The sequence below is a fragment of the Dromiciops gliroides genome, chromosome 1 (genome assembly GCF_019393635.1).
Source record: "Dromiciops gliroides isolate mDroGli1 chromosome 1, mDroGli1.pri, whole genome shotgun sequence".
NCBI lineage: Eukaryota > Metazoa > Chordata > Mammalia > Microbiotheria > Microbiotheriidae > Dromiciops > Dromiciops gliroides.
Window position 1 is genome coordinate 640492614 of NC_057861.1, and position 144179 is coordinate 640636792.

The window sequence follows — 144179 nt, forward strand, 5'->3', positions numbered from 1 at the left end:
TAGAGGTTGATGATAATAAAGGTAGAGACTTAGAGTTAAGAAGCCTGAGTTTCAGTCCCAGCTCTAACTCTTCCCAGTGGCATGGGAGCATAGTGGAAAAAGCTGGAGGACTTGGGTGCAGATATTGTGACCCTGGGCAAGTAAGTCATTTCTCTCTAGTCCTCAATTTCTTCATTAGGAAAAAAAGGCGGGGGCAGGGGGTTTGGTCTGGTTGTTCCTTCCATTTAGATAGCCAAGTGGATAGAGTTCTGACTTGAAGTCAGGAAGAAATGAGTTCAAATTTGACCTCTGATACTTACTAGTTCAGGGACACTGGCCAAGTCACTGAACCCTTGTTTTCCTCAGCTTCTTCATTGGTAAAATGAGGATAATAATAGCATCTCCCAGGGTTGTTGTGAAGATCAAATTAGATAAACATTGTAAAGCAAGCGTTCAGCACAGTGCCTGGCCTAGAGTTAGTGCTGTATAAATGTCAGCTATTATTATTACCTATTAGCTGTTACTATTAGCTAACATCATCATGAAATAAATTCAAATCTTGCCTAAAACACTTGCTAGCTGTATAATTCAAGCCCTCTCTCACTTTCAGTTTCCTCATCTGTAAAATGGGACGGTGGTGGTGGTGGTGGCCGCCGGTGCACCTACCTCCCAGGACAGTCGGGAGGACCCCTGCAAAGCAATTGGCAAATCTTAAAAGTGCTATATGAATGGTTTTATTCTGCTTTTACTCTGAAGATCCTATTAAGGAGTTGAATGAGACCAAGACATCGAACTTCTCTGCCTCAGTTTCCCCATCTGCAACATGAGGATAGTAATCCTTGGGCCAGAGACTTCCCGGGGCTGTCCGGAGACTGGCAGGGAGACAGGCTGGGCAGTGGTTCTCCCCAGCGTCGCCGCGGTGGTCACTCTAAGCGCTGGGGCTGCGGTCCGTAGCTCTGGACAGCAAGCAGGAGAACCCGCCTCGGCGCTCCGGCTCCAGGCTTTCCCAGCAGCCTCTCCAGGTGGCTGTCCGCCCCGCTGTCCCCGCGGAGGCTCCCTCGGCTCTCGCCTGCCCGGGGATGGAGAGCCAGCGCAGCCGGAGGGCGGGGCGGAGGGCGGGAGCGGAGGGCGGAGAAGAAAGAGGAACGCTGGGGAAGCCCCTCCCTCTTCTCCCCTCTGACCCTGCTGTCTCGTCTCTCCATCTTCCTGTTCCAAACCACGTGGACGCGCTGTGGCTGCGGGAGCCCAGCTCGGAGCCTCCCCGGCCGCCACCGCCGCCAGCTTTCCTCCTCCTTCTCCCCTCCACCGCGCCAGCGCCGGGAGCCCGCCGTCCGCGCCGGGCGTTGTCAGCAGCCTTAGCGGCGGCCGCGACTCCCCAGCTGTGCCAGCAGCTGGATCCGGGGAGGGGGCGCGCGCACATGGCGACCCAGGCGCACTCGCTCAGCTACGGGGGCTGCAACTTCTTCCGCCAGCGGCTAGTCTTGTCCACCCTGAGCGGGCGCCCCGTGAAAATCCGCAAGATCCGGGCCAAAGACGAGAACCCCGGCCTCCGAGGTTATTTGGGAGTGGGGGGCTGCGGGGAGGGGGGGCTGCTGCAGGGGGGCTGCGCGGCGCCGCCGAGCTTGGACCTCTCCAAAAGAATGGGCAGGGTTAGGGCTGCGCGTCCCGGGGGCGCCAGGGGTGAGGAATGGGCTGGGCAAGGTTAGGCGGCCCCCAAACCGAGCTTGAGAGTAGGGGTGATGGGGAGTCAGGGGGAGATCTTGGACCCTTGGGGGTGGGGTGGGGAGGAGGCGCCGCGAAGCTGTCTCTGTATTAGTCACCTCCAAGGAGTGCGTGGTGTTGAGCAAGAAAATGCGTAACACACACACACATACACACACAACCACACATACACACACATTTTTACGCGCGTGTTGACGTTTGGGGAAGGCTGAAAGAGAGTAGTCCAACCCCACGTTTCTGATTTCCCAGGGTCTCCAGGGTGCTGGGTAGTAAACAACTGCACGTTTTTCAAGCCTTACATCTTGCAACAAATCCCTGGGTGTCTCCGTCGCCGTCTTTCTGTCTGGCCAAAACGTCTTCCAAATAGGAAAACGGTTTGTTTTGTTGAAATGCGATAAATAGTCCAGGGTAATGAAAGATGCAGTGAGTGAGATTGGGAGAGAAATTCGAGCGGTTCCCCTCCCTCCCTCCGTCTCTCCCTTTCTCCCGTTCTTGTTTCTCCCCCCAGCACCTTCACGACACCATAGATTTTCTTAGGGTCTCAGAGCTGGAAGGAACCATTGAGAGCCTAGATTTAGAGTTCGAAGGGCCCTTGTGGACAGACTAATCCAGTCCCTTATTTTTATCGATGAGGAAACTGAGGCCCCGTGCTGAGAAGTGATCCGTAGGATTCCAGGTCACACAGGGAGGAAGTAGCCGAGCCAGGATTGGATGGAGCTCAGTTCTCTCCCCCATCCAGTTTTCTATCCATCACACCATACTGGACAAGCTGTGGATTTTGCCAGCGAGTTTTTCAGCCTTGACTTAATGGTATACCGAGAATGGAGATTGTGAGCTTGGTTCTACTAGGCAGAGGCCCAAGTGCAGGAATCTTGATAGGGATGGTTCTGGAGCAGAAGAACTGAATTAGGAATCAGGGTACCTTGTTTTCAATTCGGCTTTGTGACCTTTCCTAAGTGACTTCACCTTTTGGGGTTTCCATTTCCTCTAATGTGGTTGGACCATTCTGGACTTGATTATTAAGGTGCTGCCCTGCTCTAAAACCTGTGATCCATTAAAGTACAGATTCTAAAAGAAAAGCCTTCTAGCAGCTGTTCCATACAGGTAGACAGTTTAAAAATAAACCCCATTTAAAACCACATTGCATTAAATGGAGCCTACTTTAAGTAGCCTACCTCTCCTGAAAGAGACAAGGGCTCCCAATGGTTCTGTTCATTGTAATCTCAAATTTTTATAGCATCTTTGAATAGCTCTCCCTCTCTCTCTCTCTCTGCAAATGATGGATGGGATGTGTGGTTGGCCCTGGCAGCTTCTTAGGCTTCGGTGATGTTTAATTTGACTTTGGTCTCCTCTATTATGTGGCCAGTGCATTTCATCCTCCATCTCAACTTACTCTCCTGACAGTCTTAACTTTTGCATTCAGTTGGTTGCCATTTTCACATGATGAAGAAAGCCACGGTATAGCAAGGTATAGGAGGGTACTGAGGAGAACATGAGAAGACCCTGCTCTGGTGAGGGATCTTGAGGAGAAGCATTTATACTTTGCTCAGAAGGCTGTAACGTTGAGACTGGAACCTAGAGAGAAGTGAAGTGGCTTTTACCAAGGTGGAATGGGTAATGGGTAAGCTGAGATTCAAACTTACCCTTTTTGATTCCAAATTCAGAGAGGAGACAGACAGACAGACACACACACACACACACACACACACACACACACAGAGAATGAATATAGACTGTTGGACTTTGGATCAGGAAGACCTGCATTCAAATCTCATCTCATACTTAAAAAAAGGGGTGTACCCCATCTCAATCACTAAACTGCTCTAAAACCGTTTCCTCAACTGTAAAAAGGAGAAGATAATAGAACTTACCTGCAGGATTATTGTGAGGATCAAATGATATGGGGAGGTGTCGTATTAAAAGACTTTGCAAACCTTCAAGTGTTCTCTATAAATGGGAGCTGTCATAAGTATTTTTACTGCACCATCCATGCTTACTAGCCAGTAAGATGTGCTAAGAAGTCTGTGATAGCATATTCCCTGGAAATTGCTCTATCCTTTTCGCCTGAGGGTAGGAGCCCTACAAGAATTATAATACACCAAGAGAACATTTGTCTCCTCAAGGATGATAGCTTAGTGGGTGATGTCTTGGCATCTCTGACCTTTGCCACCAATTAGCATCCAGGCCAATTTCTAGTAGCAGAAGGGCTGCTCATTGGGACCACCAGAGCCCTCTGTGTGCTACTTTTAAGCGTATCCAACTACTGCAAATAGCAGCTGTCCTATTCCCCCTCCCTTCTGCTCTTTTCCAAGGTTGCTAACCTTTTCAAGTGCTATCTGGTAGGATGAACCAGCGAGTTCATTTTGGTGATCTTGAGCAAGCACCGTTGAATGTAGTAATCATCTCGCATTTGCTTTGCCCTATTTATATACTGTAATAAACTCTGAAGAAAAAAAAAAATGAGATTCATAATTCAGATCCAGGTACTGACTTTCAGGACTCTGTGTATGTTCGCCCACATGGGGAGACAAGATGCGATGGCATCCAGCAGCCTGCTGCTGAATAATTTGTGGTTCAATCTGGAAGAATCCATATAGGTTAATTTAAGATATAGATGAAGGAGTGTTGTTACTGGCCCCTATGCAGCTCTTACCCAGAAAAGGAAAGTAGCATGTGTTACTGTTCAGGTGTTTCCGTCATGTCCAGTTTTTCATCACCCTATCTGGGATTTTCTTGGCAAAGGTACTGGAGTGCTTTGCTTTTTCTTTCTCCAGGCCACTTGACAGATGAGGAAACTGAGGCAAACAGGGTTAAGTGACTTGCCCAGGGTTACATAGCTAGTAAGCATTTAAGGCCGGATTTGAACTTAGGTTTTCCTGACTCCAGGCTTGGCAGTCTGTCTGCTGGGCCACCTCACTGACCTTAGAGTAGCATAGACGTGAGCATTTCATTCCTGTTCAGAAATTTTCATAGACTTACTATTGTTTACCAAAGTTCTTTCTCCCTTTGCCTGTCTGCTAAGGCCCTCTACAATATATCTTTCTATTTTTCCAGCTCTTTCTCACATGGGATACATTTGAAGTAATTGCTCTTTGCTTTGCCTTGACAAATTTTGTGTTGCCTCATCTCCGTGTCTTTGCACAGACTTCTCTATCCCTTCCTCACTTCATTCCCCCCTAACCCCCACCATTCATTGAATTACTGATTTTGAGGCTCAACCTTAAATACCATGAAACCTCCCTGCTCCCTCTGTTAGTAATTCTGGCCTTTGGACTCATAGTTGTCTTTGAGTCTTTCTACTCCTCTACTAAACTGTGAACTTCGTAAGGAAAGGGGCCTGGTTTGATTTAAACTATATTTTCTCCAGTGCCTACCATAGGGGTCCAAACACAGTCAGCTCTTAAATATCGGTTGCATTCTTCAGAGGGAATCAATAGATTCCTGTAGCCGGAAGAGGCCTCAGAGGCTTTTTTTTTTTTAATTTTTTTTTAAGTGAGGCAATTGGGGTTAAGTGACTTGCCCAGGGTCACACAGTAAGTGTTAAGTGTCTGCAGCCGGATTTGAACTCAGGTCCTCCTGACTTCAGGGCTGGTGCTCTATCCACTGCGCCACCTAGCTGCCCCACCTCAGAGGCTTTTTAGCCCAACCTCCCACCCATTGGGAGAGTTCCTTCCATAGTATTCCCGATGTTCAGCTAGTCCCTGCTTGAACACTCCCAGGGATGGAGGGTCTGCTGTCTCAGGAGAAAGTCCATTCCATTGTTGGACAGTTCTCTGGTTGTCAAGTTGTTCTTAAAGAATCATAAAATCAGAGATTTAGAGCTAAAAGGGACTTTGGAAATCCTCTAGACTAATATCCTCAATTTTTCCCTTTTAAAAAATTATTTTAGGGGGCGGCTAGGTGGCGCAGTGGATAAAGCACTGGCCCTGGATTCAGGAGTACCTGAGTTCAAATCTGGCCTCAGACACTTGACACTTACTAGCTGTGTGACTCTGGGCAAGTCACTTAACCCCCATTGCCCCGCCCAAAAAAAAATTATTTTATTTTTTCAATTAACAAGTATTTTTTTCCCCTCCTTCCTAACTTCTCCCCCAACTCCCACTGGGGGAAAAAAGAAAGAAAAACAAAACCCCTTGTAACAAATATGCATAATCAAGGAAAACAAATCCCCAAGTTGGCCATGTCCACAGATGTGTCTCATTCTGCATGTTGAGTCCATCCTCTGTCATGAAGTGGGGAATATTCTCTCATCAGTATTCTGGGATCATGTGTCAAAGGTGTTTCTTTTTATACTGTTGTTTCAACTCCCTCATTTTACAGATGAGGAAACTGAGAGGCTTGCCCAGGGTCATATAATTATCACAGAAACAGGATGTTGAGCTGAGACCTATGTTCTCTGAAACTCCCAGACTTTGTTCCTGCTTCTTTCTCCCAGGGAATAAATGGTAGGAATCTAATACTTTTTCCACATAACACTTAAAGAAGGAGTCAGTGTTGTTGCTGTTCAGTCCTGCCCAACTCTCTGTGACCCTTGTCACAGTGTATTCTTGGAAAAGATACTGGAGTGGTTTGCCATTTCCTTCTCCAGCTCATTTTACAGATGAGGAACTGAGGCAGACTGGGTTAAGTGACTTGCCCAGTGTCACATAGCTAGGAAGGTGTCTGGGGCTAGATTTGAACTCAGGAAGGAGGAGTTTTCTTGACTGCAGGCCTTATACTCTATCAACTGCACCACCTGGCTGCCCCAAGTCAGTGTTGTACAGTGGAGAGAATGGTGACTAGAGTCAGAGGACCTGTGTTCAGATTCCACCCCCCCCTTTCCAAACTAAACTATACGAAGAGTGAAATGTTTTTTACTTTTTTTCTAAGTGGACTTAACTCATTTACTTTCTCTACCCTGAATGAAAGGGAAGAATCAGGGCATCAACTTAAAGTCTGAAAATTTTACTAAAAAAAAAAAAGGAATTGGGGATATTTATCCTGAACAATGGAAGGCCTGGGAGGGGTTGGTAGATCCCTATCTTCTAGTATTTGAAGGAATGTTACTTGGAAGAGGGCTTAGTTGTTTTGTTTTGTTTTTCTTCTTTGTCCCCAGAGGGCAGAAACGGGAACACCGGGGTAGATGTTGCATGAAGGTAGATCTTGCTGTATTTCCTAGCCAGGAGAACTCTCCAAAGGAAGAATGAGCTGCCTCTGGAAGTGTAGTGAGTTCCCCATTCTTGGAGTGCTTCCACTACTAGAGCTTGGTTAGGTATGATGTAGTAGATGAGTGCTGAGGTCTCTTCCCCACTTGAGATTTTTAATTGAGTCTGCCTGTGACTTCTTTTGTGGGTTTTAATCGCCTACTTCTTCACTGTGCCTTGGTCTCCTATAAAATGGTCTTGGCAGCAACTCAGTGGAGTCAAAAGTCTGAGGTTCTGTTTGCCTCTGATGACTCGTTAGCAAGTTCCTCAAAATCCCACTCTGAAATACTTTGAGCAACTAATGACGTAGTAATCAGTAACAAATAGGATTTGGAATTGGAAGGAAGGGTTTCCTTCAAAGAGTGGGGCTTTTTGTAATTAGAATAACAATACCAGTTTACATTTACACTGTACTCTTAAGGTTTGTAGAGTCCAGTGCCACACAACCCTGTGAGTTACCTACTGCAAATATGATTTTCCCCATTTTACAGAAGAGGAAACTGAGCCTTACAGAGGTGAGTGACTTGCTCAGGGTCACATAGCTAGTAAGTGTGGGAGCCGGGATGTGATGCAGAATGATGCAGGATGCCTTTGTACTTGGTAAAAAAAAAAAAAAAATCCACATATCATTTTGGAGGAACCAAAAGGTAGGTGCTATCCTTTTTTTCTATCTGCAAAATGAAACCAATTCGTGTGTTCCTTACCTGACAAGGTTACTTGGTAAACCTTAAAAGCACTGCAGAACTTACTAGCTGTGTGACCCTGGACAAGTCACTTAACCCCAATTGCCTCACCAAAAAAGAAAAGAAAAGAAAAAGCACTGCTGAAATGTGAGCTGCTATTTCACGACATCCCTGGAAGTAGGGAGGAATAAAGTATTATTTTTGTGATGTTGTTTGACTGATAATAAGTTAGAAACCATAAAGATGAAATAACTGAGTACCAGTCAGCAACAAGCTGGAGAACTTGGAATAGTTGTATGATAAGCAGAGAGAACAGTAAGAGTATTGAACTTAGTCACACCTGAGTTCCAGGGCCAACTCAGATACCTAGTAAGGCCTCCCGCAGTCCTAGCATAGAAAAGGTGCATAATAAATGCTTACTGACTGCTATCAGTTGTATTGACTTCCTCTGGTCCTCCCCTTTTCAAATAAGGGACCTAGATATACTCTGAGGACCCTCCTAATTTCTGTTTGTTTGTTTTGGAGTGGAGAGGCAATCATGGTTAAGTGACTTGCCCAGAGTCACATAGCTAGTAAGTATCTGAAGCCATATTCGAACTTAGGTCCTCCTGACTCCAAGGCTGGTGCTCTATTTACTGTGCCACCTAGCTGTCCCTCCAGTTTAAAAAAAAAAAAGATTCTATTGATAACTTTTGTTTTTCTACATCACCCATATGTTGGCCATCCCATATAACAAATAACATCTTTAAAGAAAAATAGAAAAAAAAAATGATCAAAACCGAACAGTATATAGAGGAGAAAATCTTACTATATGAATGAAGTAACTTCCAGGACTAATAACAACATGAATCTTCTTTGGACCCAGGTCACCTGACTCATAAGGACCATGTTCTTTCCTGGCCACCATGTTGCCTCAATATGAATTAGGTGCATGGTCACTTCCAGACTCCTTTTATTCATCTGATGATATATATATATATATATATATATTTTTTTTTTTTAGTGAGGCAATTGGGGTTAAGTGACTTGCCCAGGGTCACACAGCTAGTAAGTGTTAAGTGTCTGAGGCTGGATTTGAACTCAGGGACTCCTGACTCCAAGGCTGGTGCTCTATCCACTGCGCCATCTAGCTGCCTGATATATATTTTTTAAACCAGGGCATCCCTGATTTCTTATACCTGAATACTCTGGGGTGTTGCCAGAGGACTGGGCCAAGGGAATATCAGACACAACTGTAGAAATAATGAGCAGCCATTCCCTTCTGTCCGTAGATGATGCTTCATTCCCCCCTCCACCCCCCCATCCCCTTCCAGGCAAGCCCACATTACTTACTATTGGCCGTGAAAGCCAACAGCTTTCCACCAAATGATGATTATTGGCTGCCTGCACTATTTTTGTCTTCTTAAAGACAAATGCCAAGAATCCTAATTGGCCTGTTTTCATTCTGCTGTTGCTTGGAAGCCGTAAAATACTGTTCTAGAAAGAACCATCCACTCTTCTCTTTCAAGACAGAAAAATTCACAACAATGGCAACGTTAGACTTACAGCTCTTTCCCCTGCCCCCTGTGTTTTTGTCAGGAATACTAGGGGGAAAAATCTTTCCTAAACAGGAAATAGGGGAAAGGAACATATAGGAAGCAGATGGATTGGGTTAGCTCCAAAGTCAGAGCGGCGAACTGAATTCAGGTATCTACAGGTTTTTATTTTCTTAGTAAAACTGGAATTTAAAATGACCCTCTGAGGAGATTTTTCAAGTGTGTGCCTTGTAGGGATTCCAGTGGGAGAGACAATGGTTAACTCATAGTCTGCGGAAGTATTAGATTGGTCGCAGTAATAACTCACATTTTCATACAACAAGCAGCCAGGTGGGTGCTGTGGATAGAGCACCGGTCTTGGAGTTCAAAAGACCTGAGTTCAAATCCAGCTCTAGACCACGGGCAAGTTTCCATTTCTTCAACTTCAAATAGGTATAATAATAACATCTCCCTCCAAGGGTTGTTGTGAGGATCAAATGAGATAATATTTGTAAAGCACTTAGCCGATAACCTGGCACACAGTAGGCACCCAGTAAATGCTTTTTTCCTTTCTTCCATTGGTATCTTGGGGTTTACAGGTATTTATTACTTGCTGTGTTCAGGGAACTGTGCTTGGCCACTGAGTCTGCAGAGATGGAAAACACAGTCTCAGCCTTTAAAAAGCTTGTGGTATAGTGGGGTGGGAGGGGAATGGGCAGTATTTACAACATGTACCCCGATGGATAGAAAGCAGTAAGTATAAAGAAGAGATGTTGCCAGAAGACTGTAGGAAAAGGTGAGGGAGGAATACACTGTCTTTTGGAGGAGGTTTGGAGTCTGGGAAGGTTTCATGGAGGAAGTGATCCTTTAGCTAAGTCTTTTTTTGGGGGTGGTGTGGGGTGAGGCAATCAAGGTTGTTATTTGCACAGGGTCACACAGCTAGTAAGTATCTGTGCCTGTGCCTGGATTTGAACTCAGGTCCTTCTGACTCCAGTACTCTATCCACTCCTCCCCCCCCCCCCCCCCCATTTAGCTAAGTCTTAAAGCAAGAGAAGGATGTCAGCAAATAGAGATGAGGAAGGAATGCATTCCAGGCATGGGAGAAAAATCTACTCAGATGAATAGTGGCTCAGAACAAGACCGGGGGACAGACAGCCAAGAGAGAGTAAGTGCACAGTCGGGGAATGATGTGAAATTAGCCTGAAGAGGTTGTTTGGAACCAGATTGTGGAGGGTCTAAAATGCCAGGATGTTTTTTATACTCTAGGCAGTAAGGAACCATTGAATGTGATTGGAGCAGAGGAGTGACATGGTGATTGCTATGAATTAGGCAGATTAGAAGGGGATGGATTGGAAGAAGCAGGGAGATTAATTAGGAGGCTGTTGCAGTAGGCTGGGTGAGAGGTGATGATCGGCTGAAGGGGGGTGGCAGCAGCGGGAGTGGAGGGCTAAATTCTATGCTGTCATCCTGAGAAGAGCCTTTCCTGGCAGGACTTTGAATGCTGCAAGGCAGCAAGAGGCTATTGATTTCAGAAGTGGTTGTGATGGCCCCAAGCCATCCATTGCCCATCCTGCTACCCACTTTGAAGGATGACCACTGTCTTTGGGTTAGGAATAGGAGAAAAGGAAGAGTATGTGGAACAGGAGGAGCCTTTTTCTAGAATAATCTGGGCCTGGGGCAGGTCACATTGTAGAAATTACACCCCCCTCCCCATTCTATCCCCTCCCAGCCAATGTTTTTGCTTTGGGTGAAAGCAGGTTGGCCTGGAAGGGTTACAGGAGGGCACTGTCTAGCCTGTAGAGGGTGCCTGTGGCTAGGAACAAAGGGCTCAGGGCATTGGCCAAGTGGTAGAGAAGGTTTACTACTGATAATACATGTGTTTGGATAAGCCTCAAGTCTTTATATTTAGCATGAGGTAGAAAAGACTGATTCTATAAAAGATATGCTATTGAATTCCCTGCTTTCTTACTGGTTTAGATCCATTGGTGTGATGATTTCCTCCTCTTCCCCCCCTCCCCCCTCCCCCTCCGGTGTTGAAGATCAGAACTTGATTCATCTTAATCTCACTCTTGCCCTGCCTTCCCATCAATCCTTAGGGGCCACTCAAAGTACTGGGGGCCTTCCTGCAGATCCTTTGACATTGACGAGCATTGGTGAGGCATATGTGGTCATTCTTTTGGCTAACCTGGGCTCTTGCTGTATGCTGAGCCTACCTCTTTGTTCTGATCACCCATCCTTCTGATGATGCGCTTTCCATTGCTTCTTCCCATTTTTTCATTGGTAGAAATGTCTCTGCATTTATCCTTTGGGTAATACCTTTAACCCCTTCATCTTTATTCTTGGAACCAGGGGTGTTAACCCCAAGTCAGTCAGTCAGAATCACTGAAAGAATATTAAGAGAAGATGGGGGGAGGCGCGCTACCAGTGCAGGGGTATTCCTCAAAAAGGCATCTACAACAGGTGCCTCCATTTTCTCTCCTCCCATTCTCTTCTTAAATACAATCCAGTTTTTCAACTGATCATTCCACCAAAACTACTCTCTCCAGAATTACTAATGATCTTTTAGTTGCCAAATCCAATGGCCTTTTCTCATTTCTCATTCTCTGTGACCTCTCTGTAGCCTTTGACACTGTTGATCAGTCTCTCCTTCTTGATACTCTCATCTCTCTGGATTTTCTGGACACTTCCTTCCTGGTTCTAGTCCTCCTTTGTTGGCTCTTCCTGCGCATCACATCCTCTAACCAACCCTAGATGGGCCCTCAGGGTTCTGTCCTGGGACCTCTTGTCTTCTCCCTCCACACTACTTTGCTTAGTGATCTTATCAGCTCCCATGGTTTAATATCCATTCCTATGCTGATGATTCTCCAATCTACCTTTCCTGCTCCAGAGTCTCTCTGCTGATCTCTGATCTCTAATCTTCTCCAACTGACTTTTAGACATCTCAGAATGGACGTCCAGTAGACATCTTTAACCCAATATGTTGAAAATGGAACGAATTATTTTTTCTCCCTAAACCTCTTCACCTCCTACCTTCCCTATTACTGTAGAGGCAGCGCAGTGCCCCCCCCCCCCATATCCAAGCTGTTGTCAAGACCAGTCAACTTCACCCTTGCAACATCTCTAAAATACACCCTTTTCTCTCCTCTGACATGGCTACTCCCAGTCTTGTGCAGGCTCTCATGGTCACCTCATGCCTGGATCGTTTCAATAGCCTGATGGTGCATCAGCCTGCCTCAGCTGTCCACAGTCCAGTTCATCCTCCGTTCATCCACTAAAGTGATTTTCCTAACGTGCAGGTCCAATAGCAAATACAGAATACTTTGGCATTTGCAGCCCTGCATAACTAGCACCCTTCTACCTTTCTGGTCTTCTTACGATTTACTCCCCTACCTGCACTCTTCAGTCCAGTGACTCTGGCCTCTTGACTGTCCCACAGACAAGATATTCCATCTCTCAGCTCTGGGCGGTCTGTCTGTCTGTCCTCCATGCTTGGAACACTCTCCCTCTTCTTCTCTACCTACTGACCTCCCTGGCTACCTGTAAGTTCCAACTAAGATGCCATCTTCTACAGGAACCCTTTCTCAGCCCCTCTGAATTCTAGTACCTTCCCCCTGTTAATTATTTCCTGTTTATTCTGTATATCTAGCTTGCTTTGCATAGCTTTGTTTGCTTGCTGTCTCCCTCTTTAGATTGTATGCTCCTTTGAGAGCAGGGATTGTCTTTTCTCATTCTTTGGATCCCCATTGCTTAACACAGCACATAGTAGGTGCTTAATAAATATTTATTGATTAATTGATTCATTTGGTTTTTTAGATGTGGATAGTTAGTCTAAATTCTCAAGTAATTATTTCTCTCATTTTGGAGGCTCTACAGGATTCCAAGAGTTGGTATAATCAGCACTATAACACCCATAAACAGGAGCATCTGGAGAAACATGTCATTTGTAGGGAATCTCCCCTTTTCCATTTGGACTGTGTATCGTATCATCCTCCTCATCCTAGAGTGTTGGAAGTATTGGAGGAGTCGATAACAGTCACCTAGAAGAGGTAGTGATGCATCCAAGGTCAAGAACTGCAGGTAGAATCTAGAAACTAGGGCTCCCAGTTCACTACTCTTTGTTCTACCCTAAGAGATTATCTCACATCATTAAATCACACCTAATTGAATAAAATTAATTCTCCTGATCTCCTAGACCCTTAGGAATTAGTGCCAGAAAACTTCATCTGCTAGCAGTTAATGGAAGGGGCCAAAGGGATAGTTGCTGCCAGGGCTCCTAGGAGTGTGTAGCCCAAAGCCTATTACATTGTAAATTATGAAAAATAAAATAAAAACAAACAAAAAAAAACCAACCCCAAAAAGGGCAGCTAGGTGGCGCAGTAGATAGAGCACCGGCCCTGGATTCAGGAGGACCTGAGTTCAAATCCAACCTCAGACACTTGACACTAGCTGTGTGACCGTGGGCAAGTCACTTTAAGCCTCATTGCCCTGCCAAAAACAAAAACAAAAACGTTGTAAATTTTGACTGTCCCTGGAGGGGATTCCTTGTGACTTGTCCCTGAGCTCCATATGTTTTTTTTGGGGGGGGGTTTGTTGTTTTTTTGTGAGGCAATTTGGGGTTAAGTGACTTGCCCAGGGTCACACAGCTAGTAAGTATTAACTGTCTGAGGCTGGATTTGAACTCAGGTCCTTCCGACTCTAGGGCCGGTGCTTTATCCACTGCACCCCCTAGCTGCCCCAGAGCTCCATATGTCCTTAATCTGTCCTGGGTTCCAGCAGGCTCTGGCAGCAGCCTTTGCCAGGGTGGCCACATTTTCCTCTAGTAGCCTGATATATTTGTCCTGGGTTAAGAGGTGCTCCTTGAGGGGGGAGGTCCAGGCTCTCCCGTTTGTACCTCACCCTTCTTCTTGACTGAACAGCGACTTCCCTAAACTTCGTATTTCCTTGGTGTTTGGCACAGTGCTCTGCACACGGTGGATCTTTATTAAAAGGATTGAATTGAAATGTGTGGAGGAGGGATTCTCTTCTCTGCCGTGACTGGAGCTCATGGTGACAGAGGCTGGAGGAGAGTAAGAAGAGAAGATACAGAAGATGAACTGCTTCGGGTAGAAATCGAGTCCCATGCTCACAGGTCATCTAATCAACGTAGAAACGGAGGCCACAGAGGGGGGTGAAATGCCCAAAGCCATACAGGCAACCCTGTAACTATTCCGAACTTGAGATTCCAACTCTTCTGTGTTTTTCCATGGCACCTCTCTGCCTCTCATCCGACTTAAATTTAACCATCTTAACTGGGGTTTTGCTAGAGGCAGCTTGTACCTCTGGAGAGAGCCAGTTGTGAAATTTTCAGTGTTAGTATTTGCACTCTGAAATACCCAAACCCTACAAATCAAGGCTTTGTTGCTTTGTTTATTGCCTAGACGTAAGAAAATGATGGTCATGAAAATTAAGATTGAGTTTGTGCTTCAGACACTTGATCCTTACTTAGCTGTGTGACTCTGGGCAAGTCACTTAACCCTTGTTGCTTTGCAAAAGACAAAAACAAAGAGCTTATCCTTCCTACATTTCTTTTTGTTTGTTAAATTTTACCAGCACACTCTTGCTTCCTGCCTTTATTGCAATTGTCTTCATTGGCAGTGAGGATAATTCTTTTACCTTACATTTAAAAAAAAAACAAAACTATTTTATTGATATTCCTTGTTTTTTCACTACCCATATTTCCCACAGTATCCCTCTCCTACCCTCCCTCAGGCAGCTATCACTTCTAATAGAGAATTCAAAAAAAAAGGAAGAAAAAAGAGTTCAGCAAAACTCGCCAACACATAAGGAAAAATACATGCAAGCAGCCAGATACATCATCCCCCATTTCTGCAGAGAACTAGGGAGAAGAAACTTTCATTTCTCTTCTTTGTGGCCAACTTTGGCTATTAAAATTTCTTCTTCTTTTTCCTTCTTCTTCCTCTTCTTCCTTCTTCTTCTTCCTTCTTCTTCCTTCTTCCTTCTTTCTTCTTTTTTTTTTTCAGAGCAATGAGGGTTAAGTGACTTGCCCAGGGTCACACAGCTAGTGTCAAGTGTCTGAGGCTAGATTTGAACTCAGGTTCTCCTGAATCCAGGACTCAGGCTTTGTCCACTGCTTCCACCTAGCTGCCCCGGCCATTATAATTTGCAGCGTTCCATTTTTCTTCTTGTTGTATTTATATTATTTTAATTTTTGTGTGTATTGTTTTCCAAGTTCTTACTAAATTTTCCATCACTTCATATAACTCTTTCTATACTCACCATATGCTTTAATTCAGAATAATAAACATTAGGCAGTTGCTTAATAAATGTTAGCTATTTTCTACCCTATTCTCAAATTTCTTCTTTCTTTCATTTCTCTCTTTCCTTCCTTCCTTCCTTCTTCTTCTTCTGTTTTTAAAAATAATTGGTGGTAGGTGGATTGTATGGGGAAAGTATGCTAAATAAGAGAAAATTTGGTTTTAGCTTGGTTTGGTGGGAAGATTGCAGGACTGGGGATTCAGTAGGCCTGGGTTCTAGTCTTAGCTCTCTTATTAACTGGATAGCTGGCCTTGGCTAAGCAAACTTACTGTCTCTGGCTTCTCCTTGTCAAATGAGGCAGTTGGATGAGATAACCCCTCGAGTCCCTTCCAGCGCTAAGAATCTGTGAGTTTGCCATAAAATTAGGAACAGCTCAGTGCCATGGATTGCTTCATGTTGTTCGTCCTTCATTCTCAAAGAGGACCAGTGACATCACAAGGGTGGTGTCTCGATTTGATTTAAGTGAGGCTGGGTTGTATAAGTTCATCAGCCTCACTCTCTCCTCCTATTATTTGGAGAGTTGGGGTGAAGGGGACTCCTGCTGTAAACCAGGAGAGATTGGTTCTCTGGCTGGATTTGTTGGGTGAGCCCTGACTGGGTCTCCATTTTTTTTTTTTCCTGGAAATTGGAGAATGAGGAGAAGCTAGGAACGTGACTTATTTGTTTGTTTGTTTGAAAAAAATCTTCCTATTTCTCCATTGTCATGTGTTCCATTGAGGTAAGACAAGGAGGTGTTGCTGAAATTAATCCATCTGGGATTTCTAACTTTATAACTTTGGGAGCTCACCCCACCCATGCAGATCACAACCCCTTTATGGCTATAGATGGTGTGTTTTTTTTTTTTAATTCCATTGAGGGGGCAGCTAGGTGGTATAGTGGATAAAGCACTGGCTCTGAATTCAGGAGGACCTGAGTTCAAATTCTACCTCAGATACTTGATACTTGCGTGACCCTGGGCAAGTCACTTAACCCTCACTGCCCTGTAAAAACAAAACAAAACAAACAAAATTCCATTGATACCTTTTGTTTTTACATCACCTATTTTTTTTTCACTATGTTCCTCTACCCTCCCCTTCCCCAAAAGTTATCCCTTATAATACAGAATTTTAAAAGGGGTGGGAGGAGTTCAGCAAAACAATCTAAAATGTTGGGGAAAAGTCTCAGTCTGCAGTTTCCCACACCCATCATCCCTCTACATCTCCAGAGAACTAGGGCACAGGGAGGTAGTTTCATAACTCTTTTCTTGGGCCAGCCTTGGTCATTATAATATTGCAGCATCATAATATTTTGTTGTAATCCTTTCTGTTTGTATTATGGTCACAGTGAGTGGTTTTCCTGGTTCTGCTTCTTTTACTTTGAATCAGTTCATATAGGTCTTCCCATGCTTATGTGTTCGTCTTTCATCATTTCTTACAGCCCAGTGATATTCCATTACATCCATGTACTGTGACTTGTTTAGCCATTCTTCACTCTATGGACACTGTTCTCAGCTCTTCACTGAGAGGTTAGTTTTTGTGAATTCATAGAATTGTACATTTAGACCTCGAAGGGTCTTCAGAGCTTTAGAGTCCATCTAATCTGACCTCTCTCTCATTTGATCGATGAGGAAAATGAGGTCTAGAGACATTAAGTGAATTGGACGCCAAGAAAATTCATCCACCCTGGGGCCAATCTGGTGATGAGCTTCGCTCAGCTTACCTCAACTTTCTCAGCAAAAGACACGTTGTTCATCACCAGGTGTATATCCTACTCAAAGCCTTTCCAATGTAAGAAAATCCTACCTGAGCACATGCTCTGCTGGCATTATCATTGAGGAAACATTGGTGCTCTCACAGTGTAAAAGAGGCCTTGGGGGAAGGAAATTAATAGCCTTTGTGATGAGCAGTTAGGGTATGGTATGTGAACAGAATGGAATACTAGCACTAAGAAATGATGAAACGGGATAGTTTTAGAGGAACCTGGGAAGATGGGTTTGAACCGACGCAGAGGGAAGTGATCAGAATCAGGAGAACAGTTTGTACCATAACAACAGCATCATGAGTGCTGAAGCATGCTGCCCTCCTGAAAAAGTCAGGTCAATTCAGCACCCATTTAAACATACCAGGCACTAGGCTAAGCCATGGGGTAGGTACAAAGAAAGGAAAAAAGCAGTCACTGCTCCCAGGGGGTTCACATTCAGCATGCAAACACCTATGTGTATATAAGAAATACACAGGGTGAATTGGAGGTAATCTCGGTGGGAAAGATCTGGGGAGGAGGAGGGGGAGCAGATCAGGGGAAGGGGAGAGACTAGGAAAGGTTTTTTGCAGAATGGAGGGTTTGAGCTGAGTATTGAAAGAATCCAGAGCAGCCAGGACCAAAAGGGAGAGCATTCCAAATATAGAGGCAACATATTAGTGAAAAGGCCTTGAGCTGGAAAGCTTTGTATATAAGGAATAGCAAGAAGACTGATCACTGCCACTGGGTCACAATGTAGGCAGAGGAGAGGAATCTGTAAGAAGACTGGAGAGTTTGAAAGGGTCTAGAGTGTGAAGGGCTTTAAAAGCCAAACCAAGAGTGATGATCTCAGTGCAGAATGAGATACATTTTTTGGACACAGCCAGTGAGAGAGTTTGCTTTGCCTGACTATGTAAATTTGGTAGAGGAAGGGAATCAGCATTTATATAAGCACCTGCTGTATGCTACCATTGTGCTAGGTGCAGTTATTTCAGTCGTGTCTGACTCTTCATGACCCCATTTGGTGATTAATTGGCAAAGATACTAGAATGGTTTGCCATTTCCTTCTCCAGCTCATTTTACTGATAAGGAACGGAGGCAAACATGGTTAAGTGACTTAACCAGGGGCACACAGTAAGTATCTGAGACTATTTGAACTTAGGAAGCCTGACTCCAGGCCTGGATCTCTATCCACAGCACCACTTTTTTTTTTTTTTGATGAAGCAGTTGGGGTTAAATGACTTGCCTAGGGTCACATAGCTAGTAATTGTTAAGTGTCTGAGGCTGGATTTGAACTCAGGTCCTCCTGAATCCAGGGCCAGTGCTCTATCCACTGCACCACCTAGCTGCCCCTACTGCACCACTTTTATCTCATTCAGTTCTCCCAACGACTCTGTTATGTAGGTGCTGGTATTATCTGATTTTTGCAGTTGAGGAAACTTAGATAAAAAGAGGTTAAATGACTTGTTCAGGGTCCCACAGCTAATAGGTAACTGGGGCCAGATTTGGGCCCAAGTCTTCCTGATTCCAGGCCCAGCATTCTGTCCACTGGGTCATCTAGCTGCCTTGTACTTAGCTGGTACAAGGGTTTTTAATTTTCTTTTGGTTATGTTTCTTTCTCCAAAGTAGGCATAGGTGGAAGAGAAAATAGATTCTTGTTCATTTAAAAAAATTTTTTTAATAGTTAATATCCCCTGTCATAATTTGCAGTCTGCTGATGCTTGCTGTCTCTGTGACTTTGAACAAAAGCCTTTGTTTTCCTGAATCTCGGTTTCCTTATTAGTAAATGAGGAGGCTGGATTAAATGACCCCTGGGATCTCTGTGTATGATTCTATAACTTCGGTTAAGGGGAAAATCTAGTTAAGAGTTGAGAGGTTCTTCCCTAGAGGGGTTGGTCATTTAGGTGGCAAATATCTATAGGTGAGTCAGTGGAGAAAGGCTTCCTCACTAAGGAAATCATGGAGTCTTAAGGCTTTGAAGTAACCTAATTGTTTACTAATGTTTCCAATGAGACCATGCATTTACATCCTAGCTACTGTTTTCCATCTTCTAAGTGCTCTTAGGCACCTAAATTGTTCTGCATGGCTTCCTTTTGAGGCAGGCTGAGGTTTAGTGAAAATAAACAGCATTTCCTCCCAGGCTTACAGGACTTGGATCAGAAATTCAATTTCCAAAAATGCCAATCCTCCTAGGAGACTCTTCGCCACTCATCACATGTTAAAAGGGACTGTAGAAATTACCAAGTTCAGTGCTTTCCATTGTAGAGGTGACTGGCTTGCCCAAAGTCACATAGTTGTTAATATTGATTAATTTTAAGTAGTTTAGTGTTTTGGGGAAGGGAATAAGCATTAATATAGTTCCTACTATGTGCCAGGCACTGCCAAATGTTTCACAGATATTATCTCACTTGATCCTTAAAAAAAAACCTGGGAGGTAGGTGCTCTTATTATTTTACACATGAAGAAGCTGAGGCAAACAGAGGTTGTGATTTGTCCAGGGTCACATAGCTAGCATCTGAGGTCTAATTTGAATTCACATCTTTCTGACTTCAGGTCTAATCACCTCTATCCATTGTACCACCCAGCTGCCTTTGTCTTTCTAATCTTAGAGCCTACCATGGTACTTGGCACATAGTAGATTTTTAATAAACATTCAAGGAATAAATGTAATGTTAAATGTAATGTTAATGTTCATCAAATAAATGATTTTTTTTTTGCCTTCCTACAGATTTTGAAGCCAGTTTTGTACGGCTTTTAGATAAAATAACCAATGGCTCTCGAATTGAAATAAATCAAACAGGTAAGTTGGCTCTTCTTTGTTGTCATTGTTAGGTATTGATTTCTCTCCCCCAAGTAATCTGCTGTAGTGGAAGATGGACACACTCTTTCATCTGAAGGCCAATTGCCCAGATATCTTCCTAAAGTCCTAGATTAGAGTAAGTGGCCTGTACCTTCCTGGAAGAAGCTAAGATGACTTTAAAATCCTATATTGAAAATAAGTCCTCCTATCTGCACATAGATCCACAAATAAGGGAAACGGAATTTTCTGGCTCCTCAACTGCTCTTAAAAAACACTCATTTTAAAGGCTATGACATGGTTGGAGACTGTCGGTTTACATGGACGAAGGATCTTTGTTCTGCCCTGCCTTGTTTTAACAGGCTTCTAGCCAGCATCAGTAACTTCCATGCGCTCAGTTGATGGCCTTGGTGATTCAGTATAGTTAAAAAACTTTTCACATTTACCTTTTCTTTTTATGTCTTTTTGTAGAGAGGTATGGATTTGGTGCAGAATAGACCATTAATGTGTGTGTGTGTGTGTGTGTGTGTGTGTGTGTGTGTGTGTGTGTGTGTGTGTGAGAGAGAGAGCACATCCTTCTTCCAAGAGTGGAAGCTGGGGCGGCTAGGTGGCGCAGTGGATAAAGCACCGGCCCTGGATTCAGGAGGACCTGAGTTCAAATCCGGCCTCAGACACTTACCACTTACTAGCTGTGTGACCCAGGGCAAGTCACTTAACCCCAATTGCCTCACTAAAAAAAAAAAAAAAAAAGAGTGGAAATATTAATCCATATGATTTAGTTGAGCTGTCTTCAAGAAGTTTATGTTCTTCTAGGGGCTATCAACATGCCCACAAATAAATAAATAAAGAGTATATATGGAGTAATAGAATACGGTTTAAAAATGAAAACATGCTAATAGCAACAGCTTAGAGGATTTGGAAAGGCCTCATATACAAGTCAGCAAATGAGCAATGTATATGTAAATGAATGAAGCATTTATTAAGCGCTATACAAATACCATGCTAATAATAAGCAAGTCAGAGCTACAGATAGAAAAGTAACACAGCCTTTACTCTCAAAGAGCTCAACTTCTGATGGAGGAAACAGCTCATTTGTACATTTTAGCTTTGAGTCAGATAGAAAGGTCCTATGGTCCAGAGAATTCATTAGTAAAGCAGGTGGTTTTGCCTCTTCTGTGGTGTCATTTCCACAGATAAAATCACATTATTTTCTGATGTTGAAACATTTGACAGTGCCAGGGAGTTTGCGGGCAGAAAAAATTGTGTGTGTGTGTGTGTGTGTGTCTGTGTGTGTGTGTGTGTGTGTGTGTGTAGGTAGCACTTAGCACTGCCTTTTCATGTATATGTATACATGCATACACGAATGTATATATACACATACATATGTGCATATACATACAGACATATAAATTAAAATCTCTTACTTAGTACAGTGCCTGGCACATAGTAGGGGCTTAGTCGATGCTGGTTTCCTCCCTCCTTTCAATATTTAAAGGGTATGTGATATTATTAGTGTGGATACATCCAGTTCATGACTCTCTCAAAACCCTGCTGTATTGTAATCTTTGTGAGTTGCTATGGCAAAAATAAAACAAAACAAAAAACTTCACCCCTCTGTAATCTGGTTATGAACTTCTATGACTAAGTAGATGGTCCTCAAGAGTTCCATTGCCAAAAATCTTGTGTTTCTGGGCCCAGCCTGGTGAGGAGCCTCTCTGAATTTAGCCAAGACTGGTCCTTGGATGACTCTACAGAATCCATCATTAGGCCTAAACTTAGATTTTGTTGTTGGTGGTCAGTTGTGTCTGACTCTGTGGCAAAGATGCGGGAGTGGTTTGCCATTTCCTTCTCTAGCTCATTTTACCAGTGAGGAACTGAGGCAAACAGGGTTAAGTGACTTGCCCAGGGTCACACAGCTAGTAAGAGTCTGAGGCCAAATTTGAACTCATGAACAGGAAGGAGTCTTCCTGACTCTCACGTCCAGGGCTCTCTCCCCTGTGTCAGCTAACCCCAAAGAATCTGTAGAGTGTGCCATACCCTAAGCCTGCTGGCAGAACCTTCAGAGATCCATCCCTGCTACTGGGGAGACTGAAGCTGCTGCACCTCTTGAGTTCGGGAGTTCTGAGCTATGGTTGGGCTAATGGTGATAGAGTATCCCCACTGAAACTTAACAGCAACATGGTGAGCCCCCAGAAGCTTAGGCATAGGGCTACCAGGCTGTTTAAGGGGGGGGTCAACCAACTCAGGTTGAAAACCGAGCAAGCCAGAGCTCCCCTATGGATCAGTCATGGGGTTGGGCCTGTAAGTACTGTTGTACTTCCCATCTGGGGGAGATAAGGAGACCCAGTCTTGCTCCCCCCCCCCCCCCCCCCCCCCCCCGCCCAAAGCCCATCTCCCACCAAGCTGAGACCTTGGAGCAGGGCTTTGGGGAAGGATAATTAGTTGCTTTATTGGATCTGGGTTTCCCATCAGTGTGGGCACCCTCTGCTGTAATGCATGTGACAAAACTTGCGTATCTTCTCATCCTTCTCTTGCCTGTGTCTTTCTATAATTCCTCTCCAGGGGCTCCCCCCAAAGAACTGGCAGGCTGTTCTCTAGGTCTCTTGACATTAGGTGGGGATACCAGAAAAGTTTAGGGGAGGACTTAGATATTAAAAATAATTTTACCTTTTATTGATTACTCAAACTCATCATTTTCCTTCTTTCTTTTTTAAAATTTTCTTTCTTTATTTTTTGCAGGGCAATGAGGGTTAAGTGACTTGCCCAGGGTCACACAGCTAGTAAGTGTCAAGTGTCTGAGGCTGGATTTGAACTCAGGTCCTCCTGAATCCAAGGCCAGTGCTTTATCCACTGTACCACCTAACTGCCCCCAAACTCATCATTTTCTACATCAGTTACAATAGACTCCAAGGCCCTGGGCATTGGCTGAAAGGTTTTAGAGTGTTGTTCTCCTGCCGTGTGGCTCCAGACTCAGGTTTTGGAGGTCTTGTGTCTACCTTGAGTATTTTCTTCTGCCTAGTAAGTATGGGATCTGGTACAGGGGGCAAAGTGCTAGACCTGGAGTTAGGCAGACCAAGTTCCAGTACAGACAGCATCAAATAACTTAATAGCAGTATTGCCCTGGCAAGTCACTTAATTTTCCTGCCTCAGTTTCCTCTTCTGCAAAACAAAGTACTAGCACTTACCTCCCAGGGTTGTTGTGAGTATAATATGAGATTATATTTATATAAGCGATTTGCATATCTTAAAAGTACTCTGTGGGGCAGCCAGGTGGCGCAGTAGATAAAGCACCTGCCCTGGATTCAGGAGGACCTGAGTTCAAATCCGGCCTCAGACACTTGACACTTACTAGCTGTGTGACCTTGGGCAAGTCACTTAACCCCCATTGCCCTGCAAAAAAAAAGTACTCTGTAAATGCTATTGTTAATAACATCATTATCATTTTGACTCCCAGGGATGCTGCCTATGTTAGTCAGGATCTGAATTTCAAGGAAATTAGACAAAAATGCATGTTAAGTTGCTCAAACTCTAGGGTTTATTAAATAAATACATAGACCACGTGGAAATGCTCAAACAGAAAAGATACAAGGGGGACAGATTCATCTTTGGGCCACCTCTTTGATAGATCAGAGCCAATACCTGTGAAGTGGTCAGTCTTTTATGTCCCGGCAATGGGACAACCCAGTGTACATTGTGGGTACCCCAAAGAGCCCCTCACACAACTGAGGAGTGTAGCAGTCAGCCAGAGAAGACAGAAGCTTCTTCTAGATATCTTAGGAGCAAACCAATGTCACAAGCTAAGAGAGATTCCAAAGGAAGCAAATTTGATCTACAGATCAGACGTTGGAAGATGGAGGCGGGAGAGGTGGGAAGAGATTGATTCGAGGTGATTGAGAGAATGGCGACACCAATGACAAAAACAGATATCAGGAAGGATAGCAGTTTATGTCTGTGTGAATATAAACACGGAGGGCAGCTATGAGCAACATCTCTACCTTTGTCTGAAAGTCTCCTTAAAGGATGTTTCCAGCATACACTTGTCTTAATCCTTATTACGGTGACCATCATGCGTGAACATCATCAGTTCTGAGAGAAATCCACTGCCCCCTAAAGCAACTATTACACTTTTGGATATATCTAATTAATTGTTGTTGTTTAGCCGTGTCCAACTCTTCATGACCCCATTTGGGGTTTTTTTGGCAAAGATACTGGAGTGGTTTGCCATTTCCTTCTCCAGCTCATTTTACGGATGAGGAAGGAAACTGAGACAAACAGGGTTAAGTGACTCGCCCAGGGTCACAAGGCTAGTAAATATCTGAAACTAGATTTGAACTCAGGAAGATGAATCTTCCTGACTTCAGGCCTGGTTCTCTATCTACTTTGTCACATAGCTGCCATTCTGTAATTATGAGGAAATTTATTTCTTACATTGGGCTGGATACTGTCTCTGAAGTTTCTACTTGTTGCTACTAGTTCAGCCATGAGGCCAAGCAGAATGAGGTATGTCTACAAATACTTTGACAGATTTAATTTAAAATTTTCTCTCTCTTCATTCCCCTCCCTGGTCTTCTTTCTATACTTAGTATCCCTGGTTAATAGCTAGCATTATTATAGTGCTTTAAGGTAAGGTTTACAAAATACTTTATACTTTTTTCCCTTTCCCTCTTCTCTCTCTCCCTCTCTCCCCCCCTCCCCCTATACACTCTCTCTCTCTCTCTCTCTCTCTCTCTCTCTCTCTCTCCCTCCCCCTCCCCCTCTCTCTCTCCCTCCACCCACCCTGTGAAATGGGTGCTACAGATGAGGACGCAGACTGAGAAGTGACTTGCCCAGGGTCACACAACTAGTAAGTATCTGAGTTATTATTCAAACTTCAGGTCTTCCTGACTCCAAACCCAATATTCTATCCATTTGGTCACTTAGCAGTCCACATTAAATTAATTTAATTCTTATGGCATGACCTCTGGCTGATCATCATCCTTTCTTACCAGCCTGGTTCTTCTCCTGTTTCTCAAGTATCTTTCTTAAAATGTCTTGTGTAATATCTACAATGAACCAAATAACTTGACCTTCCCACCAAAATGGATACTTTTATTCTGTGGGAAGGGAGAAGTCGCTTATTCTTTTTTTTGAAAGCTTAAATATTGCCACATTTTATTAGAGAAATATTTTAAAATATTTTATTATAAATAACCTATTTATTATAAATATAATAAAATATTTTCTTGTAAGTAAAATAAAAAATGATTGTGATTCTTGCCTAAAATTTAGAAGCATGAACATTCTTGAAATCCTTTCTTTTTCTCATTTTCAGCAGAACAAAATTTAACCTGCCCTCTGGGAAAAAAAAATGGGGAACCAACTAGTGGCGTCAGCTTCTCATTTTGTGGTGAGAAGAGGCCATCTGGTGACGGTTTGGGATATTGCTCCCAAAAGCTTTTCATTGTGTTGTGTTTCTCAACTGTGGACACCAGTGGATTCATCTTTCCCCAAGGGCTAGAATGAAATTAAGCTGGGGGTCCCAGAGGTCCCATGCCTTTGTTGAAACGGTGTGTAGTAGATCCAACACACGGGATTTTTCTCCTTAGTATTTCAACAGTATTTAGCACTGTGGATCACACCTTCTTTCTTGAAATTTGAAGTCCTGTCATATAGAAGAGGGATTAAATTTGTTCTTCTTTACCCCTGAGGCCAGAACTAGGAGCTGTGGGTATAGGTTACAGGGGCCGATTTAGGCTTGATGTAAGGAAAAGTTTCCTAACAATTAGAAACAAAACAAAACAAAAATACAGTCTCTGTCCTCCAGGAACTTACATTGTACTGAGACTCAAACTCTAGTGATATTCTTTTTTTTTTTTTTTTTTGGCAGGGCAATGAGGGTTAAGTGACTTGTTCAGGGTCACACAGCTAGTAAGTGTCAAGTGTCTGAGGCCAGATTTTGAACTAAGATTCTCCTGAATCCAGGGCTGGTGCTTTATCCACTGCACCACCTAGCTGATCCTAATTTCAGCATTTCTAAAACAGAATTTACTACTCTCCCTCTTCCCCAAACTGCTATCCTTCCTGATATCTCTGTTTTTGTCATTGGTGTCGCCATTCTCTCAATCACCTAGAATCAATCTCTTCCCACCTCTCCTGCATCCATCTTCCAACATCTGATCTGTAGATCAAATCCCAGAGTTGCTTCCTTTGGAATATCTCTCAGCTCAGTCCTTTCCTTCCATTCCTGCTATATCTTCTGATAGACCCTGGGCCCCTCATTATTGGATGATTGTCGTCATCTCCAGTGGCAAATGATTTATTCTGTATCATTTGGGGGGGGCAGGGGGGGGCAATGAGGGTTAAGTGACTTTCCCAGGGTCATATAGCTAGTAAGTTTCAAGTGTCTGAGGCTGGATTTGAACTCAGGTCCTCCTGAATCCAGGGCTGGTGCTTTAATCCACTGAGCCACCCAGCTGCCCCCATTCTATATCATTCTTAATCATGTCACTGGTTGACTCAAGCTCATGGCACATCCACCTTGCTTTGGAGATAATCTAGATTTCTTAGCCTGACATTTGAGACGCTCCACAATCTGGTTTCTACCTATCTTTGTAATTGTATTTTCTCTTACTGCACTGTACAAACAACCTTGGTCATGTTGATCTGTTCCTTGACCTCTGAACCAGCCTTGCATATTTTAGTCTCCTTTCCAGGAATGCCCTCTTCTGTTCAAGGCTGACAGAATCAAGGGAGCCAGACAGCCTTAAGGTCATTCATTTTTTGTTTTTTAGTGAGGCAATTGGGGTTAAGGGACTTGCCCAGGGTCACATAGCTAGTAAGTATTAAGTGTCTGAGGCCGGATTTGCACTCTGGTACTCCTGAATCCAGGGCCAGTGCTCTATCCACTGAGCCATCTAGCCACCCCAGGTCATTCATTTTTTTTTAGTGAGGCAACTGGGCGTTAAGTGACTTGCCCAGGGTCACACAGCTAGTAAGTGTTAAGTGTCTGAGGCCGGATTTGAACTCAGGTACTCCTGACTCCAGGGCCGGTGCTCTATCTACTGTGCCACCTAGCTGCCCCCCAGGTCATTCATTTTTAACAGATAAAGAGTACATGATTGCTGAAGTTCCCTTCTAGCTTTGAGGTTCAGGGGAGAGGAGTGGAAGACCTAGCTCAGATACCACCCTTTCTGTGACTTGTTCCCTTAGGCCATTTAGAAGTGATCTTTCCAAGTTGTTGTGCCCTCTCATGAACTCCTCCCCCCCCACTCCCTTTTAAAATGTTTTATGGTTTACATGAATGTTTATGAGTTATATTTTTGTTTTATGATATATTCTGTATTTAATAATTCAGAATAAAATTCAAATCTAATAATTAATATAATAAAAACCAAATAAGATGAATGTTTCCATATACAAATTAGAGTGTGAAAATACCTGAACTAGCAAATCTTTTACATACAGGGGCAGCAAGGTAGCACTGCAGTGGATAGAGTGCTAGGCTCAGAGTCAGGATGACTCATCTCCCTGAGTTCAGATCTGGCCTCAGACACTTCCTAGCTGTGTGACCCTGGGCAAGTCACTTAACCCTGTTTGCCTTAGGTTCCTCGTCTGTAAAATGATCTGGAGAAGAAAATGGCAAACCACTGCAGTATTTTTGCCAAGAAAACCCCAAATGGGGTCATAAAGAGTCAAACAACTGAACAACCACAAATTACATGCTGCTTGCATTTCTTCTTCAGTATATAATAAATTCAACACATGATTCAGGGCTGCCTTGCTTCTCTATGCTTCTTTCTGTTCTTTTCTGTGCATTTAAAAAACAATGCTTCAGGGGCAGCTAGGTGGCGCAGTGGAGAGAGCACTGGCCCTGGAGTCAGGAGGACCTGAGTTCAAATCTGGCCTCAGACACTTAACACTTACTAGCTGTGTGACCCTGGGCAAGTCACTTAACCCCAATCGCCTCACCAAAAAAACCCCACAATGCTTCAGTGACCCATTTTTCTTTTTTTTTTTCCCCTTCTTGGTCATCCTTTTACCAGCCCCCTTTTCCCTCCCGAGTCTCTTCTCTTCCCCACCCCCCCCCAACAAAACTCTTGTAACAAATTTTATAGCACTTACTAGCTCTCTTTTCATATCTCTATAAATTATCCAGTTAGACTGGAAACTCCTCAAGGACAAGCAATTTAGGATCACAAGGTTAGAGTTGGGCGGGACCTCAGATATCATAGGGTCATCACTTCAGAGCTGATAGGGACCTCAGAGGCCACGTATTCTGACTTTGTTCATTGTACAGATTAAGAAACTGAGGTCCAGGAAGGTAAGTGACATGATCCAGGTTGCTTGCACAGGTAAGTCAGTGCAACAGGTGGGATTTGAAACTAGTTCTTCCTGACTCCAGAGCCAGTGTTTCTTCTATTGTATTGTGCTGCCTCCTGGTCACCGAGTTCAACAGTGTTCCTCCTAATATTATTTCTTTGCCTTATCCCCATCTGCCCTCCCCTGACCAGTATCAAGGACCTTACCTTTAGTAGACACTCAGTTAAGGAGAATTCTATCTCAATTAATTTCTTCCTTTTCCTTTATCTTTTTTTGGGGGGGGGCGGGGTACGAATGGCTTATGCAGTCATGCCTTTGTCACTACCTGTTTTCTTGTGACAAGGCTGCTGGCTTAAGTGGGTGGAGGTCTAAGAAGGCCACTCGCCAGTCACACAATCTGAGAGTGTGTATGTGTGTGCCAAGTGGGGAAGAGGCAAGCTTGTCTGGTATGCTGAGTACCCTGGCATGACTTCAGGGATGCAGGTGGCTTAAAGAGAAGTTGAGTGTTGGCACTGTGTATTAAATTTCATTGACAGTTGATTATGAGCCTCAGAGCCTGATGGTGCTGAATCATTTTTCTGGACTAAGTTGTGACCCCTAGCTGTGTACTTTGAGCCTCAGTTTCTTCATCTTTAAAATGGAGTTTACAAAGTACTGTTCTCCCCAGACCTCTACGAGGTAGGGAGCATTAAAGTATTATTACTTTTATTTTTCAGATATGTCCAGAGTCACAAAGTTAATAGTGAAAGGGGAGGATCCAAATACAGCTCTTCTAACTCTAAATGAAATGTTTTTCCTAATGAACCCTGACTTCTAGAATAATGGGAAATCACTTCACTTTTCTGACACGCAGAGTCCTCTTCCATAAAGTAGGGTTAGTAATGCTTGTGCTCCCTATATCACAGGGTAGTTAGGAGGAAAAATTTTAAATCTGGTTTTACAGCTGAGGAAATTGAGGCTTTATAATCCCTAAATTAGGGATTATATATAGCCTAAAATAGTATAGGCATGAGTTGCTATTAAATTAATTACTTAAGTAAAAAGCATTTATTAAACTCTTACTTTGTGCAAAGTACTGAGGCTGTGAATAGAAAGGCAAGGGAGTACTTGCTGTTAAGGAATGTGTATTATAATGGCAGAGACAACATGCACGATTTGTCACAATCATAGATTTAAAGCCAGAAGGGACTTTAGAGGTCACGTAGTCCTATCTCCTTACTTTTCAGATAAGGCTCCTAAGGCCCAGAGAGGTCTAGCCATTTACCCAAGACCACACAGGGACTAAGTAGCAAAGCTGGCATTTGAATCCAGCTCCTTTAGCTCCAAAGCATTCTCCTTCCATGTCAGCAATTTCTTATAATTGGGCTTTTCTCCCTGGATTACTGCCTTCTTTTGTTGTTGTGAGGAAAGCACTTTTTAAACCATCAAGCCCATTATGAGTGTGAGTTATTATTACTCTTCCTTTCCTCTGTGACTCAGAACTGATATTGGAACCTACTAACCATTTCTTTCTCTCTTCCTTTGCTTAAGGAACTACTTTATATTATCAGCCTGGGCTCCTGTATGGTGGGTCTGTGGAACATGACTGCAGTGCCCATCGGAGTATTGGGTATTACCTGGAGAGTCTTCTCTGCCTGGCCCCTTTTATGAAGCACCCATTAAGAGCAGTTCTTCGAGGAATAACAAATGACCAGGTCGACCCATCAGTAAGTATCAAGAGCTTAATAATATGCACTTATTTTTGCTTTTAGTCAATCAGTAAACATTTATTAATCCCCTGCCATGTGCCAGGTGTCATGCTAAGTGCTGGGGATACAAAAAGAGGCAAAAGACAGTCCTTACCCTCAAGAGGCTTATAGTCTAAAAGGGAAGACAACAAACAAATATAAACAAAAGCAAGCTTGCTTTCATATATACATACATACATACATACATACACATATGAATGTATTTGTATATGTATATATTTATACAGGATGAAAGGGGAAAAAAATGGACTAGAATTAAGGGAAGGTACCTATGAAAGGTAAATTTCCTAGGAAAGAGGTTTTTTTTAGAGTGTATTTTGTTTTGCTTTGACTGAGGGTATTTTGTCCTGCATTGCTCATTTTTTAAGATATCTAACTTCAAAAACTGTCAGAACACAAATGCCTCCAAATTTCAAATCCTCCTTTCCACTTTAAAAATATATTTTTAAAATTTCTCCAGGCCACTTTGGGAAATTTCCACAGGATGGGAATAAGAAAGGTGAACCTGGACAGGAAAATCAGTAAATATGGTAACCTGTCATGGAGTTACTAAAGACCTTCAATGCAGGCAAACAGCTGGGAAGTAGAGGAAAGAGCAGGATTGGGAAATAGGAAGTGGGGCCAAATCCTGGCTGGTCACTTACTACCCATGTGACTTTGGGTAAGTCACTTTTGTCTTGGCTTGACCTCAGCATTCTTATTTGTAAAATGAGAAGGTTGGAATACATACTTTAAAAAAAACATAGTAAACATTTTTAAAGTTTTGAGTTCCGAATTCTATCCCTCCTTCCTTCCCTTCCCCTCTCCCTGAGGTGTTAAGCTATTAGATATAGGTTATTCATGTACAATTATGTAAAACATTACCATATTAGTCATTTTGGATAAGAAAACTTGAATAAAAGAAAGTGAATTTCATGCTTCAGTCTGTGTTCAATCAATATCAGTTCTTTCTTTGGAGGTAGAATAGATAATCCCTAAGGTCCCTCTCCAACTATAAAATGTTGGGGTTTAAGTGTTTTGGGGCCCCCCACCCCCATTGATAGAAACTGGGCATGGGAAGAGAAGAGGCTAGAGCTTTAAGTAGCAATTACTAGGCTGCCAGCCACTATACAGTGCTGACTATCCCATCCTCAAACATCAATAGACCTTTGTTGTTACCATCTTGTGGAAATTTCCCAAAGTGACCTGGAGAAATTGAAAAGATACATGTTTTAAGGTGGAAAGGAATGTTTGAGACTTGGAGGCATTTGTATGCTGATAGGTTTTGAAGTTAGATATCTTTTTGTTTGTTTGTTTGTTTTTGTGGGGCAATGAGGGTTAAGTGACTTGCCCAAGGTCACACAGTTAGTAAGTGTCAAGTGTCTGAGGTCAGATTTGAACTCAGGTCCTCCTGAATCCAGGGCCAGTGCTTTATCCACTGTGCCACCTAGCTGCCCCTTGAAGTTAGATATCTTTAAAAAATTATTTATTCTTATGAACTTAACAGTCATTAGTAACCAAAAGCATTTCGGTGTATAAAGAATAAGGCTGTATTTGAAATTGTGAACTTCTGCTAAAGAGAGGAATTTTTTTTTTTCCAGGGCAATGAGGGTTAAGTGACTTGCCCAGGGTCATACAGCTAGTAAATGTTAAGTGCTTGAGGCCGGATTTGAACTCAGGTCCTCCTGAATCCAGGGCCAGTGCTCTATCCACTGCACCACTTAGCTGCCTCTAAAGAGAGGGATTTTAAAAAGATAATAGGACATTTGACAAGGTAGCAAACTTGTACTACCTTTTAAATTTTTAAAAAAATTCCTTAGATTAAAAAAACTTTTTTTTTGTTTAACCTTACTAATATGCAAACATTAAAAGGATTTGTGTTTTTTCTCAGTATGGGTACTTCTGGAATTCCTTCTACCAGTGAAGATTGCCTTGTCTGTGCTATGGTAGCTAATTCTTACGAACTGTCTGAGGGGTATAGAGTTTGAGTGACTTGCCCAGTGGCATACAGCTACTGACTGTCAAAAGTAGGATTTGAACCCAGAACTTGGCCAGTGTCATACAGCTACTGAGTTCCAGAAGCAGGATTTCAACCCAGGTTCACTGTACTAGGCAACCCCTCTCCCATCACTCTGCCTCTGCACAAGTTGTTCCCCTTGCTTGGCATGCACTCCTTCCTCTCTCCTCTGCCTCACAGAATCCTTAGCTTCCTTCAGGTGCCCCCTCCTTTGAGGAGCCTTTCCTGGCCTCGCTACCTCTAGTGATTAGCATTCTCCTCCTCCAGAGTATTATTTAGTATTATTTTACTTTTACCTACTTGGTCACAAGATGAGGCAGTGTGTAGTTCCATGCAAAAACCACTGGGATTGGAATCAGAGGAAATGAATTCAGATCCTGGCTCAAGTCACTGAACTTTTCATCTGTGAAATGGGGGAGTGGACTAGCTGGCTCTGAAGATGGCCTCCAACTCCAGTTCTGTGAGTCTATATGAAGACAGTATCATCATCACCTGTCAGTCGTGCCTGACTCTCTATGACCCTATGGAGCATACTGTCCATGGGGTTTTCTTGGCAAAGACACTGGAGTGTTTGGCCATTTCCTTTGTCAGTGGATCAAGGCACACAGGTTAAGTGGCTTGGCCAGGGTCACATAACTAGTAAGTGTCTGAGGCAGCATCTAAACTCAGGTCTTTCTGACTCCAAGCCTAGAGCTCAATCCACTGTACCACCTAGCTGCCCTGAGGCTAGATTAGATTCCTGCTAAATTAGTTTTTCACCTGCTAAGCTTCCTGTCTGTCCTCTAAAACTCCACTAAGAAATCGCCTCCTCTAGGTAGCCTTTCCTCTTGTGTGTCTCTGTTCTTTAAATACTCCATGAGGGAGGTGGGAGGCTTGCTCTAGATCTCTTGGCATTATATGAATTATTCATTATTTATCCCTTATTTAACCAATTTATCTGGGTGACCATAAACAAGTTACTTCACTTCTCTCAGACTCAGTTTCCCCAGCTACAAAATATGGACTTGGCACTTTTATAATGCCTCTGTGAGGAGCAAGCTTTTCAAATCTTAAACCTCTACAGAAATTTGAGTAGTTTATTCAGCAAACATATATATAGTTTACTGTATAAGGCACTAGTAGAAATGATAAAACCTAGGTAGGGCACAGTTCCCATTCTCTTGGAACTTACCTTACTCTGATAATTCTTGGAGACCTTGATGGGATCTTAGGTACTAGGAGGCTATGTTATCAGTTAGGCCAGTGTGTGTGTGTGTGTGTGTGTGTGTGTGTGTGTGTGTGTGTGTGTGTGTGTGTGTGTGTGTGTGTGTGTGTGTGTCTGTCTCTTTGTATTTATTCCTAGCCCTTGGCACAGTACTTGGCACATAGTAACCAATTAATAACTGCTAATTTTTTTTTAGTCATGCTTATTATATCCTTATCTTAACGGAACCATCTCTTAAACACTTTATAGGTAGATGTTCTGAAGGCAACAGCTCTCCCTTTATTGAAACAGTTTGGAATTGATGGTGAATCATTCGAACTTAAGGTAAGAAATGATCAGCTATGGGTTCTCCTTCCTTGTTAAATTTATTTCCATCTACTCAAAGAATGCTTCTTGAATGTATTATTGGCCCATTTCCATCAGTCATAATGACTTAAAACTTTCCCATCATTCTTGTTTTACATGAGTTTCCCCACCTCAATTTATTTGGAATAATGAAGTGAGCTGTTATGTTTCCTTAAAAAATAATATTTAGAAAAGAGATCCTTTGTCTTTTTTTTTTGGTGAGGCAACTGGGGTCAAGTGACTTGCCCAGGGTCACACAGCTAGCAAGTGCCAAGTGTCTGAGGCCGAATTTGAACTCAGGTCCTCCTGAATCCAGGGCCGGCACTCCATCTACTTCGCCACCTAGCTGCGCGCCCCCCCCCCCCCCCATGCCTTCTTAATATAATAATCATGATGGATCGAGGAATTTTGGAGCTGGAAGGAATGTCAGAGGTCATAACGTCCCTTTCTTTAAGCTTGTCATCCAGCCTCTGTTATCACTAGTATTGTTTTATCTCTGTGCATCTTCCACCTGACTGCTCTGCGGTCAAGCAGAATTAATTTAATTCTTCTTCCATATAATTGTCTACGTGTATTTATTAAGCTCTTACTATATACCAGGTACCATGCTAAGTGAAGAGAATACAAATACATGGGGTAAGAAAGACACTCCTTTCCTTCAAAGAGCCTGTGGAGGAATACAGTGCCTAAGAGGGAACTGAAAGAGTGATAGAGGGAAGAGATGAAACAGGCTGTATATATATATATAGGAAGGTGCAGGAAAGCCAGGAAGACTTGGCTGGTGCTAGTTTCCTCCCCTTCACATATCTGCACACAGTTGCCATGGCTCCCATCCCCCTACTAAGTCTTTCCGAGGCTAGATGTGACCGGTTTGTTTAATGCATCTGTGACGTGATCTTCAGCCTGCTCACTGTCTTGGTTGGCTACTCCTCTGGACAAGTTATAGTTTGTCCCTGTCCTTTTGTGGTCCAGTCCTGAGGTTTACAAAGTAGTCCCCCAGGATCTCAGTGTTGGAAGGGTTCTCAGGGGTCATCTCATCCATACATATCTGAGTTGAATCCCTTCCTGGATGGACTTAACAAGTGGTCATCCAACCTTTGCTTGAAGAGCTCAGCTGAAGGGGAGATGGCTCCCTCCAGAGGCAGCTCATTCTGCTTTTGGACCACTCTAATTATCTTGACATTGAGCCTGAGTTTGCCTCTCTACCACTTCTACTCCTCATGCCTAGTTCTGCCCTCTGGGGCCAAGAAGACCAAGTCCAAACCCAACAGCCTTTCCCCTCTTCTCCATCCCATCTTCTCTTGAAGATTAAAAATTCCTTCAACCAGTATCTATATAACACAATCTTAAGACCCTTTGAGGGTCCTTGGTTGCCTTCCTTTGGATTCCTTCCAGTTTATCAGTGTCCTTCCTAAAAATATGGTGCCTGGAATGAATAGAAAAAAATCTGTTAACTACTTACTAACTAGTAGTCACTATACTGAGCAATATAAAAGCAAGACAGTCCCTGGGCTCAAGTTGCTTACATTCTAATAAGGGAGGATGACTTGTAGGGGCTTATGAACATAATTATTGGGCAACTGATTGACTAGGAATGGCAGTATTTTTCTTTTTAATTTTTCTCAATTTCACATAAAGATATTTTTTGAATTCCAAATATTTCTCCCACCCTCCCTTCCCTCTCCCCTCCTGAGGCCAGCAAGCAATTTGATATAGGTTATACATTACTATCATGTTAAACATATTTCCACATTAATCAGAACAAAAGGAAAAAAACAACGCAATAAAGAATAAACAAGAACAATAACAAAAAAGCAACAACAAAACTGAAAATAGTATGCTTCTTTCTGCATTCAGACTCCATAGTTCTTTTTCTGAATATGGAGAGCATTTTCCACCATAAGTCTTTTGGCATTTTCTTGGATCATTGTCTTGCTGAGAAGAGTTAAGTCTGTCACAGTTGATCATCACAAATTGTTGTTGATACTGTGTGCAATGTTCTCTTGTTTCTGCTCATTTCACTCAGCATCAATTTATGTAAGTCTTTCCAGGTTTTTCTGAAACCCATCTGCTTATCATTTCTTACAGCACAATAGTATTCCATTACATTCATATACCACAATTTATTTAGCCATTCCCCAATTGATGGGCACCCCCTCAATTTCCAGTTCTTTGCTACCACAAAAAGAGCAGCTATGAATATTTTTGTACATGTGGGTCCTTTTCCTTTTTTATGATATCTTTGGGATATAGAGGAAAGGCAGTATTGATAGAACTGAATACATCACCACAGAGATGGTCTGACCAGGGAAGAATACAGTGTGACTACCATGTATACAGCCTTGGATGCTATGACTCTCTTAATGTAGCCCAAGACTACATTAACTTTTTAGAAAAGTGGGCATATGACATTGTTGACTCATAATGAGCTTGTGGTCTACTGAAACCCTGAGCTCTTTTTCAGGTAAATTATGGCCTAGTATTTGTGAAGTTGGTTTGTTTGTTTTCTTAACCCAAGTGTAAGCCTTTAGATTTATCCTGATAAAATTTGATTTGGTCCAACATTCTAGCCTATCAAGCTAGTTTTGGAACCTGTCTTGCTATTTTTATCTCCATAATATAGTACCTGGCTAGAAGAATATAAGCACTTAGTTGTTAGCTACAGAGCCTGGTGTTACTTCATTAGTGTCCTCCCTCCTTTCAAGTAAACACTGAGCTATTAATGACTAATATCATGACTTATGTCACTCATTCAAACAACTTTGAATTAACTAAGTGTACTTTTTTCTAATCTACCTCTTTTTATCATTTCCATAAAAACAGTGTGAGAAATGTTATCAGATGCCTTGCCAAAAGAGGTTGCCTAGATTCACAGTCTTCTCATAATGGAGAAGCCTTGTAACCCTGTTAAAGGTAGTGAAAAAGGCATGAGGTTGGTTTGTCTTGTTCTTGATGAAGCCAAAGGTCTCTGCTTCCATTTCTAGTGTTTACGAAATATCCTTTCAATAATACATTTCAGAAAGTCCTGTTGAGTTGGCCTCAAACTCCACTCTCTTCCCATCTGTGGAAATCAGGGCAACATTTGCCTCTCATTGGTCCTTTGGTACCTCTCCCATTATCCATGATCTTTCTAGGCTTACTCATAGTTGCTCAACCATCAATTCTGCCTATTCTTCCCACCCCCACTCCCCATAGCCTGTGATATAGATAGGCAGTGAGGAGGGGGTGACTTCAGAATCAGCAAGACCTGTGTTCAGGTCCTGTCTCTAACACATCAGGCAAATCATTTAAACTTTGAAGGGCCCCCAGGCAGCCCTGGAAGACTAAAAGCTGAAGAATGGGCCATGATCTATCACCACAGTAGAGGGAAATTTTACACTGGGAGTTCACTCTCCCAGTATAATTACAGTTCTGGTCCAGAAAGGGTCTGATATAGTTCATCTGGACTTAGTGATGTGAGCTCATTGAAAAGAGCTAGCTGCTTTATTACTCTCATCTTGCTTGCCTTGGGCTTCAGCTCTTCATTATCCATTTTAGTTCTGTCTTTTCCACTTCAGAGATCTTTCAGTCTCCTTGTCGGACTTGTTTGCATTTAGTTGGGGGTCTTTGTTATAACAGTTCCAGCATGTTCAACTCCAAAAAGTATAGCCCTGGCAAATATTCCAAGTACCTTCATCACCATACTCAAGCAGCCTTTTTTACCCTGGAAGATCTCCCTGCCCCTTTGGCCCCTTTGTCTGATTGGTCATTTCCTTCCAGAACAACCATTTTAAAAGGAATGACCCAGGCCAACCATCTTCACTTTCATTTTTCTCCAGGTCCTGCTCTTGACTCTTTTCTTTCTCCAGTAATGTCTCTGTAAGGGGGTCTAGAAAGATGACCTTTCTTATCTTCCCACATGTAAGCCCCCTTGAGGGCAAGGGGTTGGACTGTTTCTTTTTGTTCTTTCCAGGGCTTAGCACAGGGCCTGGTGCATAGAGGAAGCACTTAATGAATGCTTATAGACTTGACTCTTGATGCAGAACTACTGTGCTGCCTGTTCTGTGATCCTGAAGCCCATTAATGATCAATGTTCTATACTCTGATGAAGTGAGCATAATGTTGAATTCAGATTTGGAAATTAGAAGCCACATTCAGTGGCAGCTTCCCCACAAAGGGCCACCAGTAGTTTACATCCTGAGTATCACTGTTGTGGATTTTAGCATTATCTACTCTCTTGCTTAATCCCTTCATTTTTTTGCTGCCCTGCCCTCTTCCCCCATTAATATATTTTCTTCATTCAATTGCATTCAGATTGTCCGGAGAGGAATGCCCCCGGGAGGGGGAGGGGAAGTCTTCTTCTCTTGTCCTGTGAGGAAGATGTTGAAACCCATTCAGCTCACAGACCCCGGCAAAATCAAACGTATCCGAGGAATGGCGTATCCTTTTGATCTGGTAACAGTAACAATAACTGTAGTAGAAGAAATGTTGAGTTAGAGGGCTTGAGTTTGAATCTTAATTCGGCTTATTCCCTGTGTGATCCAGGGCTAGTCCTTTGACCTCTCTGGGTCTCAGGGTCCTCTTCTGTAAAATTGGATTGTTGATCTTGATTGCCAAGGGCGCTCTTTCTGCCTTAAATGCTATGATCTGGGTTATAAACTCAAGCTATCTAGAGTCCAAGAGCAGCGGGTTACACACACACATACACACACACACACATACCCTCCTTCCCTCTCTCTCTCTCTCTCTCTCTCTCTCTCTCTCTCTCTCTCTCTCTCTCTCTCCCTCTCCCCCTCCCTCTCCCTCTCTCCACCTCCTACTGGATATATTTTGCCACTCCATCACAGTCCAGAGTATCTGGATGTCTTGGATCCAGGTGCCCATATGGGTGAGAGATCAGATTCTCTTCTGTTTGATTTTCCCACCAAATGTGTTAAAGTAATTACATAGATAGGCTAGCTTGGTGGAATTTTACAGCTGGGAGGGCACTTAAAAGATTATTTGAGCTCTCATCCCCTCTGTTGGCATGTGGTTGACATGGGCAGTTGGCTCTGAATCCTGCTATGGGCTCTTTTCTTGGTTCTGTACATAGCAGGGCTGAAGTTAAAGGCTCTAGAAAAGGGAAGCAGCAGTATGGGGTGATATAGAAGGAGAGAATGCTGGATTTGTGATCGGAGGACCCAGGTTCAGATCTCAGCTGGGTTACTTATTAGTTCTCTGGCTCGAAGAAAGTAATTCTGCAGACTCTAGAATGGGGCCCTTGGTTTCCTCCTCTTTAAAATGGAGTTAGTCAGGCAGTTAGGTGGTGCAGTAGATAAAACACTGGCCCTGGATTCAGGAGGACCTGAATTCAAATTCGACTTCAGACACTTGACACTTACTAGCTGTGTGACCTTGAGCAGGTCACTTAACCCTCATTGCCCCGCAAAAAAAAAAAAAAGTCTTTGAAAATGAAGGATTTAGATTTGTGTTCAGTAAGATTACTTCCCTCTCTAAAGGCTGTGAGGTAATATCTGGTTCTGGCCCTGGCCTCTCCCTAACCAACCACCACTGGGCAGGTTAGGTCTCTTCTATACAAGAAGGTGTATATGTGGCCAAACTTCTTCTGTATTCTAGCTTGTGGCTTTGTATTCTAATATTGACAAATTCTGTACAAGATCTTTTATAACAAATACTTTCCCTGGTTCTCCATTCATATAAACTATTTCGCTATTAAAAAAAATACCTGATTGTGATTTGGGGGTAGAAAAGAAAGAACTGAGCTGACTTATGGATGTACTGACAAATCTTTGATCCTCTTCTCTCAGTTAGTCATCTAATCTTGCATTCACTGCTTTTCCTTCCCTCTCAGTCCCTAAGAACATCCCAACCACTAAAGAAACTAAAGAAACAATATACAAAAATAACTAACCAAGAAGAGAAAAGTGGGCAAAGTTAAGGGACACTTGGTCTCTCCCTCTCTGCCTGTTGGGGTTCAGTTTTTCTCCTGCTAGTTTATCCTCAGGTAGACCAGAACTGTGATTTCTAGCATGTACTATCTTCCTTATTACAGAGTCTCAGCAAAGTCATTTGACTGTCCCTTGAGTTTTGTAATAATGGGATTTTTAAAATCCATGTTAGCCGAAAATTGTTTGCAGAGCCTATTTTCTCTTCCTTAATTTCCAGGCATCCAAATGCTGGCCAGTTGACCCTAGGGTGTGGCCTGCCTGAGGTTTTTAGCAAAATCTATTTTGTACCCAATTAGCTTAGCTAACACACATGAAGCAGCCAGCCACTTAGAGGGGGCTTCAGCTCCTTCCCAGTGCTCTTGCTGTGTCTCCAGCCACCACCAGGTGTCATGCCAGCAGGTAGGCTTGGAATGTGGAATAGTTAGGAACTGCAATTGTAAAAAATTGTCCATACCCAGAGATTTCTGATGATGTGATGCACTCTTGAAAAAAGTGGGTGCCTTACTGTCATCGTTTGGTGGTGGTATTAGGGATCCCATTGCAGGAGAGGGAGAGGGAAGTTCTCTGGAGTCCTCAAGGGTTTGAATTTCTGGGAAGTTCTCCCCCAGATGCCCCAGACTCTGAGCAATAACAAGCTTTCCCTCAGTACTCATTTGGCATTTTGCTCTGCACACATCTAATGCCCTTATCAGGTCTTAATTCGTACTCTAGTTATCTCTGTTTGTTTTGGGACTTTCTATTTGACTGTGAGTTCCATGAGAACCAGGACTTTGTCTTTTGTGAATGTAATTAAAATATGTGTTTGATGAATGTCTATGCAGTAGTTGGAGAGTTCCTTTGTGGCCTCATTCTTGGTGAAGTGAGAGAATTTGGAGTCAGAGGCCCTGTGTTTGAATTCTGACTCCTGCTTCACTCCCTCTGTGTTCCTGGAGGTCACTTTCCCTATCTGTAACTCAGTTTCCCCTTTTGTAAAATGAGGCAGGATAGGCCTGCTGATCTTGGAGCCCCTCTCCAGGTCTAACTCTCTTGATCCAATTACTGCAAGTCCTTTAAATAGATACATCTGTTGTTGCCCACCTAGTGGGCTATTAGCATATTAGCTTTGAGAGCTAGAAGAATATCTAGGTGGTTAGTTACATGGGTGGTACCATCTTCTGATGGGGGAACTCCTATTTTTAAAGCTACTCTCAAACCCCTCAGAAATGCCACCTGTAGGAGCCTCATCCTGTCTTTAAAATCCTCATTCGGACATTAGAGCCAATCGTAGCCAGCCACTGTCTGAATATTTATTCTACTTTCAGTTTAACAGATCTTTCCAAAAAAAATATTCATTTTCATTTTAGCTTTGCTCTGCTATTTGAGCTAGAAGAGGGGACCGGCTGTGTGGTTGGTCAGCTTCTTGGCTGGTTATCTGCAGGGCTGGTTTAAATTTAGGTCTGTGCTTCGTGGTAAGTTTTCTCCACATGGGGGTTGTTTTTGGCAGAAATTAACCTGTTGCTGCTTTTCTGTTTTTCATCACTGAATTTCCCCCCCCCCCTCTTAATTTTTGCCCCCCCCAGGAGCTTCACCAAAAAGAACTGTTCTGGACCCAGGAAAGGATAGATGTTGGGTTTCTGCTAGAGTTAGGGCCAGGTTAGTATAGTGACCTCTTATTCAGGGCTGCTCATATATGGGACATTTTGTTTTTATTCGTGGAATTGCACCAGCAACATTGGGACAAAGTCTTTCTGGTCCGGTGCATGTCGGATAAACAAGCTGGGGTGGAGGCTGATGGGGGCGGTGGTAGATCTCGTGGTCTGATCATATTTCTCTTTGTTGACTAACCCTGGGCTTTCCACAGGGATGATTTCCATAAAGAGAGCTTCCTTCTCCTGGCTCAGATCTCCTCCCAGACGCTAATTGTGGGAAGGAATAGGAGAAAGGACACATACTGATGCTACTCAGCATTTGACTGTGGATTTTTGGGAAACTACTAAGGATTCTTCTAGTCATCAGGATGTAGGTTACTCTCCTCTAACCCTTCTCCATTTTAAAAACAAAAAAACCTGATGTCTTTTAAAAAATAAAAAAAAAACAAAAAAGTACTAAAAAAAACCCTTTCCCCCAACCCTCCCTTAGAACCAAAAAACAAAAACCACTTAAGCATAATTAACCATAAAAAGCAACCCAATGGTGACAATAGATGAGAACCAAGTTCAAATCCTACGTCTAACATTTGATAGCTGTGTGACCCAAAGTAAGTCGCTTAACCTCCCAGCCTGGCTTCTGTCATCTGTAAAATGAGGGGGTTGGACTTAATAACCTGTGAAATCCTTTCCAATTGTACCTCCAGGATCCTGTGGCCTCCCTTCTGAGAGGAGAGGGATATGTTACATCCTCTGTTGTCTAGAGCCAAGGCTGGTTGTGGCAATTAATCTGAGCTCAGTGACTTTTTGGTATTTTCATCTATGATACTGGAGTCATTATATTCTATGCTTTTCATCACTTCATATAAGCATCCCCATGTTCCTCTGGATTCTTCATATTCATCATCGTACAACAGTATTCCATGACATTCCTCTGCCACGTTTTGTTCAGCTGTTCCCTGATTAATGGGAACCAGTGGTTTCCAGTTGCTTGCTACCACAAAGAGCACTGCTGTGAATATTCGAGCTTTAAATCAAAGGACTCTAATAATAGCCAGTTTAAATTTTGTGAAACATTTTACATATATGTGCCTCATTTGATCCTCACAACAACCCTGGGAAAGAAGTGCTATTGTAACCTCCATTTTTGCAGTTGAGGAAACTGAGGCAAACAAGTTAAGTGCCTTGTCCTGGGTCACACAGCTAGTTAAGTGTCTGAGGTAGGATTTGAACTGCCAAGCCCAGCTCTTTATCCGCTATGCAAAGCTGTCTCAATAATGTGATAGCCGAGAGGGGAAATGAGTTATTAACCAGGAGGTTAAGGAAAAGCTTCATGGAGGTGGTGGTGGTGGTGGTATTTCATTAAAATCACCTGGAACCCTTTGCTCTAGGGAGACAGAAAAAGAAAGCCCATCTTCTGGAAGAGAGAGACATGGAAGAACTTCAGGACCTTTAGTGAGACATTTCACTTATTTTCCCGTTTTCTTGTTTAGAGAAGGAGGCTAAAAATAGTGATTTTGTTTCACATGATTGTTGGGGAAAACACAAACTAGGATAATATCAGGGAAGAGATGAAGGCACAGTGCAAATATGAGGTAATTATTTTGAGAAAAAGAGTATCATACTCTGGGTTTTTTTTTTGGTTTTGTTTTGTTTTTTAAAGAAAGGGAGAGAATGGCCCCAACTGATCATGGATACCCTTAAAATGATATGCACTTTTCAATTAGGCTTTTACAAGTAAGATACTCGCCTTGGGGAAAGGGTGTGAGTGAGGCCTGGGACTGTTTGTGGAGAGTTGTTTATGGCCAGAGCGTGAGCTAACCAGACTCTGTGGGGTTTGAAAAATTCCTCTGAATTCTTTCCTCATTTTGGATCTTGGCCTTTGGAATCAATTAACAAATATTTATCGAACATTTACCAACAAAGCACACTATACTAGGGGCTGAGAGGGAGACAGAAAAACAAATGTGATATAATGTGGAGGAAGTTTCTCCAACTGGGGTTTCCCTAGATCATTAAAAGCATGGGGCTTGTCCCTCTCTGTGTCCCTAATAATAGCTCACATTTCTGTAGTGATCTGAGGTTTACAAAGCACATACTTTCAGTGACTTTATGAGGAATATATCCTTGTTCCCATTTTATAGATAAGAGAAACTGAGGCTCAGATCAAGTGACTTGCCAGAGTTTCTACATCTAATAAGTGTCAGGGCTGGGTATCTATCTAATCCATGTCCTCTGACTCCAAGATAGTTCAATTCACCACGATGCCTATGCCCTGGCCATCCTCATCTTCCCTTCTTCACAACCTTGGACTCTGTCCTTGGGTCTGATAGGTGAGCTTTTTTCTCTTTATCTTAACTAGTCTTTAGCTCTCCATAGCACTTCTTGGCATCTACATACATCTACCTTCCTTCCTTCCCCTTTCCCACTTCATGCTCGCTTTTATGTATTGTCTTCCATTCCCTTGGAATGTAAGCTCTCTGAGGGCAGGGACTGTCTTGTTTACTTGTATTTGCATGCATAGTGTTTGTAACAATTGTTTGTACATGGAAATCACTTAATAAATGTACACTTGTGCGGTCTCTCTTTCTCTCTCTTACACACACATGAATGTATGGGAAAAGTTGAGAAATAATATTGACTTATATTTGAATGCTTTACATACTGAGCATGGTAGGAATTCAGGAAAAACTTCTTGGAGGGGATATATCTGAAGCTGGGCCTTGAAGGATGGATAACCTTGATAATGGGGGAAGTGGGAAAGGCATCCAAGGTTACAGAATGATATAGAGGATATCGAAAGGTAGTAGATGATAATAGCACCTATTATTAAGGGAAACTTAGATTTGAATTCAGGTCTTCCTGACTCCAGCCCAAACTGTATACCAGAGGGGCTGCATGCAGTCTGCAATACTCCCATGCCATCAGAAACAAATTTAAATGGAACTATTTTAACAATATAAATAAAAATAGAATTTTAAAAATTTCTATTTGTTTGATACCCCTATATGTGTGTGTGTGTGTGTGTGTGTGTGTATACACATAAATACATACACATACATATACATACACACATATATGAAAATATATGCATAAATATATACAAATTACCTATACAAATTTCTGGTAAGGGGCAGCATGGATAGGAGAGGAAAGAGACACTCTAGGAAGGGAAACCAGTTAGGAGGCTATTGGAGTAGTCTCAGGATTTTTTAGAATTAGAGGAGCTTTCAGAGAACACATAATCCAACCTCCTCTTTACACATGGGGAATTGAGGCCCAGAAAGGTAGCTTGCTCTCCCTAGATCATACTGACAGCAAGTAGCACTACTGGGATTTGAACCCAGGGTTCAGGTCTTTCCATCAGCCTGGCTCTGAGGTCATTATTTTTGTAATGAAAATTAAATGTGGATATTGAGGGTTTGGAAAAATAAGTTGAATGAAACTGAGCACTATGCAAAAGAGTTGAAAAAAATGTACTTCCTTCCCTCCTTTATTTACTGATCTGGTATTATGGATGTGGATTATTGCATATACTGTCAGACAAGACAACGTGTTGCCTAGTTCTGCTGAACTGTTTGTTTCTCCCCCCCCCCCCCCCCCCCCCCGCTCTTTTTTTGCCCCCTTCTCAAGATTGGTGGTTGGTGAGGGGAGAAGGATATATATTCAGAAATGGATGTGATACAGAAGATATTATTAAAAATAATATACTTTTAAAAAAAGAGAGAGAGAAATAACTGTTGAACCATTTTAGGGCCCTTAAGTTAACAAGAGAGAAGTATCATATTTTCCTATGTTCAGATTTTGCCTCTGATTCTTATTACCTGTGTGATCTTGGGCAAGTCACTTATCCCTCATTGCCCCGCCCAAAAAAAACAAAAACAAAAACCCAAACACATTCTCAGACCTCAAGCCCAAATTCTGGACTGGTCCAGAATACTGGTTTGGCCTTCTCCCTGGGTTTCAGTTTCCTCATGTGTAAAGTGAGGAATTTGTGCTAGCTGAATTATAGGGTCCTTTCTAGCTTCAGATTTATGATTCTAATGATTGGCTTGGCCATTTCCTCATCCCTCTCCAGTAGCACTCATAATTAGGGCTTGTTACTTCTTCCATCCATATAGTCGCTTCTCTCATCCATTTATTTATTTATTCATTCATTCATTCACTCATTCATTCATTCATTCATTCATTTATTTATTTATTTTTCGTGTAGTCACTTCTTGACCCAGGATCATAGATTGAGAACTGTTTGGGTCTATAAAGGTCATTTAGCCCATTGAGTTTCATCTTGTAGTTAAGTAACTCTGAAGCACAGAAAGATCCAGTGGGTTGCACACTGTTACATAGATCCTCCTAATCTTGGACAGGTGGAGAGGAAGGCAAAGAAGTGGGAGATCCATAGGTGATATCCCAAACTTAGAAGGGCTTTCAAAGCCATGTTGAGTATTTTACCCTAGAGGTCTTTCAGTAGGGAGTCACTGAAAGATGTTTGAGAGAAAGGGTCAAATCTTAATTTAAAAAAAAAACACATCAATTTGTTGGGTATGCATACGGAGAGGGAGAGAGAATAGAAATAAGGGAGACCAATTAGGAGACTAGGGAGACCATTTGGAGGAGTCAATCCCTGAATCATCAGGGGTGGACCTTGATACTGAAATGGACCTTTCAAGATCCTTGTAGAAGGAGCCATGTACTTTTGTTTTTTGTGTGTGTGGGGCAGTGAGGGTTAAGTGACTTGCCCAGGGTCACACAGCTATTAAGTGAAGTGTCTGAGGCCGGATTTGAACTCAGGTGCTTCTGAATTCAGGGACAATGTTTTATCCACTGCGCCACCCAGCTGCCCCCAAGCCATGTACTTTAAACACCTTGTCAGGGGCAGCTGGGTGGCGCAGTGGATAAAACATTGTCCCTGAATTCAGAAGCACCTGAGTTCAAATCCAGCCTCAGATACTTGACACTAGCTGTGTGACCCTGGGTAAGTCACTTATCCCTCATTGCCCCGCCAAAAAAAAAAACAAAAACCAAAAAAACCCAAACACATTCTCAGACCTCAAGCCCAAATTCTTGACTGGCCCAGAATACTGGTTTGGCCTTATGTACATAAGTGACAGATCCATTGGTTATGGAGATGGAGCTTAGGCAGAGAACAGAATCTTCTTAAAGATCTGAGCGGTTTGATATGGTGATTGTTTTTTTATTTATTGTATTAGTAAGACAGTCTGAAATAAATGAAGTAATCAGGGGTGGGTACATGTAACCATTGAAGGATTGATTAGAAACCCTGAATTGTTAAGGAATTCCAGTGAGACAGTGGGGTGAGGTGAGACCAGATATCACAGTTTTCAAGTACAGTTCCACTAACACAAGGTCATGGGATTTAGAGTTGGGGGGGACCTCACAGGTCATCTAGTCCAACCCCCTAATTTTATTTTATTTTATTATTATTTTTTTTTAGTGAGGCAATTGGGGTTAAGTGACTTGCCAAGGGTCACACCGCTAGTAAGTGTTAAGTGTCTGAGGCTGGATTTGAACTCAGGTACTCCTGAATCCAGGGCCTGTACTCTATCCACTGCACCACCTAGCTGCCCCCCAACCCCCTAGTTTTATAAAAGAGGAGGAAATAATACTGCAAGGTCACAAAGTTAACAAGTAGCAGAGCCAGAATGCAAACTTAGGTCTTCTGCCTCCAAATTGGATTTTCCCCATGGCACCCATCCCACTGGTTTACCAGGCAGAACATCGAGGCTCAGGTCAAGGAGGAGATTTGCCCAGGGTCACACAGCTAGTAAGTAGCAGAGGCAGAATTTGAACTCTGACCACCTGAATAAATCTCAGGCTTTATGCTATTTTTGTGCATTGTGCACACCCCCCCCCCCCCTTTTATTTTCTTCCTTTGTCTTCTGGGAACATGCAAGTCAATTCCTTAACATCAGATTGCAGTTACTCTGTGCGGGTATCGCCTCAGATCGCCAATCGCATCGTGGAGTCTTCTAGGAGCATCCTCAACAAATTTATTCCCGATATCTATATTTACACAGACCATATGAAAGGGATCAACTCTGGAAAGTAAGTACCTGTGATGCCATTTGAAGGTGGGGGGAGAGTCTCTAACTTTTTATTATTTTCTTTTGTTTTCCTTGTGTCAGGAGCTTAAAATTGCTAGATTTGAGGACAGGTGTGAAGGGCTTGTCTCTTAAGCATGAATTGTGGACGTTGGTCTCAGAATCAGTTCTTTTGTCTTTTCATACTTTTTTTGTGTGTGACACAGTTGGAGTTAAATGACTTGCCTGGGATCACACAGCTAATAAATATCTGAGGTCAGATTTGAACTCAGGTCCTCCTGAGTCCAGGGCCAGTGCTCTATCTACTGCACCACTTAAACTGCCCAGAATAACCTTTAAGAGATGTCCCTAGGAACAGCAGCAAAGGAAAAAAAAAAGCCTGTTCCAGGTCCAGTAGTATGCTTATGCCACAGGATGTGCTTTTGCCTTGTAGATTCTCTACATTTAAAACTTACATATAATTCATATCAATTTGGGAGTTATTGACTAGGTACCCTCTGTGTACAAAGTATGTGGTGAGAGGCTGTGTGGCAGTCATTAGACAGTTGGCCTTAGAGTCAGGAAGACCTGGGTTCAAGTCCTCCCTGATACATCCTGGATATGTCACCCTGCTCATTTCACTTCTCATCACCTGGGACACTTTAGAGAGGGGTTATAATCTATATTGATTGGTAGAAGTTTCTTATTGAGATGATCCCTATATGGATTAAATCACAGGATGGCTCCCAAAACTGTACAAGGTACTGCTAGGCACTGCCTTCAAGAAGTTTACATTCTTTGGGTGGGATATGAGAGAAACATAGTTAGGCAAGTACAAAGGAGTAGGAGATCATTCTCTCCCTCTCCCTCCCCCATTTTTTTTCTTTTCTTTTTTTCTTTTTTAGTGAGGCAGTTGGGATTAAGTGATTTGCCCAGACACAGCTAGTAAGTGTCAAGTGTCTGAGGCCAGATTTGAACTCAGGTACTCCTAACTCCAGGGCCAGTGCTCTATCTACTACACCACCGAGCTGCCCCCCATTTTCTTTTTAAAAAATTTCTTCAAGTAATGGGTATTTTTTATTAACTCATCCCTCCTACTACCCCATTAAGCAAATTCTTTAGAAATCCCTCAGTGCTTATCTGTATAGTCTATGAAAACCAATCTCCACATTAACAGTGTCCAAGAACATGTGTCTTTCTAAATAGAAGGTGATTTTAAGGGGCAGAGAGAACAGTAACAAGAGGGAGAGACAGATGGGATCCATACTGCAGAAAGACGCTAGCTTGAGTATATTACCCTAGAGGGTGTGTAGGGAGCCATGACAAGGGGTAAGAGGGATGTATTGACATGGTTGATTGAAGAGGGGAAAGACAGGAGGCAGGGGCTCCAATTGGGTGACTATGGTACCATTCCATTTGAGAGGTGATGAGGTTGTATAAGTGGAGATGAGGACTGGTGTCATAAAAAATAATGATAATACTGCATTATTGATAGAATAATGCAGTAATTATTACCTTTAGTAGTAGTGTCAATAGTCATACTTCATTTCTCTCTTTTGGGGGGGGCGGGGCAATGAGGGTCAAGTGACTTGTCTAGGGTCACACAGCTAGTAAGTGTCAAGTGTCTGAGGCTGGATTTGAACTCAGGTCCTCCTGAATCCAGGGTCGGTGCTGTATCCACTGCACTACCTAGCTATCCCCATTTCTATCATATTTAAGGTTTACAGAGTGCTTTCTTTACAACAACCCCATGAGGAAGGGAGTACAGATGGGGAAACTGAGGCTCAGAGATGTGAAATGTCTGTTCCTTAGTTTATACAGCTGGTCAGTGTTGTAGGCAGGATTTTGACTAAGTTCTTAGGATTCCAGGGCCAGTGACCTTTCTGGAAGAGGAATAACTCATCTATCCTGACTGTATAGTTGATTCCAGTAAGACTGGATAGTGTCTCTTTTTTTTTTTTTTTTTTTTTTGGTGAGGCAGTTGGGGTTAAGTGACTTGCCCAGGGTCACACAGCCAGTAAGTGTTAAGTGTCTGAGGCCAGATTTGAACTCAGGTCCTCCTGACTCCAGGGCCGGTGCTCTATCCACTGCGCCACCTAGCTGCCCCATGGATATTGTCTCTTGATGGTGGGAATAGCCTTGGATTTGGAGCAGTAACATCTGGGTTAGAGTTCGAGCTCTGAAACTTACTGTGTGCGTAGGATCTCCTATATCACCAATTAGATTATAAGTTTCTTAAATGTATCTGGGGTTTTTGTTTGCCCGTGCAGCCTAGGAAGGGGCAAGGCATTGATTGGGTACTCAACTTAAATACATCTGCTGGCTACTCAAAGAAAATAGCACTCCAAACCGAAAGAGTCCTTTCAGTCCAGCCCCTTCTTTTTTTTTTTTTTTTACTGAGGCAGTTGGGATTAAGCGACTTGCCCAGGGTCACACAGCTAGTTAGTGTTAAGTGTCTGAAGCTGGATTTGAACTCAGGTCCTTCTGACTCCAGGGCTGGTGCTTTATCTACTGCGCCACCTAGCTGCCCCCCAGCCCCTTCATTTTGCACAGGAGGAACTGAGTCCCAGAAAGGGGAAACTTGGGACGTGTCCAAGGTCACGCAAGTGGCAGAGCTGGTGTTTTAACGTGGCTGCTCTGACTCCAAATCCAGATGGACCTAACACTCAGTAAATGGACTTTGAAGTAGGCACTAGGGACCCTTAATCCAACAGTAACTATTGACCAGCCCAGCCGCTCAGACGGCATTGTAGTAGGTGAGGTGGGAGGAAGAAGAAGATCCTTGCCTGTAGTTTTGTTTGTTTTTGGTTTGTTTGTTTGTTTGTTTGTTTTAGTGAGGCAATTGGGGTTAAGTGACTTGCCCAGGGTCACACAGCTAGTAAGTGTTAAGCGTCTGAGGCCGGATTTGAACTCAGGTACTCCTGACTCCAGGGCTGGTGCTCTATCCACTGCGCCATCTAGCTGCCCTTGCCTGTAGTTTTGTAAGGGACCCAATTTGGGGCCATCTACTCCTCTGAGCAGGAGATGAGGAATTCAAATGCCAGAAGGTCAGAAATAGGAACCACTTTCAAGCATAAAACACAGAAACTCAGGATTTAGAGTATTACCGTTGGATGAGACTCTGAGGTTCCTTCCAACTTTAAAATTATAATGGATGATCCTTTATTCTCACCCTTGGCAGTTAATCTTTTTTTTTTTTTTTGGCCCAATAAGCCACATCTTTATAGTAGCAAAAATAATTTTGTTATTAAATTCCTAATTAAATGAAACACTTATAGGGCTATGTTGAAGCCAGCTCATAAGAACTTGAAAGCCAATTATTAAAATTTCTCTGTGAGCATTTACAACTCAGAAATTGGCATATGCTACAAGGCAGGATTTCATTTATTGTTTTGTTCATGTAGTTTAAAAATTATTTATCTTATTTTTAATGTACAGAATAAAACAAGTATTTCCATAACATAGTATAATATGCATAGAATTAGACTGTTAGGGCCACAAGGGATCTTAGAACATGGAATTACAGTCAAGGAGACCTTAGAACATAGAATGTACAAGCTGGAAGGGACCTTAGAGATCATGTGGTCCAACTGCCCAGAAAAGGGAAAGTGTGATGGAGGCATCCATGCCAGAAGCATTTTTACCTGCTTTCTAATACGTTCTATAAAGCCTGTATAGCTACAGGCTTGAGGTTATAGCTGCATAAACTCTGCTGAGGGTGTAGGCTATCAGCATCCAAAGAAATATGTATAGAATAATTTTATATACATAAATTATATTTATATATATGTGTATACACACACACACACACACACACACACACACACCCCTATTTGTGTCAAATGGTAGCCATTGCTGGGGGGGAGAGAAAAAAAAGGAAAAATCTTAACACAATAACTTTATTATATATTTAAAAGGAATAGCAAGTTGTACATAATAGATTTACAGTTTCATGTGCATTATACTATGTTATGGAAATGCTTGTTTTATTCCATACATTAAACATATGATAAATAATTTTTTAAACTACATGAACAAAACAATAAATGAAATCCTGCCTTGTAGCATATGCCAATTTCTGAGTTGTAAATGCTCACACAGAAATTTTATAATTGATTCTCAAGTCTTTACGAGCTGGCTTCAACATAGCCCTGTTTCATTTAATTAGGAATTTAATAATAGTTATTTTTGTTATTATAAAGATGTGGCTTATTAGCAAAAAAAAAAAAAAAGATTAACTGCCAAGGGCAAGGAGAAAGATCTTCTGTCATAGTTTTAAAGTTGGAAGGGACCTCAGAGTCCATCTTGTCCATTTTACAGATGAAGAAACTGAGGCCCAGGGAGGCTAAGTGATTTGCCTCTTAAAGAGAAAGGAAGAAGGATTGGGAAAGGCATAGATGGCAGCAGGAGCGGCGTGAGGAGAATGAATGAACAAGGCCCTCCTCTGTCTTGCCTTTGGCGTTTCTGAAGGCCCACCACAAACCAGCTGCAGCTCTGTTTTTTGAAAAGTATTTGGCTCATCTGGCTGTTGCAGGGCCAGCTTACGCACGTGCTTGTGGTAGGCAGGAAATGAGCCTGCTTGGTGACCTGAGAAGGAGGTGGCCCTGCCTTGTTTGAGCTCCAAGACTTTTTTAGCAGCCTTCTTGTAAAACCTTTGGGGTGTTAAAATCCATGATCTTAAACCTCATGATGGTGGATCCAAAGCCACCGTCGGTGACAGGCTGCATCTGTCATCATGAGCGTCGTACTAGGGTGGTAGATGGGCTCTTGGTAAATATTTGTTTTGTGGAGCACTTAAGTCCTGGGTGGTCTTTTTCATGAATGCCCTTTAAAAATTGTTTAATCATGTGGTTTAATATTTGTTTTAAGGTTAGACAGTATTTTAAAACTTGTCTAAATATCAGTGTGGTAGAGGGAGGGAAGAAAGAATGCTGAATTTGGCCCCCTCCCCCTGGGTTCTGATTGTGGCTCTGTTACTTATATGTTTAGTAAAGACTTTTAACCGCTCTAGATCCCAGTTCCTTCACTATAAAATGAGGAGGTTGGTCTAGCAGCATTCAGGAGTTTCTTTACTTTTTTCTTTTATATCCTGGACCCTCTAGCAATCTGGTAAAGTCTGGACACCCCTTCTCAGAATAATGTGGCTTTTCCCCCCAAGTATCATCCATTTTTTTTTTCTTTTCTAAAACTCATTATTTGTTTTTGGTGTTGTTTTCTTTTTAAATTTTGAGTTCCAAATTCTCTCCCTCCCACTCCTCCTCCACCCACTGAGAAGGCAAGCAATATGATATTAATTATACATGTGAAATCATGCAAAACATTTTATATTAGCCATGTGTTTTTTAAAAAAAACAGGAAAAATGAAGTGAGAGAATTATACTTCAGTTAGTACTCAGAATTTATCACTTCTCTCTCTAGAGGTGGTTAGCATCAGAATAGGGTTTTTATAATAAAATAAAACATATAGAATTACAAAGAAAACATTACATTAAAATAGTTACCAAAATATTTTTAAAAGCAAATTCACAGGCTCCAAGTTAAGAATCCTTGGCCTAGCTGATCTCTAAAGTCTTTCCTATAATCGGTGATCTAAATTATCCCCACTTTCCCTCGGAGTTTCACAAATGAAGTTCAAAAGCATTATTATGAATCGAAAAGTGGCAAGATGGAATAGTGGGTAGTGGGCCAGTCTTGGAATCAGGAGGACCTGCGTGTTTAAGCTTCGTGTCTGAGGCATACTTACCTTTGTCATTCTGGGCAAAGCTGGCCACCTCAGTGGCCCCAGACGCTCCTCTAGGTTATAAATTACATGCAGGTTGCACTGATGGAGGAGGTTTTCATACTGGAAATATCTAAAATTTCTTTTTCCATTTTACCTTCCGTGATCTTCTCCCCAGCACACCCCTAACAAAACAAACCACCATAAAACCATTGGGAGATCCAATTAATAACTATATATCAAGGGCAGCTAGGTGGCGCAGTGGATGGAGCACCGGCCCTGGAGTCAGGAGTACCTGAGTTCAAATCCGGCCTCAGACACTTAACACTTACTAGCTGTGTGACCCTAGGCAAGTCACTTAACCCCAATTGCCTCACTAAAAAAAAAACAAAAAACCCCCTATATATCAGGATTCTATTGTCAAGTAATTAACAAGGATTTTAGCACCACTTTCCCCAAAATTGTGCTGGATTCTAAAGCTTTTTTTTTTTTTAACTATATGGAAATATGGATTGATGAAAAAACTTATTATTGACAGAGATAAAGAACAGATTCATCTCCAAGTATTCTCTTAAATAGTGTGCCCTGTTATTTCATCAAAACTATGTATTATAAGGGAGGAGCTAGGTGGCGTAGTGGATAAAGCACTGGCCCTGGATTCAGGAGGACTTGAGTTCAAATCCAGCCTCAGACACTTGACACTTACTAGCTGTGTGACTCTGGGCAAGTCACTTAACCCTCATCGCCCTGCAAAAAAACTCAACCCCCCCAAAATAACCTCCCAAAAAAACCCACTATGTATATTATAGAGCTCCACCATATGCCCAGCACCCTGTTAGAGAAAAAGATTCGTTCATGAAAAGCTGTGGGCAAATGGAATCATTTTAAACACCATTGGAATGTTTTGTTCTAATGTAGCCAAGGAGGTCATGACCTGAGCAGATTGAGGCCTCTTTTCTGGTAGAATTCACATCTCCTGGGCACTGATTTCTGCTTGGGTCATGTCAGCTGAAGAGCAGAGTCAGGGCTAAAACATTTGATTACCACAAACTGGATGGGATGGTGTGGTGAAAAGAACACTGACTGAACCACCATGAAACAGAAGACCCGAGTTTGCAGCTTGGGTCTTCATCCTCACTATCTGTGTGACTGTGGGCAAATCAGTTTTCTCATCTGTTATTTTTCAGCTGTTTTTCAGTTGTGTGTGACTCCTCGTTGACCCCATTTGGAGTTTTCTTGGCAAAGATACTGGAGTGGTTTTTCCATTTTTTTCTCCAGCTCATCTTACAGATGAGAAAACTGAGGCAAACAAGGTTAAGTGACTTGCCCTGGGTCACACAGCTAGTTAAATATCTGAGGCCAGATTTGAACTCACTGTGCTCTATCCACTGTACCACCTAGCAGGAAGTCATAATGGGATTTTTTTTTTGTTGTTGTTGTTAATTGAGGGAAGTGAAGACAGAAAAATATATTCTTGGCTTTTCTGGTCAGGGAAAGCAGGCCTGGCATCTTATTCATTGGACTCTCACACCTAGCCGTGTAAAATTATCCTGCAGACCGATGAAATTGATTATGAGACTCAGTGTAACTACAGGCAGCTTAGAGATGGTGTGTGCTGTCAAAGGGATATAGAACTTATAGGGTCGTGGCATTTAGAGCTTGGAAGGGACTTCAGAGACCATCTGGTGCCACCCTTTCCTTTTATAGATAATGAAACTCAGGCCCAGAGAAGGGAAGTAATTTGAGTAACCCAGTTTGACCTTGGTGGTCCTCCATCCACCGTTTTGCTGTAGAACAGCTGTGACAGTTTTATTAACCCTCACTCACAATTGTGTGTGTGTGTGTTTGCTTGCAGGTCTCCAGGATTTGGGCTTTCGCTTGTTGCTGAGACCACCAATGGTACCTTCCTCAGTGCCGAGTTGGCCTCAAACCCCCAGGGTCAGGGAGCAGCAGTGCTCCCAGAAGACCTTGGCAGGAACTGTGCAAAGCTGTTGCTCGAAGAGATTTATAGAGTAAGTCATTGGCCTTTCAGGAGAGAAGGGGGTTGGCAGCGTGGACTCATCTCACTACGTTTGTTCCTGTCATGCTTTTCTATCTCTTCGAAGCTGCTTGAGTCCAGAAGGTTAACTTGTCGCCTTCCATTAACGAAGGTGAAATGGACTGCCCTGGGGGGAGGGAATAACAGTGCTAGTGATAGCAGCTGACATTTCTGTAGTACTTTTAGGGGTTATAGAGTTTTACATTTTATCCTCAGAATATTTGTGAGAAAGATATTACTCGTGGTATCCCCATCTTACAGGACACTAATAAGGGATTCACCACCAGAGACCTTCAGTTAGAAGCGAGACCATTTGTCAAGGATTTCATAAAGGCTATTCCTGCTTAGATAGAAGTCAAGCTGAAGTTCTTTTAGACCCTGGAATTATTTAATTCTCTGATCTTTTATGATTTTCTTTCCTGAACTTCATTGAAAAACTCCATGGTGTAATAAATAGACAGCTGGGACTGAGTTCAGAACCAACCTTAGGCAACTTAAATAATTCTGTGACAACAGGTGAATTACTTAGCCTCAGTTTCCATATCTGTAAAATAGCACCTACCTCAGTCAGTCAGGTGAGAGAATATATGTAAAGCTTTCTGCAAATCTAGAATACTGTATAAATGTAAGCTGTCTAGCTAAACTTTATTCAGCTTCTCTGTGCCCCACTTGAGTTGTAAAGCACCACAGATCTCACCATTGTGGGGCAAACAGCTGTCCATTCATCCATCCATTCATCTTCGTCCCTATTGCCTGTGAGCTAGTTTATTAGACTGGTGTTGGCTGTAGCCAAGGTCACAGGCCTTGTTCCCCATAAAAGCCAGTTACCATAATTGGCCCATAGTGACAACATGTACTCTTAACCCAGAGGAATTTTCTTACAGATTCCATTGGGCACAAAGGAGAATGGAGTATGAATAGTTTTAACACTAACCCCCTCACTCTTACTGGAGCCACCAGCAAACTGGTCACTTACTGATGGCAGGATCATAGGCAGGATAGCCGGACAGTACTTTAAGAAAAGCTTTTATTAAGTTATTCAGAGGCAAAAGGATCTTCGGTAGTATCCATGCCCTGCAGCACATACATGCCTAAGAAAAGAGAGGCAGGGTTCAGAAGTTGTTAACACAGGGGCTAGCCTTTTGTTGATAAATATCATGACTTTTCCTTCAAACTGTGAGTGAGTGCTGTCTTTAAGCCCTTCACCAGCTTAAAATATATCCTGCAGCCCAAGTGCTACTCTTAGGGATGCACAAACATAGGCACACCAAGGATGCCATCCAGGATGAATTCAGAAAAACCCAAAAGGAAGAAAAGGAATGGAAAATAAGAGGGTGGGATGGAGATATGCATTGATCTTAAACTAGACAACAAAACTATAATCACCAAAATAGTTTAGTATTGGTTAAGAAATAGAGATTGATCAGTGATATCAGTTAGATACACAATATACAGAAGCAAATGAGCACAGTAGACTAGTGTTTGATAAACCCAGAGATCCCAGCTATTGGGACAAGAACTCGCTATTTAACAAAAAACTTGTAAAAATCGAAAGTAATCTGACAGAAACTTGGGTATAGCTTACACTGTATACCAAGACAAGATCTCGATGGTTGCTTAGACATAAAGGGTGACATCATAAGTAAATTATTATTATAATTATTTTTATTTTTAGTGAGGCAATTGGGGTTAAGTGACTTGCCCAGGGTCACACAGCTAGTAAGTGTTAAGTGTCTGAGGCCGGATTTGAACTCAGGTACTCCTGACTCCAAGGCTGGTGCTCTATCCACTGCGCCACCTAGCTGCTCCCATCATAAGTAAATTAGAGGGGCAAGAAAGAAATTACCAGTCACATCTATAGATAGGAGAAAGAGAAGACCACAGAAGTTAAAATGGATAATTTTGGTTGCATAAAATTAAAAAGGTTTTGTACAAACAAAACCAATGTAGCTAGAATTAGAAGGGAAGCAAGTGAGTGGGGAAAAAGTCTTTGCAGCGAGTTTTTCTAATAAAGGTCTCATCCTACAAAGTAGGTTTGTGTGTGTGTGTGTGTGTGTGTGTGTGGGCGGGGGGTGGTGGTGGTGGTGACAAAGAAGAGGTATCCATTAATTGGGAAATGTTTGAACGAGTTATAGTACATATATATGATGAGATACTATTGTTCTGTAAGAAATGATCAAGGAGTGGTTTTTTCACAGAAACCTGGGAAGCCTTTTAAGAACTAATGCAGAGGGAAGTAATCAGAACCAGGAGAATAATTTCTATATTAATAACAGTACTGTAAAGATAGCATTTAAAGACTTAGGAATTCGGGGGCAGCTAGGTGGCGCAGTGGATAAAGCACTGGCCCTGGATTCAGGAGGACCTGAGTTCAAATCTGACCTCAGACACTTGACACTTACTAACTGTGTGACCTTGGGCAAGTCACTTAACCCTCATTGCCCAACAACAAAGAAAAAAACAAAAACAAAAAAATAAAGACTTAGGAATTCTGATCAACACAATGACCAACCACGATTCTAGAGGACTCAAGATGAAACATTCTCCCTACTTCCAGATAGAGAAATGATGGAATCAGAGTACAGATTGAGATATTGGTGGGGGGGAAGGGTCAGGGTTGAATGTGACCAACACAGGAATTTGTTTTTCTTGATTATTCATTCTTGTGACAAGGGTTTTGTTTTTCTTGCTTTCTCAATAGAGGATGGAGAGGGAGAAGGATAAGATTTAATTTAGGAAATGAGAAAATGTGCATCAATAGGGGGAAAAATGTGAAGAGAACAGATCTTGACAATCCCAATGATTAAAGTTGCAGTGGGGTACAACTTAAGTGGGACAGGAGAACCCTGGACAAAGTTCAGATAAATAGATCACACTTATATAGTACTTTGAGATTTGCAAAGGGTTTTACATGTATTGTCTCACTTGACTTACCCTCTGAGGCAGAGGCATATTATGTTAATATATTATGTTATATATATTATTCATATTATGTTAATATATTATGTTATATATATTATTATGTGAGAGGCATAATTAAGTTAAAACCTAGATTCATATCCTCCCTCTGACACATGCTAGTTTTGTGACTCTGGGCAATTCACTTCATCTCTCAATGCCCTGACCACTCTTTTAAGATTTTGAGGTACTGATCATTTACTGATCTATATCCACAGAGGGAGTTACTTCCTTCCAGCCTCCATTTTTCCCTCTAAGATTTTATATTGATGCTCCTTTTATATAACTGTTTCCAGTGATTTCCCCCTCTCCCAGTAAAACCCTTGAATCCTTTCTTAAGGCAGGTAAGTATAGCCAAACTAAGCAAACCAAGACATTTGGGATGTCTGCAAATATACATCTAATTCTGCTCCTATAGTCCACCACCTCTCTTGCCAAAAAGCGGGAGACATACATGCTTCACCACCCCCTGAATGCTTCAGTTGTCTGAAATCACAGTTGATCCCTTCATGGATAGGCATCCTCTGGTCTTTCAACATTATTTTTGTAGAAACCTCTTGGTTCTGTTTATTTTCTTCTGCATCAGTTCTTACAAGACTTCCCAAGGTCTTCTGAATTGGTTCACAGTCATTCCTTTCATCCCAGTAATATTCTGTTATATTCACTTTTTTTAAACAGACAAGTCCAAACTTTATTTAAAATTACATTTTAAGTTTAAAGTTATTAAACAATATATTCACTTAAATTTTTTTTCAGCCATTCATTCCCTGGTTGATAAATGTCTACTTTCCTTTCAATTATTTGCTACAATAAACATTGCTGTTACAGCTATAAAGAATTAGAAACAAAGTAGAGACTCTCAGTGATTAATAAAAGACTGAACAAACTTTGGTACATGAATATAATGGAATAATGGAATATTACTGTAGCATAAGAAATGGAAAAACATGAATTCAGAAAAGCATGGGAAGACATGAAATGATGCAGAGTGAAGTAAGCAGAACTAAGAAAGCAATATACATAATAATTATGACAGTGTAAATGGAAAGAACAACAAAAAATACCAACGCTATGCAATTGTAATGACCAAGATTGGTCTAGAGAAGTTGAGAAAATATACCTCTCTTCTCTCCTTCAGTTGTAGACATTAGGGACTCTGATACTATGTATCGCATATACTGTCAGACATGATGTATTGCTGAGTTTTATCCCCTTTTTGTGCTCATCTTTGTTACAAGGGAAGAGGAGAAGGATATATTTAGAACAATTTATAAACCAAAGACATCAATAAAAAGAAGATAATGTTTATATTTTTGAATGATTTCCATAAATGCTTTTGTACAAATGGGGGCTTTTTGAGGGAGATTTCACATTAGGAGATCCCTTTACTGATGAAATCACAGGTCCAGACCAAGTCACAGAGGAAAGATGACGAAGGAACAATTTATACAAATATCATAGCAAACTTTCTGTGGCTGTGTTTGAATAAGTGCTGAAAGTCAAATCTTATTATCAGAGAGGGCTAACTTTGTTCTGCTATGCACTGAATAAAAGTAGGCACTCGCTCAACACTCATTTAACCTTTAGTAATTAACTGCAGATTTCCTAGAATTATGCTTTTGGCTTATGCTGTGTTAAGCAAAATGTTGTCTTGCTGGGGCAGCTAGGTGGCACAGTGGATAGAGCACCGGCCCTGGAGTCAGGAGGACCTGAGTTCAAATCTGGCCTTAGACACTTAACACTTACTAGCTGTGTGACCCTGAGCAAGTCACTTAACCCCAGTTGCCTCACCAAAAAAATATATATATATTGTCTTGCTGTTTTAATTACTGCAACAGCCTTCTTTTTCATTTTGTAAACTTAAATTGTCCATTTGCCTGTCCCCAGCTATTGCAAAGGTCTTGATAAAGGGTGTACCCTTAAAGCTAGATTACATAAGCTTTCCCCTTACAAAATTGCACCGTATTTTATTAGCATTTGACCAATGCAATCTGGCATTTTATGGGCTCCCTTGTTCCTGGTGAATGTTTCTCTTTTTCCTTCCTTATCTCTCCCTTTGGGGGTGGGGTGGGCTTCCATTTTCTGGTTTGTACAAAGATTAATAATTAAAATGTTTGTGTTGACAGGGAGGTTGTGTGGACTCCACCAACCAGAGTTTAGTTCTGCTCCTCATGACCCTTGGACAGCAGGATGTTTCCAAAGTCCTGCTAGGACCGCTGTCTCCCTACACGTAAGTGGTTTTCTTAAGCCCTGCTAGCTGAGCTGCTTTATTTTTCTAATTGCACCAAATGACAAAGTTACTGTGCTGAGTATAGCTTGTCACCTGGTACAGAACTGCCTGTACCTCTGTGACTTGAGTGAACCAAATGTGGGAACTCTTTACTTGCTAGTTTTTACCTATAGGAAGCTTACTTTCTTCTCCCAGCTGTAGTCTTCATTTGGGACCAATTAAATTAGCCCCACACATGGATCCTTTAATTTCTGCCTTTTGATTTTATTTATTCCTTTGGGGGTTAAATACCTGATGTCTCTTATGGCTTATTTGTTGCAGGGGGGGGGGGTGTCCTTTCCTCTTCCAGTGACCCAGTTAGTTGCAGCAGCTAGAAGGGACACATGTCAAATGCTTTATCTTTGCCAAAGATGATCAGGCAATAGTCTAGTTAAAAATGATATTAGAAGTAGAAAACTTCCCAGGTATACTTCTGTGTACAGTAATTTGTGTCAAAAAAGAGTACAGGGTTTGGCATAGGACGTCCTGGGCACAGACTCCAACCCTGTGTCTTACTTAGGCCAATCATACCACCTTTCCACTGCTCCGTTTCCATGTCTAGAAAATGAAGTATTTGTAAGAGATGGTGTCTAAGATCTCTTCCAGCTCTCGGTCTTGTAGGAGGAAGATGGAAGAAGAACTTGCTATGCAAGTAAATTATTAGATAGGTAATAGGTAATGATTTCTGTAAAGGAATAGGAATGCATAGTAGAAAGAATGCAAGAATCAGAGGGTCTGAATTCTGGCTCTGTTACCCGTGTACCCTTGGGGCACATTATTCCCTTCTCTGGGCCTCAGTTTCTTCATCTATCATTCAGAGGGTTAGACCAGATGATCTCTGGGGTCTCCTCCAGTTCCAACAGTCTTTGACTTGGGTCACGAAGAGAACTAAGCAGCAGGCACGTCTGGACGTCCGGTTTGTATTCACTTGGGCCCTTAAAACGGCTGAACACAAAGCACAGTCTGAGAAGCTTTTTCTTTTTAATAATTGGGGCATGAGAGCTCCTGAAAATCGTTCGTCTGCCAGGTTGACAAAAACGCTGTGCGTGGATAGATTTCCCCCTTCCCCGGTCAAGTCACCCTCTGTGGGTGCGATTCTGGCCAGCAGAGGAGGCAGGGATGAGACTGAACTGTCCTTTTTCGGTTATCATGGTACCGATGCTGTATATGTGAAAGGTACAGTACTGTGATAACTGAAGAATGGTGGTGCCATCACATGAGGGGGCTGGGGGCGGAGGGAGAGGGTGAGAGGGAAAGTCCTGAGAGAAGAGAGGAGAACCCTGCTGCTTCCTGGAGAAAATGGATCCTTGCACCCTGTGCCCTCAGGCACAGCAACCAGACCTTGCTAACTCTTTCTTCCATAGGATTGGGCTCTTGAAGTGATGAATTGAAAAGTGGTGGGTGGGTGTGGGAAAAGGGATATAGCATACTTTTTATGGGCTCAGAGTAAGTTTTTGGAAGTGTGTTTCCGGTAGGTGACAAATGGATCGAGTGCTGGGCATGGAATCAGGAAGACCTGAGTTCAAAATTCAGCCTCAGATACTTAATTAGCTGTGTGACCCTGGGCAAGTCACCTGGCCTCTGTCTGCCTCTGTTTCCTCATCTGTTGTGAGGACAAAATGAGATCTTTGTATACCTTAAAGTGCTTTGTGAATGCCTAGCTATTTTTAAGAATGAAGTGAGGGTATGGAAATGACGTCAGAACAGTTCCCTCATCATGAGCTAACCAGACTGGAGATGTAGAGCCTGGTGAGAAGGTATAGTGGGAAAGGCCTCTGGAAGTCAGGACTTCTAGCTTTCTGTTCTGCCTTTGCCTCTTACTAGATTTAATTGGTAAGTAAAATGAGAGGGTTAGAAGAGATGAGCTTCTTCACAGAACAGAAGTGGTTGAATCATGGGACCCCAGAATTACATCTGGAAGAGACCCCAAGAGGTTACCTTGTCCAATCCCCTCATTTTACTGGTAAAGCAATTTATTTGCTCAAGGTCAGACAGGTACCAAGTGGCCGAGTCATCAGTCAAATCTAGGCCCCATTTCTCCAGATTCAGCATGCTGCTTCCCATTTCAAAGGTCTTTTCAGACTCTAATATTCTGTGATTTAAGAGTCTAAAAGCTACCTTAATTTTAATCTCAAAGTCCTGGTATTGACATGGCTATAATACATTGCAGTAGATAGTAACAAAACATATTGGGTGGAGAGGCAGAACTGAAGGTTCAGAATTACATGGTTACAGGGCAGCTAGGTGGCACAGTGGATAGAGCACCAGCCCTGGATTCAGGAGGACCTGAGTTCAAATCCAGCCTCAGACACTTGACACTTACTAGCTGTGTGACTCTGGGCAAGTCACTTAACCCCAATTGCCTCACCAAAAAACAAACAAACAAACAAAAAGAATTACATGGTTACCTGTTCCAGTTTTTAGGAGATGGCCCTCGGTGGGGGGACTCAGGGGACCTAGGGGTAGACTTTGCTTTGCTAACCAGTCCCTTACTGGATGACCTTGGACAAATCTCTCATTTCTCTGGAGTTCAATTTTCTCACCCGTTAAATTAATGGAGGGTTTGAGGGCATCTCTAAACCTTAAGAATCTATGATTTACTTCTGATAAAGCTCTTATAAGAGGAAAAGTTACCTCTATGATCACAGGAGATCCTGTTTAATTTTTAATATTATTCTGTGCTTTACTAATTAGTCACAGAATCTTAGGCTCATAGACCTGGAGAGGACCTTAAGAGATCATCTACTTCAACTCCATAAATTTATAGGTGAGGGAACTGAGGCCTGCAAGGTTAAATGAGTTCACCAAGGTCATTCTGACTGTAGTTGTTAATCATTTGTTTCAGTCATGTCTGACTCTGTGACCTCATTTGGGTGTTAGGGATTTTTTGGTTGGTTTGTTTGTTTGTTTTGCTGGGCAATTGAGGTTAAGTGACTTGTCCAGGGTCACACAGCTAGTAAGTGTTAAGTGTCTGAGGCCGAATTTGAACTCAGGTCCTCCTGACTCCAGGGCCATTGCTCTATCCACTGCGCCACCTAGCTGCCCTGTTTGTTTGTTTTTAGCAAAGATACTGGAGTAGTTTGCCATTTCCTCCTCTAGTTCATTTTACAGATGAGGAAACTGAGACAAACAGTTGGTTAAGTGACTTGCCCAGGGTCACACAGAGGCCATGTTTGAACTTAGAAAGATGAATGTTCCTGACTCCAGGCCCAGGACTCTTTCTACACTATCACCTAGCTGCCCTCTCACCCCAAATCTAACATTTATTCCACTGTACCACAGTGCCTCATAGAGAATAGGAATAGAAATAACCTTGTTCACTTCTAGGCACTATATTTTAGGAATGACATTGATATGTTAGAGAGTGCTCAGGTCTGATCATGTCACACTTCTGTAAACTCCACTGACTCCCTGTTATTACCTCCAGGATCAAATATAAAACTCTCTGCTTTGAGAGGCTTTCATAACCTGCCTCCCTCCCTCCTTTCCAGTCTTTTTCCTCCTTACTCTTTTGCAACATCTGCTGCAATACAGTGACACTGGTCTATTTGCTCTTCCTCTGTAACTTTTCTATAAACTGCCTCTTTTTCAAAGTATGTTTGTTTTCCAGCTTCTGGACAATTCACATAAGGCATACAGTTTGTTTTTTTAATTTTTAAATTTTTTTTTAGTGAGGCAATTGGGGTTAAGTGACTTGCCCAGGGTCACACAGCTAGTAAGTGTTAAGTGTCTGAGGCTGGATTTGAACTCAGGTCCTCCTGACTCCAGGGCCGGTGCTCTATCCACTGTGCCACCTAGTTGCCCCAGGCATACAGTTTTGTTATTTTTTAATTAAATACTTATTTTTTCCAATTAACAAAAATCCTTATCTCCCTTTCCCCCCAACTCCAACTGACTCTGCATTTTCACTTTACATGTCTTGGCTAAAATCTCATCTTCTGAAAAAAAAAAAAAAACAACCTTTCTCCATCCCCTGTAAGATCAATGCCTTCCCTCTGAGATTATCTTCAATTAATCCTGTATGTTTCTTGTTTGTGCATAATTATACCCCCCCCCTTCCCTATTAGATTTCTTGAGGGCAGGAACTATCTCTTGCCTCTTTTTTTTTTTTTATCCCCAGTGCTTAACAAAGTGCCTGACACATAATAAACACTTAATAAATGCTTGTCAGATGAATGATGGAATGAACTAGAATGGTCAAGGGCCTCCAGTGGAAGGAATTAGGGATATTTAGCCTGGAGAGAAAGAAATCGGGCCTTGAATGGGCACTCAGATGGGCAGTTATGTTTAAAGGGGGATTTGAAGGGGCAGCTAGGTGGTACAGTGGATAGAGCACTGGCCCTGGAGTCAGGAGTACCTGAGTTCAAATCCAGCCTCAGACACTTAACACTTACTAGCTGTGTGACCCTGGGCAAGTCACTTAACTCCAATTGCCTCACTAAAAAAAGGGGGGGGGGATTTGATTGATTTCATTCTGCTTGGCCCCGGTGGGAAGAACTAGTAGCTTCTGCTTTCAGAAGAGAAAACTTACTGAACACACATTTTGTGGGGTAGCCAGGCACCATGTCAAACATGTACACTATGTTAAGGGCTAAAATTCTAGCTAAACTGTCTAAAATATCTAATGAGTGGTCGCCAATAAATTATAAGCTTTAGCAAGAGTTAGACTTTTAAGCATTTATTAAGGAGAATAAGAATTTGGTAAAGAGAGAGAAAAAGGCCTAGATTCCTATCTATTAAAGGGAGAGCACATTTCTAGCTCCCTTCTCCGCCAGAGTCCAGAGGAAAGAGCCCCGAGACTCCGCGCCAGTCTCTTCCTTCCTCCTCCCACTAGTCCGCGTCACTTCCTGATACCAAAGACAAGACTCCTGGTCTTGCCCTCAAAGACCTTCGCTTCATGGGCAGAACTCTTCTACAGTTAGTATCCAGCAGGTGGCGTTATTCCAATCGTTACAGTCCCCCCTGTTGTTCCTCAAGAAACAAAATGTTTCCTTGACGGAACAGTAAAAAGAATATAATAACTATTGATAACTAATAATATGTGAACAACAATATAGAAAAGGAAGAGAGGAAAGTTTTGTCCAGAGGGGCAATTTTTTTTTGTCCTCATGAACTGACGCTTTGACATTAGTCTTGCAAAGGGAGGGCCTCTGCAGAGAATACATATTACAGATGGTGTATATTATAACAGAAAGAGAAAAAAAAACAACAAAAACAACAAATCAAAACTGTTCATTTAAAGTCTCTGAAAGTCTTTTCTCAGATGTCCTCTAGGTGTAGTCGTGGAATGGAAGTCTTTTCAGGGGTTGATGTGTAGATGCTGGTAATCAGCCAGGAAAATTTCCTACAAAATTGAGCTTAACACAACTTTAAAATAGCTTTGTCAGTAATCAAAATCAAACAATGAAAGTTCTCAAAAACATGTCTAAGGGAATTCAGAATCTTAGTTGTTACACATGAAACATATAATAAAACAAAAATTGAACCATTCTTTAAAATTATATTATTATTATAGTCCCCCCTTATGGAGGGTAATTAAGAAGACAATTGCTGCAATATTAATTAATAAAAATAATTTTTATCTTTGTTTTATCACTTTTTGCATCATCTGCCTAATTATCCTCATGCCATTATGAGAAATTAAAAAATCTAATATAATTGGTAACAGGTGTCAAGGCCAAATTCAACACTGTATTTATCATGACACCTGAGATAATTATGGGGGTTACCATAAAAGAACAGAGAAATGATGGGATATGAGCATTCCCACACTTGAGCAATATGTACTGTCCATGCAGTATGCCAGGCTTAAAATAGGTGGATGGAATATATGTCCATGCCACCGAACATATTGGAAGAAACTGAGTCAGACTTAATCAGATGCATGGGACTGAGATGTCCATGGCATCAGGCATATAGGAGGGAGCATGGAAGCCAGGTGTAGAAGTGAGATGGGTGGGATGAATACTTCCAGCCATCTGTACAATATTGTGGGGAAAAATAAAATAAAATATTAAACCAAGAGAATCCAACCTCAACATTTGTCAAAAGCCGTTCCCTCGGCCATACCTTGACTTCATGCATGTCTCCCCTCATGTGACAGTTCAGTGTCTGCTCTTGCATGTATTCCTCTTGTGATTGGATGGCATCTTGGCCAACTGGCATCTGATAACTCAGAATAAAGGCAATTAATGTCTTAAATGATAAGTTCCCATAATCCAAGTCTCATATGGATTTAAAAATTGAGGATAATAAATGATTGCAAAAAATGTGAATACATCTTGACTCAGAACACAATATATAATTATGCAACAATTTCAAATAATACCCCTTTTTTTTTACTTAGTATACAATTACTTTTGTGAAAAATCAGAACATACTTAAATACAAGTTAAAGCACAACAGAATCTCAAAGAACTTTTTTTTTTTTGAAAAAAGAAAACTTTTACAAATGTTCCCCTCTTTTTTTTTTTTTGGGAATATGCTTATCAAAAATAATACTTCTAGAATCAATTTACACTTGCCATGGCAACCAATTTGCCAGGGAAATGCTTTAAAGAGTTTGATCAAATAATCAGTTGAGGAAAAAAAAAAATAACAAAAACAAACAACTCAGAATATGGGAGCACAATACTCCTAGAATTAACATTGTATTATGAAATCAAAACCATGTTTCAAAATTAGATAGATGAATGAATAGAAGAAAATACACATGGAATAATAAAAGACAATGAAATTCAAACTAGGGAAATCTAAATGAATATGAACTTAATATCAATAAGAGTATTATAAAATATAAACTTGATCACATGACTATAAAAAGCTTTTACAAATATTCTCCTTGTTTTAGAAACTAAGTATAAGACACAATCTCAAAAGCATGAAAATCTCTATGAAAATAAACCCATACCATTAATTTCAAAATGTATATGTAATAGCATAGAAATCCTATGTAACCTCTGAACTGACATTAATAATCTGAGCCTGTGGTATTATTCCCCATTTTACAGATGAGGAAACTGAGGCACAGAGTGGTTAAAAGTGAATTTTCTAAGGTTGCACAGCAAGTGGCAGAGCCAAGATTCAAACTCCAATTTCTTTGCTCCAAATACAGTGCACTTTTTACCACCCTGCAGCTGATTTAAGGCTACATACAACAAGCAAGGCAGGTCAAGATACTGTATGGGCAGTGGTGATGGGCCACATACATACAACACTGAGTTTTGGTTTGAGTGAGAAATGGAATGAATAGTTTTACACATTCAACTCTTGTTTTCTGGAAGATTTCATTGCTTTGGCCCCCAGGGTTTGCCCATCTATATTCAACAAGTCAACAAACCCTTTGAGTACAGACAGAACATTTTTTTTCTCCCCTGAGGCTGACATTCCTGTGAAAGTAGCTATCTGTCCTTTGGAAACTCCTGTGGCCACGTATAAGCATGTGCCTTTCTCCTCCCTCCTCCCCTGGCCCACCCCTCCCTCCTCCAGCATCGGTTGCAAAGTTTTCCGTTTTAAATGGTGCCTCATAATCTCAAGGGAGAGGTCAGAGAGATGGAGAGAGCCAAGTTCATTGTGCCTGTTGACCAATAGCGCAGCCTGGAAGCATCCCATAATCTTTGACTTCCAGATATGCAGCAAAGAAGTACCTCACTGCCCCAGTGTTGTCTGTGGCTCGTTTTGTCAAGCTGACCAGTTCTTCCCCTAAATGAGGCATTTACTCTATTTTCCTGAGATGTTTTTTTTTCCCCCCTGGGAGTCAGTGACACACTGGCTGTGTGGCCCTGGATAGGTTACTTAACCTCTAAATGCTCTGGTCCTAGTCTTGTGAGTGTCAATTGCAGAAAAAAAGTGGTAACCTGCATTGATAAAGGGATTTTCATCATCTGGTAGTTCTCTAGACCCATGAAATCACAGCTCCAGTCTCTATCCTCAGAATTTGCCTTTTGCTAAGGACAATGGCTCTATTACATTGAGAAGCAGCTAGGTGGCACATTGGCTAGATCACTGGACTTAAAGTGAGAAGAGTCCTGAGTTGATGCTCTAGACACTTTGTGACCCTGGGCAGATCACTTAACCTTGTCTGCCTCAAGTTTCCTCATCTCTGAAATGGAACACCTACCTCACAGTGTTGTTATGAGAACAAAATGTGAAGTGTGTTACAAACCTTTTCAAGCGCTATATAAATGCTAGCTGCTGCTGTAAGAATAATAATAGCAATAGTAACTTATGATTATTGTTGTTATTAAAACAATTAGTGGGTTAACATCAGAAATAGTCGACTGGGGCAGCTAGGTGGTGCAGTGGATAAAGCACTGGCCCTGGAGTCAGAAGGACCTGAGTTCAAATCCGGTCTCAGCTGTGTGACCCTGGGCAAGTCACTTAACTCTCATTGCCACAGCAAAAAAAAAAAGAAAGAAAGAAAGAAAAGAAAAAAGAAACAGTCGACTCAGCCCAGCTCATTGAAAAGTGAAATGTGTATGTAGGGAGGGCAGGGGAGAAATGAGGGTCTCTATGATTCCTTTACTTCCGTGCTAATCTCTTGCATGTGTCTGTGTCTAGGGGCACGGAGGGAAAGGGGGGAAGTTCTTGGAACTTGGTTTCAGTTGTAGATCTGCTCTGGGGCCCTATCTTCCCCAGGCTCAGCCCCACTGTGGGTATGTCTCTGGTGAGTAGATATTGAAACCCCAACAAATAATGCTTTAATTTTATGCTTCTCTTTCCCCCACCCCCATTTTAATATGTGAGCAGAGTGAGTTATATTCACCTTGTGGTTTCCTTTTCCTCCAGGAGGCAGAGAGGATAGGGTTGGCCATGTGTATGTGTTTTCTCTCCTTTCATTTAAAATGAACAGTCTTTTAACCCTTTCATATCCAGGCAGACTCCAAGCTTCCAGGAGCAATGAAAGGCGTTCTGTGAAACGTGCCTTAGTTAAGCTTTCAGTACAGTCCTACCTCAGGCTAGCCCAGGGGTTTGGCAGAACATCCTGTCCAAGTGGGACAGGCTCTCTTTCAACTCGCATCTTGTTGGTGAAGGTTTCATCGCTTTTTCAAAAGTGACAACTACTCAGGCATAGACACTGGGGCATGTGTTTCTCCTGTCCCTCTCCAGGAGTCAAAGAAGGTGGCTGCAGATTGTTGGTGCCTCCCTCCACACCCCAAACACACACACACACACACACACACACTCTCTCTCTCTCTCTCTCTCTCTCTTTTAAAGGAGTGAGGGAGTGTGTTTTTTCAAGGCCGTTTGAAAATTCTGAGCAGAGCACACACATAATCAGATTTAAATAGGTTGGTTGAGCGAGGATCTGAGAGGCAGAGAGCACAGGCAGCGAGCTGTTTGTACTCCTGCCGTACCCTTGGAAATCGCTTCTTTAGCAGTAGGGGAAGAGGAGAGAGAGAGAACAAGTTGTTTTCTCCTAAGAATGCAGATGAGTGGGTGAGATGAGTTTATCTCCTTCTACAGAGCTAGCCTATCGGCTCGAGGTTTTGCCCACAAATATGTTTTGGGGTTAGGCGGTGGGGGTGGAGATAGCCGTGGAACAGACTAATGGCTGAGTTAAAAGGCCATGAGCTAGGATAATGGTGAGAAGGACCCAGAAGGGTGAGACATTGGAATGGCATGGGATAACAGGGTTTCAACATGTCCATGCCCTCATTGGTCAGTCCACAATCATTAACACCCCTCAGACAAGCTCCTTTCTCTCCTCTGACATTACCACTAGCTTGGTACTCTCATTGCCTGGACTATTGCACATAGCCTGTGGGCGAGTCTCCCCTCTTCAGGTCTCTCCTTCCTCCACCAAAGTGATCTTTTCTAAAGCACAGGGCTGACCATGGAGCCTCTTTCCCTCTCCTGTTCAGTAAACTCCCTATTATTACCTCTAAGATCAAATATAAAATCCTCAGTCTGGCTTTCAGAGCCCTTCATAACTTGGCCCCTTCCCACTTTTCCAGAGTTCTTACAGTTCCACATGTTCTTTGATCCAGCAACACTGGCCTCCTTGCCATTGCTCACTCAAGATACTCCATCTCCCAATTCCTGACTTTGTCATTGGCAGCCTTCCTATGCCTGGTGCACTCTCCCTCCTTGTCCCCACCTCCTAGTTTTTCTTGACTTCCTTCAGGTCCTAGCAAAACCCCGCCTTCTGCAAGAAGCTTTTCCTAGTTCCCTCTTACTTTAGTACCTTCAGTCTGAAATTACCTCCAATTTATCCTGTCTCTGTTTTGTTTGTAAATTGTTGCCAACGTCTTGTCTCCCCCTTTAGAATGTGAAGTCCCCAAGGGCAGGAATTGTTTTGTCCTCTCTTTATATCCTTAGTGCTTAGCACAAAGCCTGGCATAGAGTAAGCACTTAGTAAATGAATGTTGATTGATTAAGAGCATACTGTTCACTCCTTCCCCCCAGATCTACTCAGTGCCCTGGATGCTTTTCTCTGTTTCTTGTAATGTTTTGTGGATACTGATGTGGCACCTGGGATATCTTTGTGTTCTCCAGTCTCACTGTGTGACTGTTCCATCACCTTTTCTGATCCTAAATGATGCTCAGTGGTGCCTACTTATGCCTGCTCTCCTTCCTTTTGGTTCACCTGCCAAGATTTTACCTGTCAGCCCTTGATGTTTTGGTTTGGTTCTGGTTTTGGTTTTGGTTTTGGTTTTTTGTGGGGCAATGTGGGTTAAATGACTTGCCCAGGGTCACCACAACTAGTAAGTTTCAAGTGCCTGAGGTCAAATTTGAACTCAGGTCCTCCTAAATCCAGGGCCAGTACTTTATCCACTGTGCCACCTAGCTGCCCCTTGATATTCTAATAGAGCCAGTTTTTCAGGGGTGACAACGTAACCAGCCCCATTTTTTTCTCCCTTTTTGCTGTTAACTTTCTTTTGGCTATATTTTTGCCACCAGGGAATGGAATTGAAACTTTTAACCACAAAAAAAAAGATTCAGAAAAGAACAGTGCTTTGGGGGGGGTGGGGTTGAGAGACAACCCTTTAAAAATTAATTTTGCTCCCTTTTCTTTCCTTTTTTAGAATTGAATTTTTGCGACATTTAAAGAGTTTCTTCCAAATCATGTTCAAAATTGAATCTAAGCCATGTGGTGAAGAGCTCAAGGGAGGGGAAAAGGTACTGATGACATGTGTGGGAGTTGGCTTCTCAAACCTCAGCAAGACCATCAAGTAGCATCACTTCCACCTTCAAGTCAGACCAGAACAGACTGAAAAGTGAAGATACCTGAAGACTGCCGTGCATCCATTTAGGACAGGAAAGCCACATCCATTAAGGACTCCCCCCCCCCCTTTTTTTTTTTTTCTTTTTTATAGGACATTAAAAATAAAAGACATTTAAATAATGTAGTTACCCACCCATTTCCCCCTCCCGGGTGTAAGTACTGTATCCAGATTTGTTCAACATAAGAGATTCCCTCAGAAACCTGAGGAGAGTTTGTGAAGCCAAGTGTGTTGGGAGGCTATCCTGTCCTGGCTGCATTTCACCGTGGGTGCCTCAGCCTGGGGCCTTCTAGCTGTTGTCCTTGGCGCTATTTGGGGCTAAGGTGGTCAATAAGTATCTCTTTCTGCATCACCCTCTTGGAACCCTAAGCATGGGCCACGATCTTGGTCCCAGCTCTCTGCACTCCATCTTGTCCTGCCCAGGGGATCTTGAGGCAGAGCAAAGGATGGCCTTCGCTTCACAGAGTCCCGCAGTTGAAGGGAACCTAGCCATCTATCTAGTCCAACCCATACATAGCTGAATGAGAATCCCTTCTACCAACCTACTCAACAAGAAGACATTAGCCTCTGTGTCAGGACCAACAATGAGGGAAGACTCCCCGCTTTCCCAGGGCAGCCTGTTCCATATTTAGAGTTCAGAAAGTTTCCAGGAGATTGGGGATGTTCTAGAGGAATTTGCTGCTTAGATTTGGTTTGGATTGGAGCATTAAGTGTTTTGGAGTCAGGACCTGCATTCAGATCCCACCACTGATACTCTTCTATATGACCCTGGACAAGTGATTTAACTGACTTGAGCCTTAGTTTCATCATTAAAATAAGGGAGGTTGACTAGATGGGGATGGGGGTCCGCTTTTCAAACTATGATCATCTGACCTCTGAGGTCCCTTCTTACACTGATATTCTGTATCTGTTGTGAGCCAACTTCTCTACATTGGTTGAGGACAGCTGTGAAGGCCCAGATCTCATCTTGGGGCCACCACAAGCACATAAATGACAATGCCTTGAGCTTCCTTACATTCCTCAGGGCTTAGATTTAAAGTTCTTTCAACCAAGAGCTTGTTTTTTCTGCTAGGCAGAACTAAAAGAGTTTAGAAACCCCTTTCCCTAAGGTATCCATTATCATCTCTGTATTCAGAGTCACAGGGACCACTCAAGGGTACTGTTTCTATTCGTTGGCCTGAAACAGGCCTGACAAGGACCTTATCTGGCTGTGGGAGAGACTGTACAGGTCATGATCTCCTTTTTAAAAATGTTTCATTCATGCTTTCTGTTTTTAATAATACCATTGTCACCTGTCACTACTATCCCCTTTTCCACAAAACTCTCCCTTGGAACAAAGAAACGGTTAAGCAAAAGAAATAATCATTGGCACTGATAGCATAGGATGCATTTGTTCTACACCTCTGTATCTTTGTCATCTTTCCACAAGCAGCAAAGGTTGGACCAGTCACAGAGCATTATCTAACCCTGATAATCATGTGTGATGCTAAAAAAGGACAGCTCTGAAGTGAAAGGTTTTAAGAGCTTATTCCCCCTCATTCTATTCCTGGTCTTGATTTTTCAAGGTAGAAGGGTTTCCCTTTAACCATGCACATACACACACCCCTTTGTCCTATTTACTTACTTCATTTCCCAGCAGCCACCCTGGGTAGTCTGGGGAAAGCCCTCAGCCCCTGATTCTGAATGCCTTGCATTCTTCTCCAATTCATGGTCTGTCCCTCCCTTTTCCTCAGGGTACACAAAGAAGGCTTAGTTGCCGTAGTAGCAACAGGAAGATAAAAATGGATATTGATGATAGAATGCTATTGCTCAACTTTTCCCAGCCAGTTATATACCTGGTGAATTTTCTAGAGACAGAGGTATGTCTGTTGCCTCTTATCCCCACCCCTACAATCAAAAAGAACATTTTTAGCCTTTGGTCCTACAACCTCCATATAACATATGTATGAACATTAGCAATCCACTCTTCCCTTCAGTGTAACACCCCGCAAAAGGACAAAAGGAGGGAGAAAATCCGGGATATCACAATATGATGGACTAGTTTGGAAAACTAGGCTAGAATGGGCCTTCCATTTCTATTGGCATGGAACTAAAGTTGTCCCCAAGCAACAACTGGCCTCTTGACTTTATTCTTTCTTTAAAATAGTCAAAGGTAACCAAATACAAGGTCTGGGTGAGCCATTTAGAAGCACCTGCCCATTGTCTAGGAATTGGTGTAGGAAGAAGACCTGGCTTGTCTTTGCTCTGTCACTAGCTGTGTGACCACGAGCATGTCCCAACCTCTATAAAATGAGGACTGTGTTAGTTGGTTGTTTTTTTTTTAGTGAGGCAATTGGGGTTAAGTGACTTGCCCAGGGTCACACAGCTAGTAAGTGTGTGTTAAGTGTCTGAGGCCAGATTTGAACTTAGGTACTCCTGACTCCAGGGCCGGTGCTCCATCCACTGTGCCACCTAGCTGCCCCTGTATTAGTTGTTTCTTAACCCCTGATACTCTAGTGTAAATTAGTTTCTGAGATTAGTAACTGCAGTGAGGGCAGAGGGGAAATAATAGAAGTGGGAGATTGGCGGCATAAAAGACAAATCTCATCTACTTCATAATTTGGCCTGTGCTCTGGGAGATAGAAAATGGGGGAGGGGGAATGGTGAAAGGAGGTGCAAAGGAAGGTAGGTCAGGAGAGTCCCCAAGGATTGTCTTTGAGAAATCATTCTCGTTATTTGGCCAAATAACGAGAATGATTTCTCAAAGTAACGATCGGTGTTTATAAAGAAGAGATTTTTCTTTAGAGGTGTCATACCTTGTAGTTACAGTTATCCCTTTCTCATCGCAACTTTCCCCTTATGGTTTTGATATATCATAGGTTGGCATAAGAAATTAAATGAGTTTCAAAGAAGCAGTATATGATACACAAAGGCCAGCAGACAACACAGAAAACATTTAGAGACTCATATGCATAAAATATATGTATACTATTGTATAACATCAACATACTATATCTTTTTTCAGACTTCTGTATGAGGGGAAGGCCAAAAAATCTTAAGCAGATTTTCCAGATTGTGGGGGTGGTGTGCCCTTAACCCCCACAATGTGAAAGAGAATTGTATAAGTAAAATCCAATAATATTTGAACAGGGAAGAATAAGCAATTTTACCAGTTAGGTACACATTGTTTTGTTTTGGATTTTGGACAACATTACATTTTTTTTTAATTTATTTTCTCTCCAATTACATGTAAAAACAATTTTTGCCTTTTTTTTTTCAGGTTTTGAGTTCTAATTCTATCTTTTCCCTTCCCCCTCCCTGAAATGGTAAGCAATCTGATATAGGTTATTTATGTAGGCACCCATTGTTAAGGCCATTAATGAAATCTTTCATCGACATGGAGAATGTATGTGGGCTTCCACACCTGTTTCCTAACAGGAACCAAACTAAAGTCAATACTCAACAATTCTAGGGCTCTGTTGTTGAGCAAACGTTATTATTTTTCTTTCCCATTTTACAGTCCTGAATATGGACACCTATTTGCCTATATCTGACAACCTCCCTTCCTCTTCCTCATCCTCCCATCAGTTAGGGCTTTGTTAAGGAGCCAAAGAATGAATTCGACATCTATCTGCCGGCTTTGTGGTTCTTCCTCCTTGCCTCATACCTGATTAACCCTGTGTCTGCTGGTTTGTCATTGTTGTTGGAAGGGGAACTAGTTATTTTGAGGATGTAAGTATAAGCTGAACTGGAGTTACAAGTTTGCTAGTAACTCATGCTTGGTTTGGCCATGTGCTTTCCATGTGTTTGAAATAGCCTACTTCCACAAGGATAATAATTGGGCAGGGGAAGCAGCATGATAGAGCTCTATACTTGGGGTCAGAACTGTGTCACCATCAGATTCCTTAACTTCTCAGCCTCACTTTCCACTACTCACCTTACATAGTTGTTCTGAGGAAAGCATAAGTGGATGTATAAATGTGAGCTGAATTGTTATAATCTTATGAGGAAATCACCTCATCTTTGGTCCTGTCTTCTCTCTAAAATGAGAGGGCTAGACCAAGGATGCTTAAATCTGTGAGTGTGGGAACTTTTTTTTTTGTGGGGAAAGGGGGGGTTAAGTGACTTGTCCAAGGTCACACAGCTCGTAAGTGTCTGAGGCTGGATTTGAACTCAGGTACTCCTGAATCCAGGGCCAGTGCTTTATCCACTGTGCTACCTAGCTGCCCCGGAACTTATTTTTTGTAATATTTTTATAAATGTATCTCAATATAACTGGTTTCCTTTTAAAGCATATGTATGTATGTATATATAATGTATTTTAAAACATCCTGACAAAAGGGTTTCTAGGCTTCATGAGACCACCAAAGGAATCTGTCTCACACAAAAGGTTAAGGACTAGGGGCAGCTAGGTGGCACAGTAGATAAAGCACTGGCCCTGGATTCAGGAGGACCTGAGTTCAAATCCAGCCTTAGACACTTGATGCTAGCTGTGTGACCCTGGGCAAGTCACTTAACCCTCAGTGCCCTGGCAAAACAAAACAAAACCAAAAGGTTAAGGACCCCGGGTTTAGATTTTTCTCTCATCTATCCAACTCTTAAATCTGTGACCTAGTAGTAGATTAAAATGAAAACTGTCTCCTCAATGACTGGGGGCAGGGGTAGATGACGATTTTATGTGCATTCTCATCTTTCCCCTCTTCCTCTCCTGTCTTTTTTTTTTTTAATGGTGATGGTTGGATTCACTAAGGGCTGTTCTGGCAAACACTCCCTGGCCTGAGAACAGCAGGGTATCACAAATGACAGAGGTAGACAGCTGCTTCTTTCTTTTATCTCTGCCAATAGTTGGATGCCCTGTATTATTACCCTTCTTCGTCTAATTTTTAACAGCCCTAGCCGCTCACCAGCAGTCATTACCTCGCTGCTAGGCCTTTCAGTCAAGGTCTAGCTCATTGCTGAGACTACCCAGCATACCCAGCGCTTTGCTCAAAGGCACTCTGTGTTGAATGAATAATAATCACATTTTTATAATGCTTTAAAATTAAAAAAAAACCCACTTTACTATAACCCCATGTGGTAGATCACCGCAGTTATTACCTTCCTGCTTCATAGATGAGAAAACCGACTCAAATTGTGTAGTTTTCCCCTGATCGCCCCTCTAGGAAGTATTGGAGCTGATAATTGAACTCAGATCTCACCTGAGTCCCAACATTCTACTATGCTACAACCCTTTGAATCATGAAAATGCAATGTAGGAGAATGCTTTAGCTGTGGCCTTTGCATTTCTCTGTATTTCACTGTCCTTTTGGGATTCCTGGTGAAAGCAATGATGGGGTTCGGTCCTCCATGTATCCCTAAGACTACAGAAAGCTTTTGTCCCTCAGGACTCAGAGTTAATGCACGCTGAAGATGCAGAGTAGGGACCTGCTTCTTGAATATGAGCCTCAACTGCTGGGTTTAGAAACAGCTTCCAGGGGCAGCTAGGTGGCACAGTGGATAGAGCACCAGCCCTGGAGTCAGGAGGACCTGAGTTCAAGTCCGACCTCAGACACTTAACACTTACTAGCTGTGTGACCCTCGGCAAGTCACTTAACCCCAATTGCATCGTCCAAAAAAAAAAAAAAAGGAAAGAAAAGAAAAGAAAATAAACAGCTTCCAAGGCAGAACTTTTCCTCTGGACTCAAACAAGGCAGTTGAGTCACTGTGTAGGGTCCAGCACCCCTGGAGAGTGGCTGCCCCCGTAGGGTACACCAGGGCTTCTGCACTCTACTAACAGGGCTGAGAGACTGCTTTCTCTGGCTTGCCCCTAAGCATCATACTGGTCCTCAGCTTATCCTCACTGAGCCTACCATCCATGCCAGGGTGGTGTGCATGACAGACACATGCATGCCTTAAGTGAACATTTTGTCCCAGCAAGTGTGTCCAAAGGATTTTTAAAACCCTGGAACAGTTACAACAAAGTGGCCTGAGTTAGAAGGCACTGTCCAAAGACCATCTAGTGATGATTTTAAATTCTCCCAAGATTAACTCACCATCAGTGGTGGCATTCTGCAACTGTACAAAGGGCTGGCTTCTTTGGCTTTCCCTCCCTAGATAGTCTACTTTTTGTGTCTCGTGTGAGAATAGTGGAAGACCATGGCTCCTTATGTCTAATAATGATAATACCTCCTATTAATAACGTTTAAAGGTTTACAGAGCACTTGGCCGAAACTAGGGATGAGAAAGATTAAATAAAATGCACATAGTAACGGGCAAAGCCAGGACTCAAATCCAGACTTTCTGGCTCTACACCCAGTATTCTTTCCACAAAGGAAGTGGGGGGTGGGGGTGGGGGTGGGGGTGAGAAAGCATATGCTGGAACCTTAATTTCTATTTTCTTGAATCTTTATCAGGATTAGTCTGGGCAGTGGAAGCTGCCTAAGGATGATACCTGCCCCTTAAATTGTTCTTACTAGCTGGAAACTCCCATTATTGAAGTCATCAGCAGGTTAAAAGAGCTTTCAAATCAATAAGTATGTACTGAGACCTTCTGGAGACAGAACTGTCCCTGGAAGGCCATTTTTTAAAATGTTTGTTGATATAACTTTATACATGCAGGAAAAGATCAGTGACAGTAAATTATTACTGTTATTTTTGCGGAACTCTGTGTTCTCTTTTGAAATGCAAATGGTTCTAATTGTATGATTTTTATATCTTTCCGTGTTTGTTGAAAGCAAGTCATAATCTTAAATTTAAAATATTTTTAAAAAATAAAATTCATGGGAACACAAGTGTTTGATTAGCTACTGGACATTCACTCCTCTTTGGGCTCCTGCTTCTGATGCTCTCAACTTTCCTTCTTTGTTATTACCCAGCAACCTTCTCATCCTGGAAGATCACTCCACCCTGTGGTCCTCCCTGTCTCCCTCCCTCTTCTTCTTTCCTTCCTTCCTTCCCCTCTCCTCCTCCTCCTCCTCCTCCTCCTCCTCCTCCTCCTCCTCCTCCTCCTCCTCCTCCTCCTCCTCCTCCTCCTCCTTCTTCTTCTCCTTCTTCTTCTCCTTCTTCTTCTTCTTCTTCTTCTTCTTCTTCTTCTTCTTCTTCTTCTTCTTCTTCTTCTTCTTCTTCTTCTTCTTCTTCTTCTTCTTCTTCTTCTTCTTCTTCTTCTCTCTCTCTCTCTCTCTCTCTCTCCAGTCTCTCCCTATCTACTGACTCCTTTGTTGCCTACAAATATATATGTCTTTCTCATCCTTAGAAAATCTTCATTTCAACCAAACAAAAACAAAAAAACAGGAGAAAGTAAGAGGACAGGAGGTAAAGGTACCTAGTATAAATGTCTTTATTTTTTGGTGAGGCAATAAAGGTTAAGTGACTTGCCCAGGGTCACACAGCTAGTAAGTGTCAAGTGTCTATGGCCAGATTTGAACTCAGGTCTTCCTGAATCCAGGATGGGTGCTTTATCCACTACGACACCTAGCTTCCCTCAATTAATTATTTTTCAATAAATAAGGAGACCATTTCTGAAAACTTTGCTTGGGGATTCAGACTTTGTAGCAGTACTATTGAGTCTGGCTGTTAAAAGCGATGAAATATTGCACTGTGATAAACACCAACATGCTTATAAATTTGTATCTGGAAAAAATTTATGTGAAAGGTACAGTTTAATTAAAATAAATTGTAAGCCAAGTGCTCTTGGTGTTGATGATAACTGTTAGTGAGAGAGTACTTCTTAATTATTCCAAAACACATTGGGATCTATTGTCTCATTTTGTCCTCAAAACGACTTCTAGGAGTAGTTGGAGGTTAAGTGGTATTATTTTCAGATGAGAAGAGTGAGGCATAGAGTGATTTTTTTTTCAAGGCCACAAACTTTGTTAAAATAAGAAAACTAGAAATTGAACTCATATCTCCCTACTTCCAGCCCACGGCCTTTGCCAACAGACCAGGAGAGCATGATTCATAGATTCATATCTTATTAAAGATGAAGGAGACCTTTGATGTCTAAGAATCTGAGGTCCCAAAAGGTTAAGTGACTTGCCCAAGGTCACACAGCTATTAGTGGCAGAATCAAAAGATCAACCCTGGCTTTTCCAGAATGAAACTTTGCTTGTTCTTCCTGGAGCAAAGTCTCCCAGGTTATTTAATTTGGTGCTAAACTTCATGCTATGGAGAGAATGCCAGCAACCCCGAGGTCTCAGCAGAGAATCTGATGGAGTCAGCATGTAGCCTTTTTAGAGAATGTATGGAATGCCTCAAGGAAGGCTCCATGTTGGAATGATATGAGGCACTGGGGGGGGGGGGAGATAAGAGGAAGGGGGGAGGGGGGCATCTAGGTGGCAAAGTGGATAAAGCACCAGCCCTGGATTCAGGAGGACCTGAGTTCAAATGTGACCTCAGACACTTGACATTTACTAGCTGTGTGACCCTGGGCAAGTCACTTAACCCTCATTGCCCCACCCCCAAACCCCAAAACAAAACAAAATGAGGCACTTGGGAGTTATTGAACGAAATAGGTTTACCTTGTTCAGACATAGCACGAATATATATCGAGGGTACGATGGCACTCAGATTGTCCAGATTCAGTTCTCTCCATCTGGAAATGTATCCATCTTTCATGGTCTTGGGCACCCATGAAGTCTGAGAGGCACTTAGTATATGTGTCTATGACCTTTTATGCTCCCAATTCAGGAAGCTTCCTTGGGGAAGCTGGGGCTAATTACATTACATGGGGGGTTGGGGGGAGGGAGGTCAAGAAAGTCAGAAAACTCAGAGATGCTGGGTCAAGAAAATGGTGTTTCTATCATAGCTGCTGATTGATCTGTGTTTGGGAGCTTCAGAAGAAGAATATATAAAGACTTGACTACCTTTGAGCTTGGAATAGCTCAAAGGGGGGGAAAGGATCCTTTAGTCAACAAGTACTTTTAAATAATAGTAATAATATATATATTTATATAATGCTTACTATGTGCTAGGCACTGTTAAATATTTTACAATCGTTATCTCTTTGGATCCTGGTAACAACTCTGGAGATTAGGTGTTGTTCATGTATAATAAAAATCAAATTGCCTTCTCAAAGAGAAGGGGAGAATTTGGAACTCAATTTGGGGGGGGGGCAGTGAGGGTTAAGCGAATTGCCCAGGGTCACACAGCTAGTAAGTATTGAGTGTCTGAGGTCAGATTTGAACTCAGGTCCTCCTGAATCCAGGGCCAGTGCTTTATGCACTGTGCCACTTAGCTGCCCCTTGGAACTCAATTTTTTTTTTTAAAAATCATTGTTTAAAAAAATGTTATATGTAATTGGGAAATATTTAGTGAAATAAATAAAAATAATTTTTAAAAGAAGTTAGGTGCTATTATTATCCCTATTTTACTGACAAGGACGATGAGACAAACCCAGAATAAATGACTTGCTTGGGATCGCACAGTTACTAAATGTCTGAGCTAGATTTGAACTGACTCCAGGCTAGAGCTGTATTCATTAAACCATTTAGCTACCCCAAGAATTTACTTTGTACCAGGCTCTGTGATAAATGCTAGGGATACTAAGAAAGGCAAAAACCAGTCCCTGCCTTCAAGAGGCTTACATTCTAATAAGGGAGATATGTACATGAAATATACATACAGATAGATTAAAGATAACCTGAAAGTAGAAGATTCTAGCAGCTGGGCTATTTGGTGGGACTAGTAAAAGCTTCCTGTGGAAAGTGGGACTGAATCTCTAAGGAAGTAAGAAAAAAATAAGAGATAAAGGTAAGGGAGTTTTAATTTAATCCTGGAGATAATAGGGAGCCACTAGAGCTAATTTAGAAGGGGGTGAGATGGCCAGACTAAGCTTTAGAAAAATCACCTTAGCAGCTGAATGGAGGATAGATTGGAGTGGGGAGAGACTGGAGGTGAGGAATCCAAAAAAAGTTTATTGCAACAGCCTATGTGAGATATGACAAGGGACTGAACTTAGGATAGAGTATATAGGGTGTGTGTAAGAATGCTGTGAAGACAGGGGGAAAACCAAGATTTGGCAATAAATTGGATTGTAGGTTATAGGATTGCCCCAAGGTTGTAAGCCTGGGTGACTGTGAGGATCAAGGTGCCATCAGTAATAGGAAGGAGGGCAGAGCCAAGATGGTGGAACAGTAGGAAGAAGAACAGCAAACTCCTCTCTTCTCTAACCCCTTCCCCTGGCCAAAATCCTTCAAACATCTAGAAAATGCACCAAAGCAAATCCTGATTAGGATATCCAAGAAAAGAAATCACAATGCATAATTTTTCCAGTCTAGGTCAGCAGAGAGAAACAGAGTGGTCTATCATTCTGAACCAGTAGAACTTTCCAGGTGTGTGATAGTGGCTGAAACTAACAGTGGTCTACAGGAACTCCAAATGGGGACAAGCTCAAATGTATGTTGCTCAGACCCAAACCTCAGGAACTTGTGGATCTAAAACCAGTGGGGCAGCAATCAAACTTTGGCCTGTATCAGACTACTCTGGGGGTATTGAAAGTTTGAAATTCCCCAACATAAGCTTGTTATGAGATCCTGGTATAACAACATTCAATACCCCATGAAAGCAGCATCAGGACTAGCCCATATCTTCCCTTCACAGGTGTATGGAGCTCAGCCCTAAAAAAAAAGTATGAAATTAAGAAGTAAGCTAGAAGAATGACCAAATAAAAAAATAATTTGACCATAAAAGCTATTCTGGTGACAAGAATGCTCAAGAGACAAATCTAGGATAACAGAAAGACCCCGAAGTATTTACAAGCAAAGCCTCAAAGCAAAACATAGCTTGTGCATAAGTTCACCTAGAATTCCTAGAAGAAATAAAGTAAGAGTTGGGTTTTTTAAGAGTTTATTTTTTTTTAAGAAATAAAGTGAGAGTGCTAGAGAAAAGAATTAGAAAAGAAATGAGTGACATGAAAGAAAGAATTGGAAAGAGAATTAAGAGCTTAGCACAAGAGATACAAAACCTTGCCTAAGCAACAAACTCCCTGAAAATTAGAATGGAAGCAATGGAAGCCAGTGACTCCATGAGACTATTTATTAAAACAAAGGCAAATGATTAAAAAGAAGAAGAAGAAGAAGAAGAAGAAGAAGAAGAAGAAGAAGAAGAAGAAAATGGAAGGTATCTCATAGCAAAGACAAAGAACAAAATTAAACAAAAAGCTCTAATCTGGAAAACAGATCTAGGAGATCTAAATCATTGGACTGCCTGAGAGTCATGACCAAAACAAGAGCCTACATATATTTTAAGAAATCTTAAAAGAAAACTGCTTAGACCAAGGGGAACATTGTACACAGTATCATCAACATTATGTGTTGATCAACTGTGATAGACTAGATTCTTCTCACCAATACAACGGTACAAGAAAGTTCCAAAGGACTCATGATCGAAAAGGCTCTCCAAATCCAGAAAAAAAAAAAAGAACTGTGGAATATAGATGCTGATTGGACCATACTATTTCTTTTGGTTTTGGTGCTGTTGTTTTTCTTTTTTGAGGTTTTTCCTTTTTTGTTCTGATTCTTCTCTTATAACATGACTAATGCAGAAATATGTTTAATGTTTTAGATAGATAGATAGCCTGTATCAGATTAAATTGGAAATCTTGTGGAAATGGATGTTGGGGACTGTCTCTGCATGGAGCTGGAAGATAATAAAGTACTTTTATTCAAAATTTTAAAAAAAGAAAACTGCTTAGATCTCTTAGAACTAGCAAAGTAGAAGTACAAAGAGTCAACTGATCACCTCCTGAAAGAAATTCCAAAATGAAAATTCCCAGAAACATTATAGCCAAATTCCAGAACTTCCAGGTCAAAGTAAAACTATTGAAAACAGCTAGAAAAAAAAGAACTCAAGCAATGAGAAGCCCCAGTCAGGATCACACAGGATTTAACATTCACAACTATTGAAGAAACAGAGAGCTTGGAATTTGATATTCCAGAAAGCAAAGGATATATAGGCTTATGCCAAGAATATCTTACCCAGAAAATTAGTATAATCCTACAGGAGAAAAAATGGATCTTTGATAAAATAGATGGATTCTAAACATTTCTGATTAAGAGATCAGTGCTGCATAGAAAATTTGAAATGCAAACGCAGTAGTCAAGAGAAACTTAAAAACATAAACATGGGCAAATAACCATAAGGGACTAAACAAAGATAAACTATTTATATTCTTATATGGGGGGCAGCTAGGTGGCGCAGTGGATAAAGCACCGGCCCTAGATTTGGGAGGACCTGAGTTCAAATCCGGCCTCAGATACTTAACACTTACTAGCTGTGTGACCCTGGGTAAGTCACTTAACCCCAATTGCCTCAAAGAAAGGAAGGAAGGAAGGAAGGAAGGAAGGAAGGAAGGAAGGAAGGAAGGAAGGAAGGAAGGAAGGAAGAGAAAGAAAGAAAGAAAGAAAGAAAGAAAGAAAGAAAGAAAGAAAGAAAGAAAGAAAGAAAGAAAGAAAGAAAGAAAGAAAGTTCTTATATGGGGGATGATCTATGTGTTTCCTCTGAATCCTATCATCATCAGGAGTCATAGTGGAATCTAATTAGATAAGGCCTACTAGTGGTTCTGTATGTCTTGATGATCTTTAAAGAACAATGGGAAAGGAAGGGAAGAGGAATATACTAAGGGATAAAAAGAAGAAGAAGGTAAGGGGAAATTATTTCATGCAAGAAGAAGTCTATATAAACAAGGAGAAAAAGTGGGCAGTAGGTGGTATAACTCACTCTTATCTGAGCTAATCAAATGAGGCAAGAATATAAACACACAAAGTTGAGTACAGAAATTCATTTCACTAAACAAGAAAACAGGAGGGAAAAAGGGAAAGAGAGAGGGGAGAATAGGAGGGAGGATAGATTAAAGGAGGGATTAATCCTAAGCAAAAAAACAACCTCTAAGGATGTACAAAAATATTTATAGAAGCTCTTTTGTTTTTTTGATGGCAAAGAATTAAAAACTGAAGGGGTCCCCAGCAACTGGGCAATAGCTGAACAAGGTGTGGTATATGAATGTGGTGGAAAACTATTGAGCTTTAAGAGATGGCAAAGGAGATGGTTTCAGAGAAACCTGGGAAATCTTGTATGAATTGAATCAAAATAAAGTGAACAGAGTAATTTATACAGTGTTGTAAAGATAATCAATCTGAAGAATTTAGCAACTCTAATTAGCATAATTACCAATCATAATTCCAGAAGTCTCATGATAAAATATGGCACCTACCTCCTGATAGAGGTAAAGGACTCAGAATGTGAAATGAGACATATTGAGAGGTGGGGGAGAATTAAGAGGAAGAATATGGCCAATGAGGGAAGTTGTTTTGTTTCACTATATATGTTTGCACAAAGGGTTTTGTTTTTATTTCTTTTTCAATGACTGGGAGGCAATAAAGGGAACAAGAATATATTAAGTGTTGACTGTGCTAAGTGCTTATAAATATTATCTTATTTGATCCTCACAACTCTGTGAGATAGGTGCTTTTATCATCACCATTTTATAGTTGAGGAAGCTGATGCAGATGGAGGTTAAGTGACTAGTCCAGGGTGACACAGCTAGGAAGTGTCTAAGGCTGGATTTGAACTCAGGAATTCCTGACTCTAGGCCCACTGTGCCATTTAACTGGCGGGGGTAGGCAGACAGGAGAAAAGGCAAATTTTTGCTGATTAAAAAAAAAAGGAATTTTTAAAACAGTAATAAAGAAGCTTGGGAGACAGAAGCATGGGGTGAGGAAGGGTAGGGAAGATAATGAGATCCTGTTTTGCATATGATGGGTTTGAGATGCCTCTGGGACATTCAGTCTAATATCTCCAAAAAGCAATTGGTAATGCATGGCTAAAGTTCAGGAGAGAAGTTAGGGCTGGATATCTAAATCTGAAGAACTGTCTACATAGAATAATAATTGAATCCATGGAAACTGATGAGACCACCAAGTTAAAAAATATGGAATGAAAAAAGTGGAAGACCCAGGACAGAGCTTTGAGGGCCACTCTGGATTAGTAGGGGTGACTTAGATCAGAGCTTCTTAAACTTTTTCTACTTGTGACCCCTTTTTGCCCAAGAAATTTTTATGTGACTCTGGGGTACATAGGTATATACAGTAAGTATATGTGACCTTTTACTGTTGTCAGTTTTTTTGTGACACCCCCCCCATTCAGTTATGTGACACCATGTGGGGTTGGAACCCTCAGTTTAAGAAGTTCTGACTTAAATAAAGAACCAGCGTATAAAACTAAAAAAGATTGGTCTGACAGATAGGAATAGAACCAGGATAGAAGAGATGATTCAGGAGGAGAAAGTGATCGAAAGTAATGCCATTGCCAAAAGTAATTCATTGCCAAAAACTCCAGCTGGGAGAAAGAATCCTGATACAAAATCCTAGTGTCCAAAGAAAACACAAGACTAGTGGGAAGCCACCCTATACAAAGTAGTTGAAAGACTGCATAATCTGCAAGTCTATAACAGAAGCCCCGAGAATGAGTAGAAACTTACAGATATGATACACAACAGCCATACACAAGAGATGGTTGAACTCCTGGTGAACAGGAGGAAAGAAGCAATGATAAGTTGAGGAAGGGGTCTATGAGAGCTAGTTTGTGAATTACAAATGGACGGTTGATTTCAAATGCTGGCCTATAAGGGGAAGATCTTAGTTACCATCTGGATGAATAAGAACCTATATTTACCTTCTTAAGTACTGGAGAAGTGTTCTAACAACTGGGCCTGAGGATATTGACTGACCCATAATGGGTACAGAATATATAATGTATGACATCAGGTCATTGTAGAAGTGCTTAGACTAACCAGCCAATGACTAGACTGATAACTAGCGTATGAAATTCCTGGGAGTAATGCACCAGAAAGTGTCCACTAATGTAGTGTCTATACAACTTAATATGCTTTGTATAAAGCTCCAACATGTGATATTGTGTGCTGTATGTGCATACAGATATATGCACACTCATAAATGCAGGTGTGGGATCCATATATCTGCTCTAGGCATAGTAGTGGATAGAGTGCTAGACTTGGAGACAAGAAGGCTTGAGTTCAAATCCTGTCTTAGATACTCCCTACCTGTATGACCTCTCTCAGTGTAAATTTCCTCATCTACAAAATGCAAATAATTAAAGCACCTATTTCACAGGATTTTCATGGGGATCAAATAAGATAATATATGTAAAGTACATTTCAAACCTTAAAGCACTATATAAATGCTAGTTACTATTGCTGTATGCAATTCTGTTCTGGATATTATGTATGTGGCTAGGTGGCACAGTGGATAGAGTGCTAGAAGACTCATCTTCCTGAGTTCAAACCCAGCCTGAGACACTTATTAGTTGTATGACCCTGGGTGGGGCAAATATAGATTCTTATTCATCCAGATGGTAACTAAGATCTTCCCCTTACAGGCCAGCATTTGAAATCAACCGTCCATTTATAATTCACAAACTAGCTCTCATAGACCCCTTCCTCAACTTATCATTGCTTCTTCCTTTTCTCCCCTCCCCTGCCCCTCTTCGTTTCTTCTGAAGAGATTCTCCCAGCTAAGCTGAACTGTGTCCACAAGGTATAGGCTGGGCACATATCCATAGTTCTAGGCCACAAGAGTACAAAGTACTCCAGTTGCCCTACAAGTAGATAAGCAAATGGCCAGTAGTCTCTGGAAAGAGACCAGCCCCAGGCCTAGCTCAGGGAACTTTTGTAGCCTTCCATATAGTACAGGGTTCACAACCTTGCTGTATATGAGTCATTTGCTGTGATCTGAGTCACAGGTGGGGCAGTGGCCTGGAGTCAGGAAGACTCATTTGCCTGTGTTCAAATGCAGTCTCAAACACTTACTAGCTGTGTAACCCTAGGCAAGTCATTTAACCCTGTTTGCCTCAGTTTCCTCATCTGTAAAATGAGCTGGAGAAGGAATTGGCAAATCACTCTAGTAATCAGATATGACTGAAAAACGACTCAACAGCAAGAGTCACTTAAACCCTTCTGGGTCTCAGTAGCTGCTTTTCTGCAGTAAGAGTGTAGGCATTACCCCACCATTTATTTTATTGTTGTTCAGTTGGGTATGATTCTTTGTCACCCTGTGGACCATAACCCACCAATGCTGTCCATGGGGTTTTCTTGACAAAGATACTGGAGTGGTTTGCCATTTCCTTCTCTAGTGGATTAAGGCAAACAGAGGTTAAGTGATTTGCCTAGGGTCACACAGCTAGTAAGTATGTGAGGCTGAATTTGAACTCAGATCTTCCTGGCTCCGGGCCCTGCTTCTTTCCACTGAATCACTTAGTTGCCTCACCATTTATTTGGTCCTTAGCTAATTCTTAGACGCAGCATGATATAGTGGATAGAGAACTATACCCAAAGTAGGGAAAACCTAGGTTCAAATACCCCCTTTCCCCTCCCAACATATATTGGTTCTATGAGCCTGGGCAGATCACTTGGCCTTTTAATGCCCCAGAAAAATTTTTGACAAGAGTATGTGTTGACTGGTAGAGGGAGTTTTCTTGCCTTTATTGAAACATATGTAGTAACCCCTATGGTCTCCAGTCCAGCTTGTTTTCTGAGTAGTATTGATCAGTCTCTTGAGGGAGGCTCTATTGAAGGAGGCATCATTCAGTCTATGGCATGTACTTTGATTCCACCCTTTGCCTTTTGTATTTCCTGTTACCCAACCCCCCCCTCATTTCTAATCTATTTCCTTATAATGCTGCAATTGGGGAGGAGCTGAAAGGCAATGGCCCTTTTTGCTGACATGGGTCTATCAGAATTGTCTTTAACTTATTAGGAAAGTCATCAATAAAAGTGGCATTTTGAATCCTGTGCTGATCTTGAGTGAGCAGTACATCAGTGTACTTCTACCTTGACATATTTTTGATAAATTCTTTAAAATTTTATTTTCCTGAGTTTTGCCTTGTTAATTTGGGTGGAAGCCCAGATAATTTTCCTTTTAACACTTTCAACTTCCCTAGGCCAATCACAGGATTCATTCCTTTTCTAATTTGGAGCTTTGATCAGTAAAAGATGCTCAGTTTCATGGAAGAAAATTAGAAGGTTCAAAGTCTCAGCATCCCATTAAGATAGTAGTTCTTAACCTTTTTTGTGTCATGGACGCCTCTGGCAATATGGTGAAGTCTATCGACCCCTCATTAGAATAATGATTTTAAATAATTGAAAGAAATGCTAAATTTCAGTTAGAGATTAATGAAAATAACAGTGTAAGTTTCCCCCCCATCTAAATTTTAAAGACCCCTTAAAATCTGTCCATTGATCTCTTGGGGATTTGTGGATCCGTGGTTAAGAATCCCTGCCTTTGAGGAGGTAGAGCCAAGATGGCAGAAAAAAAGTCAGAGACTCACCTGAGCTCTTCTAAATTCTCCTCCAAACAACTTTAAATAACACTTCAAATGAATTCTACAGTGGCAGAACCCACAAAAGGACAGGGTAAAACTACTTTTTAGCCTAAGACAAGGTGGGCACTAGCAAAGGCCCTGGTCAACATAGACTGCACCTCAGCAAGTCAGCAGCATACCTTTGGGGTGACTGAATCAGCAGCAACATCAGTGGCTTCCAGAACTCTCAACCAAGAGATGGTAAGGAAGTCAAAAGGAGATTGCATGGGTCCCTTTGTTAGCAATGGGTGCAGAACTCAATTGCATTGCCATGTGCAGGTCCAGATTACAGTCCCAGGGTAAGGAGTAGCACTAGCACACCAGAGCTTGTGAACACAGGGAAGTGCAGGCCCTGTTCACAGTTACAGGGTGGAAAAAAGTTCTCATGGTCACTAACAGACAAGAACATAGGCCAGGAGATCAGTGATCACACCTTTACTTAGGTTATATCACCTTGAAAGAACTGAAAACTCACATACCTCCAGAACTAACTCTGAGAGTAGCAGCAAGAAAGACTTGAAGCTTGCAAAAGTGCCTCCTCTTTCTCAGAAGCAGAACTCCACTCTAATATAGAGAAAATGAGCAAACAACAACAAAAGAACCTTACTCTAGAAAGTTACTGTGGTGACAGGGAAGATCAAAACAGAAACTCAGAAAAAGACAATAAAGTCAAAACTGCTACATACAAAGCCTTGTAACGATTGGAATGATGCCACCTGCTGGAGACTTACTGTAGGAAAGCTTCGCCATGAGGAGAAGGCACCCGAGGGCAAGACATGTGGCTTTTCTTTGGTGTCAGGAAGTGCTTGTGGGAGAAAGAGGGGGCGAGGCTGGTGCTCTCACACTCTTTCGCCAGGACTCTCATGGAGAGCCAAGCAGAACTGTAGCTCCCTGAGATAGATAGCTGAATCTAGGCCTCTTTCTTTTTCTCTTCACCAAATTCTTATTCTCCTTAATAAATGCTTAAAAGTCTAACTCTTGTTAAAGCTTATAATTTATTGGTGACCACTCATTAGATATTTTAGATGGACTAGCTAGAATTTTAGCTCCTTACAGATGGCTTCCAGTCGTGTAAGATTTCCCCTACCCTGTCCCCTTAAATTGGAAAGTACTGCTAAGTATTGGCTGTTTTCCCTTTAAATTTTCAAATGGGTTTTTTCAACTCTCTAAGTACCCTGTTCCTGATTTTAGTCTGTTTAACCAGACAAATGGGGGATAAGATCATGTTAATGCTTTGTTTTTGTGGATTTTCTATTTTTATTTTTGTTAGAAGAGTGAGTAAGGTGCTCACACAAGGGAATAAATATCCCCCCCCTCTTCCAACCATGCCTTTTCAGAGAAACCTCTGACTCCTGCAGCTTTTCCAAATTCTAACACTAATTGTTGCTCAAATTTTGCATGCCTGGAGGCAACGACCCAGCCTCTAGAAGCCTTTAATCCCCTAGAAGCAGGGGAAGGGGAACCCAGGTTTGAGTTCAAAACAAAGCCTGATTCAAAGTGCCCTTCCCCTCCTCTTGGGACCCCACCTCCCCTCCCTCCTCTGGTGCCACCTCCTACTCCTCCCATGGCCAAATCCCCTGAACCTCCTTCCAGGGAAGTTCAGAGATCTAATCCACCCTCCTCAGAGCATTCGCAGCTTTCTCTACCTACGTTTGCACTTCTACCAGAGCAGTTACCAGAGCAGTCAGGCTCAGCCCTTCCCCAGCCTGGCTGTGATTCTGACTCGACCTGCTGTGGTTCTCCAAACCAACCTTAGAAAACCCTTTAAATTCCAGATATGCTTGTTTTGTTCATAATTTTGTTAATCTGCTTTTGTCTTTAATTGGTAACCTTATAAAGCATTTGTATTATGAAAGGACCAACAGACAATATAGAGGGGTTAAAGAAGACAAACTTAAGATGAATAAAAATGACAATCATCATCATATTTCAAGAAGACATGTTTTGCAGGAATGTAGAAGTAAGCAGCAAGGTATTGATATTAGTGTTGGGGATTTTAGATATTGGAATTAAAAGTGTTCTAAATTCACTCAGAGAAATACTGTCAGTTCAGAGGTTACATAAGATTTCTATGCTATTACATCTACTTTTTGAAATTAACAGTATGGGTTTATTTTCATAGAGATTTTCATGCTTTTAAGATTGTGTTTTATACTTAGCTTAAAAAAAGGGGGGTAGAATATTTGTAAAATCTTTTCATAGTCATGTGATCAAATTTGTATTTTGTAATATTCTTATTAATGTTAAGTTCATATTCATTTAGATTTCCTTAGTTTGAATTTCATTGTCTTTCATTCTTCCATGTGTATTTTATTGTATTTGTTTATCTCTATTTTAAAACAATGCAAGATGGTTTTGATTTCGTAATACAATGTTAATTCTGGGAGTATTGTGCTCCCATATTCTGAGTTGTTTGTTTTTGTTATTTTTTCTCTCAACTGATTATTTGATCAAACTCTATAAAGCATTTCCCTGGCAAATTGGTTGCCATGGCAAGTGTAAATTGATTCTAGAAGTATTATTTTTGATAAGCATATTAAAAAAAAAGAGGGTAACATTTGTAAAAGTTTTCTTTTTTCAAAAAAAGAGTTTTCTTTAAGATTGTATTGTGTGGGCAGCTAGGTGGCACAGTGGATAGAGCACTGGCCCTGGAGTCAGGAGTACCTGAGTTCAAATCTGGCCTCAGACACTTAACACTTCCTAGCTGTGTGACCCTGGGCAAGTCACTTAACCCCCATTGCCTCACTAAAAAAAACAAACAAACAAACAAAAAAAACAAAAAAAAACAAAAAAAAAAAGATTGTATTGTGTTTGGGGCAGCTGGATGGTGCAGTGGGTAGAGCACCGGCCCTGGAGTCAGGAGTACCTGAGTTCAAGTCCAGTCTCAGAAACTTAACACTTACTAGCTGTGTGACCCTGGTCAAGCCACTTAACCCCAATTGCCCCGCAAAAAAAAAAAAAAAAAAAAGATTGTGTTGTGTTTTAACTTGTATTTAAATATATTCTGATTTTTCACAAAAGTAATTGTATACTTAATAAAAAAGGTATCATTTGAAATTATTGCATAATTGTATATTATATTCTGAGTCAAGGTACAGTCACATTTTTTGCGATCATTACTATCCTCAATTTTTAAATCCATATGAGACTTGGCTTATGAGAACTTATCATTTAAGACATTAATTGCCTGCATTCTGAGTTATCAGATGCCGGTTGACCAAGATGCCATCCGATCACAAGAGGAATACATGCAAGAGCAGACATTGAACTGTCACATGAGGGGAGACATGCATGAAGTCAAGGTACAGCCAAGGGAATGTCTTTTGACAAATGTTGAGGTTGGTTTCTCTTGGTTTCATTTTTTTCCCCCACAATATTGTACAGATGGCTGGAAGTTTGCATCCCACCCATCTCATTCTACACCTGGCTTCTATGCCCCCTCCTATATGCCTGATGCCATGGACATCTCAATCCCATGCATCTGATTAAGTCTGATTCAATTTCCTCCAATATGTTTGGTGGCATGGATGTATATCCCATCCACCTATTTTAAGCCTGGCATACTGCATGAGCAGTATATATTTCTCAAGTGTGGGAATGCTCATCTCCCATCATTTCTCTGTTCTTTTATGGTAACCCCCATAATTATCTCAGGTGTCATGATAAATACAGTATTGGATTTGGCCTTGACATCTGTTACCAATTATATTAGATTCTTTAATTTCTCATAATTGCATGAGGATAATTAAGCAGATGATGCAAAAAGTGATGAAACAAAATAAACATTATTTTTAAAATTAATATCGCAGCAATTGTCTCCTCAATTTACCCTCCACAAGGGGGGACTATAGTAATATTAAGTTTTAGAAAATGTTTCCATTTTTGTTTTATTATATGTTTCATGTGTAACAACTAAGGTTCTGAATTCCCTTAGACATGTTTTTGAGAACTCTCATTGTTTGATTTGATTATTGACAAAGTTATTTTAAAGTTGTGTTAAGCTCAATTTTGCAGGAAATTTTCCTGACTGGTTACCAGCATCCACACATCAACTCCTGAAAAGATTTCTATTCCATGACTACACCCAGAGGACGTCCCAAGAATCATCTGAGAAAAGACTTTCAAAGATTTTAAATGAACAATTTGGTTTTGTTGTTTTTTTTCTTTTTTCCTTCTGTTATTATATACATGATTTGTAACATGTATTCTCTGCAGAGGCCCTCCCTCTGCAGGCCAGTGTCAAAGTGCCGGTTCATGAGGGACTGCCCCTCTGGACAAACTTTCCTTTCTCCCTTTTCTATATTGTTATTAACATATTGTTTGTTAGCATAGGGTATTATATTCTGTTATTTTTTACTGTTTCATCAAGGAAACACCCCATGTTTCTTGAAGAAACAAAGTGGGGACTGTAATGATTGGAATGATGCCACCTACTGGAGACTTACTGTAGGAAAGCTTCACCATGGGGAGAAGGCACCTGAGGGCAAGACATGTGGCTTTTCTTTGGCGCCAGGAAGTGATGTTTGCTTGTGGGAGGAAGAGGGGGCGAGGCTGGTGCTCTAGTGCTCTTTCGCCAGGACTCTCATAGAAAGCAGAGCAGAACTATAGCTCCCCGAGATAGATAGCTGAATCTAGGCCTCTTTCTCTTCACCAAATTCTTATTCTACTTAATAAGTGCTTAAAAGACTATCTCTTGCTAAAGCTTATAATTTATTGGCTACTACTCATTAGATATTTTAGACAGACTAGCTAGAATTTTAGCCCCTTACAGCCTCGAAGGAAAATGTGAAATGGTCTCAGGCCCCAAAAAAATTCCTGGAAGAGCTCAAAAAGGAGTTTTAAAAATCAAATAAGAGGGGTAGAGGAAAAATTGGAGAAAAATAAGAATGATGCAAGAAAAGTCATGAAAAAAATGTCAATGGCTTAATAAAGGAGGAATAAAAAATATCAAAGGAAAAAAAAAACACCCTAAAAACAGAATAGGTTAAAAGGTAAATGAAGCAAAAAAATCCACTGAAGAGAAGCACTCCTTAAAAATAGAATTAGTTAAGTAGAAAAGTAGATACAAAAGCTCATTGAAAAAATCATTCCTTAAAAATTAGAATTGGGCAAGTAGAAGTTAAAAACTTTATAAAATGTCTGTTTGTTTTTGTTTTTTGCAGGGCAATGAGGGTTAAGTGACTTGCCCAGGGTCACACAGTTAGTAAGTGTCAAGTTTCTGAGACTGGATTTGAACTCAGGTCCTCCTGGAATCCAGGGCCAGTACTTTATCCACTGCACCACCTAGCTGCCCCCTAAGACTCTATAAGATGTCAAGAAAGAATAAAACAAAATCAAAAGAATAGAAGAAAATATAAACTATCTCACTGGAAAAACAACTGACCTGGAAAATAGATCAAGGAAAGATAATTTTAAAATATTATACTATCTGAAAGCTATGATTATAGAAAAGAGCCTAGACATCATCTTAAAGGAAATTATCAAGGAAAACTGCCCTGACATTCTAGAACCTGAGGGTAAAATCAAAATATAAAGGATCTGCTGATCAACTCCTGAAAGAGATCCCAAAATAAAAACTACCAGGAATATTAAAGCCAAATTCTAGAGCTCATAGTTCAAGGAGAAAATTCTTCAAACAGCTAGAAAGAAACAATTCCAATATTGTGGAGCCACAGTCAGTATAACAGAAGATTGAGCAATTTCTATATTAAAGGATTGCAGGAATTGAGATATGATATTCTGGAGGGCAAAAGAACTAAGATTATCACCAAGAGTCACCTATCCAGCAAGACTAAGTATAATCTTTGGGAGGAAAATGGATATTCATTGAAATAGATGACTTACAAGCATTCTTGATGAAAAGTCCAGAGGTAAGTAGAAAATTTAACTTTCAAATAAGAGAATCAAATGAAGCATAAAAAGGTAAACATGAAAGAGAAATTAAAAAGGATTCATACATTCTGACATGGGAAGATGATACTTGTAGCTCCTAAGAACTTTCTCATTATTAGGATAGTTAGAAGGAGTATACAGAGAAGAGGACATGAGTGTGAGTTGAATATGATGGGATGATATCTAAAAAATAAAATTAAGGGGTGAGAAAGAGTAATGCACCGGGAGAAGGGGAAAGAGAGGTAGAATGGGTAAATTATCTGACACAAAAGAGGTGAGAAAGAACTTTTATAGTGGAGGGGAAGATGGGAGAGTTGAGGGGGGGCATTTTACCTATACTCTAATCAGAATTGACTTAAAGAGGAAATAACATATACATTCAATTTAAGAGCCATTCCTCAATTGATAAATGGTCAAAGGATATGAACAGGCAGTTTTCAGATGAAATAATCAAAGCTATCTATAGTCGCATGAAAAAAAAAGTCTAAATCACTCTTGATCAGAGAAATGCAAATAAAATAAGGATGAGGTAGTACCCCAAACATATATGATATGATAGAAAAGTAAAATGACAAATATTAGAGAGGATGTGAGGAAATTGAGACATTAATAATGCATTGTTGGTGGAGTTGTGAACTGATTCAGCCATTCTGGAGAGCAATTTGGAACTATACTCGAAGATCTATCAAACCATGCATAGCTTTTGACCCAGCAATTTCACTCCTAGGTCTGTATCCCAAAGAGATAAAAAACAAAAAAGAAAAGGACCTATTTATACAAAAATATTTATAGCAGATCCTTTAGAGGTGGCAAAGAATTGGAAATTGAAGGGATACTCATCATTTGGGCAATGGCTGAACAAATTGTGGTATATGATTATGATGGAATACTATTGTACTATAAGAAATGATGAGCAGGATATTCTCAGAAAATCCTGGAAACCCTTACATGAACTGATACAAAGTGAAATGAGCAGATCTAGGAGTACATTATACATAGTAATAGAAATATTGTACAATGGAGACCTGGGAATGATTTAGTTGTTCTTAGCAATATGATGATCCAAGACAATTCCAAAGGACTTGTAAAGAAAAATGATTTCCATCTTCAGAGAAAGAACTGATGGAATCTGAATGCAGATTGAAGCATAAGTTTCTTTATTTAGTTTTTCTGGGAGTTTTTTTTTTTTTTGATCTGTGCTTTCTTTCATAAGATGACTAATATAGAAAATTTCCATGACTGCACATGTATAACATATATCAAATTGTGTGCTTTTTCAATAAGGGGAGAGGGGAGGGAGGGAGAGAATGTGGAACTGACAAATGTTTTAAATGAATGCTAAAAATTGTTTTTACATATAATTGAAGAAAACATAAAATATTAAATAAATCTATTTTGTTTTGTTTTGTTTTTTGGTGGGGTAATGGGGGTTAAATGACTTGCCCAAGGTCACACAGCTAGTAAGTGTCAAGTGTCTGAGGCCGGATTTGAACTCAGGTACTCCTGAATCCAAGGCCAGTGCTTTATCCACTGTGCCACCTAGCTGCCCCCAATAAATGTATTTTTTAAAAAAGAACCCCTGTTAATGGATCACAGAAAGACCTAGAAAGGACCTCAGAGGCCAATCCCCTCATTTTGGAAGTGAGGGAACTGAGGCTCAGGGAAGTTCACTGATTCACCCTAGATCACCCAGGGAATAAGCATCCAAGGCGTAATTTGGATCCCAGCTCTTCTGACACCAGAGCCTAAATTCTTTCCATCATACTACCCTGTTTCTTCTTCATTTCTGTGTCAATGGGTTTTCCAAAAGCTATAACCTCTCACAGAATCTCAGTTAGGTTGTTACTCAAAGGTCTAACCCTTGCCTGACCAAGAGTCCCCACTCATTCCTGGCAAGTAATCATCTAGCCTTCACTTGAAGATCTCCAATGATGGGAAGCCCACCACGTCCATAAAATAAAGAGTCAAGCTATGGAAAATCTGGACAACATACTAAAAAAGCAGAGATGTGACCTGGCTGACAAAGGTCTGTGTAATCATGGTTTTTCCTGTAGCAATATATGGCTGTGACGGTTGGACCATAAGGAAAGCTGAATGCCACAGAATTGATGCTTTCAAATTTTGGTGCTAGAGAAAACTTTTGTGATAGCAAAGAAAGACTTTTGGATAGCAAGGAGACAAAATCAGTCAAGAAATTAATTGAGACCATTCACTGGAATGTCAAATAGTGGAGCTGAAGCTTAAATATTTTGGTCACATGATGAGAAGTCAGGTCTCATTGGAAAAGACCCTGGTGTTGGGAAAGACTGAAGGCAGAAGAAGAAAGGAATAGCAGAGGATTAGATGAATAGATAGTGTCTTGGAAGAAGTGAACATGAACTTGGATAGATTTTGAGGGAGATAGTGCTGGACCTGGTGTGCTATAAAGTCCATGGGGTCATGAAGAGTTGGAGATGGCTGAACAACAATGTTTAAATATTCACACTGAAAATTTAACAGTTGGATATATTGAGCTGGCATGAGTTAGCTCCACCATTCTTTTGCTTTCAGCTCTAGTTCCACACTCCTATGGCTCACTTGCAAGCCATCTTGATTCTGGGATAGTTCTAATTGTCCCTAAGACTTTTCCTTATATCAAGTTTTAATCTGCTTCCCTGCAAGTTGGACTCATTCATTGTTCCTGCTGTCTTCTGGGACCAAGCAGAATAAAACTAAACCCTCTTCCATATAAAAGCCCTTTAAACACTTGAAGACAGAAATCAGATCCTCCTATCCCACCATTCCCATCTCCCACCCCTCTCCTTTTCTCTAGGCTAAACACCCTTAGTTCCTGCAATCCACCTGTACTAATCTCATTTGTCTCCTTGCTATCCAAAAGTGTTCCTTTGCTATCACAAAAGTTTTCTCTAGCACCACAATTTGAAAGCATCAATTCTGTGGCGTTTAGCTTTCCTTATGGTCCAATTGTCGCAGCCATATATTGCTACAGGAAAAACCATGATTACACAGAACTTTGTCAGCCAGGTCACATCTCTGCATTCTTCATGCTATTCCAACTACTAGAGAGGAGAGTTAACTTTTTCTTCCTTTTCATGGCCTGAGACTCAGCTGAACTGATATTTTCCACCATACCCTTAGCAAACTGCCTCACTTTCAAAAGCAAAATACAAAATGCTGGTTGGGTTGGGGATTGGGATGCCAAGTTCATGGAGCCCTGAAATCTATCAACCCCAAGGGGTCCATGGAGAAATCTCACATCTTTATTTTCACTAAAATCTAACCAAAATTGAGCATTTCTTTCAATGATTTAAGGACATTGTTCTGAGAGAATCCATAAGTTTCACGAGACTGCAAAGGGATCCATAAGCACAAACCAAGATGAAGAACCCTTGGAATAAGGGAATGGTGAGAGGACGTTATTCCCTAATGAAAAATTCTAAGGTCAAAAAGGAGTTAAAGGGGGCAACTAGGTCTATTAGATATAGTAATTAAAGAGATTGGTGATAACTTTGGAGAGAATGGTTTTAATTGAATGATGAGGTTGGAAGTCAGACTGTGGAGCATTTAGAAGAAAGTAAGAGGGGGGCAGCTAGGTGGTGAAGTGAATAAAGCACCGGCCCTGGATTCAGGAGGACCTGAGTTCAAATCTGCCTCAGACATTTGACACTAGCTGTGTGACCCTGAAGGGGAAAAAAGGGTTAGATAACAAGTATGTTGGGGCCAGCTCTGCTGTGGGTGTTTGTATGGACTTCTAGGATGAGACCAGACAGTCTCTTTTGCCTTCAGGGCCAGTGGTTGAGATTTTAAAGAATACCAGCTGTTCCACTGAAGCTTTTCTCCCTTTTTTCCACCTTCTCCACTAGCACCCCTTTCCCAGAGAGTTCCATGTACTTTAGAGAACTGTTGAGAGAGAGAGAGGGAGGGAGGGAGGGGGAGGGGGAGAGAGAGAGAGAGAGAGAGAGAGAGAGAGAGAGAGAGAGAGAGAGAGAGAGAGAGAGAGAGAGAGAGGGGGGGGGGGGGAGGGGGAGAGGGAGAGGGAGTGAGTGTCTTAGGGCACCAGAGTGAAGGCAGAGAGGGAGGAGCTGAAGGATGCTTATTGTTTGGATGGAATATGAGACAGGTGTTTTAGTTCCACATTTAGCTTTAGGGAAGGGGGTGGGACTAGAGAAAAGGGAACAGAATTAAAGGAGATCAAAGTTGAGGAGAGAGAAGCCCTGCCTCGGAATAACAGCCCTGCCCTTGTCCTAGCGGTGTAATCATGAGCAAAATCACTTCTCCAGACCATTTTCCTCATCTGGAAAGTAGTGATCTCTGAGGTCCCTTTCTGTTCTAAATCCAACCATTTCTAATGTCCCCAGATAGTTCTTACAACAATGCTTGGGAAGATAATTATCTTAGTTCCACTTTAACTGCAGGTAGGTGTATTTAACTCTGTATTGACGTGCAAAGTCACTTTCACCATCTCTATCTGGTTAGGACTCCCTCTCTGCAGAGGCTCCCCTCTCCTCTGGGCCTCTCCTGAGGCTGGAGACGCTGAGTGACTCAGAAGTTTGGTGTTTCCTATGCTGCTCTGCCTGTTCCATCTTTCCCCTCCCTGGGCCCCAGATCAGTCTTTGTGGGGATAGGGAAAGGAGAGAGAACAGCTGGGGAAAAAAAAAAAGGCAATTCCTGTAATCCACAGCCCAGCTGCTAATAATCTGGCCAGTGACTGGCCAGCAAATGGTCCCTATAGTTCTTCTCCTGGGCCCCCATTTCTAACAGCCAGATTGCCATCACTATCACCATTTGGATCAGACATAATCTTCTATCATTCACCCGGTCAGTGAACTCAGGTTGATGGAGAGTGGGGCTCTAAATTCAGCCTAATGGCTTTGCCACCGTGGCCTACCCTATCAGAATTTTCATTTCAGTTGCCAGGGTTACAGTTTCCTTGGAGCAAAGAGGAAAGAAGCATCTCTTAATAAGAAAGAAACTCTAAGAAGAGAGAAGAGATTCCTTATAAGGGCAGTTGTCCTGTGTTAAAAGAAATCATTGACATAGTCGGAGACCAGCAGGGATGATATCTTCAGTGTGCATAGAAACAGCTCAATCAGTCCCCACCAAAGCCAGGAGCCTGAAAGCTGAGGGACTCCCAAAAGTTAGACCCAGAAGGCCCAAGAATGAAATTCAAAAATGAGGCCTAATAGCCACAAAACTGACTATCCATTGAATGTACAAGGTTAATAGAGACACTCCATAAAATACATTTATGTAAATCATCCAATGCAGCTAGATCCTCTAAATTTCCAAGAGGATTAGATGAAGATCAATTTATCAGCCCATAAGGGATTGAATTACTCATGGTATTCTAATTTTCTTGCAGGTTCCCTAATCAATAGATTTCCTAATCATATATCCTCTTTCTGGCCAGGCCCAGAGAGACAATGTAATGGAAAGAACACAGGATTGGACTCCAATAACAGTTCTTCATCTTTCTATTAGTGTTCCCTATGACCAGTCAGTAATCTCTCCGGGCCTCAGTTTCTTCCTTGACCAAATGAGGCAAGAGAAGACTAGATAATCTTTAAAGCAATCCCTCCCAGCCCTGGGTAGGTAGGTGGCACAGTGAATGGAGCAGTGGGCTTAGAATCAAGAAGACTCATCTTCCTGAGTTCAAATCTGACCTCAGACACTTACTAGCTATGTAACTCTGGGCAAGTCATTTTACCCTGTTTGCCTTAGTTCCTCATCTGTAAAATGAGCTGGAGAAGGAAATGGCAAACCACGGCAGTATCTTTGCCAAGAAAACTACAAGACAGGTCATGAAGAGTCAAACTCGACTGAAATAACTGAACAACAACCTCCAACTCTAAATCTATGATCCTATAAGCTAAAGTTATATCTGAAGATTTTTCAGAAACCTTTAGACCTCTATAAAACAAAGCATTTGCACAAACCCCCCCATATCCTCCTCCCAAAATTTGCAGAAAGTGTCCACTTGTCCAGGAATCCACAGGCCTCTGGTCTGCCTGGGGAAAATGCAAATGGCAATGGAAAATAACTGAATCACAAGAAGGGAGGCTAACTCTTCCAAATGCCTTACTGTTAGAGTAGTATAAGAAGCTGAAGATTGTTTTCCTTTTTAATTAACAGAGAATAAGGAAACCATTTCTGAAATCCTTGCCTGGGGGATATAGCTTTTCTAGCTCTACCACTGAGTTGAGCTATTTTAAGAAACATGAAAAAGAACAGTAAACAGGAGAAGGGGGTGGGGGAGGGAATTTCATTGTAAACCCAACAAGGTAGATGTTGCTATGGGGGGGATACAGTTAATTGGCTGCTACTCAATCTTTTCTGCTTCCTCCTCCATGTTTGATAGGAGCAGAAATGAATCCTTCCCAGGCCCTTCCTATCTTCTCTCTGGGGACTGGTTTCAGATGTGATTTTTCCTCCCTATGGTCCCCACAGTTTCCTCCCTACTACCTGTCTTTCTGTTGCCCTCTTACAACAATTAGCTTGATTTTTAGCTTAGAGGCAATATAATCCTTAGGTCTAGGTGGCCCTTTTCTGTTTTACTGAGTTTTTTATCAGGGGACGTTATTAATATAGTCACAATAGTTCCGAGTTTCCAGTTAAGAAATTACTAACATTTGGAGAGATGTTTGGCTTTCTGCCCTAATTTAATTTTTTTTTTTTTGGTGAGGCAATTGGGGTTAAGTGACTTGCCCAGGGTCACACAGCTAGTAAGTATTAAGTGTCTGAGGCCAGATTTGAACTCAGGTCCTCCTAAATCCAGGGCCAGTGCTCTATCCACTGCACCACCTAGCTGCCCCCCTAATTTAAATTTAAATTTATCTCTAGCCAACACTTGACCTCTTTATATTTGAGGTAAAAATCAGGAAACAGGTTAGGAAAGGAAATAGGTTGTCCTGTGAAAATCACAGGGAGGGTCTCTCTCTTAGTCATTGCTGGAAAGATTCTTGACAGAGTCCTCCTTAATGCGCTGATGCTTCACCTGGAAGATGATCATCTGCTTGAGAGCCAGTGTGGTTTCAGAAAGAGCCAAGGAATGGTTGATATGGTGTTTCTGCCTGACAACTCCAGCAGAAATGTTAGGAGCAGAACGGAAGTCTGTACACAATGTCCATCTATCTGATCAAGGCCTCTGATACTGTCAATCATTGAGGGCTTGTGGAAAATCATGGCAAAAATAGTATCATTGGTATTGTATGCCAGTTTCATGATGGCACCCTTGCCCGTGTTCTGAATAATAAATGATAATCTGGAACTTTCCCAGTCAATACAATGAAGCAGGGCTATGTGCTTGCTCTCATGTTTTGTTTTGTTTTTTTTCTTTGAGGCAATTGGGGTTAAGTGACTTGCCCAGGGTCACACAGCTGGTAAGTGTTAAGTGTCTGAGGCCACATTTGAACTCAGGTCCTTCTGAATCCAAGGCCGGTGCTCTATCCACTGCGCCACCTAGCTGCCCCCTTCCCATGTTTTTTAGCATGATATTTTTCATTAATGTTGTCAGACTCCCTCAGTGAGGACTAAAACAGCAACAAGGTCAGCTACTCAACTGAGGGTAAAATTATTTAACTTGAAAAGGCTATAAACCAAGACTAAAGTGGAGGGAGAGTTGGTGTGTGACTTTGTAGATGGTTGTGTACTCAGTGTAGATTCTGAGGCTGAGATGCAACAAAGTATTGATTGATTCTCTTCTGCTTGTGCTAATTTGGCCTAACAATGAACACCAAGAAAACAGGTTCTCTACCAGCAAGCATCACACCATCCATATGTGGAACCATTGGTTACAGCAAGTTAAGAAATTTTGAATTATGTGGATAAGTTCATTTACCTTGGCAGTATACTTTCCAGGGATGTACACATACATAGATGATGAGGTTGACGCACACATTGTTAGAGCTAGCTCAGTGTTTGGGAGGCTCTGAAGGAAAGTGTGGGAGAGAAGATGTATTAGGCTGCCTACCAAACTGAAGGTCTACAGAGCCACTGTACTGAACAGTATACTAGCACTATACCAGGAAACTGAATGGCTTCCATTTGAATTGTCTTAGGAAGATTCTGAAGATCACCTGGCAAGATAAGGCACCAGACACTGAGTTCCTTTCTCAGGTTGAACTGTCAAATATTCAAACTCTACTGCAGAGAGTTCAACTCTAATGTGTTGGTCACATTGTTAGAATGCCAAATGTATGTTTGCCTAAAAGATTATTTTATGGAAAACTCACACAAGGCAAGCAGTCACATGATGGTCAGAAAAAGAAACAAGGACACTCTCAAGGTCTCTCTGAAGAACTTTGGAATCAATTGTATGGCATGGGAGACACTGGCAAAGGACTGCCCAGTATGTGGTGCCTACATCAAAGAAGACACTATACTCTATGAGCAAAGCAGAATTGCAGTAGCTCAAAGGAAACATGAGATGCACAATTTTAGACACATCTGCACTCCAAATGTTCATATGGACTATTTGTGCCACATCTGTGGTAGAGCATTTGGAGCCTGTATTGGTCTGATCAGCCACTGTTGGACACACTATACCTCAAACCCAATGTAGTGATGTCATTTTGGTCCTCTTCCAGAATGAAGGACAGCCACCAATTAGACAACCATGGGAGAGAAAGTTGGAGCGAGAAGAGAAGAGATGTAACTTCCTACAGTTGTTGGAGAGGTAGGCACAACTGGTAGCTTTAGCCCAACTCTTTTTCTCCAAGATGCCTATGCAACCAACCTACCTCGATCCTTTCTCTGTCATAACTCAAGACTTCCTTTCACCTTCTTTCAGTCACTTCTTTCAATTTTTTTTCATGGGTTTCAACTTTCACCTATTGTCCCTTTGTAATCAATTCTTTCCAGTTTAGCTAGAAAGAATGTTGTTTGTCATTTGTTCTTGAAGAAGACCATGCCATTAGGGTAATGTTATGACTTGCAGTGAATTTGGATTTAAATAAGGGAGAGCTATTCAAAGTCACCAACCTCACTCTCTCCAGCAGAGCCATCTGGGTCTGTGAGAAGATATATATCAGGATGACTGTCGATGGCCATGAATGTTTTAAGGTAATTGGGGTTAAGTGACTTGCCCAAAGTCACACAGCTAGTAAGTGTCTGAGGTGAGATCTGAACTCAGGTTCTCCCAACTGCAGAGCCAGTGCTTTATCCATTGAACCACCTATCTGCCCCTAACTAGAAAGAATAAAGTAAAGTCTCAGGAGGGTGGGGGACTATGTCTCCCCATGGCTGCTGCTGCTCGGCTCTTTCATTACCTATTCTTTTTTTTTCCAGTCCTTGTTTTGAAAACTGTGTATACCTCTTTGGGAATTTCAATGTGGAATTCAACTTTACCTTCCAGCTGAAAGATCATGATAATTCTACATCATCCTCAGGGCTTGTCCTTCTGAACTGTAAGTTCCATGCTACTAGTCAGTTCTCAAAGACCTATTACATCAGCAGGAATCTACTTTGAAAAAAAGAGTTGTTAGATTTCCTGGGTAAGTTCTCCAGTTATTGTATTTTGTCTGCAGATCCTCACTGTCAGAACTGGGGTCGACTCCAAGCAATACCCAGTTCCCCAAAAGGTTAAGTGGCAAAGTGGCAAAGTCATGGAGCAGGAAGCTTGCTCTACTTGGGGAGCAGGCAAATTGTGGGTGCCAGAATACAAGTGCATTTAAATGTACCTTGGAAAAAGAAGAGTCCCAGCAAATGGTTAACTGAATATTCTTGGTGGTGATTAATAGCTAACACTGGGAGAACACTTCTTAATATTTTTTTTACAACATTTTAACATCTATTGCCTCAGTTTATTCTTCTGACTGTTCCTGGGGGTGGGGGAAAAGTTGGAACTCAGGTGTTGTTATTTGCAGATGAGAATGCTGAGTCACACAGCTGGGCAACAGCAGAACCAAGAATAGAATCCAGATTTCCTTATTCCCAGACAAGTGTCCTTGTTACCAAGCCCGGGGAATATGAATCATCAATTTATAAATTGTTAGAACTTGACAGGACTTTAGAGATCATCTGGGTTGGTCCCTTCATTCTATTTGTAAGAAATTTCCCCCTTTTCAGTTACAGAGAATGCTTCCCAGCTTCTGTTATGCTGGGAATCACTGAACAAGTTATGTATGTACAGGAACCATCCAGATGATGAGGAAATTGAGACCCAGAGAGGGGGAATGATTTGCTGGAAGTGAAAAGCTTGTGTATCAGTTTTGCCAGCACAATCACCACTTTGTTTTTTCTCCTTTTCAGGTTAGCTGTTCTGATATGCTCAGGAGCTCTTGTCAAGAGCTCTCCTTAATGAAGGTCAAAGGTGAAGGAGAGGATGGCTATAAGGCAGAGCTAATGCTAGGTGTCAGTAAGTAGTTAACATTTGTATAATAATGGCTAACAAAATGTATGAAGTACCGAAGGTTCACAAAACATTTTAGTCAGTCTACTAACATTTATTAAGTGCCAGGAACTGTGCCAAATCATTTTACTTAATTTTTACAATAGTTCCAGGAGGTAGGTGCTATTATTTATCCCCATCTTACAGATAAAGAAAGTAAGGCTTAGAGAGGGTAAATGACTTGGTCAGGAGAGGATAAATGGCTAGTAAGTATATGAGTAAGGATTCAAACCCAGGTCTTCTGCTCTGCGCTTTCTTCACAACAACCAAGTGAGGTAGGTAGTACAAATAGAATAGTTCCTATTTTTCATATGAGGAAATTGATGCTTAGAGATATGGAATGCCCAGGGTTCACCCAGTTAGTATATATTCAAAGCAGGATTCGAACCCACATCTGCTGAGTCCAAGTTAAGTGGGGTTTTTTTTTCATTTCATCTTGCTGCCTCTCTAGTTCTGACCACTTGGCTTCTAGAACAGTTGCCTCTAAATATATTAGCTCTTTAAAACTGCTTTCTCAGGGCAGCTAGGTGGTGTAGTGGATAAAGCACCAGCCCTGGATTCAGGAGGACCTGAGTTCAAATCCAGCCTTAGACCCTTGACACTAGCTGTGTGACCCTGGGCAAATCACTTAACCCTCACTGCCCTTCAAAAAACAAAAACAAAAAACTGCTTTCTCATGTTGTAGATTCAGTTTTTAGTCCACTCAGGGCCTTTTTTACATGACCTATTGTCTAGCCATATCTACCATCCCACACTTGGGTAGCAATTTATTTGTCAAATTTTCATGGAGGACTTTTCATTTTTCTCTGTTAAATTTCATCCCCCACCCCTAAACTCAGCCCATCATTTCATACAGCTGAGAACTGTTTAGATCTGATTCCTTTGCTCAAAGTATTTGCCTGAGTTTCATGAAATCTGCAATTTTGTGAAATATGCCATCTATGTTTTTTATTCAATATTTCCAAGCCTACACCTTGGGTAAACATGTGCGTGTTTGCCAAATCCAGCAGAGGACATTCCTTATGGCCTGAGAAAGGTCAATTTATTATAAATGAGTAATAATCTTATGGAACTCAATGCCCCAAGTGGTAGTACAGACCAACAAGATAGTATTAAGAAATTTTTGATAAATTTGTGGAGAATAGAGATTCACATTTAGATTGAAGTTAGGAACTCCTGGTCAAGTTGGGATTGCATTGGATTATCTTTGAAATTCTATGATCCAGGGGCAGCTAGGTGGCACAGTGAATAGAGCACCAGCCCTGGAGTCAGGAGGACCTGAGTTCAAATTTGACCTCAGACACTTGACACTTACTAGCTGTGTGACCTTGAGCAAATCACTTAACCCTCATTGCCCAACCAAAAACCAAACAAACAAAAAGAAAAAGAAATTCTATGGTCCAACATCAGGCAGGCTCTTTTCTAATGGGTCCCATCTTCTCATTACATGGCCAAAGTGCTTCAGCTTCAGTGTTTGACCTTCCAGTGAATAGCCTGCATGAAGGCCCAAATTAGGAGGCTCATAACTAGAAGTAAAGACATCCTACTTTTCCAGTTTCTGATAAGAGATAGTAAATAAGCAAAACAAAACAGACCATTTCAAAGCCCCAGGGAGCAAAATTATTGTGAAATTTTAGACCCAGAAGGAACTTTAAAATCATCTGGTCTATTCTTCTCGCTTTACAGATTGTGTGACTCTGACTGGTTAAATCACTCTATTTCTCTTCCTAGCCTTTGAAGTGGGTATTCACTGTGGTTCCACCTTTGACATTCTTGACTCTATACTTTTTTTCTTGGCAATCTCACCCCCATGGCTTTAGCTATTATCTCTATACATACAGTGTCTCAAAATAAACTTATTATGGGGCAGCTAGGTGGTGCAGTGGATAAAGCATCGGCCCTGGATTCAGGAGGACCTGAGTTCAAATCTGGCCTCAGACACTTGACACTTACTAGCTCTGTGACCCTGGGCACCCTCATTGCTCTGCAAAAAAACCCAAAAATTTCTTTTTAAAAGCTTATTGGGGGGCAGCTAGATGGCGCAGTGGTTAAAGCACCGGCCCTGGATTCAGGAGTACCTGAGTTCAAATCCGACCTCAAACACTTAACACTTACTAGCTGTGTGACCCTAGGCAAGTCACTTAACCCCAATTGCCTCACTAAAAAAAAAAAAAAAAAAAAAAAGCTTATTGGGCAGCTAGGTGGCGCAGTGGATAGAGTACCAGCCCTGGAGTCAGGAGGACCTGAGTTCAAATGTGACCTCAGACACTTAACACTTACTAGCTGTGTGACCCTGGGCAAGTCACTTAATCCCAATTGCCTCACCCAAAAAAAAAAAAAGCTTATTATTTTCCTCCAAAAGCCATTATTTCTGTCAAGGCTGTCACTGTGAACCTAGTTTCTCCCCTGTTTGAAATCAGTGTTCCTGTATATTATTCCTTCTCCCCCATTTTTCATATGTAAAATTACCAAATCCTATTGGTTCTACTTCTTGGAATAACCCCTATTTATCCCCTTCCCTTTATTCCTATTGATAGCATCCTAACAGAGGCCTTCATTGCTACCATGAAATGAACAGGTCTTCCTGCTTTCACTTTCTAGTTTCTTTAGTCTTTCCCATGCTTCCTTATGCATAGACTGGGTCATGACACTGATTTGCTCAAAAGCCTGCAGCTGTTCCACATGCCTTATGAAATAATATCCTAAGTCTTTAGCTTGACATTTGAAACCCTCCGAATCCTGGTGCCACTCTACTTGGTCAGATTCCCTTCCTACTACTTTAGTCTACATACTTCATGCTCTAACCAAACTAAACTACTCTTTTCTACTCATACCTGCCCTGTGCTTCCCCATCTCCTTCTTCACATTCCCTATGGCTTGAATGCCCTCCCTAAACCCCATCATCCATTGAAGTCTATGCTTTAAAGCACAGTCCAACCTCCTCCAGGATGTTTTCTCTGATTCTCCAATTGATCAGTAGCCCCCTAACCACCCTCAGGCCTCATAGCATTGTGCTTGTCCCTCACTTAAATACTTAATGTGCTGTTTTGCATCATCCTTCTTTGAAGGTAACCTCGATATCAATTGAACCCCACTGACTAACGTAATTTGTCCTGGTACAATTTAGGGATGAGAGCTCTTTTGACAAAGTGGTTTTTTTGCTTATTTGTTTGTTTGTTCATGCTTTTTACCCAGGGAAATTCTGGTGATGTCAACAGGTCATATCTTTCCCCAAAATTCTCTGATTTAGATTTCTGCCACTCAGAGAAATACTGGCTCATTTTGTTCCCTTACAAAGGTTTTCAACTCTCCCGAAAACCCTCAGGCTAACAAAATATAAAATATAGGATGGCTTTTATTTAGCCATGACGGCACAAAACATAGTAGTTGGAGACTGGTCCTCAAAGCCTGGAACACTTGTGCCTCTGACACATACACTGGCTGTGTGACCCTGAAAAGTGCTCTGGGCAAATCTCTATATCAGCTGCAGAGAAGGTACTGCTATGTATTGATAAAGGGGGTTTGTTCACTCTCGAGTCATCACTTGACTTTTCAGGAGAAGAGCAAGAGGCTGGCGCCAGAGGCTGACTACTCTCAGAGAGAGAGAGGATACCAGGCTAAAAGTATATCTATTTTCTCCTCTAAATACTGTTAGCATAGAGAAAATAATTTTTAGGTCCAAGCTGAGCTCCTGGTCACTTTCCCTTAACAAGTAAGGCATGACTCCAAGCAATGTATCCAAGGCTTTACCCCCTTCCCACCAAATGCCAGTTCCACAAAGAATACATATAACAAATAGTAAATCAATTCATTTATCCAAGACAATAGCAATCAGAAGTCAGAGAAAAATGTAAATGAGACTATATGCCAGACATTGATCTGCAGAGTGAATGAACTTTCCCATTAGGAAAGATCTCCAGCGAGAGAGAGAGAGAGAGAGAGAGAGAGAGAGAGAGAGAGAGAGAGAGAGAGCCAGCCAGCCAGCCAGCCAGCCAGCCAGCCAGCCAGCTCTCACCCAAGGGGAAATTTCCTGAAGTCACTAGTGTAATAAATTGGGGATAAGAACACGATTGACATGTCAGCTTCTTCCCAGAATCTTTTTCTACATTCAGGGACCTATAGAGTCTGGAACTATATGTCTTCTCCCTCTCTTTTTTTTTTTTCCAACACATTTTTTTCAATCTTAATAGTATTCTATTTTATTTTCCAGTTACATGTAAAGGTAGTTTCAACACTCATTTTTATAAGATTTTGAGTTCCAAATTTTTCTCATTCCCCCCTCTCCAAGACAGCAACCAGTCTGATTATATGTACAATTATATATGTACAATCATGTTAAACATATTTCTGCATTAGTCATGTTGTGAAAGAAGAATCCGAACAAAAGAGAAAAACCTCAAGAAAGAAAAAAAGTGAAAATAGTATGGTTCAATCCACATTCAGACTCCATAATTCTTTTTCTGGATATGGACAGCATTTTCCATCATGAATCCTTTGGAATTGTCTTGGACCATTGTATGCTGAGAAGAGCCAAGTCAATCACAGTTGATCACCACACAATGTTGCTCTTACTGTGTACAATGTTCTCCTTGTTCTGCTAACTTCACTCAGCATCAGTTCACTTTAGTCTTTCCAACTTTTTCTGAAATCTGCCTGTTCATCATTTCTTTTTGTTTGTTTGTTTTGTTTTTTGTTTTTTTGCAGGAAATGAGGGTTAAGTGACTTACCCAGGGTCACACAGCTAGTAAGTGTCAAGTGTCTGAGGTTGGATTTTAACTCAGATCCTCCTGAATCCAGGGCTGGTGCTTTATCCACTGAGCCACCTAGCTGCCCCCTGTTCATCATTTCTTATAGCACAATTGTATTCCATTACATACATATACCACAATTTGTTCAACCATTTCCCAATTGATAGGCATCCCTTCAATTTCTCATTCTTTGCCACCACAAAAAGAGCTGCTATAAATCTTTTTTTTTGCACATGTGGGGCCTTTTCCCTTTTTTTTAATGATCTCTTTGGGATATAGATATGTCTTCTCTCTTGAGCCACAAGACCAGAATCTCTTTTCTCTCAAGCTCTTGCAAACTCTACCTCTTACCAAGTATGGAACATTGAAAAATCAATTTCTAATGAGGACTGGGCGTTGAGATGCAATTTATGCTAATATCGGTAAGGGAAAAGTCCCTGAGTTTGTCCCTCCCCATCCTGGCTCTGTGCATTAATGAGGGTTCTTTGATGCATCTGGTTCTTTATGTTATTTGTCCTCTGTTTTCAAAGAGGACCAATGACATCACAGGTGATATCTTGACTTGCATGTGAATTGGATTTAAGTGAGGCAAAATTGTATAGAGTCATTAGTCTCACTCTTTCTTCCATAGTCACTGAAGTCTGGTGGCAGGACAAAAGTAAAAATGATTGGCAATGGCCCAGGATGTAGTGGGTGACCTTGGGATTTTCAATAACCAAGTACTCAGCATTCTACAGCACCTGCTTCAGCTGCCTTCGTGGTTGTTGGAACAAATTTTTCTCATCTACCCATTCTACTGGGGGAAATATTCACCTTCATGAGGTAGACATCCCCCTAACTCACCAATGGGTCTGAGGTCTGTTTGTTACCCTCAGTCTGGTTTAGCCTGTCCCCTGAGACAGTTTTACTGGGGTGTGGCCACTGCACATGCTATGACTTCTTGGAACCACAGGTGAGAGTGGGGTGAAGGTGGACACCAAAAGTGGATAATGAGCCCTGAAAAGCATTCAACAAGCCTTCACAGCAGAGATGCTAGTTCTCTGTGAGAATCCCATGGCTCTTTTATGTAAGGAACACAGAGTTTAAGAAATGTTTGTTGACTGACTGATGCATCCACAGGCTTCTCTCCAATCTCACTTGCAGGTCAGTGTCTCTGTCTTTTCCTCTTGCTATACATGTGTTCCCTTTTATACCTGAAAGCAGATGTTTTCTTATACCCTTTTTCTTTCCTGGGAGAACCCCTGTGAATGAAGGGGAAGGCACTTGACTTCATACTTGCTATATGTAAAACAGCTAGTTTTTAGGTAGAACTTTAAGGTTTGCAAAACTCTTTACATATATAATTTCATTTGATCCTCATATCATCTTGGGAGCTAAGTGCTATTATTATCATTGCAATTTGACAGATGGAGAAAATGAGTCAGACAGAAGTTAAATGACTTGCCTAGGCTCACACAGCTGATAGGTGCTTGAGGCAGGATTTGAACTTAGTTCTTTCTGATTCCAAATCCAATGCTCTACCTACTATACCACGTAGCTGATACAGGTTCCTACTAGTCTATAAGCTCCAAGTGGGAAAAGACAATCTTATCTAAGCTTTGTCTTTTTCCCATCACCTAACTTAAGGGCAACTAGGTGGCACCATAGTGTATAGAGTACCTGGCCTGGAGTCAGGAAGACTCATCTTTCTGAGTTCAAATCTGGCCTCATACACTTACTAACTGTGTGACCCTAGGCAAGTCACTTAATCCTGTTTGCCTCAGTTTCCTTATCTGTCAAATAAGCTGGAGAAGGAAAGGGGAAACCATTCCAGTATTTTTGCCAAAAAACCCCTAAAACCCAAATGGGGTCACAAAGGATCAGACATGACTGAAAAAATGATTCAACAACAATAGTACCTAACTTAGTTAGAGGTAGTCTAGTACCTCTATAGAGTGCAGAAAAAATTCTGGATTTGCAGTCAGAGAACCTGGGATTGCTCTTCAATCTATGTAACCCTGGGCAAATGACTTAGTCTCTGAGCCTCAGTTTCCTCATCTTCAGGATAATTTGTTACTGAATTTTCCAAGTCCGCAGAGTGAATGAGAGGCAGAGCCAAGACTAAAGTTCAAGGCCCTGACATATAGGTCCACAGAGTGTTTCTTAAAGGGAAGGCCCTGTACATTTCCGTTGTATAGATGGGCTGAGATCATCTGAAAGGCAAAGTACTAAATCCAGAAAGTAAAGCCAATTCACTATGGAAACATGTGCTTTTGATATAAGGCCACTATTCAAAATATAAATAGATATCCAGAGAAAACAAAACCATTTGAGCACAATTAGCTTTGGGTTGCCTGAGGTATAGGGAAGAAATTTGGCTCCATTAGGTTCTTTGGTAGCAGCTTCATAATAATAGCTAGCATTTATATAGCACTTTAGGGTCTATAAAGCACTTTATATAAGTTATTTCATTTGATCCTTATATTAACACTGGTTTTGTTTTTTTGTTGTTTTTGGTAAGGCAGTTGGGGTTAAGTGACTTGCCCGAGGTCATACAACTAGTAAGTGTCAAGTGTCTGAGGCCAGATTTAAACTCAGATCCTCCCGACTCTATCCACTGCAACACCTAGCTGCCCCCTAAATCAACACTGTTGCTGTTGTTCAGTCATTTCAATTTTGTCCATCTCTTCATGACCCCATTTGGGGTTTTCTTGGCAAAAATACTGAAGTGGTTTGTCATTTCCTTCTCCAGCTCATTTTACAGATGAGGAAACTGAGGCAGAGTTAAGTGACTTGCCCAGGGTCACACAGCTAATAAGTCTGAGGCCTAATTTGAACTCATCTTCTTGAGTCCAAGCCCAGCACTCTATCCATTGTGCCACCGGAATCATTATTCCATTATATGAATGATGAAACTGGAAGATTCTGGGAGACGTTTAGTGACTTATATAGGATTACACAGTTTATAAGTTTCTGAGACAGGCTTTAAATTAAGTTCTCCCTGAATTTCAAGTCCAACATTCTAATCACCACACGTAACCTAGCAGAATTTGTAAGATGTGCTAGATAAAGGAGTACATCCTCTGGGAGTACACCAAGAGGAAAGATGAACAGGAGAGAACATACCGATAAAAAAGATACTAGCTCCTCAAAAAGTTCTAATTGAGTAATGGAAACTCATCACTTCTCTGGGACCAATTCTTGATGGCCTTGGCAAAGGCAGTCCTGTTAATACTTTATTCAATAATGGGAAAAGGTCAGCTCCAGGAATTATAATGGTCCCATCACCAGTTAACTTTGTTACTTCATTAGAAAATCAACCTTTGTCCAGAAAAACATGAAAGTCTTCCCAGTAATTCATAAATTACCTAATGGTCTCAGTTTTCCTAGAATTTCTGTTAAAATTCCACATTTCTTAGCCAGAATTTTCAGATGATACAATTTTTGCTGGCTCCCTCCTGTACTTGGTTCCACTGTTTGAACCAAGGATCCAGGACAGAAAGATCTCCTTGGTGTCACTGTATTTGGAATTTCACATGGTCTTACTAATTTGAGATGCACTGCAGACATCCTCTGTCCTGTCTCCAAGCCTCTGGGGAGGCTGTCCCCTATGCCTGAACTGCTTTTCCTCCTCCTTTCTCTTAGAATCTCTGGCTGCCTTCTTGCCTCAACCCAAACACCACATCCTCTACAAGGCTTTCTTGTCCTGGGAGAGATTTCCACCTCTTCTAGCTGTTCAACTACTCCTATATTTGACATTATTTCTGTGAATGTGTTATTTCCCTGTAGTAGACTATAAGCTTCTAGAGGGAAGGACTTTTATTTTTGTTGTCTTTGAAGTCCCATGATTTAGCACACGGACATGAGTATGTATAAGCATTCATGAAACAATAAATGTTTACTGAATGAATGTTAAAATGTAAATACCTTTACTTATGTTCTTTGCTCTGAGTTCATTTGTGAGTCAGTTATTTGGAACTAAGAAGCACTTTTTCATGTTAACTATTTCAAATGCTGTTTTGGGTCTCAGACCAGCTCACAAAAACCTATTTTAAAATCCTAGATATAGTTCAATAGTGGTACTAATTCTACCAGCCTGACTTCTGTATGTGTGCTGGGAGTAAGAACCAGGGAGAAATTTAGTTGCTTTCTGTTTTTCTGGTTATAGGAACAGAGGAAAAAAAATAATGACTTTACCTACAATGCATTATAAATGGATATTTATAATATTAAAGATAATCGCTTTTTTGATAATCACTTTTGAATTGATAACCAAGCATATAGGCAGTAGAGCAAAAATTGAGAGGCGATGTATAAGTTTGTGAAGCTACTGATATCCTACTAGGTGCTTTACCGGTTTTGTAGAGTTCCCTGTGCATTCACTGCATATTTTCATTGTCTGCCTTGAAAATGCAAGTTTTATACCCCAAAAGCATAGTGCAAGTCCTTTGGGCTCTAAGCCCAACCGTGCAAAGTCAGCTATGCTGCTTATTGAGAAAAGAAAGGTGTTAGATAAACTTCATGCCAGAATTTCTGCAGCTGTCGTTGGCCTAATGACCAGCTGCCTAGAAGACATCAAGACGGCTAATCCCATGATCGATTGCAGGCTCAAGGTTTAACGTGATCTCGCCTCTGCTATGCTCCCATACCCTGAGACCCTTGAGTATCTCAAATGACCCATGAAATAGCCATCATTGATGGATTATTTCAAGCTGGTGTGTGCCATCCACCAGCTGTGAAGGACAGTTTAAGAGGTGACGTTAAGACCCCCCAGGCTCAGCATCTTCTGACAGCAGCCAATAAAGCAACCCCTCTCTTAGTTTTCAGAGGGCAGCCAAAGTAGAGAGGTTGGCAGTAGTATAATATTCAGTGGAAAATGAACAGCCCTCACTTACACCACCGTCTGACACAGTGGAAGGTAAGATTCAGGTTTTAAAGTGACTTAGTTTTTAAGAGTTTTATTTGCTGTATGATATTTATGGTATTATAGGTTTCATGTTTTAGGAAAAGTACTGTCTGAAATCAAAGTTTGTTTTTTTTTTAATTGAGATGTTAGCACTGAAGGTCACAGAATTCTAAGGGTTACTGTACTAGAGAGAAAAAATGTTTTGCATGTTACCAATTTTATTTTGTATGCTGCATTTTATGGGTTATTTCATGGTTACTATGTTAGGAGAAATGTATTTTATCAGAATTAGTGTTTTGCTATAAAGAATTATATGCAGAAAAGTGTACTGTCAGTAATCTCTAGTGAAAGATTGCAGTTTTGGGTGAACATGGGAACCTAACCCCTTATTTCCCATAGGTTTGATGCATCAACATTCACATGTTTTACTTTAGTGCTGTTTTTTAGGAATGTTACCCTTGCAAAAGTTGAGGATTTACTATACATATTTGTGCATATGTACACATATGCACATATATACTTGTGTGTTTATACATAGATGTATATCTATATATTTTTACTAATAGTATATATTTGAATGTGGGGAGAAACACAACAGAGTTATAAACTTACATCTGGCAACAAAAGCAATCAATCAAATATGCGAAAAGATAGACAATCTTACACAAAGCCCTTAGCAAGGGAGAACTCAAGTTAATAGGCAAGCAAAGAAAACCCTCTTACTCTGTTACCTTCTAAACTTGAGCTGGAGAAGGAAATGGCAAACCACTTCAGTATCTCTGCCAAGAAAACCCCAAATGGGGTCATGAAGAGTCAGACATGGCTGAAACAACTGAACAACAACAACAAATGTTTATACAACTCGGGTTCTGCTTATTTTACTATGAATCGCATTACTTAAATATTTCCATGTGTTTCTGTATCATTTTTATTTATAGTAAGCTTGATATTTTAATATCACTTTAATATCACTGTGATACTTTGCCACATTAGTATGCCATACAGGAGCAGCTATGGCATAATGGCTAGAGAAATTAGGAAGACCTGAGTTTACGTGTGACCTCTGACAAATATTGGTTCTATGACCATGGACTTGACTTTTCAGTGCCCTAGGCAATGCTCTAAGATTGTTGTATTAGTGGAGAGAATTTCTGTACTGGGATGCAAAAATGGAGTGGGACAAATAGATATGAAATAGGATTTGGCGCAAGTATAGAGTATTTCTGATGGTATCTTCCCATGTAGAAACTCTGGGAAAGGGGCAGCTAGGTGGTACATTGGAAAAAGCCCCGGCCCTGGATTCAGAAGGACCTGAGTTCAAATGTGGCCTCAAACACTTGACACTTACTAGCTGTGTGACCCTGGGCAAGTCACTTAACCCTCATTGCCCTGCAAAACAAAACAAAACAAACAAAAAAACAAAACTCTGGGAAGTCTTGTTCCAAGAGAGTCATGATGACATGTAATGGAAGTACAAATGAGAGATGGTAGAACATGTGTAGACATTCTATAACTGGTTCTGGTCTGCTAACCATGAGATTAGGAAGAACCTTTTTCTCCTGGCTGTGTCCAAAAGGCCTGCTTCAACCTTGATTTGCTCCATATTATTTTCTACTGGCTCTGGTGATTTGACTGATAGGGCCCAGTAAAAGGTAGCATCATAAGGGGAGAGTCCTTGGTGCCTTTTCTCTGTTGAAGCCATGTGACTCTGAGAAGTGAACATAGTTTGCTCTTTTCTATTCTAGTTGAAGTTGCTGCATTGTTTCAATCTTCTAAGTTTCAAAAGGTCAGCAGTGCACCCTGGCATCCTGACATTCTTTAAAACCCGAATCTTACAGTTGGTGACACATCAATGCTGAAAGATAAGGAGTAATTTTGGGGATGATCTTTAGGACCCAACCTAGGATTGCTGAGACAATGATCCATTGGGCAGATAGGCTGCCTCTGGATATCAACTTGTTGGGACCTATTTTATGTGGGACTTGGGTTAAGAGTGTGTCCCAGAGGCCTTTAGAGATATGTGGAAAATGTTTGTATCTTTGTTTTTGCTATAACTTCAATGAAATATCCCTTCGTAAAAGTCAATTGATGTTAAGTGGTTAAATAGAACTAGAGGCTAGTTATTTGGTGCTGCAAATTTGGAGAACACAGCAGGTGGGAGTTCAAGCCAATGGCAGTAGAGAAAAGATACCCACAAACCTTTCAGGGTACCCCAGAATCCTGCTGGGGCAAATGCTACAGGGCTGGCTCTGGGAGAATGAATATTACTATAGATTTATAAACGTCTATATTCAAATATCCCCACCAGAATTTATTTAGTCATTTTCCAATTTTTGGACTTATAGGTTGTTTCCATTTTTTCCCCCTATTTCAAATAGCAGTTAAGAATATTTTTGCACAAGTGAAGTGAGCAGAACCAGGAGAATGCTGTACACAGTAACAACAATATTGTAATGATGATCAACTATGAAAGACTTAGTTACTTCTGATCAATATAATGATCCAAGACAATTTCAAAGGACTCATGATGAATAATGTTGTACACTTCCAGAGGGAGAACTGATGAACTCTGAGTGCATATTAAAGCATATTTTTTAACTTTCTTTCTATTTCTTGATTTTTACCCCTCACAACATGGCTAATATGAAAATATTTTGCAAGATTTCACATGTATAATTGATATCATATTGCTTGCTTTCCCAGTGGATAGGGAGGGGCTGGAGGGAGAGAGAGAATTTGAACTCAAACATTTTTAAATGAATGTTAAAAAATTAAAAAATAAAATACTTTTGCATAGAGAATTTTTTTCCTTTTTATGATTTTTTTGGTAATAAAATCCTTCCAACAGATTCACTAGGTTAAAGGGTATGATTGGTTTTATGTCTCTGCACACTGCCAAATTACTCTCCAAAATCATTGCAGTTGTCTGTGCTACCATTAGAATACCTGGTTTCCCACAGTCCTGATAATGTTGGATTTTTATCATTTTTTTCCTGTTGTTGTTCCAGTAGGCATAAGATGCTATTCTAAGGCCACCTTCATGTCTTTTGTTTTTGGAAGAAGAAAAAAGAATTTCAATATTGTGTTTGAGTTAGTTCATCTTTGTAGGTCTCAGTTTTATCTCTAAAATGAGAGGGTTGGACTAGATAATTTCTAGGCACTCTTTCAGCTCTAATTTTCCATATTTCTGATTATGACCAACCCTAACATCAGAAGAAGTTATGATTTCTTTGGATTGATTTGGAGAAAACTCATAACATTTTAACATTGAATTAATAAAGATGAGTGAGGAGTAGATTAAGAATGTCTATGATTAGATGAGGGCTTTGCAAACTTTTAGAAGTGTTACATCAAATGACAAGTTGCTGGATTCTGTTCCAAAGCTTAGGATGTGAAAGTGAGAAAGTAATAAAAATAATAGCTAACATTTACATAGCACTCTAAGGTTTGCATATATACATTTATATTTGTGTGTGTGTGTGTGTGTGTGTGTGAGAGAGAGAGAGAGAGAGACACAAGACAGAGACAGAGACAGAGGCAGAGACAGAGGAGATAGGGAGGGAGAGAGAGACAGAGGAGAGACAGAGGAGAGAGAGAGAGAGAGAGAGAGAGAGAGAGGGGGGGGGGGGGAGAAATCTAATCTGATGCTCACAGCAACTCTGGAAGGTTAGGTGCTGTTATCATCCCCATTTTACAGATGAGGAAACAGATTGAGTAAGACAAAGCAGGATAAGAAGGTACAGGAAAGGCCTTTTCCAACATATCCCCTCTAATCCCTCTTAATTCTAGTGCCTTCTCTTAAGTAATTCCTATTTATCCTATATTATTATTATTATTATATATTATCCCATTTATCCTTGCTTTGCATATATTTGTTTGCATGTTGTCCCCCCTATTGGATTGTAAGCTCCTAGAGGTCAGGGATTGTCTTTTGCTCCTTTTGATGTCTCAGAGCCACCCCAATCCTGTTATATAACATATATCATATATAACAATAATCATAAAAGATTTAGATTTAGAATTTAATTTTGTGTAATTGAAATGATGTATTAAATCTTCTTCTATTGCCTTTAATGCTTGTAGGGTGAAGAACTTTCCCCCTGACATAGCTGTGGAAATTCCATCTGTTTACTCTCTAAATCTTTTATGATATGGCTTTTTATATTTAGATACATTTATTCCTTTGGTGCTTATTGTGGAATCTAGTATAAGATACTGGTCTGACTCTAATTTCTGCCTAAAAAAAGTTTCCATTTTTCTCATTAGTTATTATTTAATAAGGAATAATTTGTGTTCTTAAGTTTAATGAGGATGGTTCTCTGGGGAGGGGAGGGGGAATGCTTGGAGACATTTTGGTGATATAAAAAAAGACATCAATAAAAATTTCCTTTTTTAAAAAAAGAGGAAAAATAATAGCATGACTTTTATTTAGATCACTGGAAAGGAATTTTGAATGGATAGTTTGGGGGTTTCCTTTCTAAATTGTGTATTCTCGAAATGAAGATATAATGTATTCAGCAAATACAAAGAAGCTTCAGGGGCGGGTGAGTAGGGGGTGTAGGAACCATTGGGTTTGTGTTAGTTTATTATCTCAAGTTTTAAAAATGTATCTCCTAAGTACCAGAGAAATCTTGAAGGCTACTACTCAACTTTCAACTCAAAGAAAAACAATAATAGGTTGGGGGTTTGTTTTTTTGGGGGGGGGTTGTTGTTGTTTGAGGCATTTTCTCACTGGCTTAAGGTAAACAGCATTGGGAATAGCTATGAATTAGGCGAGATAGCTTATTTCTGAAATCCCAAAGTTATTGGCTTGGTCATCCTATCAGAAAAACAGTAGAATAGAGTAGAGTGGGCAATGAACTTGGAGTCAGAAAATCTAGATTCCAGTCCTGGCTCTGACTCTTACTAACAAGTCACTTCAACTTTATGAGCCTCGATTTCCTTCACTGTAACAATAGACATAATGCTCATATTATTTACCTAGTGTGCTATTCTGAGAAAAACATTTTTCAAAACTTACTTGCAATATAAATATGAACTATTCCTATTAAGATGGGCAGTGGAGATGTTTGAGAAATGGCAGATGGATTGTCAGGAGGGTTTCCTTTTTATTTAGAGGGATTGTCATCACTTCGTTAGGAGAGTTTGAAATAACTGTCCCAGGGCCACCCCAATCCTGTTAACTTTGGAAGGGAATTTCTTGGCTTTGCCGTTGACTAGATTTTTTAAAAGTGTAGATTCAACTCAGCTCAAAGATTTACTAAGCATATTTTATATAAGATACAGCAAGATGTAGAAGATAGAGAAGGTGGGCCTCCAAGTTAGCAAGACCTATATTTATATCCTACTTCTCCCATGTCTAGGCTGTGTAACCCTGGCCAAATAACATCATCCCTCAATGCTTCAGGCAACTCTCATAAGACTACATTGCAGAGCAGCTACTGATTGGCATTAGTAGAGGGAGTTTTTTCATTGGAAGTTCCTTACATTAACAAAATTACAGGCATGATCCAAAAACCCAGCAGACTTTGGAGTCAGGATAAGATAGATATGTGTGTGATATCTAATATATACACACATATGTAATTTTTATATACACAATACGTATGCACGTATGAAGCATATAAATATACTTATATAGGTGTATATATGTGCACATATATGGAGGCATGTATAAGCATATATGTATATAATGTGGCTAGCTTGTATCTCTAGAATCTGGTCTGTTCCTCTTCAAGGGAGACGATGAAGGAGAAGAAGGGCTGTTGCTAGGCACTAACCCCTTCCCTTGCGTGATTCTAAGTGGGCTATTGGGCTAGAATTATATTTATACACTTGCCTCAAACATCCATCTTGTTTAGGTGAAAGGAAGTTCAGGACAAAAGAGGCATGACCCCTGGTGACTCTTAAGGGGAGGGAGTAGCTCTTACCTTACATTCACCTGCTCAGCTCCTTCCCCACAAACACTAATTATACAAAAGAATGTCACAAATAATGAATAGAATAAAGTCCATTTACCTAAGCAATAAGGCAAACAGAAACCAGAGAAGTTATGAAGATTAGAATATACCAAAGAGTTCATGAGTGAATGAGCTCTTTAGCTGGGTATGAGATAAGATTTCTGCTCAACTAAAGAGAAAAGGAATTATCTCATTCAGAGCATGTCTATTTTCATCAGTTTCTAGAATTTCCAGCAAGTCCAGGGCCATGATGGGAATGGCTTCCCATTTATGTTTGCTATTCCAAAAACTTTCTTTCTCCCCTTTCTCCAGGGGCATCCCTGAAGTCCCTTTCTCTATTTGTCTCTCCTCAAGAATGTTGAGAACCAATTCACTAAGTTCTTACCCAAGTACTGGGTATTGTCCTATAGACTAAAGCTTCTTAAACTGTAAGTTGCAAACCCATAGGGAGTCATGTAAATGAATGTGGGGGTAGCAAAAAAATTGGCCACAGTAAAAGGTTATGTCTGTCTATTTTATATACCTGTATATATACCTAGGGTCACAAGTGGAAAAAGTTTAAGAAACCTTGCTATAAACTATAGTATTTGGTATTCTTTCTGTCATTATTTCAGCATTCTAGGAGTCACATCGCTTACCACACAGGTAGCACATAGTTTGCAACCCAGTGCTATTTTTTTAGGGGTGGGGGCAGGGCAATGGGGGTTAAGTGACTTGCCCATGGTCACACAGCTAGTAAGTGTCAAGTGTCTGAAGCCAGATTTGAACTCAGGTCCTCCTGAATCCAGGGCCACTGCTTTATCCACTGTGCCACCTAGCTGCCCCCCAGCCCAGTGCTATTTTTGAGAGAGATGGTGCAATCAGGAAGATTTGTGTTGAAGTCTTGCTTCTGGCACATACTAACTGTGTCTATGGGCAAGTAACAACTTCTCAGTGCCTCAGTAAATATTCTACATGAATATAATAGTTGAACTCCCATTTGTATCAGTCAGGGGAATTTCCACATGGGAATTACCATCATTAATGAAATCAGAAGTCTGGACCAAACAATAAAAAAAGGTAGAAGGTACCATGCTAGGCACTAGAGAGATAAAGAAAAAGTCCTTGCCCTCAGAGAACTGGGAGTTTACATTATGGTCACAGTCAACTGTTAAGATATCTCTTAAAATTCCTAGGCTTCAAAACCAACCTTCAGTATTTTTGTTTTATTTCATTCTTCTAGAGGTGAAACTGGGCCTTTCAACAGGAGAGAACCTTCATTTTCTCTTGCCATATGACTGACATGTTGGTCCTGGGAAAGGAAATGTAGGGAGAGTGCTTCTTTTCCCAACTTTTGGAATGTCTTCCATCTTTGGATTTTCTGAAAATTTATTTCACCAATAAAGTCTGCTTCTCATCCAGATGTCCAACCTTCTGGATTTCCCCTAAGGATAAAGTTACATCTTGGCTCTCCTGAGAGATTTTTCTTTTGACTGGAAACCACAAGGAAGTCTGAGGGCTCTTGGGCTCAGCATTCTTGCTTGGTTCCCAGCAGCCTTCCTGCTATATGCCAGACTAGAATGTAAAATAATCAAAGGCTTTTACTATCTCATTGTAAATAAGGTGTAATCGAAAGAACACTGGCCTTATAGTCAGTTCTAGGTTAATGTCCTGATTTTGATAGTTACTAGATATGTGAATCGACATAAGTAACTCAGTCTCTCAGAACCTTACCAAGACAAGGGTGATAATGAGAATAGCTAACCTTTATGTAGTAATTTCAATTTTTCAAAGCATTTTACATTTGTAGCAATAACAAGCTTTGGGGGTCCTTATCCCAGTTCACATACACTTGCAGGTTGGGTTCCCAGAGCAAGGCCAGCTACATCTCTCCATAAGGATCCAAGGGGTATCCCTGGAAGGCAATAGAATGTTTTCCTAATGCTATTGCCTCAAACCATCATTCTGGAGTGTCTTTACCCCCTTATAACAATCACCAATGCCAGTTAATATCTCCTCAATGTCATTGATACTTGTGATTAGCACTCTACTATCAATATAACCAATTAATAATGATTAGCTTTTGGGGCAGCTGGATGGTGCAGTGGATAGAGCACCAGCTCTGGAGTCAGGAGTACCTGAGTTCAAGTCAGGCCTCAGACACTTAACACTTAACTAGCTGTGTGACCCTGGGCATGTCACTTAACCCCAATTGCCTCACTAAAAAAAAAAATAATGATTAGCTTTTACAAAGGGGTATTTACGGAGAAGATATCGCATGAACAGAAATATTAAAAACCCTCTCCTTTACCAAATTGGTCCTTGAAGAGGTTGGGTTCAAACTTAAAACTGTTGCTACAAAGCATTCACCTCATCCTGTTCATTTCAAAATGTGGAATGACCAGTGGATGAATTGCTCCCTTCCTAACAAAAGTCTGAGGCCGTATTTGAACTCAGGTCTTACTTATTCCAAGTCTAGCTCACTATTCAATATGCTATCTAGATACCTCACTTACTAGCTGTGTGACTCTGGGCAAATTCCTTAACTTCTCTCGCTGTCATTTTCCTCATCTATAAGTGGAGATAAAAGCACCTACTTTGTGGGGCTATTGAAAGAAGTAAATGATGTTATAGGTTAAGTGCTTTGCAAAACAAAGGTATCCAATTGTTACTTGTTGAGTTATTATTATTTTTACACATCACAGACTTTTTTGTTTTGTTTTGTTTTGTTTTTTTTTGCGGGGCAATGGGGGTTAAGTGACTTGCCCAGGGTCACACAGCTAGTAAGTGTTAAGTTTCTGAAGCCAGATTCGAACTCAGGTACTCCTGAATCCAGGGCCAGTGCTTTATCCACTGCGCCACCTAGCTGCCCCCCCCCCCCATCACAGACTTTTAGAAGTAAATTCCCCAAGACTCTACATGGACTGGTAGTCAGCAGAGTACACCATGCATACTTTGCCCTCATTGCAGATTCCCTTCTCACCTCATTACATGTATCTCTCATCTGAGTTTCAGAACCACCTTGTGAATAAGTCATACATGTATTATTATCCCCATCCTGCAGATAAGGAAACTGAAGCTCAGAAGTTAAACTTCTACACCCATGGTCACACAGCTAGCTAGTCCAAGTGTGTCTAGGACTCTATTTACAATATGAGAGAAATGCTTTATAAATGTGAGCTACTATTATGAAGAACTCATCTACCCAAATGACTCCTAGACATTCTTTGAGGTCATTGAGAAAGATGCTTCCTCCTTCTACTTTTCTTTTTTTCCTCTTGGATTAAAAAAACTGGTAATCATGTATGGGGGAGGGAAAGTTAGGGGTTGGCATTAATACTTCCTTATATGGGGTCTGTATCTGACATTTAAACTGACATGGTTGTTTCCATTCTGAGTGGAATTCAAGCTACAGGTGAATCCTACAATAAGTCCATAGGCACCTGGGAAGAAAGTGAAACTTGACCAAGGAAAACTTGGAGTCCGGAAACTCTGCTCAGGCTACATGAATAAGAGTACACACAACTTCCATGTGACTCTGACCCAAGGAGGGTCTAGGGCTGGGGAGGGTGGCAATAGTGGTGGTGATATGTGCCCACTGCACACAGGCACAGACTTTTCTGTAATGGGAACCAAATATGTTTTTAGTTCTGTTGTTTTCCGCTCCGTCTTGCACAAAACAGGGAAAATGGACAAAAGGGTTGTCTTCCTTCAACAGGACCCTCTCTTTAGAGGCCCAACACAAATGGTTGACTTTGTCCTATAACAATCTGAGACAACTGATTTATCTCCAGTTGAGAGTCTGAGTCAGAGTAAACATGATATAAAGGACAGAGCATTTGATTTGGACTCAGAAAAACCTGTGTTTGAATTCTGCTTCAGATACCTACTAGTTGTGTGATCCTGGGCAGCTAACCTAATCTTTCTGGCCTCAGGTTCATAATCTGTAAAATAGAAGAGGTGGGTTCTCTCTATGGCCCTTAAAGTCTTCTCTAAGTCAAAAGCTGCTCTTATGATTTTACGATGCATATCATTCTTTTCAGGAATGGGTCAAATGAGTGTGTCTATATTCTTCATAGAGAATTCTTCCCAAACAAAGGCTTAGCCCCCCTCTAAACTCATTAAGTTGATCAAGGAATTTTTCTGATCATCCCTCCAACTAAGAATAGTTCAATATAAAAAATAATAGCAAACAAATTACAGAATATTGTTCAATAATAGCATACTAGTAGTTTAATAACTAATAATGCGTTTTATGAATTTTATGAACTATAGAGCACCAACTTTCTTTTTATATAATTATGATAATACATGGGATATATGTGAGATAATGTGGTAATGTACTGATATATGACAAATATGATTATATGTATATATGTATATATTCATAGATATGTGGATATGTACACTTATACATATATACATAATGTATATGTATTTGTGTGTCTATACATATACAATATTACAGTAATACAATAAAATACTATATACATAAAATATACACACCTTTATCTTCAGACCCGTGATTTCAGATTTCATCAGTATAGAGGATTCCATAGTGAGACAGCTGTTCTGCCAAGATTAAATTACTTGCCCAAGGTCATATAATGAGTAGATGTTAGAGGTGGGAACCAGGTTTTCCTGACTCCAAGGTCAGCTCTCTATCCGTTAATCATGGGATCACTGACCTAGGGCTTAAAGGTAATTTTGCCCAACACTTTCATTTTACAGATGGAATAAAGTAACTTGCCCCAAGTCACATGAGTAGCAAATGTCAAGGGTGGGATTTAAATTGAGGTCCTCTGACTGTCATTGCTCTTTTTACTATACTAATATACAAACTAACTCTATAATTTAAAACACCACTTGTTGTTGTTCAGTTGTTTCAGTCATGTCCAACTCTTTGTGAACCCATTTGGGGTTTTCTTGGCAAAGATACTGGAGTGACTTTCCATTTCCTTCTCCAGCTCATTTGAAAGATAAGGAAACTGAGGCCAGGAGGGTTAAGTGACTTGCCCAGGGTCACATAGCTAGTAAGTGTCTGAGGCCAGAATTGAACTCAGGAATTAGTCTTCTTGACTTCAGATCCAGCACTCTATCTACTGTGCCACCTAGCTACCCTAAAAAAATCATAGCTACTAGTAAGAAATTTTCAAATGCCCATCAACTCAGGATCTCAGAAATGACCTATTCCAACCTTCTTGTTTTATAGGTGAGGAAATGGAGACCCAGAGGAATAATGAGACTTGCCCATCAGCTAGTCAGGGATGGAGCTGGGACTATTTCAAAGCTTTCTCCACTAGGGAAGAGGGAGAAAACATTTATTAAGTGACTCCTACATCTCACTTGACCAATATCTCATCTAATTCTCACAATAACATTGTGAGGTAGATGCTACTACTATGCCCATTTTACATCTGAGAGGCTTGAGGAAGCCAGAGGTTAAGGGACTTGCCCAGAGTCACACAGCTAGTAAGTGAAGTGTATGAGGATGGATTTGAACTCAGGCCTTCCTGACTCCAGGCCCTGGGCTCTGTCTCTATAGTAGAGGATGGAATATGGTGAGATGTTTACCTATGAATGTGACTGGTTAACAGCAACAACAATACAAGACAAAACTCTGTAGGGTTTTGATGGCAGCATCTTACTTTCCATGCCCCTATTTATCTTTTCTTGTATCAAGATGTTTCCCAGAAAAAAATGATCCAAAGGGAGGAACGAGTGTGTGAAGAATTCCAGAGGGGGAAGATGTGGCCTTTGATATACAGATCAGAAGGCATCTTGGTGATAGGCAATTCAGTTCAAGGTCTTGATGAGGAGATGTCTTCAAAAAGAAAAAGAATCATAGCTGAAGATAAGGTTCATATCCATAGTTACATACCCTGAAGTCAGATAAGTCTTTGGCTTCAGAGTTACTGAATGTCCAGATAGTTTTATTCTCATTCACAAAGGATTGTTGGTATGTTAGCCAATGAAGCTAGTCCTTATACAGATGTTCTAGTTACCTAGGTAATTGGGGAGGTTCAAGCAAATCAAGGTACCAATTTTTCACAACTTGAAGTAGTTATCATGTCCTCTTAAAATATTTTCTTCTCTAAGCTTAACTTCAGCAGATGCTTCATAAGTCTTATATATTATAATCTTGAAGCCCTCTGCCATCTTGGTTAATCTCTTCTGGACACTCTCCCACTTATCCAGTCTTTAAAAGGAGCATCCAGAGCTCAGCACAATGTGCTAGATGTGGTCTGATCAGAGCAGAATACAGTAGAATAGTTGCAGATAATTGCTGTTCCCATTTGAAGATCAAGACATTTGCCTTCTCCAGTTCCACCACCCCTCTTCCATTTCCCACAGTCTTTCAGAGATCACTGACAGAAGATCAGCAATCTCATCTCCTCATTCTTTTGGGACTCTAGGATATAGTTCATCTGAGCTTGGTGCCCAGAACTCATCAAGGTTCTTTGTAGAAGGGACTTTCAGATCAGTTTATTAGCTTTTCCATTAAAAACGTCTCTCCTGTCTTCACTATTTCCATCTGTGATATCACCATTCTATGCTCTCTCTGGTGTTTCTCCCGTAGGAATTATCTGTCTCTCTTCCTTTCCCCTCTCAAATAAATCATATAATAATCTATAATAATGATTAATAATGATCATAATACTTGGAGCAAGCAAATATCATTTTTACCAAATGCTGATAATCGTCACATGTCATTGGATTTGTCTAATATAACCCAAAGTGGTTTACCTCCAGATGGAGTCTAAGATCTAAGAGTGGTATCAAAAGGTTTCCATGGGTGATATCTATATAAACCCAAATAACTATATGTTGAAAAGGAAGTGACAAACAAATAACTGATCACAGAGATTTCTTTTACAGATATGGAGAGGTTTATCATGCCAATTCAGATCATCTCCATTAGAAATTTCGAAAGTTGTCCTAAAGCAGGACAGAGTTAGTTGATCAATAAAAATAATGCAAGGAAAGAGTAGAAATTATGCACCTGCAGGCTATGAAATTTAACACCTACTGAATACCCAACAAGATATAATCTGGTGGGGCAGCTAGGTGGCGCAGTGGATAGAGCACCAGTGCTGGATTCAGGAGGACTTGAGTTCAAATCTGGTCTCAGACCCTTGACACTTACTAGCTGTGTGACTCTGGGCAAATCACTTAACCCCAATTGCTTCACCAAAAAACAAAACAAAACAAAACAAAACAAAAAGATATAATCTGGTATCTCAAGACACCAGCCTGAGGGAACTAGGTGGTGCAGTGGACAGAATGCCAGGCCTGGAATCAGGAAGACTCATCTTCCTGAATTCTAATCTAGCCTTAGATACCTACTAGCTTTGTGACCCATGGCAAGTCACTTAATCCCATTTGCCTCAGTTTCCTCATCTGTAAAATGAGCTAGAGAAGTAAATGGCAAACCACTCCAGTATCTTTGCCAAGAAAAACTCAAATGGAGTCACAGTGTCAGACACAACTGAAACAACTGAATGGAGATCATTTTCTTAGTTCTCCCTGCTCCTCCATTCAAAAGGTTAACTCTCCTTGAGAGATTCTATCAAATCTCACTATCAAATACTAACCCAGACCCTAAACTCATAAAAGGACTGATGGGATTAAACCATACCTAGATCAAAGGACTCTGCCCTGACCAACTTGGGGGGAGGGGGGGACAGCAGTGTCTCGCATGCCTTGTCTGATGTCATCTCTAGAATTCATTATAATATAGCCCACCTTCAAGTCATGTCAACCAATTAGATTTGTATGCTAACCAGTTAGATTTGTTTGATGTATAATGACCCGCCTCTATCAAAAAAAGGCTAGAAACCCTCTTTTGGAGCTTTTTTCCTGCTTGTGCTAACTGGCATGCTGAAGTTCTCTTTCTCTCTGCCTCATCTTCCACGTGGCCTGGGACCATGAGAAGTTAGGGAGACACATGGTCAATCCCTTATTGGTATAATATTGATAAATTAATATAAGTTTATCCAAAGCTTGTGTCTATAGTCATTATTTTCTACATCACAGTGTCAACAAGCAGGAGATTTCCAGTAGAGGACCCCAGGGATTTGTACTTGGCCTTGTATTGTTTAACATTTTTATCAGTGGCTCAGAAAAATATACATATGCTCATTAAATTTGCAAATGACACAAATCTAGGGGAAATAGCTAACACACTTAATGATAGAGTCAGGGTCTCAAAGGATCTTGAAAGGCTTGAGCATTGGGTGGAATCTAAGATAAAATTCAATAGGAATAAATGTAAATTCCTACACAAGAGTACAAAAAAAAATCAATTTCACAAATATAACACAGGGAGACATGGATAGACAGCAGTTCCAAAATGTATCTGAGAAGTTGTTTGTTTGGTTTTTTGGTGAGGCAATTAGGGTTAAGTGACTTGCCCAGGGTCACACAGCCAGTAAGTGTCAAATGTCTGAGGCCAGATTTGAACTCAGGTCCTCCTGAATCCAGGCCAGTGCTCTATCTACTGTGCCACCTAGCTGCCCCATATCTGAGAGTTTTAATGGACTTCAAGCTCATTGTGAGTCAGCCATGTGATGTAGAAGCCAGGCAGTTAATAAATAAGCATTTATTAAGCATCTTCTATGTGCCAGGCATTGTGCTGTGTGCTGGGAATACAAGAAAGGCAGCCCCAAAAGCTGCATTAGAAGGATTTCCAGTTTCCAGGAACAGGAGGGGAATAATCCCACTGGACCTACCTTTGATAGACCTCCTTTAGAATATTGTGTTTAGTTCTGGACATGTTGGTTTAAGAAAGACAGGGATAAACTGTAAAGTGTCCACAGGACAGAAGCCAGGTTGATGAAGGACTTTGTGTTCATGAGTTTAGGATTGGTTGAAGGATAATGTTAATGTTAGATCAGGTGGTTTGTCCTTTGTTTTTGAAAAGGACCAATGATATCACAGGGTAGTGTCTTGACCCACTCATGAATTGGATTGAAGTGAGGCAGAGCTGCATAAAGTTGTCAGCCTCACTATCTCCTCCAGAGTCATCAAAGTCCAGTGGCAGAACAAAAGTCAGGATGACTGGCGATGGCCCAGGATGCAGTGGATGACCTTGGCGTCTGTGATGTCTGACCAAGCTCTCAGTTCTCCACAGTGCCTGCTTTGTGATCGTTGGGACAAATTGTTCTTGTTCTCCCATTCTGTAAGGGAAAGTCTTCACACGCTTGGGGTAGACATCCTCCTAACTCTCCAACAGGATTGAAGCCTATCCGTTACCCTCAACCTGGTTTAGCCAGTCTGCCTAGACAGTTTTACTCGGGTGTGGCCAACGCACATGCCACAGGTGAGAATTGGGTGAAGATGGACACCAAAGGTGGATGAGTATCCCTAAAAAGGGCTAGTAGTTACATGGGCAAAAGAAGACTCGAGGTAACATTGTCCTCTTCTCTAGTTTTCTTGCTACTTCCCTTCCTCCATCCCCACTCTCTCCTAGAAAACAGGATTGTTGCCAGACTAATCTTTATGCCCAGATATAGTTGTCTTCACTAGTCCCTTGTTGTCAGAGGTCCTGGATCTCAAGGCCCTTTAGTCTCAAGCCTTCCCACCTTTCCAGACATATCTTGTCTTCCCACCTTTCCAGACATATCTGTTCTGTTATCACAAGCCTTGCCCTCTCCTGCCTCAGTACCTTTTGCTCAGTATGTTCACTGTGCCTGAAATGTCTTTCTTCCCGATCTTCACCAGTCCAATTCCTACTCATCCTTTAAATCTCAACCCATGTGTCTCCCTCCATGAAACTTCCTTTTTTTGGGGGGGGGCAATGGGGGTTAAGTGACTTGCTCAGGGTCACACAGCTAGTAAGTCTCAAGTGTCTGAGTCCAGATTTGAATTCAGGGCCTCCTGAATCCAGAGTCGGTGCTTTATCCACTTTGCCCTCTAGCTGCCCCTATCTCATTTGATTTTCAAAACTACCCTATAAGATTAATGCTATAGCCGTTACTTTATAGAAGGGGAAACTGAAGCCCAAAGGTAATAATAATAATAACAATATTTATACAGTTTTATAAAATACTTTACACATATTATCTCATTTGAACCTCACAAAATCCACTGCAATATAGGGACTATTATCTCTATTTTATAGGTGAGGAAACTGAGGTAATAATAATAGTATCTATATAGGGCTTTACATTTTAAATTGGAGCTATTGTGATCCCTGCTTTAAAGGTGAGGAGCCTAAGGTAATAATATCACATTTATGCAGAGTTTTAAGTTTTCCAAAACAATTTGCACATTTTATCTCATCGAATCCTCACAACAACACTGCAAAGTAGGTGCTATTATTACCCCCATTTTATAGGTGAGGAACCTGAGGCAAAGAGAAGTTAAGTGTCTTGGCCAGGGTCACACACTTAAGCAAGTGTCTGAAGTCAAATTTGAATTCAGGTGCTCCTGTCTATAAGTCCAGTGCAATAGCTATTGTGCCAATAAAGCTGCCCAGGTAATAGCTGACTGAATGAGGTAGAGGACACAAGATCCCACCCTATTTATCGTTTGTTGGTTGTTTTTTTAAGGAGCAGTTGATCCAGTAGAACAAAACTCTCTAGCAAGATGTCTCCCATATATATGTTATCATAGAAGATTCCTTGGAAGAAGAAACAGAGATAACTTAGTACCATGCATGATTCCTGGGCCAGTGAGCTTTTCTATTACATTTTATTAGATCACATCTGTAAAATGAGGTGAAGGTAAGGGCTGAGTAGTTAATATACATTATATTGCAATTAGTCCAATGTTTTACACCACATAACCACTTGATAGGGACCTTTGGTTGAACTGAATTGAATTGTTGGCATAGAAAGAAATTTACTCAATAAAGGCCTCTAGGTGGCATAGTGGGTAAGAACATTGAGTTTGCTTCAAGAGACCTAAATTCAAATTCTGCCTTAAAGTGTTAGCTGGGCAACCTGAGCAAGTCACTTAACTATCCTCAACCTCAGTTTTCTCATCTTTAAAATGGGAATGATAATATGAGCTACCTCACAGGGTTGTTGTGGGAATAAAGTGAGATAATCTTTGTGAAGTACTTTCCAAGAATTAAACAGCTATATAAATGCCACCTATTAGTATGGTTGCCCTTGTGACAGAATTTGCCACATCTTACTCTGGGCTATGTAATTCGATGTTTTAACTATAAGAATTAAGGAGACTTGGGAAGAATAGCACGCTTCTTCTGGGAGTTCTATTGTGCCACAAAAGCTCCGGTCTTGATTCTGTGAAGTAATTTTTGTCCCAGGGTTTTCCCCTCCCATTTGTGGTAGGAACTCCAAGGAAATTGGGAAGGAAAGGGAATCCAATCATCTTTGCTTGGCAAACATGAGGGATCCCTCAAAGGAAACCAGGAATTTTGTGGATACTCAAGGAAGAATCTTAAGTTTGGGGGGGAGAGGGAAAGGATAAGACAACAAGTCTTTTTACAGTTTTTACAGGGAGATGATAGAAGTCATAAAGGATCTAGGAGAAGATGTCAAAAACCATTAAAGAGGGGGTAGCTCGGTGGCGCAGTGGATAAAGCACCGGCCCTGGATTCAGGAGTACCTGAGTTCAAATCCAGCCTCAGACACTTGACACTTACTAGCTGTGTGACCCTGGGCAAGTCACTTAACCCCCATTGCCCTGCAAAAAAAAAACCTCCACCATTAAAGATATTTGACTGCTGGAGAGACAAAGCCTGGGACTTCACCTCAGAATAATGTGGCACCCTGGACTAGGAAACAGGAAAGCTGGATTCCAGTTTCATTTCTTCTATGGAAAAACAGTTAGAATTTGGGAAAGTCAATTTTTTTAACCTAATTATAGTAGATGCTTAATAAAAGCTTATTGGTTGAGTGCCAATTTTTGTTGGTCCACTCTGAGTGTCTCCAGCACTCAAATGGAATGTTTGGTTAATTTAGGAGTAGTGATCGTTTTCACCCTCTCTTCCTCTTCATTAACTCATCTCATTTTTCAGATAAAGAAACTGAGACTTAAAGACAGGAGCTACTTACCCAAGATGGTGCAGAAAGTAAGGAGATCCAAGATTCAAGCACATGTTCCCTGACTCCAACGCCAGGTAGGGGCCTTTTTACTATAGCATGTTGTGTTTATTTGTAGTCATATTTAATATATTTGCCAGGAAAACTAATCACTAGGGAAAATAAAAACAAATTTTTATCATAATTAGCCTATGAATTAAGAATTATAGCAGATTTGGGGGCAGCTAGGTGGTACAGTGGATAGTGCACTGGCCCTGGATTCAGGAGGACCTGAGTTCAAATCCAGCCTCAGACACTTAACACTTACTAGCTGTGTGACCCTGAGCAAGTCACTTAACCCCAATTGCCTCACCAAATAAATAAATAAATTTTTAAAAATATCTTAAAAAAAGAATTGTAGCAGATTTGGTCTAAACTAAAAGGAGAATACCAATTATTTATCAATACCTTAATGTATTTTCAGAAGGCAAATCCACATTTGAATGAGAGAGACTTGACCTTCCATTAAATAGAATGTAAACTCCTTGAGGTCAGGGATTGTTTGGCTTTTGTCCTTCTATCCCCTGTTTCTAGCATAGTGCTCGGCACATCATAGGTGTTTAATAAATGCTTGTAGATTGTGAAATACTTCCTATGTCCAAGACCGGATGCCATCTATCACTCCCTCTCCCCTAAGCTGGTTTGAGAAATAATGGAGATCAGAAGGTCCTGGTGTGCAAGGTCAGGAAGAGTGGACACAACTTAAATGACTGAACAACAACAACAAGCACAGTGCCTGGCACACAAGTGCTATTTAATAAATGTGAGCTGTTGTTGTTGCTACCATCGTTGCTATTTGCAAGTAGATCAAAGGAGCTGCTGATGGCCCCCTTTCCTTTGGAATGTAGGCAACGAAGTAAACAGAGGTCCGGGGGGGGACAGCACCACAAAAGGGAGGAGAGAACCCTGGGACAAAGATTACTTCACAGAATCAAGACTGGAGCTTTTGTGGCACAATAGAACCCACAGGCTCCCTATCAGTCACAGCATCTTGTGGAGCAATAGAGTTTGAGAGACACTGAAACGTGACTCACTCTCACTCTGGGCTATCTGAATACAACAGAAGCAGGAGAAAAGGGGGGTGGGGAGGGAAACTGAATCATAGTCACAAATCAAAGAGCAAATAATCATCCAGCAAGCAGAGTCCTGTAGGGCTGGCATTAAAAAAAAAATTCATAGCTTAATTTCCCAGCTGCTGGCGAGAGACACAGAGAGTAAAAACTATAGCTAGTGAATTGTTATAAGGCTCTTTCAGCCCCTTTCAGCACCATTTCTTTTTCCCTCTTCACATTTTTCTATCCCGGGGTTCTTTCTATACATCAGAAAACTATTTGTGAGAGTTTCAGGCCCCAGATCTTGAGAATGATTCTTGGAGCCTAACCAAGCAAGAGAATCATGGAACACCAGAGTTAGAAGGAATCTTAGAAATTATCTAAACCCAATCCCTTATTTTACAGAAGAATGTTAAGGCCCAGAGAGGGAGAAATTACCATCCCAAAGCCACATTCTAAGCTAGTGTTAGATAGCACCAGAAGTCAGTCAAATAGTATTTATTAAGCACCTTCTGTGTTCCAGGAACCATGCTAAGCACTTAGAAAAACAGAGTAATAATACTAGTAATCATGATAACAATAATTAGAATAGCTAGCATTTATATAGGCCTTCAAGTTTTGCAAAGTAACTCATAAAAAGTATCTCATTTGATAACCAAAGATAGCCCTTGGTCTCCATGAGCTTACAGTCTAAGTGGGGAGAAAACAAGATACATACAGGATATATGGGAAATGATCCGACAGAGTAAAGGCCCTTGCAGTTAAGGGATTGGGAAAGATTTCTTTCAGAAGATGGAACGTTAGTTGAGATTTGAAGGGAGTCAGGGAAGCATTGTCTCTTGATACACAGCTCAGAGTTTTTGACACTGAATTCTGCTGTCTTTGAAATTCTTTGTGTGTTTTTAAAGGCCAATTTGCCTCATCATTTCTAGGACACAGGGAGTGAGTCAAATCTATTAAGTGTCACTGGCGAATCATAGTAGAATTTGCATCTCTTGTAATTTATGAGGTCCAGACTTGGTTAAAACTAGAGAGGAAATAGAAAACCAACAAACTAGATACTGGGGCATAGGGGATGAGAGATAGAGGGTGGGGGTAGAGGGAAAGGGCATTCTGACTTTCTAGTTTAGCCATAGGGAGTAAAGGAAGATGAGGTAAACAGATGGTGAGAGGCAGATCTACAAAATGTGCAACTCTTTCCATTTTAAACAAGGAAGGAGGCAATTGTTTTCTGTAACTGAGAGGCATCCATTCAACAAACATTCATTGTACCCGTTGTTTGTGCATGCAGGGCACCTTACTAGGAATTGTAAGAGCTGCAAGTTGGGATAACCTGATCTCTGCCTCTGAAGTTGACAATTTGATAGGTGGATAAGCTGCATATGATGTGGGCTGGAATTTGGGGTAAAATTGATTGAGTTGTCCCAAAAGAATTATAAGACTCAGTGACTCAGTTTCCCAAGTTTTATTGCAATACTGTGGGTGACCACAGGGAGAGAACCAGAATAGTGGAAAGGTAACTCTCAAATAGTAAAAGAAAAGACAGTTATATTTATAGTATAGATAAATTGATTTATCAGTCTCATTATAATAATCTCCACCTTGGGGAGGTACAGGGGAGGGTTTCTCCTAATTTGGAGTTCCTGGGGTCCTAAGCCAACCCCCGAGGCAGGTACCTTTTTCAGTGGAGGTGTGTTTTGGGGGTTTATGCGTCATAAGGTGAATCTGGGGACAAATCTGGCCTTTTCTGCTCATGTCTCTTTCTGGTTCCCATAGCTAGTTTCAAAACATCTTCATTTTTCATTTATTTGTAGTCCAAGTTTCTATAGTCTGTCATTTCCTTTATTGTTATAGTTTCAGGTCTTCATGGTCTCTCCCTCTCTTCCATTATGGGCACTGATTTCTGTGGGTAAGAGAACCTAGCATCCTGACATGTAAGTTAGCCATTAACTGGGGTCTAACTCCTTTTTGGAGTTAATATCTGAATTAAAGCTTGGATCTTAGGTTTTTCTATTAACTCCTTTTTTGCCTCCTATATCACATACACTGATAATTTTAATACACCTTTTTATAGGATTAGTGCATTACAATGGGGGCAGCTAGGTGGCACAGTGGATAAAGCACCAGCCCTGGATTCAGGAGGACCTGAGCTGCCCCCATTGTTTGTTTTTGACTAGAGACAGAAAGCCTATATGATTTCCAACAGCATAGACAACTGGTGGAGAGGAACTCCCTCTTCCTAAACTCATCAGAACTTTCTCTATTACTTAGTCTTAGGGAGTGACCTGGAGGCTCTGTGATGTGTGTGTGTGCGCATGTGTACACGTGCTACTGCTACAAAAGCCTCTGCACAATTCTGAATTAACTAGACATACACCACCCTAGGACTGAGGGGAGAGTCAAACTCCCCTAAGCCCTACATGGCCCAGGTGACTCACAGTATCAGAGAAGACTGGGTTTGTCCCTGCTCATCATAGTTCTCTTACATACCATGTCTTGTGATTTTATTACTCAATGGTTGCCGCCTCCAAAGCCTCCAGAGCCTTTTGGCATTTGTTTTATCTGTCTTCCCAGCATGAAATTTAGCATTATCTGATCTTTTCCTCCCATAGTTGAGATCTTTCTCCCTGTTGATGCTTCCTTGGCAGAGTACTACAATCCTTTTAGAATGACACTGTTCAGGATTGATCGACACATGTCTCCTTTGTTAGTTAGGTCAGTGACCTTAATAGGATGATACCAAAAAAGATTTCTAGGCAGCTTTGTAGACCTGATAACACACCCATCTCAAACAGAGTTCCCTGGTTCTCATACTCAACTGATTTATGGTGGCTTGGTTTTGTTGACCTCTTCCTTGTCTCGGGGCTCAGGTAGTATGCTCCATAATCAATCAATCAACATTTATTAAGCACCTACCATGTGATACAAAAAGAGGCAAAAGTCCCTGTCCTCAAGGAACTTACCATTTAATGGGGTAAGCCCCTTGAGAACATACACATGTATGTGTGTGTGTGTGTATGTTGTATACATACACACACATATATACATATACATATATATCAAACTATATACAGGATAAATAGAAAATAATTGAAAGAGAAAAAAGCACTGGAATTAAGAGGGGATAGGCAAGGCTTTCTGTAGAAGGTGGAATTTTAGTTGGGACTAGAAGGAATCCAGGGAAATCCATATGCAGAACTGAAGAGAGAGGATTCTAGGCATGAGGGACAGTCACAGAGAATGCCTAGAGCCAAGAAATGAGGTGTCTTGTTCATAGAACAATCAGGAGACCAATGTTACGGGATTGAATAGTAAATGGAGGGAAGTAAGATATAAGAAGACTGGAAAGATAGGAGAGAAATAGGTTATGAAGGTCTTTGAATGTCAAATAGAACATTTTGTATTAGCTCTTGGAGGTAACCAAAAGCCACTGGAGTTTACGGAGACATGGTCAGATCTGCACTTTGGGAAAAAACACTTTAGTGGCTTAGAATGAATTGGGATAGGGACAGACTTGAGGCAGGCCGACTTACTAGCAGGCTATTGCACTAATCCAGGCTTGAGGTTAGTTAGGAGGACCCGGTGCTGGCAGTGTCAGAGGAGATGTTGTTGCAAAGGTGAAATCCACAGGCCCTTCTTGGCAATGGCTTGGATATGGTGGGTGAGAGATAATGAGGAATCCTGGATGACTCCAAGGTTGTGAGCCTGAGATAACTGGGAGGACAGTGTTGCCATCTACAAAAAAAGGAAGGTGGCAGGGTGGGGGATGGTTTAGGGGGAAAGATAATGAGTTCTATTTAGAACATATTGAGTTTAAGATGTCTACTGGTTATCCAGTTTGAGACTTCTGAAAGGCAGTTGCAGATGTGAGAGTGGAGGTCAGCAGAGCAACTGGGGCAGGAAAGGTAAATTTAAGGGTCATCAGCATAAAGACAGTAATTAAATCCATGGAAGCTAATAAGACCACCAAGTAAAGTAGTATAGAGGGAAAAGAGAAGAGGACACAGGACAGAAGTGTGAGGGACACCTGTGGTCAGTAAGTGTCATCCGGAAGAGGATGTAGCAAAGGAGACAGAGATAGAACAGTCAGATAGGTAGGAAGTAGAGCAGGAGACAGTGGTATCCTGAAAACCTAGAGAGTATCAAGGAAGAGAGCATGATCAACAGTGTCAAAGGTCAGAGAGAGGTAGAGAATGAGAACTGAGAAAAGGTCACTGGATTTGACAACTAAGAGATCATTAGCAGTTTTAGAGGGAGCAGTTTCCGTGGAATGATGAGGTAGCCAGATTGTGATGGGTGAAAAGAGTTTAGCTGCAAGGGCAGCTAGGTGGTGCAGTGGATAAAGCATTGGCCTTGGATTCAGGAGGACCTGAGTTCAAATCCAGCCTCAGACACTTGACAGTTACTAGCTGTGTGACCCTGGGCAAGTCACTTAACCCTCATTGCCCTGAAAAAAAAAAGTTTAGCTGCAAAGGGCAGAAGTGATATCAGATGATAGCAGGGATGGAAGAATCAAGTAAGGGTTCTTTCAGGATGGGGGCGGCATGTTTATAGGCCATAGGAAATGAGCTTGTACAGAGGGAGAGATTGAAAATAAGTGAAAGAGTGGGGATGATAGAGGGGACAATCTGTTGGAGGAGATGGGCTGGAATGGGATCGCTTGAATAAGGAGAAGGGCTAGCCTTGGTAAGGAGTAAGGCCACTTTATCAAATGAGACAGGAGTAGAGGAGGAGAGAGTGGCAGAAGGCACCTGAGTCTTAGGAGATAAGGAAGGAGGAGAGAAGGGGGAGTTCACAACGAATGACCTCAATATTTTTCTGTAAACTATGAGGCAAGGTTCTCAGCTGAGAGAGTGAGGGGAGGGGGAGCCATGAGAGCTTGGAGGAGGGATGAAAAGGTTTGAAAGAGAGCTTGTGGAGAGTGAGATAGTGAGTTGATAAGCAAGGTATAGTAGGATTGCCTAGCAATAGTAAGGACCCAGTACCTCCCACTGAGTCATTTTGAGGCTGGGAAAAACACTCCATATTTCCATTTATCTTTCCTACTGGTCATCCCTAGATCTACACCTCTTACTGGTACTGGAGCATACAAATTACTCTGCAACTCAGAGAAACTTTGAGATGACACGTGGAACAATGGAAAGGAAAAGATATCTCTTGGCAATTTTGTTGGGCTAGCCAATGGGCTCATTTACCTATTACAAAGGGAACGTGGTTTAAGAACAGGGTTGAAATATACCCTTTTTGACTCTGGTGGCTTGACTAGGTGAGAACACCTTTTGATTGAATCACACAGTTAGAATTGCATGTCGGGACAGCTAGGTGGCACAGTGGATAAAGCACCAGCCCTGGATTCAGAAGGACCTGAGTTCAAATCCGGCCACAGACACTTGACACTTACTAGCTGTGTGACCCTGGGCAAGTCACTTAACCCTAATTGTCCTGCAAAACAAAACAAAACAAAAACAAAACAATAACAACAACAAAAGAACTGCATGTCAACAGAACTGCATGACCAATCTTCAGCTCATGAACACAAGGCCCTTCATCAACCTGGTTAACCTCTTCTGCTCAGGTGAGAGGGTTGATGGGACTAAGCATATTTCTGAGCTACTTCTGGTGACACATGTATATACTATGGCTCCTTGCTAAAGGTCAGGAGTGATTCAGGGAGGAAGACAGAGGTGTGGAGAAGAGGGAGCTAAGCTTTGGGCCACTTCTGGTGATATACAGATGTTCTGACCTCTTGCTGAAGAACACACATAAACAGACCTGTTTGAGACCTCTGGTTTGAGACCAAGGACCTGGCTGGTCCTTGGACCCTGTGACTGGTAGAAGGAGGGAGGGTTGTGCCAAAGTCTATTGGTCAAAGAGCCAGGAGGAGTTATTCATCCAGCAGGGTTCAAAGGAAAAACAGCTTCATTTTCCACCTCTTCTTTGCATTTCTTTTCTTGAGCCTAGGTTATCATATCTATAATGAATGCTTCTTTCCGGGATGGCAAACTTGTGACTACAACAGGTTAGGAGTTCTTGGGTCCAGGTGCTGATTGCCCATCAGAAGATGATTTCTGCAACAACTTTCTTGGAGGAGATGACCACCACCAGAATAATACTTCACTTGGCTAAGAAAGCCTGAGCTATGAATTGTCTTGCCACAAGAAAGGAAGGAAATATGCATTTATTAAGTACTTACTACTGTATGTCAGACACTCTGCTAAGCACTCTATAAATATTATTTCAATCCTCACAACAACCCTGGGAGATTGGTCCTGTTATTACCCCCATTTTACAGATGAGGAAACTGAGGCAGAGGTTAAGTGACTTGCCCAGAGTGGCATAGCTAATAAGTGTATGAAGTCATATTTGAACTCAGGTCTTCCTGACTCCAGGCTCAGCTCTTGATCTTCTAGGCCACATAGCTGCCCAGGCGATCCCAACTTATGATCCGCTCAGACCTCAAAGATCTGAGATGAGAATGAAATATCTGTTCAGCAGTTACACAAGTCTCCCAGGAGTCTTTACCTCCCAGAAGAGTGCCATGTGATAGGAATGATGAGTAACTATTTTATGACTTAAGTATTTGTCAGTATGATCTTATGAGTCTTTTGCATTTCCTTCGTAGCAGAGAAAACAAAAAGTTTTCATAATGTATATCTGACATATATTACTTTCCATATTGCATAACTTTCCCAGTAGGAAACCTGTTTATCCCTTTTAGGGGAAATCCTAGACATGATCCCAGCCTAAACTTTAAGAGATTTTCCTATAGACTCCAAGGTTGGGACATAATGAATCAGAGTGTTCAAGGAAAAAAAAAAGACTACTTTTTTTTGAAATTTAGAAACCTCCTGGAATGAAATTGGGAACCAGCCCACAATTTGCTCAATCATTGTCTGGTCATTGGATACACATGTTGTTTCTAATTTTGTGCTATTAGGAATATAGAGGGTGTGCCCAGGAGGGCCTTGGTCAAGGTTAACTTCTTGTTAATCAGATAAGTAAGGTCAAAGGATGAAACCATTTTCTCTGTGACTGAAGATGCTGTGGTACTCCCAGGCCCATCAATTCTGGGGGGGGTTGGTTTTGTTTTGTTTTTTACATAATGTATTTTTTTTGGTAAGGCAATGGGGGTTAAGTGACTTGCCCAGGGTCACACAGCTATCAAGTGTCAAGTGTCTGAGGCCAGATTTGAACTCAGGTCCTCCTGAATCCAAGGCCAGTGCTTTATCTACTGTGCCACCTAGCTGCGCCGCCCCCCCCATAATGTATTTTTTAACAATTTATTTTATTTTTAGTTTCTGGAATAAAATAAGCAATTCTGTAACATAATATAATAAAAAAGATGCTTGCATATGAAATTGCAATGAAACATTGACTCCATTAAGGCCAGTTCATAGTCTTGGGTTGTACATGTAGACTTGGCCTTTAAAATGGAGATAAGCATTGAGAGAGCTGAAAGACTTTGGAGGAGAAGGATTACAATGATTAGGGTACAATTCTCTAGAAGAGAAGCTTGAATATCTCAGTAGCCATATAAGGAATTGGGATGATCAAGGAGGGACACCTAGATGTTGCAATGAATAGAGTGCCAGGCCTGGAGTCAGGAAGACATCTTCCTGAGTTCAAATATAATTTCAGACACATAGTAGCTGTGTCCCTGGGCAAGTCACTTAACTTTGCTTCAGTTTTTCCTCATCTGTAAAATGAGCTGGAGAAGGAAATGGCAAACCACTCCAGTATCTTTGCCAAGAAAACTCCAAATGGGATCAAAAAGAATTGGACACAACTGAAACAACTGAACAACAACAACACAAAGGTCTCTTGTAGCTCTAAATCTATCATTTTATAATTCTATGAAGTTCCTGTCCTAAGCTATTCTCTTTATAAGTATTTCCTCCAGAGAATTTATTTCATTTTTTTATATTTTGTATAATTTCTTCCAGGTATTCAAAAAGTCCTTGTGGAAAATCATTTTTTTCTTTGAATCTTTGCCTGCACTGTTATAATTACTCTTCTCTTGGTTGGGTATTTGACTGTCTCAGGATCTATAATAAGGGCAGCTAGATGGCACAGTGGATAGAGCACCGGCCCTGAATTCAGGAGTACCTGAGTTCAAATCTGGCCTCAGACATTTAACACTTACTAGCTGTGTGACCCTGGGCAAGTCACTTAACCCCAATTGCCTCACCAAAAAAAAAAAAAGGATCTATAATAATTCTTTGTAATGGCCAGTATAATCTTTTGTTTACTCATATTTCCAGACCTAATTCATGAATTGGGGATTTGTATCTGGATCAGGTTCTATTTCCTGGTGAATTTTGGGTAGGGTGGTTAACCCTGACTTGTCTTCACCTGGATTGCCTGAGTTCTTCCTACTTCCTTGATGTGTTTATGCTAAGAGTACTGGTAGTTGTAGGATTTGGGAAGTTCAGAGGTCTGGTTCTTCAAGGACCTCTGGAGTTTCTTAGGACAGTGTTGTATGTAGATTTCAGAGTTTCTGGGCCTGGGATGTCTCAGTCTGAATGTTGTTTGTTATTTCCAAGGTTCATGTTAAGGGTTTCTGACCATCCTGGTCCACACTTGCAGCCTCCGGGTATGGAACCTTGCAGGCTATGAGGATCTCAGGCCTGTCTCTGCTCATTCTAAGAAACTTTCATCTTGTTTGCTTACACTTTGCTGGTTTTATGGATGAGCCCCCTTTCCTATTGCCTATGGTCTTCTGGATGACTTTTTGTGTAGTTCTGAGATAGCTGAAATAATTTACTATAGTTTCTCATGGAATTTCTTGATTATTATTCGGTCTGATGATGTTTTTAGTTTTTACTGCAGTAGGTGTTTGGAAAGTGAGATTCCTGCCACTATTCAAGCAGTGATCTTAGCCATAAGTCCTAAAATAAACTGTATGGAAGACATGCAGGTTACAGTATATCTTGAAAGTAGTCCAATTGCACAAATTAATATATGTGAACCCTTACAAGTTTAGGAATGCAGAATTTGGTTGTACTTCCCTTAGTTCTTTCCCACTAAGAGTTGAGTTTATTTGGGGTAGGGAAGGTTAAGAATCTTAGATGGTGGCCTCGCATGTCTACCTACATGTAATTATTGTGCAAACACTGGTTTCTAATTCTGGGTTTGAGAGCTGATTTTATATCTTCAATCTTTGTTTTCCCCCCATTGATACTTCCATTCTTCCTTCTCTCTTTCCCCCACCTTCTCTGCATCTACACACATATCAGAGACAAGTCCTTTCCAGGTCCCCAACATCCACAGGTTTAAAGATGGATGACTTAATAATTAAAATGTAAGTAAAATTCCTTCTACTGGCTGCTGACAACTTTTTTTTTATCATAATAGTATTTTATTATTTTCTAGTTACATGTAGAGATATTTTCCAACATTTGTTTTTATAAGATTTCTAATTTCAAATTTTCCTCTTCCCAAGACAGCAAGCAATCTGATATAGATTATATATGTACAATCACATTAAACATGCTGCTGACAACTTTAATTCAAATTCAAACTTGAAAAAAGTGTCCACAGAGGTTCAAAGTTTTAGGCATTTTAAAATAAAATTATCTGAATCAAAGAACGATAACATTTAGCTGAAATAAAGATACATAAACCTAATAAAAATGAAATGTGGCTACTTATTTAAAAATTCTAAAACTCCATTGAATTCTATCTTGTCCTGGTCTTCAGTTTGATATGTTCAGTAGAGAGTAGGAACCAAATTAGAGTAGCAGAATTTTCATTTATATATTTATTTATTTTATTTATCCCACTAATTAATTAATTAACCTGATTTTTATCTATTTGTTTGTTTATTTATTCATTTATCCAGCTATCCATAACTTAATTAACTAACTAACTAACTTATTTATTTATTTGTTTATTTATTTTTGTGGGGCAATGAGGCTGGATTTGAACTCAGGTCCTCATGAATCCAAGGCTGGTGCTTTATACATTGTGCCACCTAGCTGTCCGCAGAGTAGTAGAATTTAGACCTGGAATTCACTACTTGATAAAGGATAAAAACTTATAAACATATACACAAATGGAGAAAACTTAAATACTCTTTATAGACCAAAATGCATTAAAATTATAATAAAGGAAATAAGAACAAAAAGTACAGACTAACATGGAGACTAAACAATGATATCCTAAATAATGAAAAGGTCAAAGAACAAATAACAGAAACAATAAGCTTAAAATTATGTTAGAGAAAATTATAACAATATGTTAACATACCAAAATATTTGGACATGGCTAATGTGGTCTTATAGGAAAGTTAATATCCCAAAATATTTATATTAATCTAGCTTAGAGGCTAGAGGTAATCACTACCAGGACTCACAGAGATTCATGATACTTCTCCCTTTAAACTCTGTACCTAGCCTTGTAGTTATATATTGGGTTCACTGCTCTGGGGTTGCCTGACTTTTCTACAGAGGAAGAAGACTCCAATTTTTTATTCACTCAATCATGGCTACTCTAGGGAAAGTTGCCACTTATAAAGTTGCTATGGTTATGGGCTCAAATTATAGGGTTTTCTCTAGCAAAGGGGGAGAGGAAAGTAAAAATGGTACCAAATGT

At 41.1% G+C, this 144179-nt stretch overlaps 1 protein-coding gene across 5 annotated transcripts; it reads left to right on the forward strand.

Moving 5' to 3' along the window:
- Window positions 1–1393: 1393 nt before the first annotated feature.
- RCL1 (RNA terminal phosphate cyclase like 1) lies at window positions 1394–71424 on the forward strand. Of its 5 annotated transcripts, XM_043966206.1 has the most exons (10): window positions 1430–1533; window positions 16813–16900; window positions 19841–19912; window positions 29738–29913; window positions 33405–33479; window positions 37794–37918; window positions 46993–47118; window positions 54668–54824; window positions 59935–60038; window positions 71105–71424. In XM_043966206.1, exons 2-10 carry the CDS (start codon window positions 16870–16872, stop codon window positions 71253–71255), a joined length of 1017 nt encoding a protein of 338 aa, XP_043822141.1. In that variant the 5' UTR covers window positions 1430–1533; window positions 16813–16869; the 3' UTR covers window positions 71256–71424. The 5 variants fall into 5 exon arrangements, with proteins under 5 accessions (XP_043822133.1, XP_043822141.1, XP_043822152.1 ...); XM_043966198.1 differs by lacking the exon at window positions 16813–16900 and having other exon boundaries at window positions 1394–1533; XM_043966217.1 differs by lacking the exons at window positions 1430–1533; window positions 16813–16900 and adding an exon at window positions 24707–24752 and having other exon boundaries at window positions 19866–19912.
- The last annotated feature ends 72755 nt before the right edge of the window (window positions 71425–144179 follow it).

Coding starts and splice junctions, on each gene's coding strand:
- RCL1 (XM_043966198.1), top strand. CDS start 1,398: ATGGCGACCCAGGCGCACTCGCTCAGCTACGGGGGCTGCAACTTCTTC. Junction 37,919..46,992: donor AAACGTATCCGAGGAATGGC/GTATCCTTTTGA, acceptor ATCAGATTGCAG/TTACTCTGTGCGGGTATCGC. Junction 47,119..54,667: donor AAAGGGATCAACTCTGGAAA/GTAAGTACCTGT, acceptor GTTTGCTTGCAG/GTCTCCAGGATTTGGGCTTT.